Here is a 135,674-nt window from a genome sequence, read left to right on the forward strand (position 1 = left end):
GATTGGAGGACAAAATTTTGTGAAGATGTCAGTTCAAATTTATAAATTGATTTATAAATTTAATGCAATACCAATCAAAATTCTAACAGCTTGGGAAGAGGATGTGGCTCACTCAATTGGGCTCCCACCTACCACATAGGAGGTCAGTGGTTTGGTTCCCAGTGCCTCCTAAAGAAGATAGTGAGCTGGTGCTACCGGCAGGCATGGCAAGCTGATGCAACAAGATGATGCAACAAGAGACACAAGGAAAAACATAACAAGAGATACAACAAAGCAGGGAAAGGAGATGGCTTAAGCAATTAGGTGCCTTTCTCCCACATCCGAGGTCCTGGGTTTTGTTCCCAGTGCCTCCTAAAGAAACAGAGAAGATGAATAGCAAGTGCAAACAATGAGGGGCTGGATTAATAAATATTTTTTTAAAATTCTAAGAGCCTACTTTAAAGAAATAGAAAAAGCAATTCCAAATTCATTTGGAAGGGAAAGTGCATCCACATAGCCAAAAGTATTCTAAAAAAAGAAGAGCAACATGGAAGAAATTTCACTGCCTGACCTTGAAACATATTACAAAGCTACAGTGGTAAAAGAGCATGGTACTGGCAAAAAGATAGACACATCAATCAGTGGAATAGAATTGAGGATACAAAAATAAATTCTCACCCCTACACCCAACTGGTTTTTGACAACCTATCAAAGGCATGTTAATGGGGCCAAACAGTCCTTTTCAACAAATGGTGCTAAAAGGACTGGATATCCATAACCAAAAGAATGAAAGAGGACCCCTATCTCACTCCCTATACAAGAATCAACTCAAAATGGACCAGACATCTAAATGTAAATGCCAGGATCATAGAACTACTAAAAGAAAATGTAGGGAAACATCTTAAAGATCTTGTGATACCTGGTGGTTTCTTGGACCTTATACCCAAAGCATGAGCACAAAAGAAAAAATAGAAAAATGAGACCTCCTCAAAATTAAGCTTTTGCACCTCAGAGGACTTTGTGAAAAGTGTGAAAAGGCAGCCAACTCACTGGGAGAAAATACTTGGATATCAGATATCCAATAAGTGCTTAATATCCATGATATATAAAGAGATGCTACAACTCAACAATAAAAAGACAAATGACGTGATTTTAAAAATGCACAAAATGGGAAACGGACCTGGCCAAGTTTTAAGGGCGTCCGTCTACCACATGGGAGGTCCGCGGTTCAAACCCCGGGCCTCCTTGACCCGTGTGGAGCTGGCCCATGCGCAGTGCTGATGCGCGCAAGGAGTGCCTAGCCACACAAGGGTGTCCCCCGCGTAGGGGAGCCCCATGCGCAAGGAGTGCGCCCGTAAGGAGAGCTGCCCAGCAAGAAAGAAAGTGCAGCCTGCCCAGGAATGGCACCGCCCACACTTCCCTTGCCGCTGACGACAACAGAAACGGACCTAAAGAAACAAGACGCAGCAAATAGACACCAAGAACAGACAACCGGTGGAGGGGGGGAATTAAATAAATAAATAAATCTTAAAAAAAAAAAAGGCACAAAATGCTCAAATAGACATTTGTCCAAAGAAGAAATACAAATGGCAAAAAAAGACATGAAAAAATGTTCAATGTCACTAGCAATTAGGGGAATGCAAATCAAAACTACAGTGAGATACCATTTCACACCTATCAGAATGGCCACTATTAAAAAGAAAGAGAACTACAAATACTAGAGAGGATGTGGAGAGACAGAAACATTTATTCACTGTTCTTGGGAATGTAGAATGGTACAGCCACTGTGAAGGACTGTTTGGCAGTCCTAAGGAAGTTGAATATAGACTTGCCATGTGACCCAGCAATACTGCTACTAGGTATATACCCAGAAGAACTGAGAGCAGTGACACGAATAGACATCTGCACACCGACGTTCATAGTGGCATTTTTCACGGTTGCCAAAAGATGGAAACAGCCCAGGTGTCCATCAACCGATGAATTGATAAACAAATTGTGGTGTAAATACACAATGGAATATTATGCAGCTGTAAGAAGAAATGAAGTCATGAAGCATATGACAATATGGATGAACCTGGAGGACATTATGTTGAGTGAAGCAAACCAGACACAAAATGACAAATACTGTATGATTGTGCTACTATGAACCAAATAGATTATGTAACTTACTGTATGATTCCATTTATATAAAATGTAAATATAAATCAATTTATAAAGATGAAATTCGATTAGTGGTTATATAGGGCTAGGAAAGGTATGCTAAGGGGTGTGGATTTTTTCTTTTTGGAATAATGGAATAATTCTAAAATTTTTTGTAATGATGAATGCACAACATTGTGATTATACTAAAAGCCATTGATTGTGCGCTTTGGATAGATTAAATGGTATGTGAATGTATCTCAATAAAACTGCTTAATAGATGAATAAATCGTTGTGCAAGAATAGCCAGAAACAGAAGCTATGTACAGCAGAGGAAATAGAGAAAGATTGAGAGGTGACGAACTTTCTTGTCTGTTTTTTGTTTGTTATTATTATTAAAATAATGAAAATGCTCTAATAATGATTGAAATGATGAATGCACAACTATATGATTATACCAAATACCATTGACTGTATACTTTGGATGAATTGCAAGCTTTATTAATATATATCAATAAACATTTGTTTTTGAAAAAAGATCACATGGTTGGAAGTAGTTGTGGCTCAAGCAGTTGAGTGCCTGCTTCCCACATGGGAGGCCCTGGGTTTGGTTCTCAGTGCCTCCTAAAAAACAAATAAACAACAAGCAAACAAAAAAACTCAACTCAGGGTCCCAATATGGCTCAGTGGTTGAGTGCTGGCTTCACATATATAAGGTCCTGGGTTCAAGCCTCTGCTCTGGTACTTTAAAAAAAAAAAAAAAAAAAAAAAAAGACCACATAGTTTAGCACCTAAATTTTCTCTAAAATTCCTGTTACTTCGTTTCTTCAAATGGGTTTTAACCAATATAGAAGAGCAATGCAGACCAGAAAGCTTAAGACTCGTATCTTGACCTGACAGCAGGTACGTGATCCTGGCCAACTGTTCCTTTCTGAGATTCAGATTTCATTTGTACAGTAGAGCTAACAAAGTCTACCTTGCAATATTGTTGTGAGGATTAAATGCTCCCCTACTTTTCCTGCCATAAAAAATATATTCGTTAAACAGTTGTTAATGCTAAGGGCAGGGACCACATCTTAAGCTTTTTGTAGCCCATATTCATAGCACGACATGTATATGATGTGTGGCGGATATTACTTATAAACTGATTGGCTAATTTCAGGAATTCAGGGATGAAATTGCTGATAATAAACTCAGGATAAAATATATTTACACTAGGAGTCTTATTTTTACAATCACATCTGACAGTGAATGTATGTATATTTAAATCTAATTGTGTGTGTATATTTAGTTGAAAAATCAAAGTATGACCAATAGGCCTTTAAAAATAACATGGCTCAGAATTGTAGCCAAAAGTTTACAAAAGTCTCACCACTTCCACCCACTTTCCAAATCATTGTTTGTACCTTGGGTTCATTAAAATGAGCCAGCCAGACTCTAGTTGCTGCCCACAGAGTTGGACTAGTAGCTGCTCTGTTTCTCAGGAACTACATCATTTCTGTAGAACAAGTAAATGCTCTCTCTGCTTAGGCATGCTAAGGGGTGTGGAGTTCTTCAATAGTAATTTTAACAGTGCTTCTGTTCTCGGCTATGTGCCCTGGGAGGGCAACCTCTGGATTACATTTGTCACGTACCCTTCCCCCTGATTTCAACTTGGGTTTAATCATTGGAAAGCACCAACAGGAGATCAGGAGGAGGAAGAAGAGAAAGGTCAGGATATTTCTTTTCCTTCTCTGCTGGGCAACATTTTAGCCATGGCTGCTTTCCTTCCCCAAAGACCACAGTTCTCTCCACAGGCACAGCTTCTTTTCAGGTCCCAGTAGCCTCTCTCTCTCTCTCTCTCTCTCTCTCTCTCTCTCTCTCTCTCTCTCTCTCTCTCTCTCTCTCTTTCTCTCTCTCTCTCTCTCTCGTCTCTGTCTCTCTGCAGTCTCTCTGTCTCTCTCTCTGTAGTCTCTCTGTCTCTCTCTGTCTCTGTCTCTCTCTGTCTCTCTCTGTCTCTGTCTCTCTCTGTCTCTCTCTGTCTCTGTCTCTGTCTCTGTCTCTCTCTGTCTCTCTGTCTCTCTCTGTCTCTGTCTCTCTCTCTGTCTCTCTCTGTCTCTGTCTCTCTCTCTGTCTCTCTCTGTCTCTGTCTCCGTCTCTCTGTCTCCCTGTCTCTCTCTCTGTCTTTGTCTCTGTCTCTGTCTCTCCCTCTGTCTCTCTCTGTCTCTGTCTCTCTCTGTCTCTGTCTCTCTCTGTCTCTGTCTCTGTCTCTCTGTCTCTGTCTCTCTCTCTCTGTCTCTGTCTCTCTCTGTCTCTGTCTCTGTCTCTCTGTCTCTGTAGTCTCTCTGTCTCTCTCTCTGTAGTCTCTCTGTCTCTCAGTAGTCTCTCTGTCTCTCTGTCTCTCCTCTCTTTCCTCTCTCTCCTCTCTCCTCTCTTCTCTCTCCTCTCTTCCTACAATTACTAGCTCTAGAGTGCTTCACCATTCCTTTTTGGTTTTCTTTAAAGTTCCCTAAACCTTTGTATATGGGCCCTTCACTAAACTCTGTTCAAGCATACTCTTTTTTTTTTTTTTAATTTTACAAGGTATACCTCCGTCATTATGTACAAACACACTTGTTACAGACAGAAAATCATGATGCACAAAACTCCATCTCTACAGTACATAATTGAAGATGTGGTTTTTGTTTTGTTTTGTTTTCAAGATTTATTTCTCTCCCCTTCTTCCCCTACCCCAATTGTCTACTCTCTGTGTCCATTCGCTGTGTGTTCTTTGTCTGCTTGCATTCTTGTCAGTTGCACTGGGAACCTGTGTCTCTTTTTGTTGTTGTTGTGTCATCTTGCTGCATCAGCTCTCCGTGTGTGCAGCACCACTCCTGGGCAGGCTGAGCTTTTACTCAGGTGGGACGACTCTCCTTGCAGGGTGCATTCCTTGCATGTGGGGCTCCCCTATGCAGGGGACACCCCTGAGTGGCACGGCACTCCTTGGGTGCATTAGCACTGCACATGGGCCAGCTCACCACAGGTCAAGAGGCCCGGGGTTTGAACCCTGGACCTCCTATATGGTAGATGAATGCTCTATCAGTTGAGCCAAATCTGCTTCCCCAAGCATACTCCTTTTGCTTATGCTATGTGTGGTGGTTTGAAACTGTATGTACCCCAGAAAAATGTGTTCTTAAATATAATCCCTTCCTGAGGGTGTGACCCTATTGATGAGGACTGACTACAGTTAAGGGTCCCAGCCCAGTCAGGATGGGTCTTAATCCTATTACTGGACTCCTTTATAAGTGGAGTAAAATTCAGACAGAGAGGGAGCAGCCAGAAGCTGAACATCAATGGAACCAGGAAGAAAAGGGAGACACCAGGAGATATCACCTTGCCTTGTCGTGTGACAAGCTGAAGAAGCCAGCCCCAGATGCCAGTCTTCGGAAACAAAGCACTGCCTTGATGGCACCTTGATTTGGACTTTCTTTTAGCCTTAAAAACTTGAGTAAATAAATTCCCATTGTTTAACTGGATCCATTACATGGTATTTTCTTGAATAGCCCAGGAAACTAAAACTCCATGTTTCCACCCACGACCCTGACTCTAGATACCATGTCACAGGGTTTAGGTAAAATAGGTATCCAAATATGAATATGCACTTAGTGGAGTGAAAGGATATAAACAGTAACATTATTTTTAACCCTTTGCTTTTTTCCCATCTATGTTTAAAACTAAATAGATTACATATATTGATTACTTGGGTTTCAAAATAGTTGTTCATTTTTCTAATTTAGTCAAATCCACTATAGAAATTTCCAAATTAACTACTCTACATTTTAACATATTCAACCAGACTTATTTTTGAATGAGTGTTCTTATAACTGCTCTAACAAAGAGGAATAGGTCATGCCCAATTCATATTAAGAAATTGCTGAACACAGACTAGTTTCAGTACTTAAATGAGATTAGCTGTTGTCTGTTTTCTTAAATAGTGTAATTCAGAATCTGCTCTATGCCCAAACAGGCTCTTGCACCTGGTTAGCCCCTGAAACCAATTTGGGGTGGCAAGCGTTTCCAGCCTGCAGGGAAACAATTGACACACACACACATAGCTTTTTTCCTGCTCTGACTGGCTATGTCATACCCTTCACATACCCAATTTTATATTTCTGCCAGAACCAGATCTAATGGAATTTTCCACTTATGAGAAGCATTAAAAAGCTAATTCAAAATTATTTTGTTTTTTTATCACTGTTTCAAAAACATTTAGCAAGGCAAGCAAACACACGGTAAGACTAGACATACATGCAAAATTAGTTTTGAAAAAGGTCCATGTGACTTTGTAATTTGTAATACTGAAAGTTCTGATCTTTTTTTAATTTTTATTTTAAGATGAGATGAAATTAAAATCTTTATTGAATGTTAAAAACAACAACAACAAAGACCTGTCATAGAAAAGCATCCTAAAGGAAGAGCGCCTACTCACTGGAATTCCTTACCTTTGCTCTGACAGTTTCTATAGCAGTACCTGACAAATGTACAGTGATAGTTTTATTTATTAAAGTGGATTAAAGAGAGATTTCTTCAGTAGTATGTTCATGGATGCCACATTTTTATAAGGCATTCAAAAGTGTGACAAAAATAATAATGCCCAAGTTTCTTTTCAGTTTCTAAACCTAGAATACATACAACTAATAACTATTAAACAAGACCTTCATAGAATACTGCCCTGATTCATCTACCAAGTGACATGGAATGCTGCCAGGTTTGAGTGGTACCTAGAACAGGAATGAGCTCTTAAGCAGGTCCAGGTGAGGTTCAAGCAGCAGATCCTGTGGTACTAGTGATATCTGTGGTGGGAAAAGATGCCATGTGGATTTTATAGGATGCCCAATTGGGAGAATCACAACATAGTCCCCTTGAGTTCTGGAGTAAGGCTACATCATCTGTACAAGAGAACTATACATCATTGGGAAAAAAAGACCCTGGCTTGCTATGGGTCCCTGGTAGAGACAGAATGCCTGACCATAGAATATCAGTGGCTATGTGGTCAAAAGCAATATATCTTAAGATAGTGGTACATCTGGGACTGGGCATGGATATAAAAGGGCCCAAGGAAACTACATAATCAGGACTCCCAGAGTCCCATGTCACCCCAGTGTTGCTTCAATGTTCTTCTCAGCTCAACCTTTGGGTCACATTTTGGGGTAAGGGGGAAAACGAAACTCCCTTAAGACCAGCTGGCAGAAGAGAAATGGAGCCATATTTGGTTCATGGTTGGGTTGACTTGTTAAGTGGGTACTGCTATTGTACTGCCACTCAAGGGTAGCCCTGAAAGACTTGAAACCTTTCCAATGGACAGTGGCTCAATTTAAGAATATACAGGGAAACGGACTTTGGCCCAGTGGTTAGGGCGTCCGTCTACCACATGGGAGGTCCGCGGTTCAAGCCCCGGGCCTCCTTGACCCGTGTGGAGCTGGCCCATGCGCAGTGCTGATGCGCGCAAGGAGTGCCGTGCCACGCAAGGGTGTCCCCCGGTGTCCCCCGCGTGGGGGAGCCCCACGTGCAAGGAGTGCACCCATAAGGAGAGCCGCCCAGCGGGAAGGAGGGAGAGCCTGCCCAGGAATGGTGCCGCCCACACTTCCCGTGCCGCTGACTGACAACAGAAGCGGACAAAGAAACAAGACGCAGCAAAAAGACACAGAAAACAGACAACCAGGGGAGGGGCGGGGAAGTAAATAAATAAAAATAAATCTTTAAAAAAAAAAAAAAAAGAATATACATAAATCTATGGGCTTTGGCAAATGGTTAGGCTAATTAGTCAGACTCCTGGAAAGAGAAAGATTGGAAGTTTGAGGATAAGGAGGTTGGCAGAAAAGAGCTATGGATGGACCTAAAGAGAATTAGATGCTTTCCAGAGCATCAATAACATATTACTAGGGCAAGATTCACCAAAAGAAAGCAGTGCAGATTGCCTGAGAGACTGAACACCAGGGAGCAGCACTTGAATCAAGACTCTGTTGCTAGTTAGCAGCATGACTTGGCTCCAACACAACATCTATTTATAGTAGTTCCCCCTCCCTACCTCCCGGGTTTGTAGCTGGGATTAGGTGAGATAATATATGCGAAAATGGAGCCCATGCAGAATGAGCAGAAATCAGGTACAAGATTTATAAATGCTAAAGGCTTTTCTCTGACTTGAGGGGGAAGGAGAATGCCAGCCACCAACTGCAGGGTTTTGTCTGTGTCATATCATAATGCCTTAGATCTGCCCAATAAAACAGGAGCCACTTGCTGCATGAGGCGACTGAGTACTTGAAAGTGAGCCAGTGCAACTGAGGAACTGAATTTTTAATTTAACTTAATTTCAGTCAGCCTCCATAGATACAGCTACATGTGGCTAGCAGCCACCATACTGGACAACACAGTTTCTTACTCCGCAACTACAGGGGAGAAGGGGTACCAAATCTGCAAAGAGAACTGACAAAAACTATAGAAATCGCTTGCAGTGGGGGTCACCTCCCAGCAGCATTTGCCTAGAATTTATTCCTTTCTTCCCCAGTCTGTGAGGTCAGATACATGAGCCTTCCAGCAAGCTGACCATTGAACTCTAGGGACCAGAGGACATCGGGGAGATCTCTGAGATGTGAGAGTCCAGGAAATTCAGTGAATATTAGCTGCTCCAGGTGCTATATTATTGGCCAGGTTGGTCATCAAGACCAGATATATCTGGACCATGATCCTGTGACCAGGAGAGAGTATCTTAGAGATCTAGAGACCTGTCTTCTGACCCTGGGGACAGGTGGCCAAGAAGAAAATGCAGCCTTGAGAAAAGGGTGTAAAAATGCCAAGAAGGGAACACGGGTTACAAGGCGGAAAACAAATGAGTGTGGGAGAGCCGAAAGCAGGTGAGATTAAGGAGGTGAACCAAACATGAAACAAGTTGATGAAGGAAGAAACAGTGATTGGAGTATCAGCTCCTTTGAATGAATTTTTTGGTTTCCAAAGAACTAAGTTAAAGCTTCTGTCCAGAAGCTCGAGAACGCAGAACACCTGACCCGTGGTGGACACAGCCAACCATCTACCACTGGCGCCCTGGGACACCCCTGGTCATCAAGCCACTTGTTACAGAGACATCTGTACCAGCTCGCCTGTGATGGGGGCTGTCCCTGGTAAATTGCTAGATGATCCAGTCTCAATCAGCACTCTGAAAGAAAGTTATTTGTTAACAAATTTTTATTATTTGCTATTTGTCCCAGTATTACTTACTGCTGGGTTTCTCAACAATCTGGATCAGTGCCAGAGGTTCACGGAAGAATGGAGTTGTCCTCCAGCCTGTCCGCTCATTCATTTATTTATTTATTTATTTATTTATTTATTTATTTATTTATTTATTTATTTATTTCTCTCCCCTCCCCCCACCCCAGTTGTCTGTTCTCTGTGTCTATTTTGCTGCGTCTTCTTTGTCCGCTTTCTGTTGTTGTCAGCGGCACAGGAATCTGTGTTTCTTTTTGTTGCATCATCTTGTTTTGTCAGCTCTCCATGTCTCCGTGTGTGTGTTGCCATTCCTGGGCAGGCTGCACTTTCTTTCACGCTGGGCAGCAATCCTTACAGGGTGCACTCCTTGCGTGTGGGGCTCCCCTACGCGGGGCCACCCCTGCATGGCAGAGCACTCCTTGCACACATCAGCACTGCGCATGGGCCAGCTCCACACAGGTCAAGGAGGCCCGGGGTTTGAACCGCAGACCTCCCATGTGGTAGACGGATGCCCTAACCACTGGGCCAAGTCCGCCGCCTGTCTATTCTTAAATTAAATGTAATTTAGTCCGTTCTTCACCTAACAGTCAGAGTAATGTTTTTAAATATACAAATCCGATCATGCTCTGTTTAAATCCAACTTACTTTTTTTTTTTTTGAGGTACCAGGGGCCGGGGTTTGAACCCGGGACCTTGTATGCAGGAAGCCAGTGCTCAATCACTGAACAAGATCGCCTCCCCTGAGTTGGTTTCTTCATTTGTTTGCTTGCTGTTTGTTTTTAGGAGGCACTGGGGACTGAATCCGGGACCTCCCATGTGGGAAGCAGGCACCCAACTACTAGAGCCACATCCGTTCTCCCAACTTATACAGGAAAAATGAGACCCAATTTCTTCCCATGACCTACAAGGCCCCATGTCACCTGATCCCTTCCTTCACCTGCTCCTCCAGCCTTTCTAGCTGGGTCCCCAGGCTCATTTATGCCGACTTTCTTTCCATTCTTCAGGCGTGGCCTGCCGGAACCAGTGCAGTGTGGAGGTTGGCTGTGTGGCCCTTGGAGCCTTTCCGTCTGGGCTCAAATCCTGTCTCTACCACTTCTTAGTGTGTGATGGTGAGATGATAAAGGAACCGTGCTTATGCCTCAGGGCTGTTTGGATTGGGTGAGTCGCCATGTAAAGTGTTCGGAGGGGAAGTGGTAGCAGGCGACTCCTTTCTCACCTGAGAACACTGGCACTTGCTTAGATCACTCCTAGTTCTCTGGGTCTTTTTCATCCTTTTGGTTAGGACTTAGCTTAAATATGACCGCCTTATCCCAAGTAGGTCCCTCCAATACTCTCAAGCACTTTACTGTTTGTTTTCTTCAATAGCACCTGTGGACATTTCTAGTTATCTTATGAATATATGTGTATTTTATCTGGTCCTCTATGAGAACATAAGCCCTATGAGGTCAGGGACCTTGTCTGTCATGTTCAGCACCCAGAATACTTCTTAGCACATGGTCAGTATCTGATAAATACATGAAAACTGAATGAAATGACAGATAAATGAGACGTGTCAGCACCTACCATAGGACCTGGAGTTTCATATAACATATCCCATTTCTAGACCTACTTCATCACTGTAAGACATGTTTCCTATCCTTACTTAACTTTTTTTTTCCTCCACTGTGATTAACAAGCTCCCTTTTAGTAGGCAAGCACTTCAATCTCTTCTTTTTTTTTCTCCCCCTGTGGAAAATATTGTGCATTCACTCCTGAAAAAAACAGAAAAGCTGTTGGCTCTAAACTGAGAAAAAGAAATAACTCAAGACTCTCTTCTTCTGTTCTTCCTAACACATTGCTCTCTCTAGCCTGACAAGTCATTTCTTAATATTTCTTGCCTCACCTTTCAATTTGTCAGATATCACTTAGAACAGGGACAAGGTGTTTGGAAGATTCTCTGCCCCCACTCTGAATATATGCATCGTTAGCCTGACCCAATTGCTAAAACTCTTAAAATGCATTCCATTTTACAATTAGAAAACTGTGTTTGCATTAATTGTAAAATGTACTACACCAATGCAAAGTGTTAATAATAGGGTGGTATATTAGTCAGCCAAAGGGGTAGTGACGCAAAACACCAGAAATTGGTTGGTTTTTATAAAGGGTATTTATTTGGGGTAGGAGCTTACAGATACCAGACCATAAAGCAGAAGTTACTTCCCTCACCAAAGTCTGTTTTCACATGTTGGAGCAAGATGGCTGCCAACATCTGCCAGGGTTCAGGCTTCCTGGGTTCCTCCCTTCCAGGGTTTTGCTTCTCTCTACATTCAGGATTCCTTTCTTCCCAGGACTTGCTTCTTCCTGGACACAGGGTTCCTCTCTTCCTGGGTCTTGCTTCTCTTTCCTCTGTGAGCTTACTTCCCAGGCTCCAATTAAGGCTTCATCATCAAACTCCAACATCAAAACTCTGACATCAAAAACCCTCAACTCTGTCCTTTGTCATGCCTTTTATCTGTGAGTCCCCTCCCACCAAGAGCTGGGGACTCAATGCCTTAATGACATGGCCCAATCAAAGTCCTAATCATAACTTAATCATGTCCAGGTACAGACCAGATTACAAACATAATCCAATATCTATTTTTGGAATTCATAACCATATTAAATTGCTAGAGGTGGTATATGGGAACTCTGTATTTTATGCATGATTTTTGTGTAAACCCACAACTTCTCTAATTAAAAAATTCATTCCATGAACTGCATATTTAATGATATCAAAGAAGTATTACCAGTTGGTTTTTTGAAGTACAATGATGGTTTTGTCATTTTCTTAGCCTGGGTTTCCCTGGAAAGCAGAGGCTAAGCCAGAAGATAATGAGCTATTATTTTAATAGGAAGGACAATCTTCAGGGACAAGGGGAATGAGTCAAGGAAGAAGAGGAAATCAATAAAAGGATGCTATATCAAGGTGTCTCCCACGAAAGTGTTACTGATGTTCAGTCCTCTAAGCAGCATCTTTGAGATGCTGTGTCTCACGTCCCTCCTCAGGGACCAGGGAGAAGAGGGGAGGACTTTAACCACCGACTCTCCTCTTCCACTGGTCAAAGATTCTCCAGAGGCCTTAAATCCCTCACTGCTCCAGGGAGCTTCTGAGAGGGCCTGAGCCAGGTCCTCGGCGTGGACAATGGGGAAGGCCAAGCACAGAGGGCAGCAGGCACTGTCACGTCAAGCAGAGTCCTCTCAGGGCTGGAACAAGGAACAGGAGGATCCGATCATGTATATAGTGGTTATATTTTTACATAAAACCCTTATCTTTTAGAGACACATCCTGATCTATTTATAGAAGAAACTATATGACATCAGATATTGGTTTTAAAATAATTCAGTTGAGGGGGTAGGGAGATAGCGGGGTTATAAATACTAAAAGATTGACCACGAGTTAATAATTGTTGAACCCAGGTGATAGGTACAAGAGGATGAATAATTCTTCCCTCTCTAATTTTTATATATTTGAAATAATCAATAATAAAATGTTTTTTTAAGAAAATTTGTTCTTTTGTGTCTTAGAAAATTTCAATCTTCCAAAGTTCCCAGTGTTAATCAGTTAATAAAAATGTTTGACATCAGCCCAAAAGATAACCATCTGTAAAGAAAACTAACCAAATAGAGGCAGAAAACTACGTGGGAGGAGGGGTTGATGGTGGCAGTAATGCTTCCAGAGTTCGGAGGAATGAGGGAAAACCGCAGGCCAGGAGGTCAAAGAGTCTCACGGAGGAGGTGCTACCAGAAGGAGACAGGTCTAATAAAAATGGACGCAAACCCCATGTCAGAATGAGGTCCCAAGGTCCCTGGAAATGGAAGGGCCAGCTGAATCAGCACCATGAGAGTCCTTGTAGCATAGTCCTTAGGGAAATGCTTATAGGTACATTGATATTTGCTCTTTGGTCCTCCTCAGAAACTCTGCTGTCAAGTCATGCCTTTGGCCATAGTTTCCCCCAAGCACATGTCATATCATTCCTAGTAGTTCCTCACACAACGGCCTTCATAATGTCCATCTTCCAGCAATCTCCAACTGCCAGCCTGAGTTGTAGGACACACGCAGTTCAGCAGATGGTGATGGTGTGTGCTTTTGCAGTGTGGTGTGCTAAATAAACCTCACTGGAGCAGCTCTTTGGCTGAGAGCTCATAAGAGCACCCAAAGCAAGGATATATATGTATATACATGAACACATGGTGCACCATAATGGATTATGTTATATGAGTGTATATTTTTATGGAAACTATTTCAATGACAAAGTGTCCTGAACAAGGTTAAATACAGTATGAGTGTGATACACATATGTTAGTCATCTTACAAAGCACTTTTCACATATTATCTTATTTAAGCCTTACAACAATAATCCTTTTGGTACTATTATTATCCCACATATAAAGTCCTGAGGTCCAGACACCTTAACTAGCTTATCTAGATCACAGAGAGTCAGTGGTGCAGTCAGGACTCAAATCCAGAAACCGTGAGCCTAACTGCTTAAGCCATGCAGTCTACTCGGCATACAAAATGTCTTTCCCCATGTGATTGAGTCCTGATGCAAAGTTCTCGGTGAGCATTCCTTTATAGGACACAGGACAGAAATGCAGGACAAAAGACTTCCCCCATATTTGTCTTTGGGGCAGAAAAGTTGGCCTAGCTAAACATGCACAGTGTTTTTGGAGAAAGAAGGGATGCTATTAGCCCATCTGGACCACTGTGCAACCTGGGACAATACCTTTCCCCAGGCAGACACAGCCGTGCCAGGATGGATGGCTAGGCAAGTAGAGTTGTTCTCCCGCCTCCACCCTGTCTGCCATGAACAGTGACCCCTGCTGTACAAGTGGAGGAGGAAGTGGCAGGCGGCTTCCCCAAGTGAGACCCTCACACATCCTGTCACAAGAGTGGGAGCCTGTACTTCTCCCATCTTCTCCTCAGCCTGTCTCTTTCTCCCTTTACCTTTACTCCAGGGATCAATGGTTTCAAAGGCAGCAAGCTGGGAGCCAGGGTAGCTCAGCGGTTGAATGCCTGCTTCCCATGTGTGAGGAAAGCATCAAAATTGATGTCAAGAGCCTCTAAAGGAAAACAGTGTGGCTCAAGCAATTGGGCTCCCACCTACCACATGGTAGGTCCTGGGTTCAGTTCCTGGTGCCTCCTGGAGAGGATGAGTAGGACAGCAAGCTAGCGCAACGGGCAGATGCGACAAGCTGACACAACAAGATGACACAACAGGGAAACGGACTTTGGCCCAGTGGTTAGGGCGTCCGTCTACCATATGGGAGGTCCGCGGTTCAAACCCCGGGCCTCCTTGACCCGTGTGGAGCTGGCCATGTGCAGCGCTGATGCGCGCAAGGAGTGCCGTGCCACGCAAGAGTGTCCCCCGCGTGGGGGAGCCCCACGCGCAAGGAGTGCGCCCCTGAGGAAAGCCGCCCAGTGTGAAAAGAAAGAGCAGCCTGCCCAGGAATGGCACCGCCCACACTTCCCGTGCCACTGACGACAACAGAAGCGGACAAAGAAACAAGACGCAGCAAATAGACACCAAGAACAACCAGGGGAGGGGGGGAAATTAAATAAAAATAAATAAATCTTTAAAAAAAAAAAAAAAGATGACACAACAAAGAGATACCAAGAGGAAAGACAATGAGAGACACAACAAACCAGGGAGGTGGCTCAGGCGATTGAGCTCCTCCCATGGAGGTCCCAGGTTCAGTTCCCAGTGCCTCCTAAGGGAAGACAAGCAGACACAGAGAGCATACAACTAATGGACACAGAGAGCAGACGGTGAGTGCTGGTGGCAGTAAAGCTTCCAGAGTTCAGAGAAATCTGAATAAATAAATAAACAAACAAATAAATAAAATCTTTGAATAAATTAAATAAATCTCACTTCCTTTGATCCCCTGCAATCTGACTTCTGCCCCAGTGCTTCAGTGGAACTCCATGCACCCGTGTCTAGTTCCTGTCCTCCTTGACTGCTCTGCCACTTTCACCATGCACAACAATTTATGCTGCTCTTCTCTTCTGGCTTTTCTGACTCTCCACCTATCTCTCTGGCTATTCCTTCCCAGTTCCTCCTCTGCCATTTTCCTCCTCAATATGGGTATTCCCCAAGGTTCCCAAGGGTCTGTTTTTCCCATTCTTCAGATGCTACTTGGACGATTTCACCTACTCCCAAGGCTTCCCCGCTCCTTCTCTTCTGAGGACTGCTCAGTCTGTATCTGCTGCCCAAATCTCTCCTAAATTTGAGAAAAACTATCAACACGTTTGCTTATGCAATATTTTTAAATAAAATGAAATGCCTTCATTTTATAATATGCTTTAAATATTGGTCAAAAACTTGGAGCAAAGATTTAGGTCATTCAATTCATGGAAAATGTCTCCACATAATCTAATGAGCAAAGCTGGTCCTCATTGTACAAACAATCAGTCAAATCACGCAATTTTTTCTTAGAAAAAAGTCCAACTTCACCTTTTAATTCAAACAAACATGGGGAGTGAATGTAACACAGTGGCTGAGTACCTGCTTCCCATTAACGAGGCCCTGGGTTCAATCCCCAGTAACTCCTTAAAAAAAGGAAAAGGCTAAAAAACCAAAAACAAATAACAGACAAAATATGGAATACATTTGGTAAAATTGATGAGTACAAGAAGTCAAATCAAGATGGCAATAATATAGAGATGCTGTAATTAATTTATCTTTTTAAAAAATAACTATAAAATTGAGTACACGTATATGTACAGTTTCTCATTTCTTAATCTGTAATTATGTTATTTATGAATTGAGAGATATGAAAGTTAAGTAAATATTAAAGTTGAAAACTCAGATATGAAACTTTAAGAAAAGATTAAAGGTGAATGCTAAGCATTTTTTTTTCAGTAGATGTGTATGTGTGTTCATAGGGAAGTCTGGTGTTCAGCTTTGGGAGTAATTAAGAATTACATAAAAATTAGTAAAAATTGTTGCCCTCACCATTAATTTTGTTAGATATCATAATCAAACTTTTCCTACTAATTAAAGAGACAGATATACAGGTTGCTAAAAACTACCTGGTCAACAGCTGGCATATAATTTTATTTTTGTTAATAAGAGGCAGAATGTATTAAATATTTTATAAAATGAGGATTGACTGTATTTGGAAGAAAATATTTCATAATATGATTTTATAAATACCTTATTGAATATTGCACACCACCCAGAATAAGTCAGGTGAAATTTTAATCTGCTGGTTTTATTCATGTAACTTGTAGTGTTGGTATTCCTGGAAAATATGACAGTTAGATTTAAAAGAATCAGCATCACTATCCATATTTCTACAGCTGTTTGAAGGAAGTTTCCTGTCCAGCTAAAGAAGTCTGAAGAAAATAACTCCTTGTCTTTTAGAGTTCATTCTGAAATACTTACAAATGAAATAATATGATGTCTGGGATTTGCTTCAAGGAATATATGAGAACTCTGTATTATCTTTTGCAACTTTTAGTAAATAGAATAGAGTTTCTATTATGAAATTAAAATTTCATTAAAATGACGATGATGGAGAGGGAAAAGCAGACGGGGGTGTGTGGATGAGACATGATTGTCCACAGGGTTCATGGTTGTTGGTCTGTATAATGGCAGTCCATTTTACTTTTGTGTCTGTATTTGTGTATTTTGAAATTCTCTATTACCAAAAGGTTAAAAATTCCATATATTTGCCAGGGGTCTCCAAGACCATGCCAAGTTCGATCATTCACTAGGAGGTCTCACAGAACTCAGCATATACTCATACTTATAGCTAAGATTTATTACAGAGAAAGGATACTCTGCACAATCAACAAAGGGAAAAGGCACATGGGGTGAAGCCCAGAAGAAACCAAGCACAGTTTCCAAAGGTCCTCTCCCAAAGGAGCCTCACAGAACGCACTTACTTCCTCCAGCCTCAAATTGTGACACACGTGTGAAATGCTGTGTACCAGGTAAGCTCATTAGAGACTCCGTGCGCAAGCTTTTCAGTGGAGGCTTGTCATTAGGCACTCTCAGCCTAGCGCAAACCAAAATTCCAGACTTCCAGAATAAATTATATCAGCATAAACCGATTGTACAAACAGTTTAGGCACAGTAAGCCACTCTTATCAGTTAGGGTGGTGGGAACCCTTCTGAAATCCAAGTTCCCAGATGCCAGCTGTGGCAGTTTGAAGTTTGTGGACCCCCAAAAATCATGTCCTTGGGGTTAATTCAGTCCTGTGCTTATAAATCTATTGTGGATGGGATTTTTTATTAAATCACTTCAGTTAGGGGTCTTTGGTTAGATCACGTGACCCAGGGAGGGTCTTAATCCTCTTACTGGAGTCCTCTATAAATGGAGGGATAAAAAGGCACAGATACAGAGAAAAACTTCAGAGCAGAGAGGAATCCAGAAGCTGAAAGGAAGCCACTTTAGCCAGAAGCTGAAAGCAATGAGGTCCAGAGAAAAGGGGAGAGCTGAGCGGACACTGCCATGTGCCTGATGGCCCACAGCTGCAGCTCATGGAGAAAACATCTTTTGATGATGTTTGGACACTTTCACAGCCTCAGAACTGTAAGCTTTTACATTAATAAATCCCCATTGTAAAAGTCAATCCTTTCCTTGTATACTGCTTGGCAGCTTTGAGCAAACTGTGTTGCTGTAAGCCTGGCTATTTACAATAGAAGGGCCAGCCCTATCTGGCACCACAAAGGAGAAACATGTCTCTCAGTGAGAAGGGGATTTATTGTGAGTGTACAAGCAAGGAACTGGGGGAATCTTCCCCCAACAATTCAAAGTGAGAATGGGAGCTAGGGTTTTTATAGGCAAAGTAGAGGGGTAGGGGAGAAGAAATATAAATGAGGTCAGGGGTCTTGTGAGGAGGTTACATGTAATTTCTCAGTCCTGTGCTGTCTCAAGCACATCAAATTTGTCCTTGGTTTTAGCAGCTAATTAACCACTATTTAACAAGGTCTTAACTCTTTTCTTAGCCAACTGCTCAAGGATATCAAGCTTTTTGTCTCGAGAAAAGTTACAGATTTACTGGGTACTCCTGATACCATTCTGCCTGGTTTTGCTTTGAGATGTTATCTTATTCCTGTAAGCAATACTGAGAAGGTCAGGCTAATATCCTTCAGGGAACTAAGTGCAAAGAGTAAACTTTCAAAATTAGATTAATAGAAAACTAGCTCAATTAGTGTATTAGAAATTTTCAGAGTTGCTTAAGTGAAGAAATTTTTAGTAAGCACATTTTCCAGCTATCATCTATTAATATAATACCAGCCAAAGACCAAGGTTGGAGGCAGGCCTTTCTAAGGAATTCATCTCAGGCCTACTATGGTATACACAGACTCACACACATCCTAGAGATGAGTGTTGAGTAGAGCTGAAAATGCTTAAGCTACCACGCTCAACACATGGAAAAAAGCCATTTTAACATTCAGACTTTTTTCTCCAATATCACCAAACTTTCTTTTTTTATTTATTTTTACATAATTTGGGGAATGGAATGAGTGAAGTCAGCAAATAAAAACTTCCATGAATCTCACTGCACACATTTTAAATCTATAAAATATCTGATTTCAGATCATTCCAACAAGGACCAAATACGCTGTTTCTATCATCCTGCTTCATCCGTAACAGAAATATGCCTAAAACAGAATGATTATGGTGTCCTGTTTAATCTTTGAAGGAGGCTTCACCAAAAACCCAGAGGTCTTTACATCTCAGAGAAAAGCACTCTTTTTTTTTTTTTAAAGTAATTTTGGGAATGAGTGATGAGTATGCCCTACTTTTTGAGAGGGAGAGGGTCTATTGTGAGAGGGGGAGATGAGAAAAGTTGATGCCATCAAATGGGGTTGCAGAAGCTGAGCATCTGGAAGTTGCCTCCGTTAAACTTCATCCATGCCTATTATATCCCTTGGAAAGTTTCCACACACCACAGTACGAAGAGCGTGGCTTCCAACTGTCTCACAATCACATGTTCAAGTTCAGTCCCTCCCTTTATCAGGCTTCCTCTGGCACATGATATCCCCAATTCTTGAGCATTTCTAGGCTCTGTGGGTGCTGAGATAAAAATACTTATCAACTGGCATGACAAGGGACCAACAATTAGAATGGATGCAGAGTTCAGGCTGGCATTGTTTATGTGTTGGATTGTGAGAAGATCATGGGAGGTGTGGAGGAGGGGATCCCTGGGGAGGAGGAACTGGAGCGGTGAGTGACAGAGTGGCATGGCAGAGTAGGTTTGGGTGAGGCTCAGGGCAGCAGCAATTTATCATATAGTAAGAAACTATTTCAATACTGCATTTTAATATGTACAGCCATAGACGTGCATACAGCTAGACTGTTACGCTGGCTCTTTATCCTTCTCAAAGTCACTGCTTTCTGAAGAAACAGGCTTCAGCTTTCTCAGCTGTGCTTGGAGAGTTACCATCCATTTCTTCCCTCTCTGTCTTCCAAAATTTGATTGCTTTTTTTCAACGATTGTCTCTTTTTTTTTTAATCACAAATGTTTTTTAAAATTATTTATTTATTTACTCCCCCTCCCTGCTGTTTTTGCTGTGTCCATTCCCTGTGTGATCTTCTGTATCTGTTTTTCTTTTTGTTTCCTTTTCTTGTTTTTTCTCTTCTAGGATTCACCAGGATTTGATCCTGGGGCCTCTGATATGGAAAGAGTTTTGCTGGCACCTGTGCTACCTGTTCCTGGTTTCTGCTGTGCTTCACCTTGACTCTCCCCTTCATCTCTCTTTTGTTGCATCATCATCTTGCTCTGTGACTCACTTGTGCAGGCACCCAGCTCACCGTGCCGGCACTGGCTCGCCACGTGGGCCACGTGGGCACTCGCATGGACACTTGGCTTGCCACACGGGCACTGGCCCACCGTGCAGGCATGCTTTCTCTTTTTCTTTTTTACCAGGAGGCCTCAGGGATCAAACCTGGGTCCTCCCATATGGTAGGTGGAAGCCCTATCACTTAAGCCACATCTGCTTCCCTACTATTGTCTTTTATCCCTCTCTGTCTTTGTTGATACTTGATACTCAGTTTTATTCATTTACTGTCATTTTAGTAAGATTGCAAAAGAAAATAGAAAAAAACCTCTTCGATCTACCATATTAACCAGAATGCCCATTGTATTTGAGAAAGATTAATCGGGCTTCAGAGTGGGAATGGATTGGACTGGGGACAAGTTTAAGCAGAGAAACTAGAGAGGTGGCTGAATTGCAGGAATCTGCATGAAAGTGAATGATGGCTTAAATTAATAAAATGATTAAGAATGGAGATCAAGAGAAGTGGAGAGACTTGGAAATATTTAGGAGCCCTGTCTCCTCCAGCCACAACATTTTTCCACAAGTCCTCATCTTCCCTCCCCATCTCTACCTCCCACTAGGGATTCCAATCCTTCTTCATAAGATAAATCCGATGACCTCTGATGCTTCCTTATATGCTGTTGACACTGGAAACTTTCTTCAGAAGACAGTAGCATAAGCTCAAGCAGATGACAATGTATATAAGAAATATAAAGCAAAACCTGAGAAAAGGAATGACATTACCTCTTGGAAAGAAGTACTAGGTGCACTGACCAGATCACAGACAGGGAGCTGCAGCCCCAATTCTTGTGAGGCAATGGAGGCTCACCTTGAAGTAACAGGAAGTAATGGGAGCAGGGCTTTATCCTGAGTTTCTGTCTGCTCTCTCATGTTTTGTCTTTTCTTTCTGAACATGGGACTTGAGTTCTGAGAAATTTACCAAGAATAGAAGAGCAAGAGCAGTGAGGAAAGGGAAAATTGGAAAGAAAAGAGTAAGGCCTTTTCATTCTTTTCTCTTTAGTACACTAAGTTGTGAATATTCAGGAAGCAGTTGAGTTTGGGATTCCTAAAACCCATTCAATTGGGCAAGTCCAGTAGGCAAGCGGATATATTATACAATCTGGAGCTGGTAAGGGCTAGGGGATACAGTGCCTCTAGTTCCCATCACCTTCAAATGAAGCAATAGACACAATCACAGAAAAACTACAGTACACCAATAATAAGCATTTTTGCTAAACCCTGTAAATATCTAGATAAGAGTGTATTTGTATATGTATGTGTTACAACAATTACTCAGTTTAAAAAAGAAAGAGCGGGTAGGGGGCATGGGGTAAATATGTACATTGAATTAATCCAGGCTTATTCTACTTACTGAAAAAAGCAGTAATAAAACGTTCAAGGTTTAGAATATAACTGCAATTACTATAACTGTCGTCACCCTATTAGGAATCTAAAAATCTTTTTTATTGTACTGAAAGCCTCAAAAAATTGAAGTGGTCCAAACTTCTCAATTTGTTGGCGGCCCAGCAAAAGTAGTGGCTAACCATACACATTCGTACGTGATCAGTGCAAAGAGCCAAGGAGAAGAGGGCTCTGCAATCAGAATATTAGAAGAGGTACCTGCGCACCGTTCACAAATTTCTTTTAGCTCTTCCAAAGGTTTTGTTTTTTTTACTTTTTTGCTTCTACAGGGTTTTATCCGGTGGTTTACAGCTTATTTCCTCCAACCAGACAGCTCAAGTAGGAGGTCTGAATCTTATTTTTCTCTCCCATGGAGCTTTACTGCTATCGCTCAATTAATATCGTAATAACTTGAGGAACGTCTAACTAATCACCCAAAGATCCGAGTTTGTAACATGCTCCAAAAGCCAAACACCGCCAAGACACGGCCACACTGCGCAGGCGCAATAGCAATGTCCCCAGCTTTCTTTGCTTTTGGCGCGAAATCACCGCTCAGTGGGTGGGGCTGCAAGAGAAATCGCCGCTTATTGGGCAAGTTTGGCGCGAAATCCCCGAGCTCCTGCACCACGATTGGCTCCAGCTGTGCCGCTCCGGCAAAGGGGCGGGGCGGCGGCGGCGGCGGCGCGCGCAAAGAAGCGGCGTCCGGGAAGAAGCATCTCGTGGTGGGCTAGTGTGGCGGCGGCGGCACCTCCCCTCCAGGCAGCGATGGACCTCGCGGCGGCCGCGGAGCCGGTTGCCGGTTCCCAGCACCTGGAAGTCCGTGACGAGGTGGCCGAGAAGTGCCAGAAACTGTTCCTGGACTTCCTGGAGGAGTAAGTCGGCGGGCTCGGGCCTCCCCTGGCCGGCCGCCCGCACCCCGCCCCGGGCCCGCGCGCTGCGCGCGGACTCGGGAACCCAGGCATCGCGCGCGCCTTCGAGGAGCGGCCCCTGCCCGGCCTTAAGCAGCAAGCCGAGACCCAGCGAGGAGCTGGGACGGCCAGGGCTGGTTTTTGCGGATAAAAATAATCTCCAGCGATTTATTCAAGTTTGTGCTGAATGCCCCGCGCTAAGCGCTTGGCTTATATCTTTTAATCCTCGCGACATCACTCGAAGGCCAGTAGTAGTTTAGTCTCTTGTTAGCGATGCGGAAACAAGCTCGGTGAGGTTGAGCAGTTTGTCCAACGAGGCCACACGAGCTTGGCGGGGTCTAGTGAGAGGCAGAAGTGGCATGTGGGTCCTCCTCGAGGCCCCTGGCTCCCTGTGGACCGCTGGCGATGGAATGATCACAGCAGACTGTGGCTCTTCCTGCTGTGAACGAGAGTTTGACAGATGCTAGGGTGGGGAATCGCCCCTACCCTCCTGAAGGGCGGCTGAATGCATCCGTCCTTCCGCGGGACTTCCTTCCTCCCTGCCCCTCCTCCCCGTTCCCCTACTGCCTTTTCTCCTCCCCCCTTTATTCCTGTAGCCGTCTGGGCTCCAGGCCTCCTGTATATCTACTCCCTGGTTTTTCCCCGCACTGCTACCGTTACCTTTCTTAGATAGTACACGTAGATTGCTGCTCTCACAGAGTATTGACTCAGCTGCCTCCAGGACTTCGGAATGTTGAAATTCTGACTATGTGAAATTATGATTTTACGTATGTTATTTTTGGCAGTGTTATCCTCTGCCTGACAGCTACTGACCCTCAACGCCCAGCTTAAGACTCATCGTCTCCTTTGTGAAGCCCTTGTGACCCTTTCAGGAAACACTATTTACCTTCTTCCCTAAAGTTCCCAGGGTTACCATTTCCCATGTATTTCTGGTAACGTAACTGTTTATATCTTTATTTATCTGTCAGCCGCTCAGCTTGAATGTGAATCCCGCCTTCAACTCCCATCTACCCACCACATCTTAAAGATCCTCAGTAAATGTTTTCTTTCAAATAATTTTAAGTTCCTTTACTTACCATGCTGCTTGATACTGGGAGTGGCAATGAACAAGACAAATATTCCTGGTACTCTGAGGGGGGGGGTAGTTAACTCCCGCTTGAAAAGCCAACTTTGATTTGCCATTGCAATGGAATAAAGTCCAAATTCTTCCTAGTTCCGCTTTCCAGTTTTATTTTCCACACTCCTTCTGTATCTTCTCTTTGTAAATAATTACAAATATTTACAGTCCATTTATCCATCAGCCCTGTTTTTCTTTCAAATTTTTAGCATCTTTCATGGCTGGATTCCAATAATACGTTTTACTTGTAGGAAGCCTTTCTGTTAGGCAGAATTAGTTTATACTAATAGCACATTTTTTGTACCTTTTTTTGGAGGTACCAGGGATTGAATCCAGGGCCTGGTACAGGGGAAGCAGGTGCTCAAACTACTGAGCTATACCTGCTCTGCCTGTACCTTTCTTTAGTAGAATATCTTACTTACCTTTCTCAATTGTTTCCATGCCTGTCTCCTCTGAGAGTATCAACTCTAGGGCAGGAACATCACTCATTTGCAGCTTCAGGTATCTCTGGCAAGAACTTTGCACATAGATGTTGTTCAGTAAATATTTAATATTTAGAATGTGGTATATTTGAAGGAGGGATTGATTCTATCTCATGACTAATCTGCATGTTATGTTAAAAAAGTGCGTAAGGTGTGTGCATATGAGTGTTTCAATTTTCCTGAGGTCATAGTGAAGCACTTCGTTTATTTTTATTCTGTTTCTTAGATCAACTAATCTGTCACTTTTCAAATTCCCTTGGGAAATTGAGTCTTTCGGCTTTAACCTGGACTTTTTTTTTTTCCTTTATTTTTTTAATGTTACATTCAAAAAATATGAGGTCCCCATATACCCCCCACCCCCACCCGCCTCACCCTACTCCTCCCCCCATAACAACAACCTCCTCCATCGTCATGAGACATTCATTGCATTTGGTGAATACATCTCTGAGCACAACTGCACCTCATGGTCAATGGTCCACATCATAGCCCACACTCTCCCTCATTCCACCCAGTGGGCCATGGGAGGACATACAATGTCCTGTAACTGTCCCTGCAGCACCACCCAGGACAACTCCATATCCTGAAAACACCCCCACATCACATCTCTTCCTCCCACTCCCTACCCCTGGCAGCCACCATGGCCACTTTCTCCACACCAATGCCACATTTTCTTTGATTACTAATCACAATAGTTCATGAATAGAACATCAGTGAGTCCACTCTAATCCATACTCTATTCCTCCATCCTGTGGACCTTAGAATGGTTGTATCCACTCCACATCTATATCAAGAGGGGGCTTAGATTCCACATGGATGCTGGGTGCAATTCTCCTGCTTTCAGTTGTAGGCACTCTTGGCTCCCTGGTGTGGTGGTTGACCTTCTTCACCTCCATGTTAGCTGAGTGGGGTGAGTCCAATAAACCAGAGTGTAGGAGTTGCAAGTTTGTTGAGGCTCAGAGCCTGGCTATCACATGGTCAGTCCAGAGATTCACGTCCCCGGGGTATACATTAAACCCCAGCAACAACTACAGTTCCTAACCCAGACTTCTTGATTGAATATTTTAATAATAATAGTTGAGGGAAGTGGGCTTGGCCCAATGGATAGAGCGTCCACCTACCACATGGGAGGTCCGCAGTTCGAACCCCGGGCCTCCTTGCCCATGTGGAGCAGGCCCATGCACAGTGCTGATGTGCGCAAGGAGTGCACCCAACCACCCAGGGGTGTCCCCCGCGTAGGAGAACCCCACATGCAAGAGTGCACGTCCCATAAGGAGAGCCACCCAGCGTGAAAGAAAGTGCAACCTGCCCAAGAATCGCACCACACACAGAGAGAGCTGACACACATGGAGAGCTGACACAAGATGATGCAACAAAAAGAGACAGATTCCTGGTGCCGCTGATAAGGATTGACGTGGTCACAGAAGAACACACAGCGAATGGACAGAGAACAGACACTGGGGGGGTGGGGAGAAGGGGAGAGAAATAAATAAATAAAAAAGAAAAAGAATAATGATAATTAGCAATTATTGAACACATTTTTTGAATGAGAAGTGTCCACCCAGAGACCCAATTTTCCTGTGTTTTCAGGCATTCTCTCATTTAGTCTTCTTAGGGATCTTAATGAGATAAGGTGATTGTCTTTATCTGTTAAGAAAAATAATTTTTTTAAAGTAGGTTTAGAGGGATAAGTAACTTCTGACTTTAAAGTCAAGGATATTTAATCAATATATTGAATTATCAGCATCCAGATTCTTTTTACTACTGTCCGCTTATTCTTTAATTTAATCTGATATGCATGTATCCACAGGTTCCAGAGTAGCGATGGAGAAATAAAGTACTTACAGTTAGCAGAAGAACTGATTCGTCCTGAGAGAAACACACTGACTGTGAGTTTTGTGGACTTGGAGCAATTTAACCAGCAGCTTTCCACCACCATTCAAGAGGAGTTCTATAGGTATTGGTGTATTTAATCTTCTTTACTTTGAATGGGGCAGAGACCTGGGAAGCCAGCTCTTAGTCTGTAAGTGTTCACTTGTGAGGCAGGGCAACAGTTGTCAAAGTTACTTGCCTCCTTTGAGGGGAGACCCTTTTATACCATCTGTTTTCACTTTAGTACTGTTTGGGAATTAATCTTGATCTCTGTGGAGGTGAGTGTTTTTCTCACAAATTGAAAAGCTTTGCTTCCTACATTGTTTTCCCCAGTTTAAAGAGATTCACTTACTGTATCAGGCATTTGGTGCTATTGCTGTCATTCATTTGATCCTACCCCCCACTCCCCTCCATAACCGCCACCCCAGTAGGGACTTCGAGAAAGAAAATTATGTGTTGCTGCATCAGGGCTATCTTTGCAGCAGTGACATTATTGTGTTGTACCTACCATTCCCTTTCAGTTTAGATTTTCGAAAATAATACGTGTATATTTAGAAAATAGAGAAAAGTAGAGAGGAAAATCATCTGTACATTTATAATCCAACCACCTATAGATAATCACCATTATCAAGTCTGCTGCAACAGTTTCTGAAACCTTCCAAATCTGCAAATGGAGTTTCCTGAACATCTCTTGACACATTTTGATGTATTTCTGTGTATGTGTTCTTTTAAAAAACAGTACTGGGACCATGTTGTAGATACATCATCCTATCTTTTTTTACTTAACATTATAATATTTTTCCATGTCATATAAAATTCCTTGAGAACATTTTAATGATTGCTCTTTGACAGAAATGCCATGATTAGACATATTTAATTACTTAGGCTTTTAGTATTTAATTAGTATATACAGCTAGAAACATGTTTCTGTGCAAATCTTTGTCTACATCTTAGATTAAATGACTTAAATCTGTTAAGAGGATACTCACACTTCAGTTTTACCAAGCAGAACATTTCTGCCAGTGACCTCACATATCGCTACACAAATTTCTTCTGCTTTCATTTCTTCTCAGACAAGAATGAAACATTAAAAAATGTAGTAGACCTTGACACCGAACTGGAGAAATCCTTGCTAGATTTAAATATAACCCAGAAAAAACTTACAGTATTGGACATAGAGTGACAAGGTAATTGTTCAGCTAGAGTCATCTTGGATAGGAGTGGCCTACCATGTGGACACTAAATGATATTACAGGTGATAGATACTCAGGTACAGCATTTTATCTTTGGTGTTTCTGTTGTGGAATAGATGTATTTGTGGTGATAGGAGACAATTGAAAGAGGCTCCTAAACTGAGGAAGTGTCCTGCTTGGGTAGGTTCAAAAGTTCACTTGTAACCAGATGAAATTCCATAGTCTCAGCCATTGGCAAGCATTGAAAGAGAATGGGCGTTGGTGGCTTCTTTAAGATATCAGTTGATTTTTTTTGTTGGTTTATCTCATTTTCAGAGTTTACCCTTACCTCTGTCGGGCCTTGAAAACCTTTGTCAAAGACCGTAAAGAGATCCCTCCTGCCAAGGATTTTTATATTGCATTCCAAGACCTGCCTACCAGACACAAGTAAGAAACATTTCTTTGGAAGAAAAGGAATTCACCACCTAATTGGCAGCCAGAAAACTTGGGAGGTTGTAGTCCTAGGTTTGCCATGAGCTTGTTGTTTAATGTCACAGAAAACACTTTTACTTTCTTGATCCTCCGTTTTCTTATCTATAAATTCTTTTGGCTTAGGTTTTCTAACTAAATCATGTAAAATATAGGTTGGTTATCATACAGTTTTTTCCCTTATGACTGATAATGACAAGCATTAGAAAAGAATAATGTAAGTTAGTGCTGTAAAATACCAGGAAGAAAAAATACTGCTTTGCCATACAAATTTTAGAGCAGGTGACTTTTTAGAGTTATACCCAGTTTTCCAGAGAGGTTAGTTTTGGAGAAACATTTTTTACTATGGGGGTGGAATTGGAAATAAGTGAAGCAAATTCTCAGAATTTTCATAGTTCAGGGAAGTTTGGAAAAATATTAGTCAAGTGAGAAAATATGAAAACTGAGAACAATTGGCAATTCCTGAATCTTTGAAAATTTTTGTCAGAGCTGAAATAGCAGAATTTGTAAAAAAGCTTTTCCCTTTTAGCACTTATTTCATATTCATTGATTTGTGAAATAAAAGAAATATTTCTGAAACTTCTGAGGATAAAACTTTTCCCCATGACTTTATTATGGAGGTAGTATATGCTTATTAAAATTTTGCATAAGACAAAAATGGAATTATCCTTAAGATAAATTCCTAGAAGTAGACTTGTTGGGTCAAAGTAATATGTATAATTCAAAGGCTTCCAGAAAGTGTTTACTCATTTTTTCTCTTTATCAGCAGAGTATGATAGTGCTAATTTCCCAACCAGTTATCAACCATAAATATTATCAGTGGTGATATTTTAACCTTTGAAGGTGTGAGGAAAATGATATCTTGCTTAAATTTTCATTTCTTTAATGTCCTTTATTTAATTTTTCATATTTATCTATTTTGCTTTGAATGTGTATATGTTTGTATAATTTAGGAATGGGCACATTGAATAAATTGTTCATGTAGGAAAGTCCAAAGAATGCCTTATGCCTTGTCTCTCTCTTTTTTTTTTTTTAAGCTTAAATTTCCATTGGATACTTTCTCATTAAAGCAGGTGGATTTTCTTAGTTGGGAAATAAGTGTTTACTAGTTCACGCTTGTCTTTAAACAGAATTCGAGAACTCACTTCATCCAGAATTGGTTTGCTCACTCGCATCAGTGGGCAGGTGGTACGGACTCACCCAGTCCACCCAGAACTTGTGAGTGGAACTTTCCTGTGCTTGGACTGTCAGACAGTGATCAAGGATGTAGAACAGCAGTTTAAATACACACAGCCAAACATCTGCCGAAATCCAGTTTGTGCCAACAGGAGGAGATTCTTGCTGGATACAAACAAGTCTCGATTTGTTGATTTTCAAAAGGTATTTATTTACTTCTGTTTATATCAGATCCATCCTATGCTAATAAGTCACTTCTAGGCTCTTGAAATAGTTTATATTTAGACAATGTTAAACTCGGTTTTTATGTTAAATGACACGTCAAGTGTGATTACAGATTTAAGCCAAAAACTTAATGGAAATTTCAATTATCAGTATATAAATGTGTTTTAACCTTTAATAACTTGGGCTGAAAGTTCTTTCAGACTGACACAGTTTCTCAAAGAAAAAGATAACCATTATTATTAATTAAGAATTTGGGTTAAACCCTTTGAGAAAGAGATATTTCAGGGTAAGATTTCAGTTGGTGGGTAGGAGGGAAGAAGACTTGAATACAAGTCAAAGACTGGGACGGACTTGATGTTTGTCAATAATAATAATGATTATCATGATTGAAATAAAGGGGCCAAACTAGTGGTTATCTGAAAGATGAGTTAATATGAGGTTCTAGGTTTCTTGAATCCTTAAATTTCAAGTGAGAATTTAAACCTACCTTGATAAGCAGTGGTAGTATATTTTAAGAGGATGTGTATGTTTGATTTTATTTTGTTTTTTGTTTTTGTTTTGTTTTGTTTTTAAGGAAGAATTATAGAACAGTGGTATGTAGTATTAACAAGATAATTATGGTTAGACAATTATAGATACCTGGGCAAGAGGTGATGGGTGATAGCAGTATGAATGAAGAGGAAGTCTGAAATCTCAGGATTTATTGACTGGGGGTGTGCAAAGAGGAAAGAAAGTTGAAACAGCTCAACAACTCAAGCATTGGTATTAGACTAAAATAGTAAATCTGTTATTTATTAGTTTTCTTTTATTAATCTGATAGTTTATAAGAAGCCAACAGCTTTGGGTAAGAGAAGTTTATATTTTAAAAAGAACATGATTATAACAACCAAATACAAACTGTGAATCTAGACTGGAATTTAGTTTGGAGGTTAAAAAAAAAACCAGCTGTGATAAAGGACATCCTTGTCAATTGTGGAAATTTGAAGATGAACTAGATACTAGATATACCTTATGGAATGAAATATTGTTTCATTCTCTTGGGTTTGAAAATGGTATTGTACTTAGGATATGGTCCTTTCTCTCAGAAGATGAGTGCTAAAGTATTTAGGGTAAAGGGTTTTGATGCTTATAACTTTCGGATGCTAGAGTAAAAAAAAAAGTGTGTTTGTGTTTCTGTGTAAGCAACATTAAAAATTGTTTCATACCAGTAGAAGTTTTAAAGGTAAAGTATATTTAGAATTTTTCATAAAATTTCCCTGAAAAGTTGAGGGAAAGGTGGAATAGAGAACATGGTCGTTTTGAACAGACAAAAATATATTCTTTAATGAGAATAAAAGTGAAGTTTTTTAGTAGAGTTTAATCACTAATCAACTTACTATTAAATTGGATTATTTTAAATTTATTATAATAGTGTAAAAGGAGTTTTAGGCAGAGAATTTTTAGCATGAACATTGGCATCTACACTCAGAAAAACAGTATAGAACATGCCAGTGTTTGTGGCATAGGTTTTAGGTTGTGGGGCGTTTGAAACGGATCCTTTCTCATTCTTGGCCATTACTTTGTCTTCGTTATAGGTTCGTATTCAGGAGACTCAAGCTGAGCTTCCTCGAGGGAGTATTCCCCGCAGTTTAGAAGTGATCTTGAGGGCTGAAGCTGTGGAGTCAGCTCAAGCTGGTGACAAGTGTGACTTTACAGGGACGCTGATTGTTGTGCCTGATGTCTCCAGGCTTAGCACACCAGGTAGGTAATCTGTTGCTCAAATTTAACAACTTGTCGCTTATATGAACTATAGAGTATCTAGTTCCTTGCATCTTTACTGCCTTCTTTTTGGTTAAATAATCAGAGTTTATGATGACAATAAAAATGAATTGATTTTACTACAAAGGTATTGTGCTAAAAGTTTCCAAAGCCCAAATGAAATTTTAGGATTTATAGTTTTCATATATATGAGCAATTCTAGTTCTCTGCTCCTTCAGTATTCGAGTTGGCTGTGAAGCAACTATTTTTCAATCCTTCAGGAGCACGTGCAGAAACTGATTCTCGTGTTAGTGGTGTTGATGGCTATGAGACAGAGGGCATTCGAGGACTCCGGGCTCTTGGTGTTAGAGACCTTTCTTATAGGCTGGTCTTTCTTGCTTGCTGTGTTGCACCAACCAACCCGAGGGTAAGTCTTTTTAATAGAATGCCAAAGCTTATGAAAGACCTCCCACTGTTGAGGCTGCCACAAAGTATTAGATTTCTGAAGCATCTTACTGATCTAATTCATGTTAATAATGGGGGGTGGGTTGAGATTTGATTCTTTAGTTTTAAAACCAAGTCTGGGGGGAAAGGGTGTAGCTGAAGTGGTTGAACGCCTGCTTCCCATGTATGAGGCCCTGGGTTCAATCCCCAGTACCTCCTTGAAAAAAATAAAATAAAATCTTTTCATGTTTGTCTTTCTGACCTTGAGGGAAAGTTTTGTTTCATACCTAAGAGCTTGATGCTTTAAATGCATTGGTATAAATTGTACAGGTTTTTGTTATAAAAAGTATTGTTCCTCTGTCACACTCCTGGAGGAAGTACAAGGACAAGATGTAGTTATCTGGAAGTAAAGAAAATTAGTCTTTCTGAGAGCAGTGGATTCCTGACATTCAACTTGTTCGCTTACTTTGATTCTATGTCCTGAATGAGAAAGCAGTGGGAAAGAATTTGGAAAATAGTTCACCGTTGGAAAAAGGGGTGAACATAATATCCTAGTACTTCATTTTCATGTCAGTAATTAATCAGCTAAGGCTCATCTTTTGAGCATTTAGATTCATTTTAAATAGCAATAGAAAACAGTGATGACTTTTTTTTTAGTTCACTGAACAAATGGCAAAACCTTGATATTAAAGGTCTTACTAGTTTGGGGATTTGGGGGAAAAAATCCTTTGTTGTCAACAGATTCTCAATTTGACCTCCTAGGCTATATTTTGCTTAAAGTGATGTTCTTTCTCTGTCAGGTTATTTTAGCTGCTTCTGTGCTAACTTTTTTTTCCCTCCTCTATCCCTCAGTTTGGAGGGAAAGAACTCCGAGATGAAGAACAGACAGCTGAGAGCATTAAGAACCAAATGACTGTGAAGGAGTGGGAGAAAGTGTTTGAAATGAGTCAAGATAAAAATCTATACCACAATCTTTGTACTAGCCTGTTCCCTACTATACATGGTAAGAGTTCTTTCCATTTGTAACATAAACTTGAGATCAAAATAATGGTTATGAATAGCAGTGAATGATTTTTTAAAGGACACAAATCAGATAATCTCTTTTTTCTGGGCTTAGGGCAGAACTGCACATAAGTACGTTCCAATATGCTGAATTAATCTCCTGGTTTTGTTTTTCGTTTTAATTTTCTTACATGGAAATTTTGTGATCTATCTTGGTTACTAGTACTATGACTTTGCCTTTGTCAGTGTCCTTTCACATTTCCTTGACTTTTGGTTGCACACTGTCAGTTATTAAATCCCCTTTGTGTATTTGAAAGATAATGCCTGAAATTTTGATGCTTCTGTTTTACCCTTGTATTTGTCCATCTTTTTTCTTCCACACCCAATTGGAATTATCACAAGAACTCGTAAGATTCTGGGTATTTCTTCTACATGTGTGTGTGTGTATATTTTTTTTTCAAGATTTTATTTATTTATCCCTCTCCCTTGTTGTTTGTGCTCCGTGTTCATTTGCTGCGTGCTCTCTGCATCTGCTCTCCTCTTTAGGAGGCACCAGGAACCAAACCCATGTGGGAGAGGCACTCAATTGCTTGAGCCACCTCCACTCCCTGCTTTCTTGTGTGTCTCTTTGTGTCTCCTTGTTGCATCAGCTTACTGCACCAGCAGCCTGTCTTCCTCATCTTCTACAGGAGGCACTGGGAACTGAACCTGGGACCTCCCGTGTGGTAGGCAGGAGCTTAATCACTTAATCCACATCTGCCTCCCTATGCATATATTTTTAATCACTTAAAAATGACCTTTTTGAACTATTTCATTAATGGGCTGAACTGAAATCCTTTAATCCTTGCTGTTCTCCTCCCCCCCACACACTTAAGTTGTCTATTGCTATGTAACAGATTACTTAGCCACTTAAAATAACAAACATTTATTATCTTACACAGTCTCTGTGAATCAGGAATTTGGAAGAGGCTAAGCTGGGTGATTCTGGCTTAGGGTCTCATGAGGAGGCAGTCATGAATGCTTGACTGGGGCTGGAAGATTTATTTCCAAGAGGACTCAGTCATATGCCTTGCACATTAGTGTTAGCCAGAGGTCTTATATCCTTAACACATGGACTTCCCCATAGGGCTGTTTGAATTCCTCACAACATGGCAGCTAGCTTCCTCCAGAGCCAGTGATCTAAGAGTGCAAAACAAGGAAAAGTGTAATGCCTTTCATGACCTGGTGTCAGAAGTTAACACCATATGCTGTTTGCTTTTTGTTTAATACGTCATGAGTCAGTTTTCTGTGGAACAGATACTTATTTTCTGCTTTTATGGAATGATTTGTATAAATAAGCCTTGTGCTTTGTTGGTATAGTGTGCAAAGAGTCATAATAATTAGGCATATTTAAAGTGCACTCTTTTTTTTTTAGGTGGTATTGGGGATTGAACCCGGGACCTTGTATGTGGGAAGCAGGCACCCAACCACTTGAGCTACTTCTGCTCCCCATTGCTCTCTTCTTTAAATGTGCATTTCCAAACATCCATTGTGCTGTTCTTTTTTTATTTTTTTATCTTTTTTTTTTTTTAATTAGAGAAGTTGTGAGTTTACACAATAATAATGCATAAAATACAGCATTCACGTTTGCATACACTGCCCCACCCCAAACACCTTGCATTGGTGTGATACATTTGTTGCTATTTTTTTTTTTTTTTTTTTAATATTTTTTTTTTAAAGATTTATTTATTTATTTAATTTCCCCCCCTCCCCTGGTTGTCTGTTCTTGGTGTCTATTTGCTGCGTCTTGTTTCTTTGTCCGCTTCTGTTGTTGTCAGCGGCACGGGAAGTGTGGGCGGCGCCATTCCTGGGCAGGCTGTTCTTTCTTTTCACGCTGGGCGGCTCCTCACGGGCGCACTCCTTGCGCGTGGGGCTCCCCCACGCGGGGGACACCCTTGCGTGGCACGGCACTCCTTGCGCGCATCAGCGCTGTGCATGGCCAGCTCCACACAGGTCAAGGAGGCCCGGGGCTTGAACCACGGACCTCCCATATGGTAGACGGACGCCCTAACCACTGGGCCAAAGTCCGTTTCCCACATTTGTTGCTATTGATAACAGCACTTTTTAAAATAATTGTTTTTTTTAAAGATTTGTTCGTTTTTTTATTTATTTCTGTCCCCCTTCCCTTCCTGCAATATTTGCTATGTGATCTTCTGTATCTGTTTTTCTTTTTGTCTTCTCATTTTTTCTCCTCTAGAATTCACTGGGATTCGATCCTAGGGACCTCTGATGTGGAGAGAGGTTTCCTGTCAGCTCTGCCACCACAGTTCCTGGTTTCTGCTGTGCTTCACCTTGACTCTCCTCTTCATCTCTCTTTCGTTGTGTCATCATCTTGCTGCATGACTCACTTGCACAGGCACTTGGCTCACCACATGGGGCACACACATGGGCACTCGGCTCTCCATGTGGGCACTCATGCGGGCATGCAGCTTACTGTGCAAGCATGCTTTCTCTTTTTCACCAGGAGGCCCCAGGGATTGAACCCGGGTTCCCCCATATGGTAGGCAGAAGCCCTATCACTTGAGCCACATCCGCTCCTCTGTACTATTTTTATTACCAGTAGTTATCTTTGTTACTGAAATATTATTAAAGTAGTTGTATTGTCCATTATTTATGGTAGGTGTATTTTTTCCTGTATATCACCCTTTTATTATCTTTTTTGTATTAGTATTGTACATACTAATTGTGCATTTCCTTCTTTTTGGATTTATGAGCTGTTAAATAGAAGCAGGTGTAAATTGCATTCATTGTTTCATCTAATCCACATTAATTCATTCAGATGTGTTGGTCACTATGCATGATACTAGTTATTCTTGAGGGAACTGCAAGACTTGCCAGTAGAAAGAACTAGCAAATGTGGTAGTCTGTGATGGACATAGTTCATTTATCGGGAGAGACCCTTGGAGGACAAGGGCATTGGGAAAGGCTTCGTATAAGAAAGAGGACTTAAATTTGGCCCATTGATAGACTGTGGGCAATAAAAGGCTCTTAATATTAATGAGCGTTGGCGTATAACATCCGCAGTATAGGTGAAGGCATTGCAATGGTGGTTATGTACCATTAAGTTCACAGAGCAAGAACCAATGTTTTAGAAGTCAGGTATTTTTCCTCTAAGGGTTTTTTTTTGTTTGCTTTGGCTTTTTGGTGTGTTATATATTCCTCAGATATATCTGTTCTTTGGGTTGGTAAACATGCATGCCTTTGTAGTTTCCTATGAAACTGATGAACTTCATGTTGAAAAGTTACATGGGTTTTTCATCTGTAGCTTCTTTTCATTTTAGGCAATGATGAAGTAAAACGGGGTGTCCTGCTGATGCTTTTTGGTGGTGTCCCAAAGACCACAGGGGAAGGGACCTCTCTTCGAGGGGATATAAATGTTTGCATTGTTGGTGACCCAAGTACAGCTAAGAGCCAATTTCTCAAGTAAGTATTTGCCTGAAGTAGTGCTCAGGACAACCTGTGCATTGTTCCACGCTTTCTGTGCTAACAGGAGTGCACTTAACATGCCTTTAAGAGAGGGGGAGGAGTGTAAATTAAGACCAGGTTGAAAATATAACACTCTTATTAAATACACCTTAATTTTTTTTAGTAGAACATAGCATTTGAAATTTTTTGGGAATAGGGAACTTTACCTATAGTATCAATCTCACATATAACTCTTGTAATCTTTGTATACTATCTTCAAGTCTTTGGATATTTGAATATGTATTTTCATGATAGCAAATGACAGCATACATATTTTTTATTTTAATTTACCCTAAACATTTTTCCATGTTTCATTTTCACAGTTATTATTTTTTACTGGTGTACAATAACTTACAGAATCATTTCCCTAGTCCTGTTGTTGGGCAGTTTAATAGAGTGGTTTAGGTCAAAATCTGGGTTTTCTCCTGTTTGTTTCATTTGGATAGATTCTTAGATATAGGATTGCTGAGACTAAGAAGCAAACATCTTAAGGTTCTTAAACAAGGGCATGTTTTTCCAAAAGCAGTGCTATGAGGAAGAGACATAAAATGCTAATCTTAGCATGAATACTACTTTTAGAAATTTTTGTTTATTTTAGAAGCTGTAAGTACTTGGTTACTTTGAAACTTTTAAAAAATTTGAGACTCAAAATAATAGTAATCATTTTTGAACACCTGCTATGTGCCTGGTGCTGTGTATGTGGGGGTATTAGGTCTTATCCTCACAGCAATAAGACAAGAACATTTCCCCATTTTTTCAGAAAAAAATGTATATGCAAGATCATGTCATGTGCAATAGATAAATTTTCTTCCTTTCCAACTTGGATGTCGTTTATTTTACTTTATTATTTTATTTATTTGCCTTTTCTTTTTCTTGCTGAATCACCCTGTCTAGAGCTTCCAGTACAATATTGAACAGAAATGGTGAGAGTGGACATCTCTGCCTTGTTTCTGATATTAGAGGAAAGCATGTAGTCTTTCACCATTAAGTTTGATGTTACCTGTGATTTTTTTCCATAGGTGCCTTTCATCTGGTTGAGGAAAGTCTTTTCTATACCTAGTTTGTTGAATGCTTTTATCATGGCAGGGTATTTGATTTTGTCATTTGCTTTTCCTACCTTGACTGAGATGGTCCTGTGGTTCTTGTCCTTTCATCTATTAATAATGGTGTAGTATATTGATTTTTTATGTTAAACCAAGCTTTCATTTCTGGAATAAATCCCAAATCTAGTTTTGTTTGTTTTTGTTGCAGGAACTTCTAATAAATTATTTTTGCTAACCTTTTTATTAAAGACTTTTAAAATTGGTGTTTTTTGGTCATGTGTTAAATTCACCTTGCTGGTTGATAGGAATGAATTTAAATCCATTTAAAAGACTAAAGAAGATTAGGCTTCCCATTCAAGAGTCTTTGCCCATTCATTCTGTGGCATGTCTTTATGAAGTACTTGTGCCTAATTCCTCTCAGACGTTCTTAAACAAGAATTTAAACTCTAATTGACATAACTCCTGTCAGCTGTTATTCCTGGGAAAGAGTTCTTTGTAGTCACATATTCATAAGTGTTTCATTTCTATGATCACCTTGCACAGGCATGTGGAAGAGTTCAGCCCCAGAGCTGTCTACACTAGTGGCAAAGCCTCCAGCGCTGCTGGTTTAACAGCAGCTGTTGTGAGAGATGAAGAATCTCATGAGTTTGTCATTGAGGCTGGAGCGTTGATGTTGGCTGATAATGTAAGAACATTTTACATTCTTGGATATAAAGAAATGGAATACCTCTACACTAACATAAAGGCTGAAGTTTCTGTTAAAAAGTCTTTTTTTTTTAATCATCCTGTAGTCAAATAATTCATAAGTCTTATTAATCTACAGTTTAATTGGAATCATCATTAATCGGCACTTGCCAAACCTCTGTAGAGTGTGTTGACTGCTCTGAGTATATATGGTTGCTGTGAAGGTACTTCCTAGCAATTTTTCCTTTCCAGACCATGACACTTTTATGAATGTGTCTAAACACTGAAACGTGTACAATGAGTGTTTTTTTGCCCTTTTCTCACAAGTATTGCATTTTGCATGTATTTGACGTAGCTAGTTCTTTGGATGTATATAAGTTGTAGGTATACTTGCTTATATTCTTCATTATGTTCCATCTTCACTCTTCACTTCCCCAGCCTAAAATCGATGATGCAGTGACCTGGAATGTCTTGATGCTAAAGTTAACACAATGTTCTGATGTTGAATAAAAGTACATTAAGTACCTGTGTGTTTTTAGTTTAGCTGTTAATTTAAAATGAATCAAAATGTATGATTCTTTCTTGCTCTGAGGTCTATTAAACTATCTTGCTGTACAAGAGGGAATTAGGAATACTTACCTATCTTCTTCCAGTTGTTTAGAGAATGGAAAGTTCTCTGTTTTAGCAAACTTTGTGAGTTCTTTCTCATTTTACATCTGAAGAAGTTTTTTTAATGCCAGATCTGTTTGGTTACAGGGTGTGTGTTGTATTGATGAATTTGATAAGATGGATGTGCGGGACCAAGTTGCCATTCATGAAGCTATGGAACAGCAGACCATCTCCATCACTAAAGCAGGAGTGAAGGTATGTGTGTTCTTCTCTGTTCCATTGTATCATGCCATATCTTGTGGATTAATGAAGCACTTTAGAGGAAGAGTTCACCTGGATAAAATTCATTACTTCACCATGTAATACTGTTCATTAAAACGGAATATACAGGCCTGAAAATTTATAATCCAAATTATAGGGGCTGGCTAGGGTATCATGTAAATGTGTTGCCAAGGCAAAGTAATTTCCATGTGCAAAGTTTTTATATTCTTTGATATAGGGTGCTTTCAATAGTAACAAAAATAACCAGAGAGACTTTTAAAATGAGTAATTAATAAGGATTGTAACCAACATTAGAGAGTTAAATGAAACTTTTAAAAAATAAAAATAATGCATTCAAATAGTTAAAAGACTATCATCATTGTTATTCAACATTTTATTAGAAGTTCTAACTAGAGCAATTAGGCAAGAAAAAATAAAAGGAATCCAAATAGGAAAGAAAGAAGTAAAACTCCCTCTTTGCAGATGATATTATCCTATATTTTTAAAAACCCAAAAAATCCAAATGAAACTATTAGAGCTAATAAATGTGTTCAGCAAAATGGCAGGATACAAGATGAACACACAAAAATCATTAGTGTTTCTCTATACTAGTAATGAGCAATCTGAGGAGGAAATCAAGAAAATAATTCCTTTTACAATTGCAACTAAAAAATCAGATACCTAGGAATAAATTTAACTAAGGATATAAAGGACCCATACCCAGAAAACTGCAAAACATTGTTAAAAGAAATTAAAGAAGATCTAAACAAATGGAAGACCATTCCGTGTTCATGGATTGGAAGACTAAATATTGTTAAGATGTCAATTCTGCCCAAATTGATTTACAGATTCAATGCAATCCCAATCAGAATTCCAGCAGCCTCCTTTTCAGAAATGGAAAAGTCAACTACCACATTTATTTGGAAGGGAAAACGACTCCGAATAGCCACAAAGGTCTTAAAAAAAGAACAAAAGTCAGTGGGCACATACTTCTGGCTTTAAAGCATATTACAAAGTTACAGTGGTTAAAACCGCAGGGTTTTAGCATAAAGGTAGACACTGGGGAAGCGAACTTGGCTCAGCGGATAGAGTGTCTGCCTACCACATGGGAAGTCTGCGGTTCAAACCCAGGACTTCCTTGACCTGTGTGGAGCTGGCCCATGTGCAGTGCTGATATGCGCAAGGAGTGCCGTGCCACACAGGAATGTCCCCCACATAAAGGACCCCATGCACAAGGAGTGCGCCCTGTAAGGAGAGCCACCCAGTGCGAAAGTCCAGCCTCCTGCCCAGGAGTGGTGCCGCACACATGGAGAGATGATGCAACAAAAAGAGACACAGATTCTCAGTGCCACTGACAAAAATAGAAGTGGACACAGAAGAACACACCGCGAATGGACACAGAAAGCAGACAACAGGGGGAGGAGGGGAGGAAGGGGAGAGGAATAAATTTAAAAAATAAAGATAGGCATTGAGCAATGGAATTGAATTGAGAGTTCAAAAATATTGTTACCTCTACGGTCAGTTGATTGTTGGCAAGCCTGTCAGTCCTTTTTAGCTGGGACAGAGCAGTCTCTTCAACAAATGGTGCTGGGAGAACTGAATAACAATATCCAAAAGAATGAAAGAGGACCCCTACCTCACTTAAACAAAAATAAACTGAAAATACATCAAAGACCTAGATATAAAAGCCAGTACTGGAAAGTGGGTGTGACTCAAGCAATTGAGCTCTCCCACATACCACATGGGAGGTCCTGGGTTTGGTTCCTGGGGCCTCCTGGAGAAGACAAGACAGTGAGCTGGTGTGATGGGCAGGTGCGGTGAGCTGACACAACAAGATGGCATCATAAGGAGACACAGACGAAAGACAGTGAGAGACACAACAGAAGAAGCTGAAGTGGCTCAAGTGATTGAGCGCCTCTCCCTTGCACTGGGGGGTCCAGTTTCAGTTCCCGGTGCAAGAGAAATCTACTGCATCTTCCAACCGGAGATATCTACTAGGTTTCTTATGTCCCTTTCAGGAATATATTTTTTGTTCCTTGTGTTTAATTTTGTTTTGACAGTCTTCCTATATCAGTACATACTAATCTACCTTGGCTTTTAATTACTCTGTGGTATTCAGTTGTATGTACTTTGCTTAGTTCATCAGACTCGTGTAGAGTGACATCTTGGTCATTTCCAGTCTTTTGTATTACAAACAATAATGCAGAAATAAATCTTATTCACACATCTTTCTTTTTTTTTTTTAATTCATTTTTTAAAAATATTACATTCAAAAAAATACGAGATCCCATTCAACCCCACCGCCCCCACCCCACCACTCCCCCCACAGCAACACTCTCTCCCATCATCATGACACATCCATTGCATTTGGTAAGTACATCTCTGGGCATCGCTGCACCTCATGGTCAATGGTCCACATTATAGCCCATACTCTCTTCTTGTACCTATCTGCAAGATAAATTGCTAAGAAGAAATTGCTGGTTTGAAGAATATGCTTATCATACCACAAACATGGGAGTTTGCTGCACTGTGTATTCTCAGACCTTAATTTTGATGAACCATAGGTAGAAAAGGTGGCTATCTAATTATTTTGGTTTGTAGTTAGTTTATTATGAGTGAGAATGAGCATTTTGTCCTAAATTTATTGGTCAGTCCAGATGTCTTTTAGAAACCTGTTAATTCTTTGTTTTTTGCTCAGGCTACTCTGAATGCCAGGACATCCATTTTGGCAGCAGCAAATCCAGTCAGTGGACACTATGACAGGTCAAAATCATTGAAACAGAATATAAATCTATCGGCTCCTATCATGTCCCGATTTGATCTCTTCTTTATACTTGTGGATGAATGTAATGAGGTAATTACATGAGCTGTCACTCTTAGCATTCTTTTTTATTTCTAATTTGAATAATTCAGTAAGACAACACTGAAAGATACAATGCTGAACGGCTGGTACACATATTTGCACTGACCTTTTATTTCTCTCACGATGGCCCAGATTTCAGCAAAGGATTTATTATTGAGCAACTCAAAGTCACTTGAATTGATGGTCCCACTTCATTGTGTTGAGGAATATAAAATTTGTTTTTGTTGTTGGTTATTCTTAAAAGGGAAGAAAATATTTACTGTTAATTTGCAAACATTATTTTATAGTTTTTAAAAGAATTTTCAGTTTTGGGGGTTTTTTCAGCCAGATTGAAAAAACTGAGATGCAGAGGAAATTTTTTTTTTAATGCTTACATTATTTTCTTCTATTTCTTTCCATCAGATTGTTGAGCCTGTACATTTCTGTCCTAATTATTTGACAGTTTTAAGTTAGGTGTGTAAAACTGTGGATATACTTGGACTCTAACATGCTAATTGTTAGTTATTTGTGTTTAGATGTAAATATTTTTTAACAACATTGCACACTCAGATATGCACAGAACTCTACAAAATGACAGTCTGTAAGAGCTAATATTGTGAGCTATAGTTTCAATTGCCAAGCATGGGGGTTTCTACATTACATTAGGCACAGTACAAACCTCTTGTTTACAATGAAACTTTAAATATTATTTAAGTAAAAGCTGCCTTACATTATATGAATGTTTGTTTTGCTTTGTTTTTTCCTTCGCAAATGTGTTTTAAGTATCCCAGCTGAGAGTCACTGATGTTCATATATTTCTGATTATAATGACTCATTAAATTGATTTTAGGAGCAGGAGAGATTAACTTTTAAACCTTTAAAACATTTTGGGGGATACTTAAAATTTTTTTACTTGGAAATAATTTCAAACTTATGGAAGTTGTAAGAAATTCAGTAGTGCGTTTAACACCCATGTGCCCTTTGCCCTTTACTCAACTCACCTATTAACATTTGCCCCATTTGCTTTTTCATTTGCTCTATCTACATTTTTTCTGAACCATTTGAAAGTAAGTTGCATGTTTTTAGTATGCTAATTTTTTCACTGTTATAAACACTTCTATGATGACTATACATTCATGAGAGTTGATAGAATATAGTGGCTAAGAGCACAGGTGTTCATGCTAGAATGGTCAAGTCCTGGCTCCACTACTTACTGTGATCTTGGGCAAGTTATTTAACCTCTCTGGGCCTCAAAGTGGTCATCTGTAAAATGGGGACAAGAATGTTATCTAGCTAATAAGATTTGTGAGCAGTACTGGATTTTATACGTCTAGTCACACTTAAGGCAACAATGTGTGGCATATACCAAGAGCCCTATAAATGTTTGTTGTTCTGTTATTAAAGTTCAGTTATTTTCATCATTATAATCTTAAATGGGACAATTTAAAATTTTGATTTTAAATTTGATTTTAAGTTTTTAAAGTTTAGAAATGTGGTAACCATTAATACTTCAATGGCTTATTACAACTTGTTTTTAGGTACACATCATTTTTTATAGTTTGGAGTAGGTATTGCTGTGGCTGATCAAAGTGATTTATTTCCTTGTTTTGAATTAGGTTACAGATTATGCTATTGCCAGGCGTATAGTTGACCTGCATTCAAGAATTGAGGATTCTATTGATCGTGTCTATTCTCTTGATGATATCAGGAGATATCTTATCTTTGCAAGACAGTTTAAGCCCAAGGTAATTTTCCCTTTTGTACTGGATAGAGAATAGTGGGTATGTTAGAGTGGTGTATAAACATACGGATTATATGGAAATTAACTGAACCTGCGGTTGGTTTTTATTTTATGTTATTTCAATTATTTATTTATTTATTGGTTTAGCTGCCTGATTTTCGATTTTTTTTTTTTTAAAGATTTATTATTTATTTATTTCTCTCCCTGTCTCCCCCCCCCCCCGTTCCCCGGTTGTTTGCTCTCTGTGTCCGTTAGGTGTGTATTCTTCTATGTCTGCTTGTATTCTTGTTCGTGGCACTGGGAATCTGGGTTTCTTTTTGTTGTTGTTGCGTCATCTTGCTGTGTCAGCTTTCTGTGTGTGCAGCACCACTCTTGGGCAGGCTGCACTTTTTTTGCACAAGGTGGCTCTCCTTATGGGGCATACGCTCCTTGCGCGTGGGGCTTCCCTATGCAGGGGACACCCCCGTGTGGCACGGCACTCCTTGCGCACTGCGCATGGGCCAGTTTACAACACTGGTCAAGGAGGCCCTAGGTTTGAACCTTGAACCTCCCATGTGGTAGGTGGACTCTATATCACTTGAGCCAAATTCACTTCCCCAATTTTTTCTTTTTTAAACAGCTGTTTGTTCCTTCAACAGAGAAGTTGGGAAAAGAAAATTATTTTTTTAAAACCTGAATAATTCCATTTATTTTATTAAATGCTTATTTTTTATTGGGATACAGTTTTGGATAAATCTGAGTAAACTAAGACATTCTTTTATTTTCAAAAATTATTCCCGAGTATCTTGAACTTTTATATATGTACTTTAAAGTCTGCTGAATGCTCCTGAATCTTTCTCTGAGGAAAAATTTACATTGCTCTTGGTCTTTATGATGGACATGAATTACTGTTTATAATAATTGATGTAGTTCATTAGACTGAATTTGTACTGGCTCCTGGATCTCACCTGGAAGTTTATTTTTAAAATGAATCTCCATAATGCTTCAGGTTTTTTGGTTTGGCATTTTCCTAAAATAGAATACAAAAAGAAAATAATTTATTTATCAAGAATTAGCTTCAAGAATAACCTGATCTTTAATTTGTTTCATGAACTTTGACATCCTAAACTATAAAAGCATTACATTCTCTCCCACTGAGTCACCTTTCAAGCATCTTTTAGGTAGTAAGCCTGATGTTTTCATGTTCATAAAATTAGTACATGGAATTCACAGGCCTCCTTAGGGTTAGTTTCTTTCAAAAGGGTATGTCAGTAATAGTTCATTGTCACTGGCTTCAAAGTTTTGACCTCGACTCAGTGTGGTTCCCCAGAATTGAAGAGCTATTTAAATGAAGATGGGTTCCATTAAATAGTAAACTTTTATATAAAAATGCTTCTCTGATTTCACTGATGTTCTGAAATAGATTTCTAAAGAGTCAGAGGACTTCATTGTGGAACAGTATAAACGTCTCCGCCAGAGGGATGGCTCTGGAGTAACCAAGTCTTCATGGAGGATCACGGTGCGACAGCTTGAGAGCATGATACGTCTCTCAGAAGCAATGGCCCGAATGCACTGCTGTGATGAGGTATCTAAGTGACTTTGATGTGATGAAAGATAAATTTGTTGGCTCATATGTGTGCTTTCATCTTTGGTATGGGGCATAGTAGCTTCACTGCAGTTTTATATTTATTTTTATCTGTTGAGGGCTAATAAAACAAATGACCCTATGATTTCTCCCTTTAAGGAGGTTGTTATCAAGCATTTGTGGAATATAGTTGATAAATAGTAATGAGATCATTTTATAGATGATAGAGTACCTATAGAGTGAGTTACCATTAATACCATTAATTGTATTATTTATTGAAGCCCTGCTGTGTGCTGTGTACTAGACCTCTGGGCTGGGGATATGGTTAGGATAATGTAGACCTTGGCCTCAAAAGGAGCTTTCCTTCTCAGGTCTGTATAATGTATGGTTTTTAAACTCTTCTTTGAGACCTGGGTTCCACAGCTACATCTCATTGGGTTATACCTATTTTTAATAGTATGATTCAAGTATAATTTACATACAGGAAAAAATGTACAGCTTGGCAACTTTTTCCATGTATCCACCTAGCTCAAAATACAGAACATTTCTGCCATCCCAGAAAACTCCCATTACCTCCTTTAAGTCACCATGTCTATCACATAGATTAGCTTTTAGCTTCTTTTTTGCTTGTTTCCAAATTCCCTGATAAAGTATTTTACTATTTATAAATTGCAAACTATCTTACTTGATCGTTGATTCACCTATCATTATTGGTCATCTTTGTGGGATAAGAGATGAATAAGGGAGCCCCTGCCTTTGATTGCTAATAACCTAGTGAGAGCAAGATGTATATTCAATTAAGCATGTAAAAAACAAGAGGGAGGATATTACTGTAGAGAGTCACAAGCAGCAAGTATGGAGATCAGTTAATTACTTGTTAAGGGGGTGGTTTATGGAAGTGTCAGCATTTAGACAGGTTTAAATAACAAACAAAATTCTTCGTTCTAGAATGAAAGTTTAGCAAGAGCATAGAGTTTCTTTCATTTTGTTAGTCTTTAGGTAGAAAATTTACATGATTTGAAAGTAAATACAAATATATGCATACATACCCGAATATTTTTCTTTTCTGAATGAATGAAATTTAATATCTTCTCATGTTATAAAGATCTTTTCTATTTCTGTCCAGACATTTTTCTCTTGGGTTGTGGCCTTTTTGTTACAGGTTTGAGGCAGTTCTTTATACATTAGGGAAATTTTGTCTGCAGTGTCCACAGTAAACATTCCCAGTGTGTGTTTTGTTTTGTTTTTTCTTTGCTTCTAATGGGGTTTGCCTTGCAGATTTTATCATTTGTGCTAGAGAAAATCATGAGAGAGTTCTTTTATAATCTTAAAAGTAGGGAAGGCTTTTCTAATAAAATAGAATAATAAGCACACTGATGATAGTGTTTCATTATATTTAAATCATCAGAACATTTGTTATTTATTTTATTGTAACATGAGGTAATGAATCTTGGTTGGTTCTTTTTCAGCTAGTTACCTAGTTGATCCAATACCATTTATTGAACAGCCTATCTTTTCCACATTTTTTATAAAAGCCTTAATTATATATTAAATTCTTGTGTTTGCTAGGATCTCTTTGTGTACTGTCTGTTCTATTGGTCTATATCAGCTTTTCATGCATTGATACCACAATATTTTGTCAGTAGAGCTTATTTTAAATGTAGAGCTAGTTCCACCTTTATCTTCTCTTTCTGTTCTTAGGAACTTGAAAATTAACTCAGTTTTTAAAAAACATGATTTTTTATTATTTTTGGAATCACATTAAATTTGTATGTTAACTTGGAGAATCTATATCTCTATGATGATTTTTCTTGTCCAAGAACATTATAGCAGCTATTAATAGAATAGGCTGGGTTATGCTACTACAAAAATCTCAGCCACTTAGAACAGCAACATTTATTTTTTGCTTCAGTTACATGTCCATTTAGGTTAGCAAGGAGGCTCTCCACGGCAGTCAGAAATGGAGGCTCATATGAATACTCTAGCTTGATCTGTGAGTCACAAAAGACAGGAGAAGAAAAGACGATGAGAGTCTGTCTCTTCACCTCCTATCTAGAAATGACCTGACACCTACACTCACTTTTCACTGGCAGGAGAAAATACCCACAGTCAAGCAAGTAATAAAATGCCTGCCTGCTCGGTGACCAGAATGAGAAAATCAAATATTCATGAAAAGTTCTGACGACTACCATAAACATCATTGTTTTTCTACTTAATGGGACTCTACTCATTAAGCAGTAACTCCCCGTTCTTTCCTCCCCTCTCTAGTTCCTAGTTGTCTTTAATCTACTTTGTCACTATGAATTTGCTTATTTCATGTAAGTAGAATAATATAATACTTGTTTCACTCAGTGTTTTAAACTTTCTTCATATAGTTTTTGCATGTTTCTTGTTGAATTACTTGGCATTTTGTCATTTTTCTTGGGTATTGCACAGTCTTTTTCCCCACATTTTTATCTTCTAACCAATTGTTATTTGTCTATGTCAACTATTGATTTCTTGTACCTTACTGAAATTATTCATTTGAATATCTTGATTTTTCAGATATTCCTATTTGCAGGTGATACAATGTTCTGTATTCGTTTCCGCTCATTTGAAAGAGACCTTTTTCAATTTTTTTGTGGTCACGTATATTTAACGTGCAATTTGCCTTTTTTAGCCATTTAAGATATGCAATTGAGTAGCGTTAATAACATTTACAATATTGTACTATCATTACCTCCATCAATTACCAAATTTTTTTAATCACCTCTGACAGAATCTCTTTATCCTTTAAGCAATAACTCTGTATTACCCCTCTCTCCAGTCCCTGGTAATCTCTATTTTCTATATTTATGAATTTGCTTGTTTCATGTAAATGGAATCATACTCTATTTGTCCTTTTGAATCTGGCTTATTTCACTTAGCGTGTATCAGTACTTCATTCCTTTTTATGGCTAAAAAATATTTATGTATCTACCACATTTTGTTGATCCATTCACGTTGATGGACATTCAGGTTGCTTCTACCTTTTAGCTATTGTGAATAATGCTGCTAATGAACACTGGGGTATAAGTATCTGTCTGAATAGATTCTTTTGGGTATATACCTTATAGTGGGATTGCTGGGATATATAGTGATTTCTGTGTTTAACTATTTGAGGAATTGCCAAACTGTTTTCCATATTGGCTGCAGTGTTTTCATTCCCACTTACAAGGCAGGAGGCTTCCAATGTCTACACGTCTTCTTTGCCATTACTTATTTCCCTTTTTTTTAAAAAAAAAAAGATTTATTTCTCCCCCCCTCCCATATGTTTTAGCAGGTCACAGGTCATTCTATAACATTGAATTCTGTTGCTTTAATCCCCATATTTTTTGTTTTAGTCTTAATATTACGGTTAAATATATTCAGGGTTCAGTTGAGGTCATTTTGCCATGATCCCTTGGTTGATTGAAATTTGGCTTGTCTTCAAAAGAGTTCATGGAAACAGTATTCCCTGACATGGTTTATTTGTAGCCCTTAACCTAAAGGACAGCTTGGATTGATCTATAACCTTTGAGTCATATCTTCTTTCCTTGTGAATTTTTTGCCATAATTTGGCATTAATTATTGCTGCGAAGAAATCTGAGGCCAGACCTTGATTTTTAATTTCTTCCCCATAAGCAATTTGTTCTTTTTGCCTGGCCAAAGTATTCTTTCTTTATTTTTACAAACCAGTAAGTTTACTAGGGTATATCTTGGTAAATACCCTAATATTTCTTGAAGGTAGTAATATGTAACACAGTGTGTTCTGCCATTTGCCTGGAGTAAGCAACTACCTCTGAAGAAGGGGCCTGCACTCTTGTTTGCTCTATTCTCCACAACCCCTACTCTCTCTTTTATAGTGTGCCTATTAATTACCATCTTTCATTTACCCAGACCCTTTTCATTCATGAATGTTCCAAGTCTACTTACCTGGCTCCAGGGTAGTCCTGATGTAAGGTGTGTGCTAGTTAATCAAAAACCTTTTCTTTCCATCTGAGACTTTGAAGATCCTTAAATAAGCATAAGAAAATAAAGAACTTTTATGAAACAGCTGCTGTTTACCTAGAATTTTCACATTCATTATCCATTTAACACTATGAAATCAGTGGAATTCTGTTTCACAGATAATAACTAAGGATTGAAGAAGTTAAATAATCTTCATGGCCTGAACCATAGAAAAGTCTCTCTCTATTCCTCCAAGCTCTTCTCTACTTCTAGCTGACTGGGTTAATAATCCCCAAAATAACTGGGGGCTTCATGGCAGAACCATCAGCAGCCTGAATCTCCAATTAACAGCATGGGCAGGAACCCTCCACCCATCCCTGCCTGCAGATTTGGAACACACCCACCACTATTATTTGGTGCAGAAATAAAATTCATCTTGTGTTTTAGCTATTAAAAAAAATAAATAACCGAGTTCTATCTATTATTATAGGGCTCAGTTTACTTAAGGAGTAGATTTATAAACTGTTGGTTATTTATGAAAAGCCTTAAAGCAATTTTCTGTTAAAAAATATATATATAGAGATATCATTTTTCATTCAAGTAAGCTTTTTGGTGAAGCAAAACATATGGAATCACATATAAATCACAATTGTACAGCTCAGTTAATACTCAGTCAACATACCTGTGTAACCCACACTCAAATCACAAAATAGAACATTACCAGCACCCCAAAGCCTCTTCTTGTGTTTCCTTACAGTCATTACTTCTCTCCTCCAAAGATAACCATGGTTCTGACTTCTACCACCATAAGTTGTTTTTTTTTTAACTATATTTTGAAATACTTTGAAACTTACAGGACAATTATAAAACTTCATACAGAGAACTCCAGTATACTCCTTCCCCTCCCCACAGATTCCCAGATCCACCAATTTTAATATTTTGCCACATTTACTGTATTTGTCTGTTTATCACTCCGTTTTCTGAGTACTTGAGTATAGGTTGTATACATTATGGAGCCTTTTCTCCTCCCTTGCTAGATCCCATCCAGGATCATGTATTGCATTTAATTGTCATTGTCTTTTTACTTGCTCTTTTTTTTTTTTTCAATTGTGGAAACATATATATACATAACATAAATACTTTCCTTTCTCAACTACTCACAAGGATATCATTCAATGAGATTAATCATATTCACAATATTACAGTATCCTCACCACTTCCCATTACTAAAACATTCCCCAGGTCCCCAGACAGAAACTCTATACCCATTATGTATTAACTTCCCATTTCCCTTGTCAGACCTAGCAAACTGTACTCTAATTTCTTTCTCTCCAAACTTGCATAAAGCAATTTTCTATATTTCTGTTTTTTAACAGACAGTTGCTTTAAGAACTGATATTTTCTTTGTAGTTACCTTGGGGCTTAAATTTAACATCCTAAATCTACAACAGTCTTGTTTGCTTTGGTAACAACTTAACTTCAGTAGTGTTCATAGACTATTCTTAAACTCCTCTGTCTCCCCACTTTTATGTAGTTCTTATCATAAAATGCATGTTTTCACATTGAATCTAAAACTATTGATTTCTCATTACATTTAATGGATTTGTCTTTTAAATCTGTAAGAAGTAAGCAATGGAGTTACCCACAAAAATAAAATAGTAACCAACATTTACATTTATCCACATTGTACCCTTACCAGAGATCATTACTTCATGTGGCTTTGATCTACTGTCTGTTCTTTCCTTTCAACCTTCAGAACTCTCCTTAGCTTCTCTTGTAGGGCTGATCTAGTGATGACAAGTTCTTTCAGCTTTTGTTTATCTGGAAATGTCTGAATCTCTTTCAATTTTTATTTTTTTGTTGAAAGGTTGACTATTTTATTATTTGTAGGTATGAAAGAATGTGAGAATAGAAGTTGGGGATGGGTCAGGTCAGAAAAATGCCTCCAGCTTAGTCACCGATAATGAGCTTATCCAGCCACAGTCTTCCTAGCTCCCATCTGGCAAGTAACTGTGAATGATAATGAAGATTTTTTGTGACAGTCAACAAGGGATCTGTCTCCCCCTCTAGCTCCATCATCACAGGGACACACACCACTATTTGGAGGTCTCAGGTGTCTGCACAGGCCATGATCCTGTATGGTGTGGTGATCAGCTTTTGGTTGGCCGGTGGTACCCCCCAAAGGGGAGAATCTCTGTTCTTTTGGCCCTCAGCATTCTACAAGTCATCTAGATCTTCATCTTCTTCCACATCATCAAAGTTGGCACCATTAAATATGTCTGTCCTTATTGTAATTGTAATTGCTTGCCATTTTTATTAATGTGCTTCATCAGAAAGCACAGGTAAAGTTCTGGCAGAAATTCAGATACGGATTTTTCTTTTTAAAGATGTTTCCCCTGCACTCTACTTTATCAAGAAAAGAGAAAGGATGTCTTTAAATGTCCCTTAGGACCTGCTGTGGTTTAGATCACAGGGGCAGATCTTCAGTAGAAACCTCACTGGCAGTATAGAGAAAAAGACATTTCATCTTTTGGGGGGGGGGCAGGGGGGGACCAGAGATTGAACCCAGTACCTCATACATGTAAAGTGCAGGCTCAACCACTGAGCTATATCCACTCCACAGCATTTCATCTTATTGAGTCTTCCTTATATGTGACACATTGCTTCTTTCTTGTGGCTTTCAGAATTCTCTCTTTAACTTTGACATTCAACAGATTTGAGTATGACCCAGCCCAATGTGGACTTACCCTGTTTGGAGTTCTTTCAGCATTAAGAGACTTATATTACATAAATGTTAAACAAAAAATATATAAGGGATTCCCATGTGCCCTGTTCCCTAGCCCTTCCACATTTTCCCACATCAACAACATCCTTTATTAGTTTGGTACATTTGCCACAATTGATGAACATATTTTGGCGCATTGCCACTAAGTGTGGATTATATTTACATTGTAGTTTACACTCTCTCCCACACATTTTTGCAAGTTATTTTAAGATACACAATGGCAGTATCTGTCATTGCAGTGGATGGATAATTCCCAAGTCCCAAAAATGCCTCCAAATTACACCTATTTTTCCCTCTCCCTCCCCTCAGAAACTCCAGTGGCTGCTGCTTCTACATCAATCATAAGAGTTTTCCCATTGCTAGGATCACAACTAGCCTACAGTAGAACAAATGTAAGTCTCTTTTAGTCTGTCGTCCATTCCCCAGTCCTGAGGATTCTGAGATGGTGATGCCCACTCCACCTCTAATTGAGAGGCACTTAGATCGGATGGGAGTTTCTTGCTTGCAGTTGCAGGCCTTCTCTGTTCCTTGAGATGGTCATTGTCAATCATCATCTCCTAGTTAGTTGTCCTGGGTTAAATTTGGGAAGTTTTCATCCATTATTCCTTTGAATATTCTTTCTGCCCCCTTCTTTCTTCTCTTTCTGAATCTCTCACAATTCTTATATTGTTACTTTTGATGGTGTCCCACAGGCTCTTCACTCTGTTTACTTTTCTTCATTCTTTGTTCTTTCTGCCTGTGACTTAATGATTTTAATTGTTCTATCATCAAATTCTCTGATTCATTTTTCTGCCAGCTCCAATCTGTTGTTGAACCCCTTTAGGGAACTTCTTATTTCTGTTACTGTAGTCTTCAATTCTGTTTGGTTCCTTTCCATAATTTCCATCTCTCTTTTGATATCTTTGTGGTCATCTGTTATTTTCCTCATTCCCTTTAGTCTTTTGTGCGTATTTTCCTTTAGCTCTTTGAGCATATTTAGACCATTTTTGAAAGTCTTTGATTATGTCCTAGGTTTGGTCTTCCTCATTGATGGTTTCTAATGCTTTAATCTTTTCCTTAACCGGGGCCATAAATTCCTGTTTCTTTGTAGGATTTGTAACTTTTTATTGAAACCTGGACATTCTGATATTTAATTTTATTATTGCTGGAATTAAGACTCTGAGGTGTCTGTTTTATAAGACTATATCCAGTTAGTGTTATTACAGAGCCTTCTTGATTGCTGGGAACTAAAAAGAAAAAAAGAAGAAAAAATAACATCTTTCCTATTCTTGACAGATTGATCTGTGTACATGTTCTCCTTCTGGGCTTATTCATACAATGAGTTTAGAGAGTAGCTGAATAGCTCCTGGCCAAAGCAAAGGAAACAGTTTCCTCATGGTCCCCTCCACACTGCCTGTATATTCTATATCCTAGAAACAAATCCCTTGTCTCAGCACAACTTGACTGCTTTCCCACATTATTCTGTAAGAGAATTCTGTGAGCTGCCTTCTATACGCAGGGCAAGTTCTAGGACAGCAAGTCCCTCAGGCCACACCAGACAGATGTGGCCCGACATATGTGTTCTCAGGATGTGCATAAGGGTTACTGTGCTCCTTCTGGAACTGGGACTAGAGATTTGCACTGGGAGTGTGCACTGGCTTGCTCTGCACTGAGCTGATGAAGAATGGTAAGGGGCCAGCCACAGTGCCCCGAGATCCTGCCCCTTTCAGGCATATTGTCTTTTTCTTGTTTTGCACATGGCCTGTTAAGAAAGATGTTTCTGCCATTTCTTCTGGTTGTTCAAACATGCTGTGGCCGTGTAGAGCCCTGAGGCATCTCACTCTACCATCTATTGGGGCAGAGCCTGTATAATCCATCTGTTAGTTTTTGCCAGCTTTTGCACTTTAAATACAGTCAAAGAGTACGTGCTCCTTTGAGTTTGATTTCTTTCATAAAACATAAGGTTCCTCCATGTTTTATGTAGCAGTAGTTTATTTTCATTGCCGGATACTAGCCCATCAGTGAATGTACCATAGTTTATTCAGCCATTCTTATGTTAGTAGATAGTTGTATAGTTTCCAGTTTGGGCTTTTATGGTGTACACATGTCTGTTGGTCCATGTGGTGCATATATTTTCACATTTCTCTTGAGTAAAATACCTAAGAATGGAATTGTTAGGTCATAGATTGTGCATATGTTCAGTTTAATAAATACTCTCGGTTTTCCAAAGTAGTTGTATTAACTTATAGTCCTACCAGCATAAATGAGAGCTCTCTATACTTGCCAACACTTGCATTGTCAGTCATTTTTACCATAAGTATGGTACTATCTTATTTTGCATGTGTGTAAGGAGTAAGCAAGAGAAAGGGAGGGAAGGAGGGAAAGTGGGAAGAAGAGACACAGAAGAAAATCTGTTTGATATGTCAAGAAGGCTAATTTACATCATCTTGATTGGTGTATTAGTCAGCCAAAGGGGTGCTGAGGCAAAATAACAGAAACTGGTTGGTTTTTATAAAGGGTATTTATTTGGGGTAGGAGCTTACAAATACCAGGCCATAAAGCATAAGTTACTTCCCTCACCAAAGTTTATTTTAACATGTTGGAGCAAGATGGCTGCTGATGCTGCATGGGTTCATGCTTCCTGGGTTCCTCCCTTCCAGGGTCTTGCTTCTCTCTGGTTTCAGGGTTCCTCTCTTCCTGGGGGTTGCTTCTCTTTCCTCTCTGTGCTTACTTCCTGGGGCTCCAGCTTAAGGCTTCAGCATCAAACTCCAACATCAAAACTCCATCAAAACCCCTTAACTCTGTCCTTTGCCATGCCTTTTATCTGTGAGTCCCCACCCACCAAAGGGTAGGGACTCAACACCCTACTGGCACAAGAGGTTTACATAAGTAATCAAGTAAACCTATGAATCCAATATAATCTAATATGCATAGAGTAAAAGATCAGTTTACAGACATAATCCAATATTTCTCTTTGGAATTCATCAGTATATCAAATTGCTACATTTGGTTTAGGTCCAACCTAAGCATGTGAAGGAAGCTTTCCGGTTACTGAATAAATCAATTATCCGTGTGGAAACACCTGATGTCAATCTAGATCAAGAGGAAGAGACCCAGATGGAGGTAGATGATGGCCCAGGTGGCATCAATGGTGAGGTATTTTTTATATATAAATATATATGACTGTTTGGTGTTAAAGACCAAAAAGTTTTTTTCACATGTTCTTGGTGAAAGTACAGTTGTTGATGGTTATGAAGTGTGTGTGGCATAAGGGGAAAAATTTGAGATTAAATGGTAGAACTATCTGCAAGTTAAAATACAAATGAATACTTAATATAATATAAATATGCATGAAAGAATTAAAAGGAAATAATGAAATGGTGATAGATGGACTATCATCTCCTGGCCTCCGCCCTAATTGTATTGTTATTTTGCTTTTAAATTAAAAACATTTTCAAGTACATTAGAATGATTAAATACCAGGATTTTTAGTTTTATGCATAATATTGCAAGTTCACTTTTGGATCATGAAATCTCCCATCCTTCACATTCTTTTCAAATTAGTCTTCACTAGAAACACTTACAAATTTGCTTGTAATTTACTTGTAACATAATAAATACTGTGCATAATTATATGCTTGCTTTAAAATTAGTATTAGAATATAAGTAGTATATTTATAAACACTTGATTAGGAATGTTGGGGGCACAAAAACAAGATTCAGATGGTGTATTTTTCACTTAGGTCATGCTGACAGTCCTGCACCTGTAAATGGTATTAATGGCCACATTGAAGACCAAAATTCGGTTCCCAAAGCTTCCTTAAGGCTGGGCTTCTCTGAGTACTGCCGAATCTCTAACCTCCTTGTGCTTCACCTCAGGAAGATGGAAGAAGGTGAGTCTATACCTGTACTGCTTACATGATCAGGCATTTACATAAGTTGTATTTGCTTAAGCCACTTCTCATTGCTAATGATTATAGTGTTCTGTCCGAAGAGATTATAAATTGTTAGACAAGTTCATTTTAGGAAAGCAGATATACAGATTATCAGCATACTTGCTAGCCTGGACCTTTCCCCAAAATTAAAATGTCAGAGAAAGGTTTATGGATAATTTTGTTTACTTCTTTTACCTACATTAATTTTTTTTTTTTAAGTAGAGTTTGAGATCCAATAACAAAAAAGAACTTAGGTTTTTTACAGATGGAAAATTATTACTCTTTACACGGATTTATTTAAAACAGATGGAAAAGGAGTAAAATCTTCATCTCTTTAGGTAGTGTATGATATCCGGACATTAGTACACCTGCTTTACCTTGCTATTTCAATTTTTATCAACCTATAGTTAGCCTCAAAGCAGAAGGAAAATGATTAAATCAAGGAGTATGAACTTCTGGTATCTAGCTATCAAGGTAATTCTTATTTAAAAGTTCCAAGGATGAATCAATATGCTGGCTTCTGGGTTTATTCTATCTTCATGGTGTCTGATCTGCTATGGAGGAAGAAAGCTTGAGAGACTGTCTTAGCTTACAGAAGTTTTGAGCCCTATCACTTCTGTCCTTGTTCCCCTGTGGTCTCTAGACCAGTGAGAGAAGAGGAGGCAACAGAGAGGCCACTAGGACAGAGATCAGGTTATATCCTTTTCCCTTCTCACTAAAGAGGTTTTGGGGAGGGTCATGTTTTCTTCACATTTTAATTCATTTTCTTTTTTATTTTATTTAAAAATTTATTTTTTTGTATCAGTGTTGCAAGTTACCCAGTTAACACAAGATAATAACTACAAATAACAATAAATCTACTTTAGTCAGTGGTTACACTCCCCCCTTATTTTTGTTCATTCCTCAGTCTTGAGGGATTTGGGACTATGTCCACTCTGCTTCAGGCTGAGACAGGATGTAGATATTATGGGGCAGAGGAATGGTCAACCACTTTAACTACATCCACTCACTAAATGGAAATGTTTTGCTTGCAGTTGAAGATACTCCTTGCTTTTAGGATGGGGCTGTTCCATCATCATTCTTTTGTTAGTTGTCCAGGGCAGACTCAAAGAACTGGAGAGTGGGAATTTAGCTGCATATCTGCTGGATTGCAGGGCTCACCTGGCATAGAAACAATCCAAAGGCTTTAAGTCTCTGAGAAATATATTTCACAGGTAAATTGAAAATTATGGGTTTGAATAAAAGAAGTAGAAGAATTCATGATTATGTCGTTCTTTGTCCCTCCTACAACTAAATTTTAGACATGGTAAAACCACTGGTGGAGCAAAAATATGATTAGCACACAGACAGTTTGCTATTGTGTCTTCATTCTTTCATTTAAAAAAAAAAAAGATATTTTTGACCTGGCCAAGTGAGTTATTAATTCTTAATCCTTAGGTAGACAGATGTTTTCTAACACAGGGAACAGAGCTTTAAACCAAGGAAGTCATTTATCCAAGAGCATTTGGATAAATGACTGAAATTTCAATACGAGCATAATAAAACTTTTCAAAGGCATCAGTATCAGTAAAGCTAGAATTTTCCTGCTTTGATTTTGTGGTTTTATTAGCAATTTCTAGAATCAAGACTAGGTGGAGTTTTCTCTTAGGGCACTTTATTTCTGTAACTGTTACACTATTATCTTATTTATTCTTAGAGCTTTATTGTGGAGTTTTGAGCAGCAGACAGTTAATTTGGTTTTAGTAAACCTTGCTAGAAGAAATTGGAAACTTTGAGTGAATAACCTTGAATTTCTCTTCTAATTGACTTTATTGCGTAGTCTTCCCCTTTCCGTAGAGAAAAAACTACGTTCAGGAAACTTTGCTTGCATTGCTCTAATCCTAATTTATGCTTTCACTTGCTGTTAGCAAATATTCTCATATGTGATGAATTATAAAAATGAAGGAAAAGCTTTAAATAGCGTTAAGAAATTTGTTTCTTATTACTCTATTTCATTAGATTTTTCTTGTCAGGATCAAGTTAGGCACGCTTGTATTACAAGTAATATGGCAGGTTATTTTTGGCTTTGCTGGAACATTATAAACCTTATTCCAGTTGATATACTTTTTGACAGATTGATTGTTATCTAAACTGTACATTAATATTGTGACATACTCTAAGGATTGGTAATACAGTTTGCCAGAGAAATGTTGAATCTTTTTAAATGGGGTTTTTGCTTTGTTTTTTTTTTTGTTTTGTTTTGCAGAAGAGGATGAGTCAGCATTAAAGAGGAATGAGCTTGTTAACTGGTACTTGAAGGAAATTGAATCAGAAATAGACTCTGAAGAGGAACTTATAAATAAAAAGAGAATCATAGAGAAAGTAATTCATCGGCTCACACACTATGTACGTACAGAGTTGCACTTGCTCAAATTTTAATGATGGAGGGAATTCATGGCTTACATCTGCTTAGATTCCTTAGTGAACTGTTTATTGAGGTTCATTTAATGAAACTTGCAACTTCAAAACCCCAGCTTTGTTTAAAGGTAACTGGAAAAAAGCATGTAATCGTTTGCCCAGTCTCATCTTATATTCATGACCACTGGACAATTCTTTGCTTTTCCTTTTCAGCCTCACAATGATGCTACCCAATACTATTACTTTTTCCTAGCCAGTTCATTCTCCCACTCTCCTAGAAGACCATTCCATACCTTCTCTAGTCAAATTGTAACATCCATCCCCTTTCTCATTTTTTCTGTGTTAACCTTGACTTGTTAATAACCATGTGTCTTATTTCACAGAGAAAATTGTAGTTAGAAAAGAACTTCTTAACTCTACTGTCACTAGGTATACCTGCATCTAAGTCCATCGTGTCAAAAAAGGGATAGTCACCTATTTCTCCTCCTACGTAAGGCCAACCCTTGACTTGTAGAAAGGATCCTCTCCCCTCATGCCTGCTCTTGAACTTTGCTCTGGCTTATACCCATTTCTGCAACACCAGTTATCTGCTCTTTAAAAGATAACTCCCATCAGTGTAAAAATGTTTGAGGGATCCTAATTCTACCCACCACCCCATACCTATTACCTTTGTTCTTTATCTCCCCTTATAAAAAGGCATGTCTATACTAAAACTTTGTATATCCTCTTCTCCCAGTCCTGTACAGTTTACAGATCAATTGGTCCTTCTCAGAACTTTACCTTTTGGCAGCATTTTTCAGTTGATCACTCGTTCTAGAATTATTTTCTTTACTCAACTTCTGAGTCACCATATTCTGTGTTTTTTCCTCTCTCATTGGCTATTCCTTCTTAGTCTCTTTTCCTGAAGCTATCTCTTCTTTTTCTTTTTGAGGTAACAGGACCTCCTAAGCAAGAAGCCAGTGCTTACCCACCGAGCCTTATCAGCTCCCCTGAATTGGTTTTTTCATTTGTTTGCTTGTTGTCTTTGTTTTTAGGAGGCACTGGGAACCAGACCTGGGAACTCCCATGTGGGAAGGAGGCGCTCAACCGCTTGAGCCACATCTTTTCCCCTTTTCTGATTTCTTAAATGGAGTGCACCATCCTTAGTCCTCAGACCTACTCTGTTTATGCTCATTACCTAAATTAATTTAAACCTGATGACTCCCAACTTTATATCCCAGCCCTTACCTCCCTCCTCTAAACTCCAGGTGTATATAGCCACTGCCTACTTGCAAAACTAATAGATAGATTACAACATGTTCATTAAGAAACAGTCACCCCCCCACACTCAAACTCTGTGTTCTCATTTGCTTAATTGCTATAGAATAAACACCTTGGGATCATCCTTATTTCCTCATTCCACTTTCCCCTTCACAATTCCCTGTCTTCAGCAGCAAGTCCTGTGAGCCCTGCCTTCAGTGTGTGCATATTTTCGCTTTTCCTCTTACCACCTTCACTACTTCCACACAAGCTGCCATGCCTGGACTTCTGTAGGAGCCTCCTAACTGTCCTCTTTTGTATTTGCTTTCTGTCCAGCAGCTAGATAGATCTTTTTATTTTTATTTTTTTAATGTTTTTAATTTTTAATTTTTAAAGATTTATTTATTTTTATTTCTCTCCCCTTCCCCCCCCAGTTGTCTGCTCTCTGTGTCCATTCACTGCATGTTTTTCTATGTCTGTATTCTTATCAGTGGTACAAGGAGTCTGTGTCTCTTTGTTGCGTGATCTTGCTACATCAGCTGTCCGTGTGTGTGGCGCCACTCCTGGGCAGGCTGCACTTTTTTGGCTCTGGGCAGCCCTCCTTACGGGGCTCACTCCTTGCTTGTGGGACTTCCCTACGTAGGGGACACCCCTGCGTGGCAGGGCACTCCTTGTGTGCATCAGCACTGTGCGTGGGCCAGCTCGCCACAGGGGTCAGGAGGCCCTGGGTTTGAACCCTGGACCTCCCATGTGGTAGGCGGATGCTCTATCCATTGAGCCAAATCCAATTCCCAGACAGATCTTTTTAAAACATTAATCAGGGAACAGATTTGGCCCAATGGGTAGGGCATCCACCTACCACATGGGAGGTCCGTGGCTCAAACCCTGGGCCCCCTTGACCCACGTGGAGCTGGCCCACACGCAGTGCTGATGCACGCAAGGAGTGCCCTGCCACGCAGTGGTGTCCCCCATGTAGGGAAGCCCCACCAGCAAGGAGTGAGCCCTGTAAGGAGAGCCGCCCAGTGCCAAAAAAGTGCAGCCTGCCCAGGAGTGGTGCGGCACACATGGAGAGCTGATGACACAACAAAAAGAAACACAGATTTCCGATGCCGCTGATAAGGAGAGAAGCAGTCACAGAAGAACACACAGCGAATGGACACAGAGCAGTCAACCGGTTGGGGGGGGGTGTAAATAAATAAATAAATCTTTTTAAGAATTTAAAGAATCCATTATTTAAATCCTTTACTACCCAGATCCAATACATTCCAGTACTTCCCTTCACATTTGAAATGAAATCTAACATACCATGGCATCCAGAACCATAATAATTCAGCTCCTGCCCACCTCTTTCCCCTTGCCTATTTTACCCCAGTGGCACTAGCCTTGTTGCTGTTCCCTAGACACAAAAACATGAGAGCCTTTGCACCTTTCCTGTCTCTTTCCCCAGATAGCCTCCATTCTGATATCTGCTCAGATGTTACCTACTCAAAGAGGCCTCTTCCTTTTTCTTTTTTCTTAAAGATTTATTTATTTATTTCTCTCCCCTTCTGTCCTCCCCCCCATCAGCGGCACGGGAATCTGTGTTTCTTTTTGTTGTGTCATCTTGTGTCAGTTCTCCATGTATGCAGCACCATTCTTGGGCAGGCTGCACTTTCTTTCGTACTGGGTGGCTCTCCTTACGGGGTGCACTCCTTGCATGTGGGGCTCCCCTACACGGGGGACACCCCTGCGTGGCACGGCACTCCTTGCACGCATCAGCACTGCGCATGGGCCAGCTCCACAAGGGTGAAGGAGGTCCGGGGTTTGAACTGTGGACCTTCCAAGTGGTAGGCGGCCGCCCTATCTCATTGGGCCAAGTCCGCTTCCCAAGAGGCTTTTCTTGTCTATCCTGTCTGAAATAGTAGCCTGCTGTAATGTTATCTCCTTAACGAGTTCTTTTTTTCATCATGCTTATTACTGCCTGGTATATTTTCTTCCATTTAGGTATTTAGTTTGTCTCCCTATTAGAGTGCAAGCTCCATGAGGGTAGAGACTTTGTTTTGTTAACCACTGTATCCTAAGTACCTACAATGATACCTGGCACATAGAGGGAACAAGTATTTGTTCAGGGATTGAACTACCTGCTCAAATGCCAGAGATTCAGCCATCATGCCAATTCACTTCATACAGTGTTCCCTATAGAAATATTGTGGATGTTCTGTATTAGAATTGTGCCATCTGAAAAACTGTTTACATATAGAAGTAGATTGCTGTATGATTATAGGACTGTGTTTTGGGGATAGGAAGGTAGAGAACAGCTTAGATAAGTATTTTAAAACTATATTTGAAAGTAAAACATAATTGAGGTAGGCACATGCTCCGAGTTGTCTTTCTAAGAATGGGAATTGTGTATGTGCCAGGCCAGGCCAGGCCCTTCCCTCTGTAATGCCCTTTCAGATCAATGTGAAATAAAATGGCCCACACAAGAAAACCACCTTGGGACTGTGAAGCTAACTGATCTAAACTTGGGGTTACTTTTTTTTTTTTTTTTTTTTAAGGAGGCACCAGAGATTGAACCCAGGACCTCATACATGGGAAGCAGCTCCTCAATCACTGAGCTACATCCGCTCCCCAATGAAAGTTGGTTTTCGGGTTCCTTTTTCTTTTCTTTTTTTTTATGGAACGCTTCACGAATTTGCATGTCAGCCTTGTGCAAGTGCCATGCTAATCTTTTCTGTATCTTTCCAATTTTAGTACATGTGCTGTCAGAGCAAGCACTTCATGTTCATTTGTTTGTTTTTTGGCGGTACAAGGGATCAAACCTGGTATCCCATACGTGAAAAGCAGGTGTTCAACTGCTTGAGTTATATCTACTCGCTGGGATTACATTTTTAAGTTTGGCTAACCACCTGAGCTAACTTGCTACAGAAGATCAGAGAGCTAGTACTGAGCTGATTAGAAGTGTTTCTGTGAAAGTATTTTACATAGGGGGAGTGTTTGGAAGCATCCACTCTTAGCAGTATTGGTGCTCACACTGCGTGGTTTTTAAAAAAACCTAAGAAGGATCAAATCAGTATTTCTTGATTTCCTTTGTTTGGACTTGGTTAGGAGTCCTTATTTTTGGAAATTTTAGACTACATATAGGTATAGCTTAGGCTTGAGATCTGCTATCAAGATTTTAAGCAAATGGCATGCTCTTTTTATTAGCTCAAGGTGAAAAAAAAAAATTTCCAGGTGAATTATCTTTAGATTTTACTTCAAACTAAATTAGATTATGATGGTTTATGAAAGAGTTCAGTGGCTTTAATTAAAAATTAAGAAATAATGAGAAAAAGTAAAGAGAGTTTTAAATATCAGGGGATTTTGCAAAATCTTAAAAAAAATAAATTATTCCTCCTTTTTTCAAAATTATATTTGTAGCACTTGATGTGCTGTGCCAGCAAAGCATATTAAAATCATGATGTCTATTGAGTTTATATTTCTTAATTTTCAAAAAGGGTTTATGGTATGAAAAGGTCAGTGTCCAAATGGGAAGAAGGTTTTATCAGAACATTGATAGTTATTTTAAGATAATTCTTTTCTAGGAGTTTCTTGAGAGAAATGAAATAAAATGGCAGTATTAAACATTCTTGTGTATCTGGGCATTTTTATAATACTGTTGGAGACCTGAGGACAAATGTTTGTGCTTCACAGGATCATGTTCTAATTGAGCTCACCCAAGCTGGATTGAAAGGCTCCACAGATGGAAGTGAGAGCTATGAAGAAGATCCCTACTTGGTAGTTAACCCTAACTACCTACTTGAAGATTGAGATATTGAAACTAACTGACCGGAACTGACCAAGTGGGGAGTGATAAACATCAACAGCATTTTACCTCCTGACCTGGAGCCTAGAGGAAACTCTTAGTGAGAGGAATGTTTCTGTGAGTGAGGTTTTTCAGAAAGATTTATTTTGACAAGAACCAGTGTTGATAGTTCCTGTCATGTGCTTTTATACCACTACAGGCTTCAACATTTTAAGTGTGCTTCTTGTCCAAATGATGTTGGGACCCAATAATGTGTGGATTAGGTAGCTAAGACCTTTGCTTTCATGTGTAGAAGTTCCATTCTTATTATACTTTGTGGTATATTATTGGAGAAATAACTTTTTCCCCATTGGTAACTGCTGCTCTTATTCATCAAAATAAAATGACTTATTCTGTGATTGTTGGATTTGTTTCTACTCTGATTATTTTCACCCTTTTTATTTAATCTGGGGTGAGAGGATCAAAGTGTGGCATTATGGTTAAGTATGAAAAGCTAAGAGATCTCAGATGACTTTTCAAGGTTACTTCCCATTCTGTGTGTGTGTTTTGTGTTTGGCTCTTGTTTCCATCACCCTTTAACTTCTTTACCTTCTGTGCCCTAAGGGTAATTTCTCAGCATTGTTTTCCAACTGCTTTTTTTTTTTTTTTTTTTTTAAAGATTTATTTATTTATTTAATTTCCCCCCTTCCCCTGGTTGTCTGTTCTTGGTGTCTATTTGCTGCGTCTCTTTGTCCGCTTCTGTTGTCGTCAGCGGCACGGGAAGTGTGGGCGGCGCCGTTCCTGGGCAGGCTGCACTTTCTTTTCACGCTGGGCGGCTTTTCCTCACGGGCGCACTCCTTGCGCGTGGGGCTCCCCCACGCGGGGGACACCCTTGCGTGGCACGGCACTCCTTGCGCGCATCAGCACTGCGCATGGCCAGCTCCACAGGGGTCAAGGAGGCCCGGGGTTTGAACCGCAGACCTCCCATGTGGTAGACGGACGCCCTAACCACTGGGCCAAAGTCCGTTTCCCCCAACTGCTTTTTTAAAAGAAGTATGTCATTTTCTGTGTTACAAGCTGTCCCCAAATTTTATGGCTTTCTTTCAGGAAAAATTATTAGTTTATGATATTCAGAGTTCCTGAAACTGAACTATGATGGATGTGTTCATGATGTAGCAGTTTCTGCTAGTGCAGCTTTCAATAACAGATGGCATTCTGGGGTCTGCAGGGCTATTAGGGAATGCATTTATGTGTGACATGTGAGTTTACATGATACCTTTTTACTTTCCTCTGGTTCGTATTAAAGATCATATTTAAAACAACCAGGGGCTGGGAATGAATAGAGAAGATACACAGCAAATGAAGGATATGAACTGCTACCAAAAGTGTGTTTCTCAGTAACCTAGGAGAGGCCTTGACATTGGGATCAGGAAACAGAGGTGCAGAATCTCAGACTTCCTGCAGAGGGGGTTTGGGGACATAGCATAAGACATAGCAGGTAGGGGTTCCCTGGTAGATCATTCAGTAACAGGCAAGATGCAGAGCATTCAGGAAAGATTCAGAAGACAGCAAGAAAGAGTCCTCTCCCGCTTCTATTAGGAAAAGGTCCTAGCACTTTCCCTTCTTGGTAAGGAAAATGAGTAGAGAAACAGTCCTGACAGAAATTTGAACTTTAATTTCATCAAATGTTTACAGAAAGGATTAATTGCTGAATTTGTCCTTCCCTCCCCAACCTACCACTTGTGAGAATGGGCACTCCGGAGAACTGTACAGTCATTAGTGAAAAGTCTGAATAAATATGCTTACATTTCCACATGCCCTTTTTTCTACATGGTACTCAGAGGTAAAATCGCTTACACATGATGGAGCATGTTTGAGATGTCTATGAAGAAAATTAGCAGTATTCAAGAAAGTAGATAGACATAACATGTTCCTTAATGGGAAGACTTGAGTGTTGTAAGTTTTCAGTTGATTTGTATATATAATGCATTTTTTTCAACCAAACCCTAACATGTCCATCATAAGGGAATATGTAAATTGTGACACAGCTGTTCTGTGGATATAAACAAAAATATAGACCTAACTTAAAGGAAACACTTTGTTAAAAGTGTTATCCTAGTGTAACCCCCTTATGGGGGATGGGGGGAGTGGGTAAAGGTGATTTTGCAAGTTTTTCATATATGTTCATTGTTTACTTATTTTTAAAGGGAAAAAGTTTGGCAAGGCATTTTTATGTCAAAATTTCAAATAATTTGTAGGGAAGGAAAGTGGAAAATTTGAGACTTGTATTATCTCTTATGGTCCTTAAATTATTAAATATTACACCGGTGAGCCATGTACTGATTTCATTATCAGCTCAGTTAAGTGTTAATAATCACTTATTTTACAACCTCAGCTGTAGTTAAAAAGTAAGGATTCCAAATTCTTCACACAGTTCTTGAACATGGACCTGGCTTGGAATTTAGTCTTCACTGTCCTCCTCAGCTTTTTGTGTTGGGGGTTAGAGTGGGAATCAGATAGAAATTTCATTTCAGCTGCTGGTCCTCTAACAAATGACTTGTTGCACAAGCTGAGCAGTCCACTAGGAAACCAGAATTCTAATTTTGCAGCAGATGACAAGGACATCTATGTTTGTCGCCAGCCACTGCCTGCTTACCTGCTGGAATATTTCAGCAGTGTTCATGCCAGCAAGATCACCCATTATAAAGTACTTCTGCCGTGGGCACAACTTCTCCCCACAGGAAGCTCCAAGAATCCAGATGAGGAAACGGTGCAGTGCTACAGGAAACTCCTGGAGGCCCTGTTGGCTGCACAGCTTCAGCCTCTGGTTGTCCTGCACCACCAGACCCTACCTGCCAGTGCTGTCCAGGGAAGTGAAGCTTTTGCTGACCTCTTTGCTGACTATGCCACATTTGCCTTCCATTCCTTTGGTGACCTAGTTGGGATCTGGTTCACTTTTAGTGACTTGGAGGAAGTGATCATGGAATTTCCTCACCAGCAATCAAGAGCTGCACGTCTCCAGACCCTCAACGATGCCCACAGAAAAACCTATAAGATTTTCCGTGAAAAATACGCTTCGCAGGGTAAGCATTGACAATGGCTGCCAACCCACTGACAGCCTTTATCATCCCTCTTCATTCTCCTCAGCTTTTCTTCCCACTCACCTTCAAAAGTCCTGTCATCCAGACATAAGTGAGAAGTTAGGAAATCTTTAATATTGATGGAGAAAGGAATGGGGTGGCTTGTATCACCTAGCATTTTCCTTGAAAACCTTCCCCTAGGAACCTCTTGCCTAGTCTGGACAGCCACCTGGTTATCTCTCTGCCCTCCTTCCCTTCAACTGTCCTGCCCCCCTGGCCCCTCCAAGGTTTCAAGATTGCCTTCCTTCTCCTTCTGCCTCCCGCTTTTCTTATCAGAGTAGTTCATGGCTTCCACTTGGAGCCTACTTTCTGGCAAGGGAGACAAACACGTAAGATAAAATAATGGTACAAGGACAACTAGTGATAAGAGTGTAATTGTGTAAGTGTCCATATTCCTGGTTCCTAGGCAACTTCAGATTCCAATTCTGTAGATCTTGGTAAGACCCAGGACATTTGTGATTTTGATAAATTCTCCAGGTTATTCTGAGATACACTAATTTTGAGAGCCAATTTTGGACTATATGTGCTTTCTTATTTTTATTATATTACATATTTATATTTGTATATATCTAGTATGTAGATTAGGCATGCTTACATATTCTTTTTTCTTAATCCCCCCATGGCTCCCTTATCTTTTTTGCTCTTTGTTTTTGCTTGTTTGTGCTTGTCTGCTCATTTTTTAGTTTTTTTTTTGCTCTTTGTCTGCTTATTGTATTTTGCTTGTTGTCTGCTCATTGTCTGCTTTTTTTGATCCTTAGGCACCCAGAACTGAACCCGGGACCTCCCATGTGGAAGTCAGGCACTCAACTGCTTGAACCACATACACCACCTATTCTGTTTTTTAACTTAGCATATTTTATGAGTATATTCTCTTAAATACTTGGAAAGCATGATTTTCAACAGCTTTATAGGTTACTGTCATATTAACGGATTATGAAATTTAAAATATTTCTCTATTTTTTACATAGAAGTATATTCTAATTTTCACTATTATAAATTGTGTTGCAGTGAACATTCAAATCTATAAATCCTTGCCCACCTTCTGGTAAATTCCTTCAGGTAAATTCCTAAAATTAACTGACTGCATTAAGGAAATATGCTTTCTTGAAGTCTTTAAATCATATTGTTAAATTATTTTCCATAAAAGTTGAAGTAGTTTATGTGAGCATTTGTAAAATTACTCTTCTAATCCCACTCCACCAGTTTTGTTATAATTTCTAATTTGACAGCTGAAACTGTTATCTCCTTGTATTCTTAATTTACATGTATTTGATTATAGAGAATCAAATATTTTTTCTATGTTAAAGTCAGGACAAGGATATATGGTAAGCCATTTCAGATAGTGTTGTCAGGAAGGTTTCTCTTGGGCTTCCATTTTTGCAGACATGAATGAATGGTAGGAGCAAGCCATGAGAAGACCTGGAAAAGAGGATCCCAGGCAAAGGGAAGATATACAAAGCCCTGCAGTGGGACCAGCTAGACACCCAGTGCCTAGAGTTTAGGGAAGTAAGAGTAGAGTATTAAGAGATGAGGCCAGTTGCTGGATTTGAAACTATATTCTTTGGGAAGCCGTATTTGGGGTAGTTAAATAAATATAGAGAGATATTTGTTGGTTTTAATACTTCTGAAGGAGAAATGAACTTTGAAAGAGGGCAAGACTGAACTTGTATCATCCTAAATAAAGGAAAATCTTATTTTAAGGACAGTTTCCATAGAATTTTTTTTTTTTTTTAAGATTTATTTATTTATTTAATTTCCCCCCCTCCCCTGGTTGTCTGTTCTTGGTGTCTATTTGCTGTGTCTTGTTTCTTTGTCCGCTTCTGTTGTTGTCAGCGGCACGGGAAGTGTGGGCGGTGCCATTCCTGGGCAGGCTGCTCTTTCTTTTCAAGCTGGGCGGCTTTTCCTCACGGGCGCACTCCTTGCGCGTGGGGCTCCCCCACGCAGGGGACACCCTTGCGTGGCACGGCACTCCTTGCGCGCATCAGCACTGCGCATGGCCAGCTCCACATGGGTCAAGGAGGCCCGGGGTTTGAACCGCGGACCTCCCATATGGTAGACGGACGCCCTAACCACTGGGCCAAAGTCCGTTTCCCAGAATTTTTTAAATTATAAAAATATATGTACATATTTCTTTTTAAATTCTGCCTATTTCATTTTTAATTTCCATCAAGTAGTTTCTTTTTCAATAACTTTAATTTTTAGAATTTTTTTGGGTTGACAGAAGAGTACAGAAAGCACAGATCTCATATCTCTCTCCCTACACACAGTTTCTGCTGTTATTAACAGCTTGCATTAATGTGGTACATTTGTTACAATTGGTCACTAATGTTGATACATTATTATTTAACTAAAACAAGCCCATAATTTATAGTAGGGTTCACTCTTTGTGTCGTACTCTTCTGTAGGTTTTGACAAATACATAATGTCATGTATCTACCATTTCATTTTCATAAAGAACGGTTTGTACTTTCACTGCCCTAAAAATGCCCTGTGTGCCACCTCTTCATGACCTCCACTGCCACCCCACCCCTACAACCCACGGCAACCACTGATCTTTTCATTGTCCCTGTAGTTTTGCCTTTTCCAGAATGTCATGTAGTTGGAATCATACCATATATTGCCTTTTCAGACCTGGCTTCATCTTTCATAATTTGATAGCTCATTTCTCCTGTTTCTTTTCTAAACTCCTTCTTTCCTTCTACTGCTCATTCCTCCTATCCTTTATTTTGTACTTCACCAACATAACCATGTTTTTGTTCTTCAGTCTGCTTACTATTCCAAAATCTTCCCCTTTCTCTTATACTCTTCTTCCTTTTTAGTCCAATCTCATAGCCCTGTTTATCCTTTTAAAAATAGATATATTTATACACAGAACTTAATAACATATATTGGCTAAATCATAATGCTATATGTAACACATGCCCATGAACTTACCACTCAATTCAACAACTAAAACATAAAAGAATACCACTTCACACCCCCTATAATAGCTATAATAAAAAAGATGGACTATACCAATTATTGATGAAGTAGAGAAATTGGAACTTTCTTATTTCCTGGTGGGAATGTAGAATGATGTAGCTGCTTTGAAAAACAGCCTGGCAGTTTTTCAAATGATTAACCATAGCATTACCATATGATCCAGCACTCCTAGGTATATACCCAAAAGAAATAAAACTTACATCCACACAAAAATTTATGCACAAAATGTTCATAGCAGCATTATTCATAGTTGCCAAAGAGTGGAAACAACCCAAATGCCCATTAGGTGATTGAACGTATAAGCAAAATGTGGTATAGTCATGCAGTAGAATATTCATCCATAAAAAGAAATTAAATACTGAATCATGTTCCAATATGGGTGAACCATAAAAACATTATGCGAGTTGAAATAAGCCAGGCACAAAAGACCACATATTGTATAGTTTCATTAATATGAAATGTCCAGAATAGGCAAATCCATAGATACAGAAAGTAGGTTAGTGGTTGCCAGGGACTGGGGGGAAAGGGAATGGGAAGAAATTGCTAATGGGTACAGGATTTCTTTTTGGAATGATGAAAATGCTTTAGAATTAGATAGTGGTGATGATTGTACAACCTTGCAAATATGCTAAAAACAAAACACATTCATTTGAATGTGTGAATTGTGTAGTTTTTGAATTAAATCTCAATTTTTTCTTGCGGGGGCGGGGGCCATGGTTTGGAGGTACCAGGGCCAGTGATTGAACCTGGGACCTTATATGTATGTAGGGAGCTGGCAGTCAACCACTGAGCTACACTGCCTACCATCAATTGTTTTCCATGCCAAAAAAATTAGATAAGAGGGTTAAGCATTCATTTAAAACAAAGCAAAACCAAAAAAAAACATAAAACATCAGTATTAGTCAGTCATGGGGATGCTGATGCAAAGTACCAGAAATCTGTTGGCTTTTATAAAGGTTATTTGGTGTAGAAGGTTAGAGTTACTAGATCCTAAAGAATGCAACGCAAGATTACTTCCTCACCAAAGTCCATTGCCACGTATTAAAGCAAGATTGTGATGACCTCTGCCTGGTCCCTCCTTAATTCTTCCTCTTGAGGCTCCATGGGCCCAGTGTCTTCCCATCTCAGCTATAGGCTGGCATAGGGTTCGTCTCTCTTCCCAGGGCTTTAGCTCTTTGAGCCTTCTCCATTCCATCAAATGGAAGGCCAAAATGACCAAATTTCTCTCCTTCCATATCTTCTTGTGTGTTTCTTCTTCTGTGTGCTTCTTGAGTGAGTGTCTCTTTATATAGCCCACCAAGAGGGGCAGGGACTTAAACTGAGGTACTCCCTATGGATGTGGTCAAATCAAAGTCCTAATCTTAACATAATTTAATGAAAGACATTGCAGCTGAAACTAATATAATTAAAGGGGATTAAGGCAGAGGAACAGGCCAGTTTACAAACATAATCCCTTTTTTTGGAATTCAGAAAGAACCTCAAACTGCCACAACATCTTATATCTATATGTTCCTCCCTTAACCCACGTCCCAGCACTCCCCCACCCCATGTTATCGCCATGCTAAATATTCTGTTGATCCTTTCATGTCTCCCCCTCCCCCCTTCAGTGCCTAAATGACTTTATTGCTATAAGGCCAAATATTTCAATATAATTTTTTTTTTAATTTCAGAGAGGTTGGTGTTTTCTCAAATAAAGCACATGCACTGCATTTTTAAAAAATACTTCAGTAATTTACTGCCAATTAGAAAATAAATGAATTTCAACTGATTTTTTTCTAAGACATTTTTGTCAGGTATAATTTACATATAGCAAAATGCATAGATCTTAATTTTATAGTGTTATCAGTTCTTACAAATGCATATACCCATATAACTCCTATAAAGATATTAACCATCACCTCAGAAAATTTGCTCATGCCCCTTTCTAATCAATTTCCAGTCTCAAAAGCAACCACTGATCTGATTTCTGTCACCATAGATATAAATGGAATCATCTAGTATATCCTTTTTTTTTTGCCTGTCTGCTTTCATTCAGCCTGTTTTTGAGATTTGCTCATGATGTTGCATGTTTTAATAGTTTGCTCTTTTTCATTTCTGAATAATATTCCATTTCATGGATGTACCACAGCTTGCTTATGCATTAACTTGTTAATGGCCATTTGGTTTATTTTCTGTTTTTTTTCCTATCATGAATAAAGATGCTTTGAACATTCTTATACAAGTTTTTTGTGAACATATGTTTTCATTTCTCTTGAATAAATACCTAAGAGTAAAATTGCTGCGTCAAAGGGTAGACGTGTTTTTAAGTTTTTAAGAAACTACCAAACAGTTTTCCAAAGTAATTGTGCCATTTAATGCCCCACCGGCAGTGTATGAGCTTTCCAGTGGCCCTACATCTTCACTCATGTTTGGTATTGTCAGTCTTCTATTTTAGCCATTCTGGTGGTTATCTCATATGATTTCCATCACTTTTACAAATTATAAAATTATAAAAATATTTCTATTGCAAATGCATGTGTGCTTAAACAATATATTGTTCAATACTTTGGGGTTGCACTTTTGATTAGTATTGTATTATAATTTTTCATCAAGAAGTAGAGCCAATATACTTGGATACAAACTCCATCTCTACTGTGAATACTTGCGCAAAGATAATGTTTTTTGTTGTTTCGTTTTGTTTTAAAGATTTATTTCTCTCTTGTTTGTGCTTGCTGTCTGCTCTGTTCATTGTGTGCTCTCTGTCTCTGCTTCTTTTTTTTTAGGAGGCACTAGGAAATGAACCCAGAACTTTCCATGTGGGAGGGAAGCACCCAATCACTTGAGCCACCTCTGCTCCCTGCTTGTTGTGTCTCTTATTGCCTTTCCTCATTGTGTCTCCTTGTCTCACCTTGTGTCAGCTTGCCGCACCAGCCCATTTTGTTAGCTTGCTGTCTTGCTTGTCTTCTTTAGGAGGCACTGGAACCAAACCCAGGAGCTCCCATATGGTAGGCAAGCACGCCAACTGCTTGAGCCACATCTGCTTCCCTGGTTTGTTTTTTAAAGATTTATTTTTATTTATTTCTCTCCCCCCACCCCCACCCCGTTGTCTGCTCTCTGTGTCCATTCTCTGTGTATGTCTGATTGCATTCTTGTCAGCAGCACCGGGAATCTGTGTCTCTTTTTGTTGCATCATCTTGCTGCGTCAGCTCTCCGTGTGTGCGGCACCACTCCTGGGCAGGCTGTGCTTTTTTCACATGGGGCGACTCTCTTTATGGGGCCGCGCTCCTTGCGCGTAGGGCACACCTATGCAGGGGACACCCCTGCATGGTACAGCACTCCTTGCATGCATTAATACTGCACGTCGGCCAGCTCACCACACAAGTCAGGAGGCCCTGGGTTTGAATCCTGAGCCTCCCATATGGTAGGCAGATGCTCTAACAGTTGAGCCAAATTCGCTTCCCCCCAGTTTTTTTAATATCAAAATGATCTATCACTGTTGATGTTGACCTTGATCACCTGGCTGAAGTAGTGATTGTCAGGTGTCTTCACTATTAAGACATTCTCCCCCACCCCCTTCCATACTGTACTCTTGGAAACAAAGTCTCTATGCACAACCCACACTTAAGAGACAGGGAGTTATTACTCCCCCAATCTACTTTTTTTCAAATTATTTTCTAATCCTTTGTGCCTGTTCTTATATGACTCCTATTGATGCATTCTGTGTGCTACCACTGAGTAGGAAACGAAATGAGAGAAGACTTAGCAGGGAGTTGGAGCAGGGAGAGAAGAGAAGGACAGAAGAGAATAGTAAGAATTGCTCAATACTGGGACACACTGCAGGGTAACACTAGCAATTCCCACCCCACCTTTTGAAGCACTGATATTAGCAGCTCAATACTAGCCAAATTACTTTTCTTGAAGCACTTGACAAAAGGGAAGGGGTTATTTTGTTGTGGAAGACTGCAGTGGTTTTTGAAGGAATGACTTCCCTTTGTGGCAGAAACAGAGAAGAGTTTATCCTTTGGTGAGATCTTTGAGACATGCTTTGACACCCAAGAGGTCTGGTGGTGACTATGAGGGACTTGAGCTAACCACAGTGCTATGTGACCATTTTCTACACAGGCTGAACATAGTCAATCCTCATAGCAAACACTGATTTTGAGTTCTATGGACATGAATACATGTCTTTAACTATATCCAGCAAAAATTACAAGATAAATTATCTTAAACCTGAGCAATTAATCCCTTCAGTCATATAGAATACGTGAACTGCAAACTTAGAGTTTCAGTCATTGATCTTTTTTTTTTTTTGCAGTATTATGGGAAGCATAGATGATGCTCACCTTGGGAACTATACTGGGTTTTTAAAATGAGAAATTCAGGTATTTATACACTTGTTCACACTATAAAAACAGCTCGCAAAGTCAAACAGAAATGATTTGTGGGTTAATTGTTTAAGAATTAATTGTACCTGTGATTCATTTGATTGGTCCAGAGATGATATAAATTATACATTTTTAAACGTTAAACACAGGCTGACAACATGCGGTCTGTGTGTGCTGATGTGATGATAGGTCGAAGCTTGAAAACCTGAGGAAGGTGAAATGGATCCACTGGAAAATAAGTAATCTTATTGGAATGAAGAATAAGTGTCTCCAAGTGATAATCTTTGCTCAGAGGATTTCAGAGTTCCATTATATTTATAAAAATAAGCTCTTTTGTAGCTGATAGTTGTTTGGTAGTAGTGGCTTCACCCCAACCCTTCAACACTGTTTCTTATATTGCCGTCTGAGGACCTCTGCCTCAGAATCACCGGGGAAGCTTGTTAGACTGCACATTCCTGGCCCCACCCCACGGTGCAGAATTAGAATCGCAGGGGGCGGGACTTAGGAATTGGCTTTTTTTTCTTTAAGATTTATTTCTCTACCCCCTCATTATTTTTGTGCTGTCTGCTTTCTTTGTGCATTCACTGTGTGTTTTCTCTGTCTGCTTGTCTTCTCTTCAGGCAGCACCGGGATCTGATCTTGGGAACTTCCAGAGTGGGGGAGAGGCGCCCAATCTCTTGCAACACCTCAGCTCCCTGGTCTGCTGCATCTCTTATTGTCTCTCCTCTCTGTCTCTTTTTGTTGCATAATCTTGCTGCACCAGCTTTCTGCAACGGCCAACACTCTGCGTAGGCCAGCTTGCCTTCAGCAGAAGGCCCCCCGGGAATCAAACCCTGGACTTCCTATATAGTAGATGGGAGCCCAGTCGCTTGAGCCACATCTGCTTCCCAGGATTTGGCATTTTTAACAAGCACCACAGATGAGTCTGATTCATACAAAAGTTTTAGAATCAATGTGATCAAATGTCAAAGCAAGTGGGTACACATTGCACATGTTTACATTCCCTGTGTTTTCCACAGAGCTAATCTAACTAGACGCTTGTATGATGAGTAAGTTCCAAGTAATAGTTTCCTGGGAGCATTCCTGCCTTTAAAAACAAGTGTAAGGAGGAGTTCTCTCCTTATTGGCTTTTACATTGCTTGTTGCAGGGCAGGCTAACTGCTTTTATGCTTCGCACACTTTTATAAGTGTTCTGTAGTTCATTAGCCTGATTTATGTCTAAGACATAATTTTATAAAACCAGTTATTAAACAGTAATTTTATAAAACCATCTTTTTTTTTTTCTAAATTCTTTCAGCTAGGTTGGTCATGTGATTGATTTTTCAGAAATCCTTCTGAATGTCTGATAAAAAGTTTGGTAGGAAATTATTCCCCTCATGGCTTTTGTGGTCAGAGCACCTGCCTTCACTCACCTGCCTTTCCTCTGGTTGGTTTCAGGTGGGAAGCTCTCTGTTGTCCTACGAGCTGAAGAGATCTCTGAGTTCCTGAGGGAACCATCCCTGTCTGCACTTGCCAAGGTGATTACAGGAAAGAAAAAAAAAAAAAGCAATTGTAATATCTGAGGAAAGTTGTAATTAAAATTTTACAAAAACAGGAGAAATTTTTGTCCATTGGCTTGACATTTTTACAAATGCCTCTTCTGAATAGTATACATTTTCTAGATTCATGATTGCTTTTTTAAAAAACAAAATCTCATTTGTTGTAGTCCCCAGCTCTTAGTTGGCCAAGTGTCAGCTTGCCAAATGAAGAAGCCAGATGCTTTTGGTTGCTCTGAATTTTGACTAAAAGAGAACTAAATAGTTTATTGGAGGTTTTTTTTAGATAGCAGAACAGATTCTAGGGTAAAGGATATTTTTCTAATGTGCTCCCTAGAAAACCCATTCTGGTTTCTACCTCCTCTGACTATAACCTTTTAACTATAATTTTTAAAAAGAAAAGCTAAAGCATATGATAATTAAACAGCTTTGGCCCAGGAACAGTGGTTTCTGGGCAGGGCTGAAAGCCATCAGATAATACCAACTCATTGACCCAGTTCTGCACTATTGACAAGATGCTGTAAAGATACCATTCTGCCCACTGGTACCTGTTTTGCAATGGGGCCTCACATGTCCAGAGTCCAGTTTTCAGATATACAGTTCAGGAATTTAAAATCCAAGTACTATAAGGCTTTGGATAACCAAAAGCTGATTGTGGGGCCTGAATGCCATTTAAATTACTTTACAAGAGATGATAACTGCTATCAGTAATCTACTTAGGTTCCTCCACATAGGTCTACTCAGGAGATCAAACTGCTGATCAGTGCAGTAGCCTTTGAACTGGTCTTTCTGCTCCAGGCCATGCCACGCAGTGTTTCTGGATTAATATTCCAACAGCACAGTTCTGATCAATTCCCTGCTAGGAAGCCACATTCCCTTGAATCCGTATAAATTCCTCAGAGTCTTCCAAAGTGCTACTCTCCCTCTCCTCCTGACCTCACCTTTGGTTATTCCAAATAACCTGCTGTGTGTGCTATGCATTCTTCCTACTCTCTTGCATTTCCTACTCAGAAGTCCTTCCTTTCCCCTCCTGGCCTTCCTCAAATTGTCCTCTAACAAAATTCGACCCATTCTTTAATATCCATATGAATGTGCCTTCCAGTAGGCGGACTGCTTAATGATACTCCCTTGCTCAACCCAATCCAATGCAGTCTTTCCCCACCTGGAATTCCATATGTCATTTGTTTAGACCAGCAGTTCTCAAGCATTGGCCTATATAAGAATCACCTGGAGTGCTAATAAAAAAACAGAACAAAGCTTAATGTTGGGGGACAGAACCTGGGCCTTCCTAGTTATCCCAAATTCCCAGGTGGTTCTAATTCCCACCAATGTCTGAGAACCACTGTTTAGACTTTTCTTATAGCACTGTTACTTTCTGCCTTCTCTTAATGTAATGCATATCATTTACGTAACACTCCCTATTAAATTGTAAGCTTCTGTGACTCTTACTTATCTTTTAAAAATGTATATGTATTTTTTTAAGGAAGTAAGGAACCTCATTCATGGGAAACAGGCAGTCGACCACTGAGCAACATCTGCTCCTCTGTGAGAGTTGTGGGTTTTTTTTCATTTGTTTTCAGAAGGTACCAGGAACCCAGGTCCTCATACATGGGAAGCAGGTGCTCAACCACTTGAGCAACATCCACTCCCCTTACTCATCTTTAAATGTGAATCCCAGTAGTATCCAGCACAGTGAACTTCAGAAGTAGGAACTCAATGACTATGTGTTGCCCTGAATTGGCAAACAAAAGCAAGAACTGAGGAGGATGAGTAAGGGAAGATTTGAGTTGTACTTGCCAGAATGACACCAGTGTCACTTAATTGGGAAAGCAGTAGAGAGCCACTTGTGAAACAGTTACCAAAGATCCACAATGCAGTTTTGTTTGTCACTAGATGCTGTTATCCCTGGTCCTTTTCTTAAGGGAACAGATGATCCAAGCAAGGAAATGACAGGCAATGATCTAATCAGGACAAGGGTATGGGTGGAGCAGCTAGCCAGGCTCACTGATAGAAGCAGGATGTGAATCTCAGTGGTATCTTTATGTGTTTAAACTTTTGAATCTGAGGGTTTTGAACATACACAGGCCAGAGTCCAGGGGAAACAGGATACCTTAATTTAGAGGTTCTTAAGCCTTTTTGTTCCACGGACCCTTCTGCCAGTCAGGTGAAAACCATGGACGCCTTACTAAGTCCACACTATACTGTGTATTATTTAATAAATATATCACACCCACACCAACATGTCCCCAAGGAATAATGTTTTCTGAATTCCAATTCAAGCTCACTGGCCCTTGTTAAGAACCCTTGCCTTAAATGGAGAGTAGATGAGGGTGTTCATGAGCAGGACCGTGTGAGTTATATTCTTGGCTAATAAAATGGGTCTGACTAGGGCTAACTGGGGAGGATTTTAAACTGGGTCTGAAAGAAGCCTGTGACCTCTGAAATTAAAAACCAAAGACCCAGCAGGGTCCACAGAGATCACTGCGAAGCCCTTGGGTGACTAAGGGCTCCTTCCTTACCTCTGTCCTGGCAAAGTGTGAGGGTCAGCCAGAAGGAGGACCACAGCAAGGAGGAGGATGCCAACTGGAGGCAGCTCTGGTCTCTGCTTTCCTTATTGCTCATCTGCCTTGGTGGGAATCCATCATTTCTGGTATACAGTACCTCATTCATTCACTCATTCATTCATTCAATTCTACGCATTTATTGAGTGCTTACTGGGTGCCAAGCACTTTGCTAAGTACCTAGATGATGTATTCCCAACACATGCACATTCTCACTCCATCTCCAGGTTCTCCCTGCCTGTTTAGCCCTTGGAAGATTCTGCTTTGGAAGAGCCTATTTAGCAATAAGGGGAAAAACAAGAAAGAACAATTCTAAGCAGCTTTTTGTCTTGAAAATGCTTCTGCTATAATGAATCTATTTACTTATTTCTAGGACTCGGTGGATTTCCTCTCTCTCAATCTGTTTTATGAATGCCAAAGCGAGGCAAGTTTACCACAGAAGCTGAGTAAATTGCAGGTAAGTTGAGCCATTTTCCATGTTGATGATGAGTGACAAAGGTTCTGAAGAGCATATTAGACATTTAATGTTTCAACTATTGCATAAACTGAACTTCCATCAACGGATGAGCTGCTCAGTTGCATCTGGGGAGATTTCGATTGAAAACATCGCTAGAGAACATTGGGATGTTAGGCAGTTTTTCCTAAAAACGATGAGGGTTATCTTATTAAGATAAATATTTACATGACTGTTCTGTTCCCTTGTATAGAAATCTACAAAATTCCAGTGTTCGTTCTGAGTTTTAAAAAGACATTGCACACCAAGGCTACCAAATCAGAAACTATCTATAGGGACCTTCCTGTAACAATGGATTCTCCTTCCTGTACCTAGTATTGTTTTATTTGGATCTTATAGTCTGACCCAACTCCCTCACTGAGAGCAAGGGAGCTCCTACAGAACCATTAGACTTCTCTCCTATGCTTGGTCACTGCTGTGATGAATTCAATTAATTCCCTGGATTCTGAACGGGTATAACTAATTAACTGGTGGTTTCTCTATTGGACTTTCAGAGTCCTGTGGTATTCCTATGCTTCACTCTGAAGAGCTGCCTTTCCATTGGCTTCTCTGTGGATGTGTCTGATCATCAGAATTCACCCATGTTTTTCCTCTTGCCTCTGCAGGTTTGGTCACACAGACCCTCCTCTTGATTTTCACAGGGAGCTAGGCAGTGTAGCCATTTTAGTGGAATCTCCTTGTTTTGAATCCTACCATCGCCAACCACCAAGAAGGATGCTTTGTCAGAGGAATTATCCTCTTATAGATCCGGCTTATTAATGCCAAACCCTCAGTATTCCAAAGAGGTGGAATCTCAATTTTATCTGAGGCAGGAAGCTTGAAATTGACAAATAAGCATTGGTCCAATCCCAATTTCTGTGTTTCCAGCTGATAAACATAGACACCACTGCTTTTGTTATCTACAAGTAAGATACCCAATAGCATTTCCTATCTGCACTTACCAAAACAATAGATGTATCCACAAGACATTTTAGTAATAGCTATTATGATTTTAGTGCTTGCTATATGCTGACACTGGGTTAGGTACTTTATCCTCACATTATTTCTAACCCTCACAGTACACATGAAGTCAGATTCTGGGAAGTGAGTGTCAGTGAATTTGAAGCAGGGCTTTCTCATTCTAAGACACCATGCTACTTCTCCAAAATAAAAATAAGTCCAAGGTATTGGGTATATTACAATGAGGGTGGCATATTTTTTAATCATATACGATTTTAGTTGTTTTTGTAAATACCTTCTCACCTGAACCTGAACTTGCTTGCGGTCCAGAGCCTGCACGATTTCTGAGCCTTACAATAGCACTGTAATGTCTTCAGGGTTTACTTATGCCTGTGATGACTTAATCTGTCTTTTCATCTTTGAGGAATTAAACCAGAACTTTTTGCTATGCTAATGGGTTCAGACACTGCTGACATTTTAAAACCATCCCACTTATGCAGATATGGCATGCCTCAGAGAGGCAGTCAACAGGAGAATTGGCAAGACTTGTGCTTGACGATGTGGTTTATAATGTTTCTCTTTTTTACATCAAAACATTTTCAAGAAAATCTCCTCCCACAAGTGTCTGGATAAATCTGTGAACCCTGAGTTACACTTTGGCCCGCCAAATAGTAAAACTTTTCATAGACCAATTTAGCAGTCATTTATTATACCCTGAAACTGTTCTTTATCACTTTTACTTTGGGTAGAAATTCAGTTCCAGGTGTTGCACTTCACAGGACAGATGTAGCCCCCAAAATTCAGAAATACAACTCTGCTCACACAGCCGTAAGGAAATAACTCCACATGCCAACTGAGCTAGAGAGGAGACTGTCCCTCTCTGGGATCATAGCATCCTGATAGCATTTCCCACCTGCAGATACCACACCTAGGACCAGTGGAACAGCTGAGTTCTGCCTGAGGAGAGGGCTAAGTTGTGTCACCACATGAAACCTATAGTTTCCTTCTGAATTTATCCTTCCTCATCCCAAGTGCCCCTGCCCTATCTCTACTCTTGAAAGGGCCTCTTCCCATGGGCTGCAAGAGAAGAGGGCAAACGTAGTGCTCCCATCCATTCCCATCCCTCTCCCCAGAGCTCCTGCCTGCTCTCTCTGAACCTCGGGGCCTTTACCTGCCACAGAACACTGCACCAGGTGTTTTAGGGCAGTGGCGATCATCCTCAATCCTAGCACCTATAAGAAGAGCATATAGCACATCCACAGGTTCTGATTTCTGCAGTAGGTACATGAGAATCTCACATCCCATTTACCAGAAAAGGCTCTGCTCACCAAGCAGAAAAGGCTCTGCTCAGTAAGCAGAAGGCAGGGCAGGATACCACAGGATGCCCCCAGTGCTTATTGATCTTTCAGGAAGCAAATCTCAGCTCCTTAAGAGTGCCATCCCTGATGGGTTGAAGCTCATGCATTGACATCACAGGGCAAGAGCAGGTCTGTGTGGAGTCACAGTTCTACCAAATATGTGTCGTGGGCAGCTTAGCTTCCCGGAGTTTCCAATGCTTCATTTGTAAATAACGGGTATTATTACAGTTGGCCATAAGAAAAGAAAGAATGTGCTTGGCTCCTTTTTAAGTAGTTGCTTTTGATATCTCTTATAGCCTTTAACTGCTCAAAGGAAGAAAATGTTAGGGTGGGAAAAAAATGACTAACCCTTCTGATCCCTCAAAAAAGTTATTTAAGGGAAGCTGATATAGTTCAAGTACTTGGGCACATAGGAGGTCCTGAGTTCGGTTCCCAGTGCCTTCTAAAAAGAAGATGAGTAGACACAGAGACCAGACAGTGACTGCAAACAATGTGGTGTGGGGGAGAGAAAAATAACTAAATAAAACAAATAAATTTTTTTTAAAGTAATTTAAAGTCAAGTCAAACAACATGCCAGCCTAGAGGTACTTCCCTTGTCACTGAAATGGCTGAAAGTGGGGGGAAAATGCACCTTCTCCAATTTAAATGGTGACTGCTCCTTTTTTTTTTTTTTTTTTTTGCGGTTCTGGGGCAGGGGATTGAATCTGGCACCTCACATGTGGGAAGCTGACGCTCAACCACTGAGTCACATCGGCTCTCCTGAGTTGGATTTTTTTTCTTTTTTTTCGTTTGTTTGCTTTTTGTTTTGTGTTGTTTTTTTTTAGAAGGCATCGGAACCTGAAACCAGGACCTCCCATGTGGAAAGCAGATGCTCAACTGCTTGAGCCACATCTGCTCCCCTCCATTTAACTTTTAAGTTGGAAAATTTCAAACATCTCCAAAGTACAATGAACCCCTATGAAGCCATTCTCCTCTTCAGAAGCTATCAACTCGTGACTAATCTTGTTTCATCCATACCCCTCTACCCAAGAAAAAAAGCAAATCCCAGAGATAATATCATTTCATCCCTAAATATTGTGACTAAGGTTTTAATAATATGGGGCCCTGAGGTGAGTGGGCTGCCTTGTTCATGGTTCTAACACAGGGGCTGCACTAAGAGGTACTTGTAAGCCTGAGATGAAGGAATAGGTGAACATATTCCTTGGGGGAGGGGTGGGGTGAATTGTCTGTGTTACTGAAAAGTATAGATTTTTATTCCTCAGAGCCTAGAGTCAGTTCCCTAGAGATCATTCCCAAAGTCTCATCTTGGAAGTACATTCCTGTTATCCAAAGACACATTCGAAGAAGCTTCAGTTCATTTTTTGTCATATCTTTTTTAGACCCTTGAACCAAAATTGCCAGTTTTCATTTTCAACCTAAAACTCCAGGACTGCCCTTCTACCAGGAAGAACCCAGTCAAGCAGCTCTTCAGCCTTTTCGAAGGTGGGTGGTGATTGCTGGACATATTTTGAGTGGCATTCAGTGCTCTAGCTTAGTGGGGAGCAGTATTGAATGTCTTGAGTACCAATGGCAGGGGCAGGGGTTCCTGAAAGCCAACTATACCTGAGGGTTAGTGGACTGTGCCTTCCTACTGAAGGTCCCTTGCAATCAGTTTCCATTGACCAAAGGGAGAAGAGAAGTTCTGTAAAAGGATGTCCAGCTCATATGGAAATAAAGCACTCAGGCCTCAGTTGTTAGTTGTAAGCAGGAAAACTACTCTTTGCCTGTCTTCCCTTCCATGTTCCTCCCCTGAACCATGGTCCCAGTTCCCCTTTACTTCATCTTAGACATGGCCCTGGCAGGCATCTGATTCATAACTAAGGAATGATCGTCTCAGTGTCTCAGTTCACATTCTTGAGAGTGGATCTGATTAGCTGGCCATGGATCAGGAGACTGCTTCTGGTGCAGTGACCAGGGAATGGCCGGGGGCCAAGGCAGTAGAGGATCTGAAGGAAGAGGCAGAGGGCAGAGCCATTAAGACATTCCTGAGTGCCCTGATATTCAGTCCCCTTCACTCTGTAAGGTCAGAATGTGGGAGCAGGGAGCAGTAGTGCCTATTCTACCACCCGTAACCCCTCCTACACAGTGGGCTGGGCTTCAAAGGCCTCATGAACCCCTCTCACAAATACCGCTTAATAACCCTCATCTTAACTTGACTTTGATGGAACTTAAATTCTAACCCCCCCCTTCTTTTTTAGGAGGTATCAGGAATTGAATCTGGGACCTCGTAAGTGGGAAGCAGGGGCTCAACCACTGAGCTACACCTGCTCCACTCCACTTTCTGATGTTTGAGTTCTTCTAAACCAGTGGTTCTCAAAGTGTGTTTCCAAGATCAGTGACATCAGCATCACTTGGTAACTTGTTAGAAATGCAAATTCCCAGGCCCTACCCCAAACCTGCTGAGTCAGAAATTCTGAGAGATGGGCACAGAAGTCTTTTTTGACCACACTTCCAAGTAATGCTGATCTATACACACATTTAAGAACCACTGCTCTTATCTAAATAGGTAAAAATCTCCTCTGACTCCCTTACTCCTTAGTCCATGAAGGAAATGGTATCTTCCAGAAGGGCTTGGAACCACTGCTTGGAGTTTTGGTATGTTGTATAAGTGGGGAAAACTGCTGAGTGCAGGCATGCACGATCTTGGTTGGGGTTTAGGTAGAGTTAACTAAACTTCTTCTCTTACAGCCATAAATAAAGATGAAGTGCTCACCATCGGGTTCGATATTAATGTATTTCTGAATTGTTCATCAAGTTCCAAGAAAAGGTAATGTTAGAGTTCCCATTTAACTGTTAATACCTGTATTTGTAAAATACTCTGCTGTTCTTTGCATTTGTAATCTCATGGGACCATTATCATCTGCCTCTCAAGGAAGTTAGTTTATTATGATCATTTAATAGATGGGAGGTGAAACATCAAGAGGAGAGAGCAGGAAGAACCCATCTCACTGAGTCTTACTCTGGACCCCATACCATGCTATCATTCTCTTCTGGGTCATTTAGGCCACCTTGCAGTTAGTTGGCTCAAGTGCATTCAACTAGTAGAACTGGGATTTGAATATCTGCCTTCTAGTTTAAGATCTTGTTGGAGGCATTGTGTTGGGAAAAAAGGGTTGGGTTAAAGTGTTCTGATCATCTTACTGAAGTTATACAATCTGACTAGATGAATTGAGTTCTCCGTACTCATCTCCTCAAGGTAAAATGTGGAACACCTACCCCATGAGGATACAGCATAATAGAAAAGCAGGTTGTTGGAGCAGTGCAGCAGAGATAGAATTGTTACTTAAAAGATCTTAATTCAGTGGTGTTCTCAAGAAAGAGGTTTCTTTTTCTTCAACAAATCAATTTTATTAATACACATTAATAAAGCATAACTCCATCCAAAGTATACAGTCAGTGGCATTTAGTATAATCCCATAGTTGTGCCTTCATCACTTCATTATTAGAGTATTCTCATTATTCCAATAATAATAATAAACAAACAAAAACTCATCACCTCTCAATCTCTATATGCTTCCCTTGCCATATATTGCTGCTATTCTGTCTCTCTAGTTTGTGTTTATATTTTGTAAAAAATAGTTTTCTATATGCAAATTATCCATATTCATACTTCACATGTCGTTTCATTATATTTTACAGTCTCATGTTACATTTTTTAGCTTTCCTTCTAGAAATCTCCATGTCCTTAACTTTTCCTTTCAACCACTGACATACCCATTATAGCTCTGCTAGTTACAAACACCATGATGTGCTCTCACCATTTCCAAAGATTTGCAAACAACCTTTTTAACAGTTCTGCACAGATTTAACTCTCAGTTCCTTGTTCTCTACCCTCATTTTGTTTTCTGGTGACCTATATTCTAGTTATTAACTCCATGAGTTTACACAATATATTTAGTTCAAAAGCACAATCATACAGTATTTGTCCTTTTGTATCGGACTTGTTTCACTCAACATAATGTCCTCCAGGCTCACCCATGTTGTCACATGCTTCACAGTGAATAAGCTTTCCTGTCTCTCCACAACCTCCCTAACACTTGTAGTGTTCTGACTTCTTAATAGTGTCTGTTGTAACAGGTGTGAAATGGTATCTCATTGTAGTTTTGAGTTGCATTTCCTTAATCACTAGTGATGTTGACCATTTTTTCATGTGTTGTTTTGCCATTTATATTTTCTCTTTGGACAATTTTCTGTTAAAGTCTTTTGCCCATTTTTTAATGGGGTAATTTGTCTTTTTGTTGTTGAGTTATAGTATCTCTTTTTATATCATGGATATTAAACCCTTATTGGGTATGTGATTTCCAAATATTTTCTCCCTTTGAATTGACTGCCTTTTCACCCTTTTGACCAAGTCTTTGAGGTGCAAAAGTGTTTAATTTTGAGGAGGTCCCATATGTCTATTTTTTCTTTTGTTGCTCGTGCTTTGGGCTTGAAGTTTAAGAAACTATTGCCTACCACAAGATCTTGAAGATGTGTCCCAACATTTTCTTCTAGAAATGTTATGGTGGTTAGTTTTATGTTTAGGTTCTTGGTCCATTTTGAATTAACTTTTGCATAAGATGTGAGATAGGGGTCCTCTTCCTTTCTTTTGGATATAGCTATCCAGTTCTCTGAGCACGAATTGTTGAATAAACTGTTCTGGCCCAGCTGGGAGAACTTGATGGCCTTGTCAATAATCACTTTATCATAGATGTGAGTTCTCGATTTGGTTGCGTTGGTCAATGTGTCTTTTTTTTTTTTTTTTAGATTTTATTTTTATTTATTTAATTCCCCTCCCTTCCCCCGGTTGTCTGTTTTCTGTGTCTTTTTGCTGAGTCTTGTTTCTTTGTCCGCTTCTGTTGTCGTCAGCGGCACGGGAAGTGTGGGCGGCGCCATTCCTGGGCAGGCTGCACTTTCTTTCGCGCTGGGCGGCTCTCCTTACGGGGTGCACTCCTTGCGCGTGGGGCTCCCCTACGTGGGGGACACCCCTGCGTGGCAGGGCACTCCTTGCGCGCATCAGTACTGCGCATGGGCCAGCTCCACACGGGTCAAGGAGGCCCGGGGTTTGAACCGCGAACCTCCCATATGGTAGACGGACGCCCTAACCACTGGGCCAAAGTCCGTTTCCCTGTCTTTTTTTTTTAAAGCTTTATTTTATTTATTTCTCTCCCTGTTCCCAGTTGTCTGCTCTCTGTGTCCATTTGCTGTGTGTTCTGCATCCGCTTGCATTATCTGGTGGCACTGGGAAACTGCGTCTCTTTTTGTTGTTGTTGTTGTGGCGTCATCTTGCTGCATCAGCTCTCCATGTGTGTGGCACCACTCTTGGGCGGGCTGCACTTTTCACAAGGGGTGGCTCTCCTTATGGGGCTCACTTCTTGTGTGGGGGGCACCCCTATATAGGGGTGCCCCTGCTTGGCACAGCACTCCTTGCATGTGGCAGCACTGCGCGTGGGCCAGCTTACCACACAGATCAGAAGGTCCTGGGGATCGAACCCTGGACTCCCCATGTGTTAGGCAGACACTCTATCAGTTGAGCCATGACCACTTCCCAATGTGTCTGTCTTTATGCCAGTACCATGCTGTTTTTACCACTGCAGCTAATGAATATCCTTTAAAGTCAGGAAGTGAGATTCCTCCAACTTCATTCTTTTTTAAGACATTTTTGGTATTCGTGGCCTCTTACCTTTCCAAACAAATTTGATAATTGGTTTTTCCATTTCTGTCACACACACAAAACAAAGGCTTTGGGAATTTTATTGGGATTGCATTGAATCTGTAAATTGGTTTAGGTAGAATTGACATCTTAACAACATTTAGTCTTCCAGTAGATGAACACAGAATGTCCTTCCAATTATTTAATTCTTCTTTGGTTTCTTTTAGCAATGTTTTGTAGTTTTCTGAATGCATGTCCTTTATGTCCTTGGTTAAGTGTCTTCCTAAATTTTTTATTCTTTTAGTTGCTATTATAAATGGATTTTTTTCCTGATTTGCTCCTCAGATTGCTCATCAGTAGTGTATAGAAATGCTACTGATTTTTGCATATTAATCTTGTATCTTGCCACTTTGCGGAACTCATCTACTAGTTCTAGTAGCTTTGTTGTGGATTTTCAGTATTTTTCTAGATATAGGATTATATCATCAACAAATAATGAAAGTTTTACTTCTTCCTTTCCTATTGGGATGCCTTTTATTTCTTTATCTGGCCTAATTGTTCTAGCTAGAACTTCTAACACAATATTGAATAACAGTGGTGACATTGGGCATCCTTGTCTTGTTCCTGATCTCAGTGGGAAAGCTTTCAGTCTTTCACAATTGAGTACAATGCTAGCTGTAGGTTTTTCATATATTCATTTTACCTTATTGAGAAAGCTTTGCTCTGTTCCTATCTTTTCAAGGGTTTTTATCAAGAAAGGAGTCTGTGTTTTGTTAAATGCCTTTCTGCATCAATTAAGAGGATTATGTGATTTTTCTTCATCAGTTTATTAATGTGTTTATTATACTAATTGATTTTTTTTGTGTTGAACCACCCTCCCCTGCATACTTGAGGTAAAACCCACTTGATTGTGGTATATAATTATTTTATTTTTATTTTTATTTTACTTTTTAGCAGGCACAAGGGATTGAACCCAGAACCTCAAACATGGGAAGCAGGCATTCAACCCCTGAGCTCCGTCTGCTCCCATGAATAATTCTTTTATAATGTGCTTTTGAATTTGGTTTGCAAGTATTTTGTTGGGGATTTTTGCATCTATATTCATTAGAGATATTGGTCTGTTAATTTTCTTTTTTCATGGTGTCTTTATCTGGCTTTGGTATTAGAATGATGGTGGTTTCATAGACTGAGTTTGGTAGCATTTTTTCCTGTTTTAATTTTTGGAAGTCAAAGATAGGTATTAGATCATCTTTAAATGATTGGTAGAATTCACCTGTGAAGCCATCTGGTCCTGGGCTTTCATCTTTGGAGGTTTTTAATGACTGTTTCAATCTCTACTCATGATTGGTTTGTTGAGGTCTTCTGTTTCTTCTAGTCAGTGTAGGTTGTTCATGTGTTTCTAGGAATTTATCACTCTTGTCTACGTTGTCTAGTTTTTTGGTATATAGTTGTTCATAGATTGTTCATAGTATCATCTTGTGTTTATGACTATTTTAAACTCTTCTTCATATCTGAAGGACAATTTTGCTGGATAAAGAATTCTTGGCTGGCAGTTTTACTCTTTCAGTACCCTAATTGTATCATACCACTGTCTTTTTTGCCTCCATGGTTTCCGATGAGAAATCTGCACTAAATCTTACTGGGCATCTCTTATATGTGATGGTTTGCTTTCCCTTGCCACTCTCAGAATTTTCTCTTTATCTTTGATGTTTGACATTCTGAGTAGTATGTGTCTTGAAGTAGGTCTATTCAGATTTATTCTGATTGGGGCACAGTGGGCTTCTTGGACACAAAAATTCATTTCTTTTGTGAGAGTTTGGAAATTTTCAGCTATTATTTCCTCAAATACTCTGTCACTTTTCCTTTCTCTTCTTCTTCTGGAATTCCCATGACACATATATTGTTGTGTTTCATGTTATCATTCAACTTCATAAGTCCTTGCTCAATTTTTTCCATTCTTTTTCTCTCTGTTCTTTTCTATCTTAATTTCATCTGTTCTGTCTTCAGTATCACTTATTCTTTCTTCTGTCATTTCGAGTCTGTCATCGTATGACTCTATTATGTTTTTTATCTCATCTATCATGTCTTTCATTCCCATCTCATGAACTCTGTTACTTTTCTAATCAGGTTTTCAAATTCTTTTTTGTGCTCACTCAATGTCACCTTGTTGTCATTTATGTCTTTAGCCATATTGTCTTTCAACTCATTAAATTTAATTTTGGAAATTTGTGTGCATATCATCAGTTAGTTGTCTCAAATCCTGTATCTCTTCTGGGGGTTTGGTATGTTCCTTTTCTTGGGCCATGTCTTCCATTTTCTTAGTGTAGCAGTTTGATATGGTTATGACTTCCAAAAATAGATATTGGATTATGTTTGTAATCTGGTCTGTACCTGGGCATGATTGAGTTATGATTAGGGCTTTGATTGGGCCACATCATTAGGGCATTGAGTCCCCAACCCTTGGTGGGTGGGCTTACAGATAAAAGACATGGCAAAGGACAGAACTGAGGGATTTTTGATGTTGAAGCCTTAACTGGAGCCTTGGGAAGTAAGCTCACAGAGGAAAGAGAAGCAAGCCCCAGGAAAAGAGGAACTCTGAGCCCAGGAAGAAGCAAGCCTTGGGAAGAAAGAAACCCTGAACCCAGAGAGAAGCAAGACCCTGGAAGGGAGGAACCCAGGAAGCCTGAACCCTGGCAGACATTGGCAGCCATCTTGCTCCAACACATGAAAATGGACTTTGGTGAGGGAAGTAACCTATGCTTTATGACCTGGTATCTGTAAGGTCCTACCTTCTAAATAAAAACCAACCAATTTCTGGTATTTTGCATCAGCACCCCTTTGGGTGACTTATACACTTAGTATGGCTCATAATTTTTTACTGATGTCCAGGCATCTGATTAGAATGGTGAGCTTACTCAGATACTCAATTTCTCTCTCTTCTGTAGGGATTTAGTAGCAGGAGGTTGTGTATTACTGCTGTTCTTTGATTCTTGGTTCAACCTGGATCTTTAGGATTGTCCCTGTTAGTTGCTCAAACTGGGTGTGGACCCAGTAATGTGTTGCAGACCCACTTCCTAGGACCTTGGGGAGGAAGACTATAAAGGCTAGAAAAGCCTCTTACTTACTTTTAATTTCCTCATATGCACTTCCTTGTTCTGCCAGCAGTTGGCATTCTTTGACAGCCTCTTAGTTCAAAGCCTGGTCAGAGTATGTTTGCTGCAACATGGACTGGATCAATGTGATACAGGTTCCTGCCTGGAGGCTAAGAGCCTCATAATTCAGACTTTCTCAGAGGCAATTCTCCAACCTTTGCTGGCAGTCCCCTCCCTTTTCTTGGGTAGGAAATAATCCCATACTCTCTGCATCCTCAACAATCAGTCCTGGTCAGCATAGGTGGAGACTGAGAGAGTCAGATCTCTTTAGTTCTGGATCTCTTTAGTCCTGAGCTGGCTCCCAAGTCAAACTATGTGATGGCCCCACTTGGCCTGGAAGGGCTCATGGGACACAGCAGACCAAATCTGTGGGTCAAAAGCTGAGTCAGCCTTAGGCTGTGTCCCTCTCTCTCCTCTTTCCTGGGAAGGGAGATCCCTGGGGCCCCTTTGTCTGTAGCCTGAGAATTCAGAAGTGTCTTTAGTATGGGGGAGGTTGTCTGCAGTAGCAGCTGCAGCTTTTTACTCACAGTTTTGCCATTGTGATTCTTTTCATTTGTCCTTCTCCCTTCTGGGTGGTGTTTAGCCTTCCCCTGGTGTCCAAGAAACTTTTTTTCCAGATCATTTCTGCCTGTCCTGTAGCTGTTCTTCTGAGAGAGGGGAGAGTCCTGTGTCTTCCTAGTCCACCATCTTTCCGTAGTATCCTCTTATGATCTCTGTTATTTCTGTGGGTCAGTGGTAATGTCTCCCCTCTCATTTCTGATTTTATTTATTTCTGTCTTCTCTCTTTTATTCTTTGTCAGTCTAGCTAAGGGATTGTTGATTTTTTGATCTTCTCAAAGAACCAACTTTTGGTTTTGTTGAGTCTCTCAAGAAAGAGGTTTTTATCTGTATTGAGGGTAATAATACTCTTTTACCAAATCATTAAAGTATCAAAGTTTACAAATAATTAACTTCAAAAATTAAATAGAGCAAAATTGAGGTTCTCCCCGTAATTATATCGCTCTTACATACCCACCAGTGTGGGACACTCCCAATTCTGGGAACTGTCCAACACCCTCAGCACTCCATGGGAGCACAGTGCACACATGAACTTCGTGCCTCATATGTTAAGCAAGGACAGAGGCTGGGAGGCAACCGTTTGGCTTCCCAGACCTTCAGCTAGAGCTGTCTTTGTCATTCACCTCAGACATTTCTAGCACAGCTCTGTCCAGGGGCATAAATTTCAGTTGTCACTACCACTTTGTACCTTTCATCTTCCACTTCTCGACTCTCTTGAGCCATAACCTCCTCCCATTGTTCAATCTGCTACTCATTTGAAGTTTGTGGTTGAAATCAATAGGTGGACACAAAACAGCTGCGTGTGTGTGAGAGTATGAACACCACGAGGAGTCAATAGGTCAGATCTGCTCCCTGACCACCCTGGGAGTTAGCTGAGGAGGGCTGAGCCATAGTCTGTAATAAAATGGCTACGCAAAGAAGTCAATAATAACAAACCCAAGAGGTGACATAAGCGATACTAGCTCTTCTCTCCCTAGCACCTTGACCTATTGGTGCTTTGCCTGAAGCCCAGCTCCACCCTTGGCTTACATTAAACTGACACCTAGGTCCTGACTCGCATTCTCCATTGGTGGAGAATCTGCTGGTTGCAAAGGCAGCTGGAGGGAGTTCAGGGAGGACTAACATGGATTCTCCCTCAAGAATCTTAGATCTCAGGGTGGACATCACCTGCATCCTTGGTTGTGCTTGAGTCAGACAATTTTTTTTGGTAATCCACAACTTTAGATAATAATTTCCCTCCTCAACACTGTTGTAGTAAATGTGAGTGAACTGATGTCAGTAAAATAGGAGGTGTTTTAGGTTTGCAGGGCCCCCTGAAGGGCTTGTCTTCAGCCCAGGCTTCACTCTATGGGAAGGAGGTCCTTCTGCAGTGTCCCCATAGGGGGACCCCCTGCCTTCTGTGTTTGAACAGCTCGAGTACTTTACAGCAACCCTGAGGAACTTAACTGTCATTACCCCTTTTTGTTTTTTTTCATATAAGGGAACTGAGGCACAGAAGGAGGGGCCAGGTACCTTGCCTGAGATCTCTGCTTCTCTATCATTTGTGCTAGTTCTGTGCTTTGGGCCAACCTAGTACAAGGGTCCTCCCAAACCACATGACAGTCCTTGGGCAGGGATATGCTCTTGTACTCAACCTCCTTTCCCCCTTGTATATTCTCTTCTCCAAACAAAACATGCCCACTTCTGCCAACCCTCCCCATGGCTGCCCTCTGTTGGGTGTGATTTGCAGTATGGTATGGTACAATGCTTTCCAACTTGCAGGGCACAACTGTTAGTGGAAGGTGAAATCAAGATAGAGCTTTGTAAATTTTCAAAGAAAAAGAAAAAGAAAGGGAGGGATGGGAGGAGGGAAGGAAAGAGAGAAAGAGAAATGGACCAGAATAAAATTGAGAATATCAAAGTATGTTGCATTATAATAAGGATTATTACTTTTATGTGAAACTTTTGTTTCAGTCTCGCACATTTACATACATACATATAATATCTATACATCTACACACATATGTCACAGTATAATGGTTAAAAGTACAGGCTCCACCACTTGCAAGCTGTGTGGTCCTGGAGAAGTTATTCATTGCTTTAAGTCTCAGCTTCCTCATCTGGAGAATGAAGATAATTACAGAAATTTGTTGTGAAAATTAAATGAGATAATACACATAAATTATATTGGCCAGCATGGAATAGAGGCTCATTAAATCTAAGTCATCATCATTTTATTTATAAACTATATTATATATGTATATTTATAAATAAATAATAATAATAAATAAGAATCAGCATTAAAGTATGGCATCGGAACTGAGCACAGTATTTAAGGGAGCTCTAATCCAGAGAACTCATGTGAGAATAATAATAGCTCACCTAAGAAAGGGTATAATAATAACAATAATTTCCTCATCCACAAGTCACCTCCTGCCCCTGATTTTGTGGATATGGCCTTCAGTGTTTCTGAAATCTTTACTGATAAACACGTTGTCATTATTCTTCAGTGTGGGTCCTTTGTTAACTTGCAGAGTCGTTAATTATTATGTCCCTTTATGTCCTTTCAACCCTGCAGCGGTTCTTGTTCTCTGGCTGACAGCCTGGTCTTTGCCACTGACCAGCAGCAGGATCACAAGACAGCACTGGACTCTGCGTCCCCTGCCTCTGCCTACCAGCAAGTCTGGGAAACATTCGCTAACCAGTCCAGGGCAGAAAGGGATGCTTTCCTGCAGGATGTTTTCCCCGAAGGCTTTCTCTGGGGCGTCTCCACAGGAGCCTTTAGTGTAGAAGGTGGCTGGGCTGAGGGTGGAAGAGGACCAAGCGTCTGGGACCAGCCTGGGCTCCAGAAGGCCACCAAGGGCCTAGCGACGCCATGGGTGGCCAGTGACAGTTACCACAAAGTGGACTCTGACGTCGCCCTGCTCCGCGGCCTCCGGGCTCAGGTCTACAAGTTTTCCATCTCCTGGTCCCGGATCTTCCCCACGGGGCTCAAGAGCAGCCCCAGCCTCCAAGGTGTTGCCTATTACAACAAACTGATCAACAGCCTGTTGAACTCGCACATCGAGCCCATGGTGACGTTGTTCCACTGGGACCTGCCTCAGGCCCTTCAGGATCTCGGTGGGTGGCAGAATGAGAGCATGGTGGAGGCCTTTCTGGACTATGCAGCCTTCTGCTTCTCTGCTTTTGGAGACCGTGTGAAGCTGTGGGTGACCTTCCATGAGCCGTGGGTGATGAGCTATGCAGGCTATGGTACTGGCCAACACGCACCAGGCATCTCTGACCCAGGAGTGGCCCCTTTTAAGGTATTTCCCATCTCTGCAACTCCTACTAATTAGAGGAAGAAGGACCTTTAGTGAGAGAAAGTAATTTTATGTCTCCTTTCTGTTAGCAAGACTTCCCTTTTTGTCTTTTAAAGATAAAGCAGAGGCAGGAAAGGAACCATAAATTATTAATCACCTATTTTGTCCAGACACTGTGCTATCACTCTAAAAATATTTATTACATCTTCAGAACAGCACTGGTGGATGAGGATCTGGGGTTCAGAGAGGAGAGACAATTTGGTCATGTTGGCATCTCTAGTGGTCTGGCAGTTTGAAGCAGGATTTGAGTCAAAAGTCAAATATACTTGACTCCAGAGCAAGTTCTCTGTGTTTGCTAGGACACTTGGTGGCAAGTGACAGAAAAACCCAATGCAAACTGCCTTAAGCAAGGAGAGAATTTATGAGTTCAGGAAACTGAAAAGTCTTGGTTGTAGCTTGATCAGGGTGGGGCTTGACCAAGAGCCTAAACGATGTCACCAGCACCTAATTTCTCTCCCCCTTTTCTCTTCATTGGCTTTATTCCTGAGCTACTGGCAACTAGATGTAAGCAAGCCCCACTTTCGTATTTAAAGGCCAGCAGGAGAGAAGATGAGAAAGCTCACCATCTATTCTGATGCTCACAGTAAATTCTCCCTGTGTCTCACTGTCTCTGAGTGGGATGCCTGCCCATCCCTGAGCCCCTCACTGGGCCTGGGCTAGAGGACTGTGATGCACTGAATCTTCTACCCCTTAACACACTGGCTGAGGGCTGGGAAGGGGCTGGTTTCCCTGAGGGCAGTCAGAATATTAGGTGGATGTTGAGGAACACATTAAAAAATGGTTTAATATAACTCCTTTCTATCATTTCCCTTTTTCTTCAAATTCTCCCTGAAAATCCATCATTTTTCCCTGGCAACATTCTTCAGAATAGAAATGTCAGACTGGCTTTTCCCCTGCCCCACTTGGGTTCTGCTCTGAAATATGAGTATTTTCTGTGCCCAATGCCAGGTATTGAGGACTCATGCCCTTGATATGCTATAATCTTTTGAGGGAGATTATATAGCACTCATAATAAAATTAGAGAACAATTGAAAATGTATGTAATTCAGATGAAATGGAGTATTATGAATAAATGAACTAATGTGATATGCCGAAAATTAAGCATAAACATCAAGGCTCTCATTCTGCTCTTGTTTGAAAAGTGACCCCACTTGTGGAGAGAAAACACTTCTGAAAATGGGAAGTTTGAACCTTTTTCTTTGTCTACTTGTGGTAAAACTCATCCAAAACCTTTTCTTCTTAGGACTCTTACTCCTTTGTTCTGTGGCTCCTGAGATTTTTCCACAGAGACTTTGATGAGAAATTCTCCTCCACGTTTCTTCTACAATTCTTGTTTTTATTTATTAGTTAAAACGTTATATTATTAAAGAAAATTTTCAAAGAAAATATTTTCTCTCATAACTCTACTAGCCTTGGCTCCTTTCCAAAAGTCGGTATTTATTTTGGGGGGCATATTTTGATGTGAAATTCTTTAAAAGCCTAGTGTCATCATTTGATATGATCGAAAGGAAAAAGGAAAGGGAGCTAAGGTTTAACAAGTTGCCTCCTATACTCCAAGCTTCTGCTTAGTGTTTTGTTTTGTTTTTTAGACTTTTTATGGTTCATGGTTCTATTTCACACAAAACTTGCAAATGGGCTATGCTTAGTATTTTATATACACTTATCTCATTTAATCCTCCCAGGTGGATCCATAATTACTTGCTTCTTGCAGGCAAAGAAGCTGAAGTTGAAAAAGAAGGTTGTCTGAGTTTGCCCAGCAAGTCAGTGGCAGAGCCAAAATTCTAGTCTGGACTTGTGATACTCCAAATATGTCTCCCCTTTTATCCCTATTTTCCCATGATGTTTTACCGAGGAAAATTGTTGACTTTTATAAGACCACAAGTTAAGTCTACAAGGAGATCCCTGGTTATGATTTTTCTTACCTTATATTCATTGAGTAGAAAAGAAAACAGATAATCTAGAAAGAATGCTCTTTTCCCTTTTGCGTTAACTGAAATAATTTCCTGCCGTAGATTTATTGGTCAATAAGCATTTAGGACAGAGACAGAATAGCATTGTGGGTGACACTATAGTCCTGGAGTTGGACTACCTGGGTTTTGTATCTTCACTCCACCCTTTCCTGTAGCTAAATAGTATATATCTCTCTGGATCTTGTTTTCCTCATCTGTAAAGTGGCCATAGTAATTGTACCTGCCATAAGAGCTTGTTCTGAGAATTACATGGGCGACTACAATGAGCAGTAAGTGCTCAATACATGTCAGTTATTATTGTCAGTGTTGTTGCTGACATTGTTATTGACTTGTTGATATGGTTGTTGCCTTGTTCTTGTACAGGTTATGGACATTGGTGATAACTTGTTATTGATGTTTGTTGTTGCCTTGTTCATGATATATATGTTGTCGTCATTGTTACTAAGAACTGTGTTTCCTTCTTTCTTCCTCACAAGGTAGCTCACTCGGTCCTCAAGGCTCATGCCAGAGCTTGGCACCACTACAACAGCCACCATCGCCCGCAGCAGCAGGGGCGTGTGGGTATTGTGCTGAATTCTGACTGGGCGGAGCCCCTGTCCCCCGAGAGGCCTGAGGACCTGAGAGCCTCCGAGCGCTTCTTGCACTTCATGGTGGGCTGGTTTGCACACCCCATTTTTGTGGATGGTGATTACCCAAAAGCCCTGCGGGCTCAGATTCAACAGATGAACAAACGGTGCCCTAGCCCTGTGGCCCAGCTTCCGGAGTTCACTGAGACAGAGAAGCAGCTCCTGAAAGGCTCAGCAGATTTTCTGGGTCTGTCCCATTATACCTCCCGCCTCGTCAGTGAAGCCCCGCAGGACACCTGCACCCCCAGCTATGATAAAATCGGAGGCTTCTCCCAGCATGTGGACCCTGCATGGCCTCACACCTCATCCCCTTGGATTCGGGTGGTGCCCTGGGGTATAAGGAGGCTGTTGAAGTTTGTATCCTTGGAATACACAAGAGGAAAAATTCCAATTTACTTGGCTGGGAATGGCATGCCCATAGGAGAAAGTGAAAATCTGCTTGATGACTCTTTGAGAGTAGACTACTTCAATCAATATATCAATGAGGTGCTTAAGGGTAAGAATGGGAAATCTGCTGGTGATTGGAAGTGGGTGATACTTTTCCTCCAAGCTGTCAATATTGTTTAATGGCACAAAAACAGTCTCCTAAGAAAATGAGGCGAAAAGTAGTATTGGTGGTAATAGCAGGAGTCCCTCAGATCACATCAGCTCCTAACTCTCACCTCCAAGTCTTCATATCTTTTCTACTATGTTCTTATTCTCTCGAAAGCTTCCCTTCTACCTTCTTCCCATCTGAGTCCTACCCATTCATCAAGCCTCATCGTCATTTAATTCACTTATTTAACAAATATTTATTGAGTGTCTATTATGTGCCAGACATTATGCAAGGCAATAGAGGTACAATATTGAACAAACATCATCCTTTCCCACAGGGAATTCATAGTCTGCAGAGGGACACAGAGAATTACAATGTAGCATGATAAGGGCTTTACAGGATGGCATCACAACACTTAAGATGGAGCTCGAACCATAAAATTTTCCCTCGTTGCTTCAACCATATTGATCTCCATCCCCGTTAACTGGCTATAAAATCTGCATTCCAGTCTTGTTCTTACCTAGCATACTGTTTCATTTGTCTTTTTAGTCTAAGTAAAAAGGGATGGCAAATAGGTTACATCTCACATGTCAGTCCTAATCCATTAATAGTAGCTAGTTGTCTCCCTAGAAGGCTGTGTTGAGAAAGTTTCAAGGCATTGTCTAAATTAAAAAAGAAAGAGTTGATTGATGATCCCTACCAAGGACACTGAAGTCAGGAATGGAGACCCACGTCTTACATACTCACCATCCCTGTTCATGCAGAGACCCTCTCACATACTTCTGTTGTACTCTCCTTAGCATTGAGATTATAATTCTGTAATCTTCATCATCTTCAAGATTCTTTTAAGACATTATTTTCTGTGTTTCTCGAAACAGTCCTGTGCAGGTAGGAGCAGGTATTAGCCTCATTGGACAACTGAGAACTCTGATGCTATGAGAGTTTAAGTGATACATCCACACAGCCAGTGAGCGGAACCAGAGACTCAGCATTTCACTCTGCCCACTAAGTTTTTATTCACCTTTTGTATCAACAGATAGCATGGGTATGGGGCAAAGTAAATGCTTAATTAACTCTTTATTGAGTGAACAAGCAACTTTACACATCTCTTATACAATCAGTATGTTTGTTGAATGACTGTGTAGTATGACAAACACAAAGCTTAATGCTTTGTTTTCTCCAAATGGGAGTCCACAACTATTGCCATGCTTTGGTTTTTGGTTGATTCACTAGACTATAGATTGGGAAATTAGACGTGAGTCAGGGAATACATTTTTTTAGGCTTTATTTCTCTTATTTAACATGGAATGTGTGATCATTTTATGTCAATATTTTATTAAATGTAAATGAGGAAAAAAGTATATTTTTAATATATTCATCATAAAACCAAGGAGTCCTGATGCTAGCAGATTTTGGAAAACACTCTTTCTGTTTTCATTTTAAGATAGGAATTCTCCATTGGACTGAAATTTATGGCCCTTTGAGTGATTTGATGTTTCATGGGGGTCTTACAGATTTTCCTTTTATTCATTCTCGGAGAGAAAAAAATAATAAGTTTTTTTGAGGGGGGCTAATCCAAGTCACCTCCAAAACTTTCATGTCAAAGGAAGACTTTTTAAAAGCAACCAACAGTAACAGAGACTTTAAAATAAATCCGAGTTTTGTTTTCCTTCACAGCTGTCAAGGAGGACTTGGTGGATGTTCGTTCTTACATTGCTCGTTCCCTCATTGATGGCTTCGAAGGCCCTTCTGGTTATAGTCAGAGGTTTGGGCTGTACCATGTCAACTTCAACGATAGCAGCAAGCCAAGGACTCCCAGGAAATCTGCCTACTTTTTCACCAGCATCATTGAAAAGAATGGTTTCTTCACTAAGGCAGTAAATAGATTGCCACAAGACTTCCCCCCAAAAGTTAGAGCCTTCACATTTTCCTCCGAGGTACCCTCCAAGGCTAAAGTAGTTTGGGAAAAGTTCTCCAACCAAACCAAATTTGAAAGAGATTTGTTCTACCATGGCACATTCCGGGATGACTTTCTGTGGGGTGTGTCCTCGTCAGCCTATCAGATTGAAGGTGCTTGGAATGCTGATGGCAAAGGCCCCAGCATTTGGGATAACTTTACCCACACACCAGGGAACAATGTGAAAGACAATGCCACCGGAGACATAGCCTGTGACAGCTATAACAAGTTGGATGCTGATCTGAATATGCTTCGAGCTCTGAAGGTGAAGGCGTATCGCTTCTCTATCTCCTGGTCTCGGATTTTCCCAACTGGGAGAAAGAATTCTATCAACAGTCATGGTGTCGATTATTACAACAAGCTGATAAATGGCTTGGTGGCAAGCAACATTTCTCCCATGGTGACATTGTTCCACTGGGACCTGCCCCAAGCCCTCCAGGATATTGGAGGCTGGGATAATCCTTCCTTGATTGAGTTGTTTGACAGCTATGCCGACTTCTGTTTCCAGACCTTTGGTGACAGAGTTAAGTTCTGGATGACATTTAATGAGCCCACATACCAGGCATGGCTAGGTTATGGCTCAGGGATTTTTCCCCCAAATGTGAAGGACGCAGGCTGGGCACCTTATAGGATTGGCCATACACTCATCAAAGCTCATGCCAGAGTCTATCACACTTACGATGAGAAATATAGACAGAAGCAGCAGGGGGTAATTTCACTGAGCCTTAATGCATACTGGGCAGAACCCAAGTCTCTGGGGACCCCAAGAGACGTGGAGGCAGCTGACCGGGTGCTGCAGTTCTCCCTGGGCTGGTTCGCCCACCCCATTTTTAGAAACGGAGACTATCCTGATGCCATGAAGTGGAAAGTGGGGAACAGGAGTGAACTCCAGCATTTAGCTGCCTCCCGCCTGCCGAGCTTCACTGAAGAAGAGAAGAAGTACATTAGCACCACAGCTGATGTCTTCTGTCTCAACACATACTCGTCTAGAATCGTGCAGTATAAAACACCCAGGCTGAACCCACCTTCCTACGAAAATGATGTCGAGGCAGCTGAGGAGGAGGACCCTTCATGGCCTTCTACGGCCGTGAACAGAGCTGCACCCTGGGGAATGCGGAGACTGCTGAACTGGATCAAAGAAGAGTATGGCAACATCCCCATTTACATCACCGAGAATGGGGTGGGGCTGACAAATCCCAAAGTGGAGGATACTGATAGGATATTTTACCACAAAACCTACATCAATGAAGCTTTGAAAGGTATGTGAGGGTTCATACCCCCTTATAAAATCTTCAAACATTCATATGTCATGTGCTTGAAGTACTTTGCAAATCATCAATCTCTCTCATGCCCTAACTCCAAAATTGTTTACCTGTTTTAGAGTTATAATCCTTTTGAGAAGCGGGAAAAACTTATAGTCATTCTCTAGAGAAAAGCACATGTGTAATTCATACAAGAATATTTTCATGGGTCCAGTCATTCAATTTATCTAAGAAAGATTTGTTGATCAAGTATAATGTGACAGGTCCTATTTCAGGTGCTGGAGGTACAGCAGCAAATAAAATATAAATTTCTGCCCTCATGGAGCTTACATTCTGGTGGGTTCCATGGACTCCAGTGCAAGAAACTCTTCTCTGATTCACACTTCTGTACGTAACTTCCAAAGTGTGAGGATGGGCTGAGACTCTTGAAGTTGAGACATGTGCCTTTACCCCAACAAAAGAATCTGATCTTGTAAAGATCAGTCATTACTACTTGCCATAGAATCATTGGTGGCAGGAAAAATAAAGATAACAAAGAATGTTAATTTAATCAGGGCATACGTTGCTTGTGTATAGAAAAGTTGATGAGTTTGAAATATTGTCTTGAGTCAAGGATACTTGGAGATCCTCCCTCAGGGGGTAAAGCTATCTTCTCTGCTCCCTCTGGAATTTTCCCAGCCTACAGGCTCGATGGTGTAGACCTTCGAGGGTACATGGCATGGTCTCTGATGGACAACTTTGAGTGGCTGAATGGCTACACAGTCAAGTTTGGTCTGTACCATGTTGATTTCAATGACTCGAGTAGACCTCGAACAGCAAGAGCCTCCGCCAGGTACTACACAGAGATCATTACCAACAATGGCATGCCACTGCCCAAGGAAGATGAGTTTCTGTACGGAGAGTTTCCCAAGGACTTCATCTGGAGTGCGGCTACTGCTGCATATCAGGTGAGAATTCAATGCAATTAAGCAAACATGTATTGCATACCTACAATGTGTCCCTCTCTAGGCTAGAACAAGAAGCACACCATGGCCCCTCGCACAGGCACATGAGCTGGGGATGTCATTAGACCTTGATTGCCCTGTGGGAGGGAAGTACAGGGTGCTGTGCGGAATCTGACTTCAGGGGGCCATGATTGAGGGTTGGGGGGCGGGGGTTGTTCATTCAAACCCTCACTGAGTACCCACCATTCTCTGGACTCTGCTGCACTAATTACTGGGACACCAAGATGAAAGACACAAGGCCTGAACCTCAGTGTCTGTGGAAATTCTGTCAGCAGGCAGACAAATAATTGCCTATCATAGTATGATGGTGCCGTGAGTATGTACAGAAAGCTGCAGAGGGGTGGTCAGAAAGGGCTCTGAGAGGAGGTGGTGCTGACTTATGTCCTGACTTGGTACTTACCTGCTAAGAGAAAGGCTGAGGGACCTGGGAGCACCTTGACCAAATGATTTAATGAGACCGTGTATTATCATCTTCAGATTGAAGGTGCATGGAGAGAGGATGGCAAGGGACTCAGTATTTGGGACACCTATTCCCACACACCACTGAAGATCGGGAATGATGACACCGGAGATGTGACCTGTGACAGTTACCACAAGATCGCTGAGGATCTGGTAGCCCTGAAGAACCTGGGCGTGTCCCACTATCGCTTTTCTGTCTCTTGGTCTCGCATCCTCCCTGATGGAACCACCAAGTATATCAATGAAGCAGGCTTGAATTACTATCGGCGGCTCATTGACGCGCTGCTGGAGGCTAACATCAAACCCCAGGTGAGAGCAGGCCTCCAGCAAGCATTAGTTAGGTCCAGGTGGGGAAAATCAACTGGGCTGGGGGACCACACTTCGTGTGTAAACAAAACGCTGTTTCTAAACTTAATTTTTTAACTTGGCAATATATTCACATGGTTCAGAATTCAAAAAGCACAAAAGGTTCTGCAGAGGAAATTTTCCTTCCCATCCCTGACTCCTAGTCATCCAATTCCCCTCCCTAGTTTCTTATGTGTCCTGCTTATGCATATGTAAGTAAACAAATGTGTTTATCTGTCTGTGTGAGTATATGTGAGATATATATATTCCCTTTCCCCATCTTTTTCATAATGACATAATGGGAACATTTATCATGTGTACTATTTTGTACCAACTTTTATTTAACAATATTTCTTACAGATATTTCCATATCAGTACATAGTTGCCTCGTTCTTTCCTCCTTCCTTCTTTTTTTTTAAAGATTTATTTATTTATTTTATTTATTTATTCCCCCCCCACCCCCTCATTGTTTGTGCTTGCTGTCTCCTCTCTGTTCATCTTCTTTTTTGGAAAGCACTGGGAACCGAACCTCGGACCTCCCATGTGAGAGAGAGGCACCCAATCACTGTGCCACCTCTGCTCCCTGCTTGTTGTATCTCTCATTGTGTTTCTTCACTGTGTCTCTTCATTGCATCATCTTGTTGCATTAGCTTGCCATGCCAGCCTGTCACTTCAGCTCTCTGTCTTACTTAGGAGACACTGGGAACCGAACCCAGGACCTTCCATGTGGTAGGTGGGCATCCAGCTGTTTGAGCCGCATCTGCTTCCCCCCCCTCTTTTTTTTTAAAGATTTATTTATTTTACTTCATTTATTTATTCCCCCCACTCCCTTGTTGTTTGCATTCACTGTCTGCTCTCAGTTCTCTGTGGTGGTGTGGGCCGTCAGCTCTCTGCAGTGGCGCAGGCCAACTTGCCTTCACCAGGAGGCCCGGGGAATCAAACCCAGGGCTTCCCGTATAGTAGATGGGAGCCCAGTCACCTGAGCCATATCTGCCTCCCCCCTTCCTTTTTTTAAAAAGATTTATGTGGAATTCTGTTTTGACCATACATATTTAACTAAGTCTTTATTGATGGACATTTAGGATATTTCTACCCTTTTGCTATTATAACCAATACTGCACTGAAAACCATAGATATAGGTTGTTTCACGTATGTGAAAATATATCTTTAGGATACAGTCATAGGAGCAGAATTGCTGGGTCAAAAGTACATGTGTTTTAAGCCATAAATTATTTTAAACAGTGGTATAGAAACGTGTGGGCTTAATTTTCTGTCACCAATTTTAAAATTTTCTTTGGGAGGCTAAGAACACATTTCCTTTTCCCCTGGGCAATTTATCATAAAGCACTGAAAGTTATTTGTTTCCTTTGCTATAGTGAATAGAGATCATGTACCTCAGCCAAGACATAATCCCCAGAGCACAACCTCCCTATATCTCCCCCCAAAACATAGCTTTTCCTAATTAAAATACTATCTCTTCTCACTAATAATATTGGCATGAACAAATCAATCCCTGCAGTGTTTATTATGGTGAGTCCTTTGATTGATGGGGGAGAAGACAGCAGAATTGTCTTCTAACGCCCTGTGGACTATGTGGACAGTGAAATTCATCACAGATAGCAGTTCCAGAACTATATCAGAGAGCACACAACTCAAGGCCAAACACTGTTGTACAGCTAGAAGGTCTTGACATAATAAAAGAAAGATGCTGTGGTCAGGGAAAACTTCCAGAAGGTGTGGGTACTGATGAGTGAGGAGGCAGGAGAAGGGCATTTCAGACAAAGGGAAAGACTTGCTTCTGGGCATAAGATTTTAGTGGCCCACTCAGCCTGACAACAGTGGAGAACCTGGCTTGGGTCCTTGAGCAAAGGCCAGGAGAAAGAAAAGGCTGCCATGTGGATACAGCCAGAGGAGCCCCTCTCCAACAGAAATGGGTTCCCAATCCCAGAAGAAAGGCCTCCAGGCACATTTGGTGATGTCCTTTGGAATGTCTCTTTACAAGTAAGTCTGTCCTCCTGGAATTCTCAGACCTGCAGACTTCCAGTGCATTTTATCCAGGAGGTTCTGAAGTACTAACATTCCCAGTTCCTGACTCTAACTATAGCTACCACTTACCAAAGGTCTTCCAGGATGTTGGCCACTTCTCTCGTACTCTTCCATGTGATTTAGGTCTCACAATGATTCCATGAGATGGAGTGGTAGTACCTGAGCCCAAGGTTACACAGCTAGCAAGGAACAGAGCCAGACTCTAAACCCAAGCTTTTCTGATCCAGATGTTATGATTTTCTCATCCTACATTGCTGCTGCCCTTTCCTTCTTCCCAAAGACAAACATCATTGAGCTTTTTTTTCTCATAATTCATTCTCAGCTTTAGCAGCAGACCTTCAAAGCTGGCATATCTAGTGTCAGTGGTGTCCCCTGGAAAGACATTCCCTAAGGGAGGCCAGCCCTGGAAAGCAGAGTTGATGGAACTGCTGATCTGGCTTTTTCACAGGTGACCATTTACCACTGGGATCTGCCCCAGGCGCTCCAGGATGTTGGAGGCTGGGAAAATGAAACTGTTGTCCAGAGGTTTAAAGAGTATGCAGACGTGCTCTTCCAGAAGCTGGGGGACAAGGTGAAGTTTTGGATCACACTGAATGAACCTTTTGTCGTTGCTAACCAGGGCTATGGCTACGGTACAGCAGCTCCAGGTAAAGGAACCAGACCTGACTTGTCAGCTCTTTTGAGTATGGCTTTCTTAGAGCCGCGCAGACATGAAATCTGGGTGGCAGGGATAGAGAGACCAAGAAAGATCTATGGCAGTGCCTCAGAAACCTTACCTTTTCCCAAAGGCCCTTTGAGGTTTCTCCTTCTGACACCACTGTTGCCAGACATGAATTTCACATATCAGTATCTCAAATTGGCTTTGATTCTTTGCTCTGTGATTCTGACCTGCCTTAGATGGGAAACTCCTTGAGATCAGGGGCATGGGCTAATAGATGAGGGAAAGGACATTCATCAGGCTGCACAGGTCCACTGAATGTTCTCTGCAATTCCAAAATTCAAAAGGTTCTGATCATTTATTTGGCTGACCTGAGCTCATCTAACAATAGTGAAACCTGATTTGAACCAACACGAGGTTATTATGGTCTTTGTCTTAGTTTGCAAGGGCTGGTATGACAAACACTGTGGACTGGTTGGCTTACACTACAGGAATTTATTGGCTATCAGTTTGGTAGCTCGAAGTAAAAAATCAAGGAATCAGCAAGCTGCGCTTTGTCCAAAGTCTGTAACGTTCTGGTGGTGGTTTGCCTACAGTCCTCTGTCACACGGTGATCTACTTCCATGTCCAAATTTCCTTTGTTTATAAGGTCTCTGGTCATATTAGATTAAGGGCCACCCTGACTTAGCCAGGCCTCATCTAAATAGTATTTTGAAGATCCTATTTACAAATGAGTCCATACCTAAAGGAGCAGAGGTTAGGACTTGATCAAGTCTTTTTGGGTGACCTGATTCAATCTGTCACGGTCTATCCTACTCAGCGTGACTATTTGTAAATTCTGCAGCAAAATATTAGTGTGCTTACTTACAAAGAGTTATCCTGAGCCCTGCTTGGGTGATATGTAACATATGATATGTGCAACTTACTACTTTTTCAAAATACAAAAATTTTAAAAATCCAAAACACATCTGACCCTAAGTGTTTTAAATAAGGGATTGTGAACCTGTCCTTGCCCCTTGATAACCATCCATTTTTCCTTTGCTCCAGTTCTGGGCTTATAAGCATGAATTTATGGTTATCTATGTGATTCCTTGGAAGACAATGCTTCAAAAAGAGCCATGGAGAGATCTCATTATCATTTATATCTCCCATTGGTACTTGGCTGGCATTTTGGTTTACCATCTCTTCTACACACAAGAGGAGACCTTTCCCATAACATTTGCTCTTAAGAATTCTCTGGAGTCAGTCACTAGTATCAGCTGTATCTCCAACCCAAATTTCACAGTGGGCCCCCAAAGAGCTCCAGGAGTAACTCCCGAGGCACATACTATTCTGGGTACTTTACCTGAGGCATATGAGCCAATTCTGGGGGTGGAGGTACAGAAACCAACATTTATGAAACGCCTTCTCTCTACAGACATGGTGCTGGGTGCTTCACATGTGCCATTCATTTCCTTTTGACATGAACTCCACTGCCCATTTATTTAGGAAGAAACTGAAAGGTTGAATCACTCGCCCAAGGTTCCACAGCCAGCCTATAGAAGTAGAGACAGGATTTGAATTCCTGTCTTCCTTCCAAAATCTGTGCTCTTTCTCCCAAACACAGAGCACATCTGTAGGTAAATAGTAACACTCTTGGCCCTATTCATTCTCCATTAACATCCACATGTGTGTTTGCAGGAATCTCCTTTAGGCCTGGCACTGCTCCCTACGTTGTAGGCCACAACCTAATAAAGGCACATGCTGAGGCCTGGCATCTGTACAATGATAAGTATCGTACCAGTCAAGGCGGCATGATTTCCATCACCATCAATAGTGACTGGGCTGAGCCCAGAGACCCCTCCAACCAGGAGGATGTGGAGGCAGCCAGGAGATATGTACAGGTCTGTTTTTTCCTGTGTGTACTTTTCTTAACTCTTGCCCTTTTACCCCTCCTTTCACAAGTTAATGGAAATAGAGTGTGAATCAACGATTTAAGATCTAGGCCCTATTTTGTTGTTACCTGATTCTTTGAACTTGGGAAAGTGACTTAACCTTTTTGTACCAGTTTCTCATTTATGAAATGGAAATGCCCTACCCACCTCACAGGTTTGCAGATGAAAATGATAAGTTCTTTGGGAGTTAGGTTTTCATTGAAGTCTTTAAATAATTATTGTGCTTGTAAGCCTTATTGGGTGTATCAGTGGTTTGGCTATAATTAATAGAAAGAAATTCCATCTCTTCAATGTCTCTGGTTTTACTATAGTACCTAAAAGAGCTGGACTGTGCTGTGTCTTCATCTCTAGGTGTGGTCATCTAATTTTATTTTACTCTTGTCTAAGAGTTCCTTAAATTTGGGGCTTTAGGTTCTGTGAAACTCTTTAGTCCCCCTACCTTGCCAATTCTGTGAGTTTAACGTAAGGACATATATGTTTTGGTACAGGAATTTTGTCCCACTGATACTCCCTAGAAAGTAGAGACGTTAGTAAGTAGGTAATAAGATGGCCCACTCTTATTTCAGTGTGAACCTCCCTGACAAGAGGAGAGAATGAAAATAGTACTTATTCATGGCATTGCTTTTCTATGGCTTCTGCTAATGTCTTTGAAGGGTTTAGAAGGCACTCCCTCTTGTTTTTTTAGCATCAGGAAAGAAAGGCAAGAGTCTCTCTCCAGGCAGGTTCCCACTTCGAGCTCTGTGCAGGAACCTGGCAGAGTATGGCACTCTGACTCTTGGGGAATACCAAGAGCCTTGGTTTGCGACACTCTTTACAAGAGAACTTGTCAGAGGTGGTCAAATAAATAAATGCAAACAAGAGCCTAATTCTCCCATTTGCTAGTCAGCTGGGGGAAAAAAAAGAATCTTGGAGCAAAATAAAATCTCAATCTGTCCTTTCAGACTCACAGAACTGGTAAGCAATCACTTGTTTTACCAAATCACACTCCCAAACCTCAGGAAACATTAGGTTTTAGTGTCATTAGATTGAGCCACTTACTGTAGGACCATGATAGTGCAGCTTGGGATGATGACAGAAATGGCCCAGCTCTGACTCTGAATGGAAGGCTACTCCCACCTTGTATTTCAGGCTTTAGCTGCAGGTGAGGTGAGGGGGCGGGTGTGACAAGACAGAAGAACCCCAGCATCAGAGCATTTAAGGGGGCCATGTATTTCACCTCTGGGTAAGGATGACGTCATTAAAGAAAACGGTTGAAAGGTACTTCACTTTAGGTCTGTGAATCCTCAGAATGCCCTGGTTGACCCTTCAGAATTTTGATGAGGAAGGACCAGGATGTTAGGTCCAAAGTCTTTGCTGGCCATTGCTCCATGGTAAGAGGGGAATCGTGGGCCTGAGGGCTCACCCTCGCCTTCCTCCTCTGCAAGGCACGCCTGAGGGCAAAACTACTGAGCACCAGGGGCAGGACTCAATTTGGTTCATTTCTCCTTAAAATGGATTTATTAGGCGGACCCTGCCTTCAGTGAGATTGCAGTTAAGGAAACAAACACATGTGAAAAGACCTGTGGGTACTTAAGCTGCAGCATGCAAACAGCTGCAGAAGAAAGGAGAGCTTAAGTTTGGGGTTGAGGAGAAAGAAGGCTCTGTGAGGTCAGTGACTTCTGAGCAGGGTCGTTGCCCTCTCTTTGTCTGCCCACCTGCTGACTGAGCTGACTGTTCCCCCACCCACAGTTTATGGGAGGCTGGTTTGCACATCCTATTTTCAAGAATGGAGATTACAATGAGGTGATGAAGACACGGATCCGGGACAGGAGCTTGGCGGCAGGCCTCAACAAATCTCGGTAAGGTCTTGGTGCCCACACTCAGCCAGGAGGAGGGCAGAGGAAGTCTGGTCTGTGAGGCCAAACTAAGGCCTCTGGGTAGTCAACACAGTCAAGAGTGTGGGCATTGGAGGAAGAGAGGCTTATCTTATGCTAGTTACTTCATCTTGGACATTCTTTGCTTCCTTGGAAGATTAAATGTGATCATGTGTGTAAAGCTCTCAGACCAAAACCTGGCACAACAATGTGCTTGACAAAAGGCAGTTGCCACTAGGTTGTTATTCCTCAGAAAATCCAGGAAATCTGTCTCAAGGGCACCCACGTCTTAGCAACCCCACTAAGCAACCCTGAGGACAAACTGACCAGTCCTGTTTCATCACCTTATGAGGGAATATGGATGGCAATAGGTCATTGCCAGGCAGGTGCTTCTAGTCATTTGGCCAGAAGGTAGCAATGATTTGTACTAATGCACCCCAACTTCTTGTCACCATCCCTCTTCCTATCGTGGTAGTAATAGCAATATCAACAACAGCAAACACTTATCAGTTTATTTATTGAAATGTTCCTATTTCCAAGAAGAGTAAAATGAGGTGCAAAGATTCAGGCAAGGTCTCTCAGCTGTTAAGTGATGGAAATTTGAAACCAGGGTTTCTGACTCCAGTGTCCACACTGGGTTTAAGTCATATAGCTAGGATTACAGGTGTGGTATGTGGAAGGGGACAGAGTGATGGTCACTATCCTTATGGGAACATACCCATGAGCTCTAAGGTAGCTCAAGTGACCATCAGCAGTGGAAAGTGAAAGGAACTCATGAATTCCTAAGAGTCATTGAGGCTTCATTCTGAAAGCCCCCATATAGCCCAGCTGTGAGGATTAAATAGCGGTCCCCAACTTTATAACATCATCCTTCCCTGATTAGGGCAAGTCCTGCTAAGCAGTCTGTGCCTAAAGACCTGATCTACCAACTCTAGCCTCCAACAAACAAGCAAATATTCCAGACCATCAACGCAAGTTTGCTGCAAGCCTACCACGTGCCCAGGTCAGAGGCTGGCCCTGCGAAGTCCACATTAAGAGAAGATACCAAACCTGACTCTTCAAGGCACTGTCAGACCAGCTGGGAAGACAATAACACTTACAAGTCCATAGAATTTTATCCTCCAATTTCTTTAGTGCAAAGAAAACTCAGAAGATGAGTAGATCAGGGTGGACTGGGTAGACCCCAGGAGACTTCATGGAAAAGGCCAGACATCAATTGAGCTGGGCCTTGACAATGAATAGAAATTGGAAGAACAAGGGCATTCCATTCAAGGGGAAGGAGCATGAGCAAAAGCCTAGAGGTAGAAATGAGGGCGGTGCATGCAGATGAGTATAGGGAGACTGGTGAGAAGGCCTGCGGTGAAAGGGGGGACAAGATGAAAAACCAGGGAAGGGCCACACTGTGGAGGACTCTGAGGCCAGGCAAACACATTTGGCTTCAGTACAATAGGCCTCGAGGAACCACTCCTGGCTCCTGAGTCAGTAAGGAGCATATTGAGACTGGGCTTGAGTTTTCTCTCAGCATTTCACAAACCCTAGGGAGGGAAGGCTTTAATTCCCTCTAGTAAATGGCAGTGGAAAGCAAAGGATCAAGATGAAGGTGCCTCTAGGAGTGGCCTACACCAGAAGCAACTAGGGTCTCTGTCCTTCCTTGTCAGCATTCATATATGGTCAGGGTTCGACTGAAAGGAATCTACCAGTGCTGCACACAGGTGCATGATAATCAAACTGTACAGAAAAGTCTCCACAATGACAGAGAAGACCTGAGAAAATTCCCTGCTTACATGGCAAGAAATCAAAGTGCAGCAAAACTATGTGATCAGAGAAGTCCAAACCTCAGAAGTCCTATATATTCAATTTGTAAAAAAATTTCCCCTACTAGTAAGTATAGACTTTGCATAAAAGAGGCACACCAAAACAAACAACAGAAAACCCAGTAGCTTATAAAGGGAACAACATGGAAAGTCAAGTGATGAAAGATTTTACCTTGTGAATAAAAAGAATTAGTCTCAAGGTATTTGTGTGTGTGTGTGTGTATGTAGTCCTGAAGGGGAAGTTTATAAAAGGGTAAATTGTAGTTTCATTTTGCCACCGGTAAGAGGGTCTTATAACCACAGAGCAAAGCAAAGTTTACCATCTCAAGTGCTTTTTGCACCACCTGCAGGACCTCTCCTTTTCCCTGGCGAGTTGCTCCCAGTTGTGGGTAAGCACCTGGAATTTAGAGCATTCCCCACATGCTGCCCCAGTACATTCTCTTATAAGCAGGATGAATCCTGAAGCCCATGTCCTTAATGGCTTCTTCCACCCAGGCTCCCAGAATTTACAGAGAGTGAGAAGAGGAGGATCAATGGCACCTTCGACTTTTTTGGGTTCAATCACTACACCACTGTCTTGGCCTACAACCTTAACTATGGCTCCTTGATCTCCTCCTTTGATGCAGACAGGTAAGCCTGCCGAAGGGAGCCTGCAGCAGGCTTGGGAAGGAAAGAAAGCTGCTCCTTTTGCCCAGCTCTGTGCCCCATGCCATATATCCCAGGTTCTACAAAATGCTTACTGACTCCTAAGAGCCCAATAGAAATTTCCATGAATTTGATGGTGATACAAGACTAAGATTTCCAAGCTGCTTCCTATTAAGACAACATGCTTGACTTTTTAAAATATTTCCTAGAAAAATATTTTTCTTTCTGATTTACTTATTTTTAAATGTTAGCATTTAAAGCTACACATTTCCCTCTCAGCTCTGTCTTTGCTGCATCCCATAAGTTTTGGGTATGTAGTGTTTTCATTTTCATTCATCTCAAGGTATCACCTAATATCCTTTGTGATTTCTTTTTTGACTCATTGGTTTTGTTTCATTGGTTTTTTTTAAGGAGGTACTGGGGCTCAATCCCTGGACCTTGTACATGGGAAGCAAGCACTCAACCACTTGAGGTACATCCACTACCCTGACTCATTGTTTTTTTTAAGAGTGTATAGTTTAATTCCCACATATTTATGAGTTTTCCAGTTTTCCCTCTGTTATTGATTTCTAGCTTCATTCCATTGTGGTTGGAGAAGACACATTGTATGATTTCAATATTTTAAAGTTTATTTATACTTGTTTTTGACCTAACACGTAGTATATCCTGGAAAATTATGCATGTGCACTAGAGAAGAATGTATATTTTGCTCTTGTGGGGTAAAGTGTTCTATATACTTTTGTTAGGTTTATCTGGTTTATAGATAATATACAAGTCCTTTATTTCATTATTGATCTTCTGTGTAGATGTTCTAGCTGTTACTCAACGTGTATCAAAGTCTGGTAATAATTTAGAACTGTTTAGGTCTCCCTTCAAATCTGTCACCATGTGCTTCATTTAGTTAGGGCTCTGTTGTTAGGTGCATATATATTTATAAATGTTATATCTTGTTGAATTGTCCACTTTATCAATATGATGGTCCTTCTTTGTCCTTATAAGAATTTTTACTTAAAGTCCATTTTATCTGACATTATTAAGCTACCTGCAACAATCTTTCAGTTACTGTTTGCATGGATTATATTTTTCCATCTTTTCACTTTGAATCTATTTGTCTTTTTTGTTTTGTTTTGTTTTTAAGATTTATTTTATTTATTTACCGCCCCCCCTTGCTGTTTGCATTTGCTGTGTCTGCTTGTTGTGTGCTGGTCTTCTTTCAGGAGGCACTGGGAACTGAACCCAGGACTTCCAATGTGGGAGGGAGGTACCTAATTACCTGAGCCACCTCCACTCCCTGCTTTGTTTTGTCTCTCATTGTGTTTACCTCATGTCATCTTGTTGCATCAGTTTGCCACATCAGCTCACTGCCTTACTTGTCTTCTTTAGGAGGCACCGGGCACCAAACCTGGGACCTCCCATGTGGTACGTGGGAGCTTAATCACTTGAGCCACATCAGCACCCCCCCTTTTTTTTTTTTTTTTTAACTACCAGGGCTGGGGATTGAACCCATGACCTTTTGTGTGGGAAGCCAGAACTCAGCTCAGTCACTGAGTCACATCAGCAACCCTGAGTCAGCCTTCTCATTTGTTTTGCTTGTTGTTGTTTTTTTTGTTTTCAGAAGGCATCGGGAACCGAATCCTGGACCTCCCATGTGGGAAGCAGGCACTCAACTGCTTGAGCCACATCTGCTCCCCCGTGTTTTTTGTTTGTTTGTTTGAGATACTGGGGCCTGGGGATTGAACCCAGGGCCTCATATATAGGAAGCCAGCACTCACATCAAGTCACATCGGCTTCCCTGTGTTGGTTTTTTTGTTTGTTTTGCTTGTTGTTTGCTTTTGTTTTTTCAGGAGGTACTGGGAACCAAACCCAGGAACTCCCATGTGGAAGCTTGAGCCAAATCTGCTCCCTCCCCTTTGTTTTTTAATTTAAGGTGAGATGCTTGTAAACAGCATGTAGTTGGATCATGCTCTTTTATCCATTTTGCCAATCTCTGCCTTTTGACTGGAGAGTTTAATACATGTACATTCAAGTATTGATAATACAGGACTTTTTTCTGCCATTTTGCTATTTGGTGTTTGTAGATCTTATACATTTTTATCCCCCAATTATTCCATTTCTTGCTACTTTAATATTTGATATTTTGTATTTCTGTACTTCTGTATTTATCTGTTTAACCTCTTCTCATTTCCTTCTGTGTATATTTTTCAGATATTTTCTTTGTGATTATCATAGGTCCAAATTAAACTTCCTAAATCCATAACAAACACATCTGATTTGACAACCACTTAATTTCAAAGGTATACACAATCTATGTTCCTATACTCTTCCATCCCCCCACCTTTTTGTGTATGGTTACAAATTATATCTTTATAAAAACGTTTCAAAAGTTATGGATTTATCATTATTTTTTACATATTTGCATATTTTTTAAGATTTATTTTATTTATCCCCCTTCCCCCCCCATTCTCCCCATTGTCTGTTCTGTGTCCATTCACTGTGTGTTCTTCTGTGTCTGCTTGTATTCTCATTAGGCGGCTCTGGGAACTGATCCTGGGAATTTCCGGAGTGGGAGAGAGTTGATTACTCTCTCGCACCACCTCAACTGCCTGTTCTGCTATGCTTTCTTATTTTCTCTCCTCTGTGTCTCTTCTTGCATCATCTTGCTGCGCCAGCTCTCAGCATTGGCCAGCACTTCTGCATGGGGCGACTTTCCTGCACTGGTTGGCATTCCCACACAGGGGGGCTCTCCTGCGCAGCGGCATTCCAGCATGGACCAGCACTTTGCCATGTGGGCCAGCTTGCCCTCACCAAGAAACACTGGGCATCAAACCCTGGACCTCCTATATGGTAGATGGGAGCCCAATTGGTTGAGCCATATCCGTTTCCCTATTTCCATATTATTAATGCATCCTATAAGAAGTAAAAAATGGAATTACATACTAAAATACAATAAAATAGTACTGACCAATATGGATACCTTTACTGAAGATCTTTATTTTGCCACTTCAATCTACTGTCTAGTGTGCTTTCCTTTTCAATCTGGAGAACTCACTTTAGCATTGCTTTTAGGGCAGGTCTAATAGTAACAAATACCTCCAACTTTTGTTTTCTGGGAATGTTTTAATTTCTCCCCGTATTTGAAAGAATTCTCACCAGATAAAATTCTTGGTTGGCAAATTTTTCTTGCAGCACTTTCAATATTTCATACCATTTCCCTCTTGCTTGCATTGTTTCTGATAAGAACACATCACTTAATTTTATTGGGGCTCCCTTGTATGTGACACATTGGTTTTGCCTTGTGGCTATCATAATTCTCTCTTGGTCTTTGGCATTTGACACTTTGATTATAATGTGTTTAGGTGTGGATACCTTCAAGTTTACCCTGTTTGAGGGTCACTGGCTTCTTGAATATATATATTAAGGTCTTTCATTAATTATAGGGGTTTTAGCCATTATTCCTTTGACATTTCTTTTGCCCTTTTCTCTCTTCTCTTTCTGGGACTCCCATAACACTCATATTGATATGCTAGATGGTATCCCATAGTTCCTCAGGCTCTGTCCACTTTTCTTCATTCTTTGCTCTTTCTCCTTCTCAGATTGGTTGAATTCAGTAGTTTTATCTTCACGTTCACTGATTCTTCTGTCAGCTTTAATCTGTTGAACATTTTTAGGGTCTTTTTACTTTCTGTCACTGTGACCTTCAGCTCTGTTTGATTTCTTTTCATAGTATTCAGCTCTCTATTGATATTCTTTGTGTTCGTCTATTGTTTTCCTGATTTTCTTTAGTTCTTTGTCTAGTTTACCTTTAGCTCTTTGAGCATATTTAGGACCATTTTTAAAAAGTCTTTGGTAATTCCCAGGTCTGGCCCTCCTTGTTGATGGTTTATAATGTTTTAATCATCTCCTTTCCTGGACCATCATTTCCTGTTTCTCTTGGTATGTTTTGTAATCTTTGTTGAAAACCTGTACATTTTGATATTTTAGTCTATCTCTGGAATTTAGACTTTGAGAAGGAGGAAGAAAAGAAGAAAAAGAGGAATAAGGTGGAAAAAAGGAGGGAAAAAAAGCACCTTTCCCAATTTTTGCAGTTTGACCTGCGCAAATATCTCTTGTGAGTTTGGAGAATAGATCCAGGCCAAAGCATAGGGCCTTCCCTGATTCTTTCTGCACACGTCTCTTGTCTTGGGCAAGTGTGTATAGGGGAATAGGATATTCCCCTATTTACATGGATGTGAGTTTCCCCTCTTACCTAGGAAACAATTTCATCATGGCCCCAGGCAGCACAGTTGACTACTCTCCCAGAGCATTCTGTAGGAAGTGCTCAATGAGCTGCCTTCTACATGGAGCACAAGCTCTAGAGCAGGCAGGGCTTCAGGCCACCAGCAGACAGATGGGACAAGACATACATACTCCCAGTAAGTGAATGAAGCTTATTCTGCTCCCTTTGAATCGGGACCAGGGTTCCACACTGAAAGCAAGGGCTGCTCTACCGTAAGCCAATGATGGGAGGTGGGAGGGGCCAGCTAGGGCTTTACATGGCGTTTTCAGTGATTTGGTACTCATTGTATTATGGCAGTCCTTTAGTGGTTTTCTGGAGCTTTTAGAAAGATGTTTCTACCAGTTCTTGCCTGTTACTCAAAAATTCTGTTTGTTTGGTTCCTTCTTATAGTTTGTATCTCTTTTTTGGGATTCTTGTTTTGCTCATATGTAATTTTCATGATATTCTTTAGTTCTTTGTGTTTTCCTTTAAGTCTTTGACTATATTGAAATTAATTTTTTTTTAAGTCTTTACCTGGTATGACCAAAGTCTGTTTGGTTTTTTTTTAAAGATTTATTTTTTATTTATTTATCTCCCGCCCCCCCAGTTGTCTGCTCTCTGTGTCCATTCGCTGCATGTTCTTCTGTGACTGCTTCTATCGTTATCAGCGACACCGGGAATCTGTGTTTCTTTTTGTTGTGTCATCTTGTTGTGTCAGCTCTCCGTGTGTGCGGCACCATTCTTGGGCAGGCTGAACTTTCTTTCGCGCTGGTGGCTCTTCTTATGGGGTGCATTCCTTGCACAAGGGGCTCCCCTATGCGGGGGACACCCCTGTGTGGCATGGCACTCCTTGCACGCATCAGCACTGCGCATGGGCCAGCTCCACACGGGTCAAGGAGACCCGGGATTTGAACCGCGGACCTCCCATGTGGTAGGCGGACATCCTATCCATTGGGTCAAGTCTGCTTCTCCAAAGTCTGGTATTTTTTGTTGATGGTTTCTAAAGTTTTATCTTGTTGCTTTGGGTGGGTCATCATTTCCTGTTTCTTTGTCTGGTAATCTTTTGTTGCACACTGTATATTTTAATATTTTACTATGTTAACTCAGGAATTTATTCCCTGAGCTGTCTTTTCCTTAAGTTTTTTGCAACTAGCATTATGGCAGAGATTTCTCTGGGTGGCAAGAGCTAACAAAAACAAACAAATGCAAAAAAGATCTGTCACAGTCTTTGCAAATTGGCCTGTATGGGCTAGTGCTGTCCTTCAATGTTCTGCCCTCCTACTAAGAAGATCTGCCAAAGAAGAAAGTACAAGATCCTCTCTGTCTCTTCTGCACATGCATCTAGCCCTGAGCAGGCACTTGTGATCCTTAAGATTTCCCCCACTTAACAGGATTTGGATGTCTCCTCTTCTCCCTATGGAATAGACTTTCCCTTCTCCCAGAGGCTCCATTGCATGTCTTTTCAAAACCAGTAATTTTTACCCCAAGTCACTTTGATTTGATTGTTTCTTACACTGCCTTAGCTGTCTGTAAGCTGCTTCTGTGTGCAAGGCAAGTTCTTGAGTGGTGAGCCAGAGATGAGTGTCCTGGTTTAGTCCTTCAAGCTACCACCTGATAGACAGATACCAACACAGGCCTAGTATGCACACAGGATTTACTCTCCTCTCTCTGGCACAGGGCCCACAGTGATAACACAGGCTAGTTTCAAGGAGGTGTTGAGCATATGCCAGAAGAGGTGCCATGAGCTTCTCTGTGCTGTCATCTTTGCTAACCAGACTACCCTAACTTTTGTTATTTGAACTGTTAGGGGAGTGGCCTCCATCACAGATCGATCTTGGCCAGATTCTGGCTCCTTCTGGCTAAAGATGACACCTTTTGGCTTCAGGAAGATTCTAAACTGGATAAAGAAAGAGTACAACAACCCTCCAATTTATGTCACAGAGAATGGAGTGTCCCAGCGGGGAGAAGTAGACCTCAAAGATACTGCACGGATTTACTACCTCCGTAGTTACATCAACGAGGCACTCAAAGGTATGACGACCCCTGCCTCAATATGCACCTTTTACTTTTGGCAATGTCTGCTGAAATCTGCAGTAGGGTAGTGTTCCATCCATGAGCCCCAATGCCACAGTAACAGGAGAAAGATGAGGCTTCCCCTCCTATTGGGTATTTTCCTATATGGGGCAGCACTCTGGGTTTCTTCCCTCCTAGATTTAGGTTCAACAAGCAAATCCAGTTGCCTGGTAGCAATTTCTTGCTGGAGTGATTTGTTCCACTTCCTTCTTTCTGATGTCTCTGAACAGCAGCACTATCCTGGGGATATCAGGGGTCCAGGAAGAGGAGGTGGGTGTTTCGCTGCAGGTCTTTTATTCTCCGAGCAAAAGTTTGAGACGTCAACTCAGCAGGACACTTGGGATGGGACTATGAGAGAAGGGAAGGGTAAATAATTCTGAAGAGAGAATGAGCGGGTCTATACGGAAAAGAATTGAAAACAGGTAATCAAACAAGTATGTGCACATGTATGACCATAGCAGCATAATTCACAATAGCCAAAAGGTGGTAACAACCCACGTGCCCATCCTCAGAGGAGTGGTGAACAAATTGTGATGTATACATACAATGGAACATTATTCAATCATTAAAAGCAGTGAAGTACTGATTTATGTTACAATGTGGATAAACTTTCAAAACATCATGATGAGTAAAAGAAGCCAGATATCCAATGTGGATAAAAAGCAAACTGGTAGTTGCAAGGATCTGGGAGAGGAGGAAGGGGAGAAACTGCTTAATGGGTATGGGTTTTACGGCCCTAGATAGTGGTGGTGGTTGTACAATAATATGAGTATAACAAATGCCATGGAGTTCAGTTGAAAATGGTTAATTTTGTTATGTGAAATTTGCCTCAATAAATTATTTTTTAAAAAAAGAATATGCAATATGCCAGCCAAAGAAAATGATTAGAAAATCCTATTTCAGTGAAAAACTTTTCCCGCTAAGGACCACATATTTTCTGTAGAGAGGAGTATTAATATTTTAAGGTACCAACCAAGACCCATATTCTGAGATACACAACAGAGAGGACAGTAGATGACCCGGTAGGATTAATTTAATCTGTGCAGTTCTTGACTCCCATTCAGGGCTGAGCCTTACTAGGAAGATACTGGAGGCTCTACACCACAGAGGACCATTCGATTGTTTGGATGCTAATAATTATCGCATCCAAAGGATGGGGCTGCTCTCTCAAATCTGGCAGGTCAAGACTGTGGGCAAATGTGGCTTCAGCAGGCCTAGTAGACATAGGTCTACCAGATGAGGAATGCTCATGCCTGGGCCTCTGTTTGGCAGCTGTGCAGGATAAGGTGGACCTTCGAGGATACACGGTTTGGAGTGTGATGGACAACTTTGAGTGGGCCACAGGCTTCTCAGAGAGGTTTGGTCTGCATTTTGTGAACTACACAGACCCTTCCTTGCCAAGGATCCCCAAAGAGTCAGCCAAGTTCTACGCCTCCATAGTACGGTGCAACGGCTTCCCCGACCCTGCTGTGGGGCCTCATCCGTGTCTCCAGCCAGAAGGTGAGAGGTTGTCTGGGTGAGGGGCTAGAGAAAGGGCCTTTCTCAGGATATTTTCTTCAGGTTGATTACCCTCCTCCTTGCCTCTCCTTCCCCTTCATTCATTCAACCAGTATTTATTTCCTTTGAATGTGCCAGACATTCTTTAATAGAATAAAGGATTTACCTAGAAACTAGAGCCCTGGAGAACTACCAAGTCTAGATTCTTCTTCCACTTCTACCACTAACATGCTGTGTGACCTTAGATAAGACATTAGGCAAATGCTTCTGGCAGTTGCAAGAACCAAATAAAATGCCTGAAAATATAACCTAGCACAATGTAGATGCCTATTATTTGTTTAACAACCAGAACACTATGAATTATTATACAAATGTAGGGGGATTATCCAATTTATATTCTAACTGCTCATATAGATACTTAAAATTGCTTAACTTTTATTCAGAAGGACATAATACATGGTAAAAGATGTATGCTGTCACCTTCAGCAGTGAACTGACTCTGGCTGTGCTGATTTGGGGAACATTTGTTGTTGTTGTTTTTATCTTTTTTTTTTTCCTTAGGGGAGTATTTGTAGACTCTGAATTCCAAACATCTTTTTAGGACTTAATATGGGTTAATACAGATTCAGGGCTAACAGTACTAGAGTATAACTCATCCTTTGTTGTCCTCTCCTAGGTGATGGACCCATCGTCAGCCCTGTGAGAGAGAAGCAAGTTCAGTTCCTGGGGCTAACCCTAGGGACAACAGAAGCACAAACAGCTCTGTACATACTTTTTGCTCTTGTGCTTCTTGGAGTCTGTGGCTTGGCATTTCTGTCATACAAATGCTGTAAGCACTCTCGGCAAGGGGAAAAGCAACCGATCCAGCAGGAATTGAGTAACGTTTCTTCATTCTGACCCGCAAGTTACTAGCTCCTCAAATTCTGTGAAGTAGGCCTAGTTTTGTTGTATATCTCTGCCATCCTGAAAACTCTTTAAAATCTTAAAATTCTGCCCATTCTCATCTTCTTCATAATGTCTTCCTGCAATGTTAGAGATTACCTTGATCTTAAAGAATTGCAAGTTCCTAATTAAAATGGAAATGTACACTTACCCCTGGTAGTGGGAATTTATTTGGGCATTAGAGGAACCAGCAGGTGGATCATTTTGTGGATATGTGTGTTTACTGAATGGTCTAGTGGTTCTGTGAGCCAATTCACTGGGAAGGTATAGGTTTCAGTTTTTAGAGGTAGATAAAATGAGTAAGCAATCCTTTTTATTAAAAAAACCCAGGTCTGGACTGCTATGTATGACATCTCCAACTCGATCTTCAAGCTTCTTACTAGTCTCATACCTTGTGTTTATCAGAAATCAAAACAGTACCAAATTCCACCATGATAATGCAAGATTTGCTGGCCTACTTCCCAGTGAAACTGGTGAAAAATTTTTTAAAAACCATTTAAAACCTCTAGAAATGGTACTAGAAAAGTAGGAAATGAAGATAGATCTTGGAGTTTGGGTCAACCAAGATGGCACTGTAAGACATACCAGAGTGCCAATTCCCCACAGAATATTTAAACAACTAGCACAAACTGGCATTTCCTCAGAATTCCAGAAAACGTTTAAAAGGTTACAGTAACCAAATGAATGTGAAGTCAGGAAAAATACAGCTTTAAAAATTGAAGATGGGAAACAGACTTTGGCCCAGTGGTTAGGGCGTCCGTCTACCATATGGGAGGTCCGCGGTTCAAACCCCGGGCCTCCTTGACCCGTGTGGAGCTGGCCATGCGCAGCGCTGATGCACGCAAGGAGTGCCCTGCCACGCAAGCGTGTCCCCCGCGTGGGGGAGCCCCACGCGCAAGGAGTGCGCCCGTGAGGAAAAGCCGCTCAGCGTGAAAGGAGAGAGCAGCCTGCCGAGGAATGGCGCTGCCCACACTTCCCGTGCCGCTGACGACAACAGAAGCGGACAAAGAAACAAGACGCAGCAAACAGACACCAAGAACAGACAACCAGGGGAGGGGGGGAAATTAAATAAATAAATAAATCTTTAAAAAAAAAAAAAAAATTGAAGATGACGTGCTTGGTGCCCTTGCTGGCCCCTTGCCCACTCCCTTCCCGGCAGTGTGGAAGCAGCCTGCGACCTCCTTGTAGGTCCGTGGCCCTGTTCCACAGGGAGTAGAATAACCCCTGTGAGCATACTGGGGTACCTGTATGTTGGTGCCAGTCTGGTGGGTGGAGGCCTGAAAGACTGAACTAGGAAACCTGACTCAGGCTTGCCCACCCAGAACTTGCAGACAGAAGCAGCTTGCAGACAACTGAAGCAGTGTAAGAACAATTAAGTCAAAGGGGTCGGGAGCATTAAGTCATACAACCGAGAACGCAGGAGGGGCAATGTCTATTTCACAGGGAATAGAGGGTGTTTACATTCCTAAAAATGTGGAAATTCCTAAGGCCATGAGCAAAAACCAGACTAGGCTAAGAAGTTCCACGCAGGATCAGATAAGAGAGAAAGAATCCTGCACTTCACATTTGCCTTAGGCTGATTTTTTTTTTTAAGATGTATTTATTTCTCACCAACCCCCCCCCCTTGTTGTTTTGCGTTCGCTGTCTGCTGTCTGTGTCTGTTCATTGTGTGCTCGTCTTCTTTTAAGGAGGCACCAGGAACCGAATCTGGGACCTCTCATGTGGGAGAGAGGCACCCAGTGACTTGAGCCACCTCCATCCCCACTTGTTGTATCTCTCATGTTTCCTCATTGTCTCTTCGTTGCATCATCTTGTCAAGCCAGCTTGCTGTGCCACCCATTGTGTCAGTTCGCTGTCTTGCTCGTCTTCTTTAGGAGGCAGCCAGGACTGAACCTGGGACCTCCCATGTGGTAGGCAGGAGCCACATGCACTTCCCTGGGCTGATCTTGATAGGAGGGTTACACCCTGAAGCCATTTGCAAAGACTATGAAAGGTGCTTTTTGCCTTGGTTTCTTCATTTATATGAGAATGGCAGTCAAGAAAATCTATCGTAGGGCTAGCTGGATACAAACTTAAGAAACAGAAAACTCGGGGACTAAATCCAAGTTAACACTTTAAAATATTAAAACATATGTTAGGCCAGTTCAAATTCTGGAAAAACACATGTGAGGAACTGCAAAGTCACATGGCAAAGGGCACAGGTCTCGGGAGGTATGAACTAGCAGGTGACTTGCCTTCAGTAACAGAATGTGGTCGAAGGGATGGTGTTCTAGTCCCAAGCCCAGGCCCTAGACGCTTTGTACAAATGTGCTCGCCATGTGAACAGAGCTGAGTTAGCACAGTTGTTCCGCCTGAGCACAGAGATGAAAGAGCCCAGCCATCTCAGCAAAGCTGCCTATTTAACCCACAGCTGATGCTGAAACAGGAAGAAGCCCAGAGAGAACAGAAAGAACAACTTCCCAGCCAAATGAGCCTAAATGGTCAATCTGAAGAATGTGAGCTAAAGAAATAGTTAAGCTTTAAAAAAAGATACAATGTACAACAAAATATTACAAAGAATCTGGAAATGATGGCCCCACCCAAAGAAATAAGATCTAAAAATTGAAGCAGACCAGACTTTAGACATAGCAGACAAAGACTTAAAAAAATGCTCCTCAGGAGCAGGTGTGGCTCAAGCAGTTGAGCACTTGCTTCCCACATGGGAGGTCCCAGGTTCAGTTCCCAGTGCCTCCTAAAGACAAAAAGGCAAACAGATGAGGTGGCCAGCTCAGGGTTGCTGGTGTAGCTCAGTGGTTGGTGCTGGTTTCCCATATTTGAGGTACAGGGTTCAGTCCCTGTTCCCAGTACCTCACATACACACACACAAAATATCCTCAATATGCATAATGAGATAAAAAGACACAGAGAAAGAACTAAAGGTACCAGGGGAAAAAAATGAATGAACAGTATGAGAATCTCAATGAAGAGATAGAAATTTTAAAAAGGAACCAATTCCTGGAGTTGAGAACTGCTATAAATGAATCTAAAAAATATCCTATACAGGATTTCAACAGCAGATTGGAGTTGGCAAAAGAGAGAATCAGAGTGCCAAGGCATTACAAGGGAAATGATTCATTCTGCGGAGCAGAAAGAAAAAAAAAATGGAGTGAATAGAGCCTGAGAGACCTGTGGGACACCATAGCTGTACCAATATAGGCATTACTGGAGTCTCAGGAGGAGAAGAAATAAGTGGGCAGAAGGAATGTTCAAAGAAACAATGGCAGGAAACTTCCCACCTTTAATGAAAGCTATGGATATGCATCTTCAAGAAGGCCAGCAAACCCCACAGAGGAAAACGAACGGGAGCATGCCCACCCCAGTATCAGACTGTCAGATGCTTAGGAGAAGAAGAGCATTCTGAAAGCTGCAAGAGAGAAGCAACTTGTTACGTACAAGGGAATCCCGATTAGATTAAGTGACCATTTTTCATTTGAATCCATGGAAGCAAAGGCAGGGGAATGAAATATTTAAAGAGCCGAAAGAAAAAAATGCCAACAAAGGATTTTATATCTGGTGTGACTGTCTTTCGAAAATGAGGGAGCAGTTAAGACACTCCCAAAGAAACAAAAGCTGAAGGACTTCATCACCACTACACCTACCCTTATAAGCCGTCAATGCTGGAGAGAGTTCTCCAAACAATGCTTAAAGGAGGTTAGTGAAAAAGAAAGTGAAAAGAAAGAATACTAGTTTACTGAAGCACCATAAAGAAATAAAAACCTCTGATTTATCTATGTATTCTACATTTTATTTTTTTAATGTAATTTCATGTTTTACTTCTTAGCAGTTCTACAATGCACATGCATAAAAAATAATGATGAATCTATGATTTTGGACAATGTTCTTTTAAAGATATATTTTGTAACAAAACAAAGGTGAGTGAGTGGAGGGGTGTAGGAACATAGGTATATGCTTCGGAAGTTGGTATCATATCAGACGTGACTCTTATACATATAGGATGTTAACTTTTATCCCCATGATAAAAATATATGAACAACATTGTGGCAGTTTCATATTGTTTGTGAATTCCAAAAATAGATATTGGATTATGTTTGTAAACTGGCCTGTCCTCCAGGCCTATTAGATTATATTGGATTCAGAGGTTTCACTTTTACTTAATTAAATACCAAGTAAGGCTTTCATTGGGCCCTGTCAGTGAGACATTGCATCCCTGCCCCCTTGGTGGGTGGGGACTCAGAGAAGCCACACTGCAGAGAAGGGAGTTTGGGGTTTTGATACTGGAGCCTGGGAAGTAAACACATAGAGAAGCAGATATGTGAGGAAGGAGAGAAGGCTCGATTGGACACAGCAGATGTCCCTGGAAGAAAGATGAGCTATTTGCCTGATAGTCTACAGCTGGCCTTGTGGAGCAAGCAGAGCATCTGAGCCTGGAGAGAATTGAGCCCTGAGAAGAAAAGAACCCAGGAAGCCTGAACCCTGGCAGACATCGGCAGCCTTCTTGCTCTAACACATGGCAATAGACTTCGGTGAGAAAAGTAACTTATGCTTTATGGTCTGGTAACTGTAAGCTTTTACCCCAAATAAATACTTTTTATAAAAGCCAACAGATTTCTGGTATTTTGCATCAGCATCCCTTTGACTGATTAAAACAAACATATACAGAAATAAATGAGAAGGGAATAAAAATGGTATAATACAAAAAAATCAAATAAATATGAAATTAGGCATTAATAGAAGAATTGAGGGGGGAAGAAAAGGTACAGAGATCAAATAGCAAACTGGCAGAAGAAAGTCCTGCATTATTAGTAGTGGCTTTAAATGTAAATGGATTAAACTCTCCAGTTAAAAGGCAGGAAATTGGAAGAATGGATAAAAGCATGGCCATGCTGTTTACAAGAGATTCGCCTTAAATTCAAAGACAAAAAAAGTAGGTAGAGAATGAAAAGATGGAAAAAATATACCATGCAAAATGGAAACAAAGATAATTCCCCATGTATTAACATATTCTTAACACCTTATAGAAGAATATTCCTATATTTATGTTATTAATAGCAATGCTAAAAGTAAAAAAAGAATTTGGGGCATAGTTTTATGAAATATGAATATGATTGAGCATTTTTCTCCTCTTCATTTTCTTATTAACAAGAAGACCTTAGTCATGTCATTTAACCAATTCATGTTCATCCTGTGTATCTTTCTGAACATTTGAGGAACAATTGAGTTAAAAGTGCCTGGACAGGGAAGTGACTTGGCCCAATGGTTAGGGCCTCCGCCTACCACATGGGAGGTCCGCGGTTCAAACCCTGGACCTCCTCGACCCGTGTGGAGCTGGCCCATGTGCAGTGCTGATGCGCACAAGGAGTGCCCTGCCACGCAAGGGTGTCCCCCGTGTAGGGGAGCCCCACGCACAAGGAGTGTGCCCCGTAAGGAGAGCCGCCTATCACGAAAGAAAGTGCAGCCTGCCCAGGAATGGCGCCACACACACGGAAACCTGACACAACAAGATGACACAACAAAAAGAAACACAGATTCCCAGTGCTGCCGATAAGGATAGAAGCAGTCACAGAAGAACATACAGCGAATGGACACAGAGAGCAGACAACTGGGGGTGGTGGTGGGGGGAGAGAAATAAATAAATAAATCTTTTTTTTAAGTGCCTGTACAGAATTTTTTTGGAGTAATGCTTCCATAACTTGATAAGCTGCCTTTTGGCTGTTATTTTATTTTTTGAATTTGAAATAAAGTTTGGAGAAAAAAAACAAAAGAGGGAAGCAGCTGTGGCTCAATCAGATGAGCTCCTGTCTACCATTTGGGAGGCCCTCGGTTTACGTCCTGAGGCCTCCTTGTGAAGGCAGGCTCACCCACATGCTGCGGAGTGCCACCCAGCACGCAGGCACCTCAGAGAGCCGACTCAGCAAGGTGACACAACAAAAAAGAAGAGAGACAAGTGAGAAAACAGAAGAGCCCACAGCGAATGGACACAGAGCAGACAGCAAAAACAAGTCACAAGGTGGGGGGGAATAAATAAATAACAGACACAGAAGAATGTATAGCGCATGGACACAGACAGCAGACAGCACACAAAAAGCCACAAAGGGGGGGATCATTTAAAAAAGGAGAGCAGAGGTAGCTATTACTATCAGATAAAATAGACAAAGTCAAAAACTTATTGGGGGGCGGCAGACTTGGCCCAGTGGTTAGGGTGTCCGTCTACATGGGAGGTCCGCGGTTCAAACCCCGGGCCTCCTTGACCCGTGTGGAGCTGGCCATGTGCAGCGCTGATGCGCGCAAGGAGTGCCCTGCCACACAGTGGTGTCTCCGCGTAGGGGAGCCCCACGCACAAGGAGTGAACCCCGTAAGGAGAGCCACCCAGGGTGAAAGAAAATGCAGCCTGCCCAGGAATGGTGCCACACACACAGAGAGCTGACACAACAAGATGACGCAGCAAAAAGAAACACAGATTCCCGTGCCACTGACCACAACAGAAGCGGACAAAGAAGATGATGCAGCAAATAGACACAGAGAACAGACAACCGGGTTGGGGAGGAGGGCGGAGAGAAATAAATAAATAAATCTTAAAAAAAAAAAAACTTATTGGGGGGCAGTGGATGTGGCTCAAGCAGTTGAGTGCCTGCTTCCCAAATGGGAGGTCCTGGGTTCAATTTCTGGTGCCTTCTCAAAACAAAACAAAAAAACAAGGAAACAAACAAAAACCAACTTGGGAGAGCCAATGTGGCTCAGTGATTGAGTGCCAGTCTCCCACATCCCAGGTCCAAGTTTCAATCCCTAGTCCTGGTACTTCAACAAAACAAAACTTATGAGGGACAAAGACGGTCACTATGTATGGGTAAAGGGGTCAATCCAAGAAGAACAAATAATGATGATAAATACATATATGCACCTAATGGCAGAGCCCCTGCAAATGACATATTTGAAGGAGAACTAGACAGTTCTAAATTATTACTAGAAGACTCCAATACACCACTTTCAACAGTGGAAAGAACATCGAGAGGGAATATCAATAAGGAAATAAAAAACTCAAACAATATTATAAACCAACAGATATACAACACTTCAGCCAAGAGCAGCATAAAACACATTCTTCTGTAGTGCACATGGATCATTCTCCAGCATAGACCATATATAACATCACAAAACAATTCTCAAAAAATACTGAAATAAAATAATGTATTTTTGCGACAATTGAATTAAACTATAAATACCAGAGGGAAATCTGGAAAATTAAAAATTATGCAGGGAAGTGAATGTGCCATCAACCAGTTGGGCATCCACCTACCACATGGGAGGTCCTGAGTTCGGGTCCCAGTGCCTCGAAAAGAAGACAAGTGGACACCCGCACCTACCACAACAAGAGCTAGATGCCTGCAGACTGCACCCCGCTGCAATGAGCAGACCCCTAAATGGGCAGATGCCACAGACCATGGGGAGCAGGTGTGGCTCAGGCTGCTGGGCATTCACCTCCCATGTGGGAGGTCCCAGGTTTGGTTTCTGGTGCCTCCTGGAGAAGGCAAGCAAATGATAAGAAGATAGAGAACAATCCGCGTTGGGGGAGTGGGGGGTGGCAGGGGGGATAAATTTAAAAATAAAGTAAAAAATAAATGTTAAAAAAAATGCATGCAGAAATTAAACAATGCACTATTAAACAACCAATGGGTAAAATAAGAAATCACAAAGCACAAAAAGTAGGAAATATTTTGAGGTGATTGCAAATGAAAGCACAACATACCAAAACTTATGGAATGCAGCAAAGGCAGTGCTGAGAGGGAAATTTATAGTTCTAAATGCTTACATTAAAAAAGAAGAGGGGAAACGGACTTTGGCCCAGTGGTTAGGGCGTCCGCCTACCACATGGGAGGTCCGCGGTTCAAACCCCGGGCCTCCCTGACCCATGTGGAGCTGGCCATGAGCAGCGCTGATGCGCGCAAGGAGTGCCGTGCCACGCAAGGGTGTCCCCCGCGTAGGGGAGCCCCACGCTCAAGGAGTGCGCCCGCCCGTGAGGAGAGCCGCCCAGCGTGAAAAGAAAGTGAAGCCTGCTGAGGAATGGCGCCGCCCACACTTCCCGAGCCGCTGAGGACAACAGAAGCGGACAAAGAAACAAGATGCAGCAAATAGACACCAAGAACAGACAACCAGGGGAGGGGGGGAAATTAAATAAATAAATCTTTAAAAAAAAAAAAGAAGAAATATCTCAAGTCAACTGAAGATCTAGAAAAAGAAGAGCAAAGTAAACCCAAAGTGAACAGAAGGAAGGAAATAACAAAGATGAGAGTGGAGATAGAGAATTAGAGAGAAAGAGTTAATGAAAGAAAAAGTTGGTCCTTTGAAAAGATCAATAAAATTGATTAACCTGACAAAGGAAAAAAAGAGGACACAAATAAGTAAAATGAGAAATGAAATTGAGGACATGACTACCAACCCCACAGAACTAAAAGGACAAGAAGAGGATACTATGTACAACGGTACCCACAACAAGTTAGATAACCTATATGAAATGGATAAATCCCTAGAAACACAAGAACAACCTACATTGACTCAAGAAGAAATAGAAAATCTCAACAGGCCAATAATTAGTAAAGAGATTCAATCAGTAATTTAAGACCTCCTAACAAAGAAAAGCCCAGGACCAGATAGCTTCACAAGTGAATTGTACCAAATATTTTCAAGAAGAGTTAATACCAATCCTGCTCAGACTCTTCCAAAAAACTGAAGAGGATGAAACACCTCAAGCAAATACCATGCAAGGGGTTGAATTAAACAATGGGACTATATTAACTCACAGATTTGAGGCTAAGACAAAGTCCAAATCAAGGTGCCATCAGGGTGATGCTTTCTTCCTAAAGACTGGTGTTCTGGGGCCGGCTGCCGGCAATCCTTGGCCCTCGGCTCCTCTGTCACATGGCAATGCACACGGTGTCCTCTTCTGATCTCTACATTGTCTTCTGGGTTCCATTGAATTTCAGCCTTTTGCTTCCATGAGTTTTCTATCTGAATTTCATTTTGCTTACCTAAGACCAAGTAATAGGATTAAAACTCATCCTGATTGTGGTCCTACTTACAATAGATTTAAGAACATGTTTTTCTGTGGTACATACAGCTCCAAACCACTACAACTCCCTAACTCAATCCATGAGGACAACAACACTCTAATAACAAAGCCAGATAATAATACCAACAAAAGAAAATTACAGACCATTATCATTTATGAGTATAGATGCAAGAATCCTCAACAAAATACTAGCAAACCAAATCCTATAGCACATTAAAGGAATTATACACCATGACCAAGAGGGATTTATCCCAGGCTTGTAAAGGTGGTTCAACATAAGAAAACCAATTAATGTAATATACCACATTAACAGAATGAAGGGGAAAAACAAAACAAAACACCTGATAATCTCAATGGACAGAGAAAGGCATTTGATAAAATCTAGCACTCCTTAATAAGAACACTTAAAGGGGAGCAGATGTAGCTCAAGTGGTTGAGAGTCTGTTTCCCATGTACGAGGTCCCAGGTTCAATCCCTGGTACTTCTTAAGAGAGAGAGAGAAAAAAAACAACCCTTAGAAAACTAGGAACAGAAGGAGACTGCCTCAGCATGATAAAGGGCAAATATGAAAAACCCATCACTAATACCATAGTCAATGATGAAAGATTGAATGCTTTCCCTTTAAGATCAGGAACAAGTCAAGGATGCTGTCAGCACTGTTATTCACCACTTAATTGGAAGTTCTAGCCAGAGTAATTAGGCAATAAAAAGAAATAAAAGGGGATACGGATGTGGCTCAAGTGATAGCGCTTCCGCCTACCATATAGGAGGACCTGGGTTTGATCTCTGGGGCCTCCTGGTGAAAAAGAAGGTGAACCAGTGCCCATGTGGCAAGCTGAGTGCCCGCACGAGTACTGTGTGATGAGCTGAGTGCCCACGCAAGTGCCCACACGAGTGCCCACGTGGCAAACTGCCCACGTGGTGAGCCAAGTGCCCACACAAATGCCCACGTGTTGAGTGCCCGCGCAAGTACCCACATGCTGAGCCAGTGACCACGCAGTGAGCCAAGTACCCACGCAGTAAGCCAGTGCCCATGCAATGAGTCATGCAGCAAGATGATGACGCCACGAGAGAGATGGAGGGGAGAGTCAAGGTGAAGTGCAGGGAAACAGATGTGGCTCAACCAATTGGGCTCCCATCTACCATATAGGAGGCCCAGGGTTCAATGCCCAGGGCCTGGTGAGGGCAAGCTGGCCCACATGGAGTGCCAGCCCACACAGAAAGCTGCCCCACACAGGAGTGCCGCCCTGCATGGGAATGCTGCCCAGTGTAGGAAAGCCGTCCCATGCAGGAAAGCCAGCCGACACGGACAGCTGGGGCAAGATGACACAACAAGAAGCACAGAGGAGAGAAAATAAGAAGACAACAGAAGAGGGAGCTGAGGTGGCACAAGAGTAATCACCTCTCTCCTGCTCCGGAAGGTCCCAGGATCGGTTTCCAGAGCCGCCTAATGAGAATACAAGCACATCGGTTTGGTCAGACATTATACGCTAACTAGACATACTATGGAATGCTTTGTTGCATTTGTGAAATTCTCTTGTCTAACTGACTTTACATTCTGTGGTGATAACATGGCAAACGTATTGTTATTAAAGTGAATGAACACATAAAAAAAAAAAAGAATAGAAGCAGACACAGAAGAACACACAGCAGATGGACACAGGGAGCAGACAATGGGGCGGGGAGGGGAAAAATATAAATCTTAAAAAAAAAAAAAGTGAAGTGCAACAGAAACCAGGAACTGAGGTGGCGCAGCTGACAGGGAACCTCTCTCCACATCAGAGATCCCCAGGATCGAATCCCTATGAATCCTAGAGGAGAAAAAATGAGAAGACAAAAAGAGAAATAGATATGTAAGATCACACAGCGAATGGACACAGACAGCAAAAACAGCAGGGCAGGGGGGAGGGGAAGAGGAAGGGGGTAAATAAGTAAATAAATAAATGAAATCTTAAAAAAAAAAGGCATCCAAATTGGAGAAGAAATAAAACTTTCTGCAGAAGGCATGATCCTATATATACAAAAATTTGACAAATCCACAACAAAGCTATTAGAGCTAATAAGCTAATTTAGTGAAGTGTCAGGGTAAGGAGCATGCAAAATTCAGTGGTGTTTCTGTCCACTAATAATGAACAATCTGAACAGGAAATCAAGAAAAAGTTCCATTTACAAAAGCAACAAAAATAATAAAATATCTAGGTATAAATTTAACCAAGGATGTAAAGGACTTGTACATGGAAAGCTACAAAATATTGCTAAAAGAAATAAAAGAAATTCAGTTCTGTGCATCGGATGTTCTGTTACAATAAATAAAATAATAAAGACAGACTGAAAAAAAAAGACAGGGATCAGTTTGTTACACTAGAAGTACTTAATCTCTTTGGACTTCAGTAAATACACTCAGACTACATGATTCCGTATATTGTTTCCAACTTGAAATTTGTATAATACAGCTATGTAAAAATGTTTTGAAAAATTCAAACATATGATGCATTAAAGATGTATTAAGTAAAACCTGAAAAATAAAATCAAAGAAGACCTAAATAAATGGAAGGACATTCTGTTTTCATGGAACAGAAGACTAAATATTTGTTACGATGTCCAGTCTACCAAAGTGATTTACAGATTCAATACAATCCCAGCCAAAATTCCAGGATCACTTTTTGTAGAAATGTAATCAATCATCAGATTTATATGGAAGAGTAAGGGGTTCTGAATAGCCAAAGCAATCATGAAAAAGAATAAAGTTGGAGGACTCCCTTCCAGATTTTAAAATTTATTACAAAACCACAGTAGTCAAAATAGCATGACACCGGCACAAGGACAGACATATACAGCAATGGAGTCAACTGCAGAGTTAAGAAATAAACCCTCACATCTACAGTCAAATGATTTTTGACAAGGGTGCCAAGTCCACTAAATTGAGAAAGAACAGTCTCTTCAAAAAATGGTTCTGGGAAAACTGGATATCCATAAGTAAAACAAAGTGACCACTACCTTATACCATATTTTTAAAAATTTACCCCAAATGGATCAAAGATCTGAATATAAGAACCACAAGTATGAAACTCCTAGATGAAAACATAAAAAAACTTCTTTAGGGCCTTATGTTAAGCAGTGGTTTCTTAGACTTTAAACCAAAAGCATAAGCAACAAAAGAAAAAAACAGATATATGGTACTTCATCAAAATTTAAAGCTTCTGTGCATCAAAGGCCCTTATCATGAAAGTAAAAGTATAACGTATAGAATGAGCAAAAATATTTGGAAACTACATATCCAGTAAAGGTTTAATATTCAGAATATATATATTTTTAAAAAGATTTATCCTCCCCGCCCCGCCCCCGTTTGTCTGTTCCCCGTGTCTATTTTGCTGCATCTTCTTCTTTGTCCGCTTCTGTTGTTGTCAGCGGCACGGGAATCTGTGTTTTTTTGTTGCGTCATCTTGTTGTGTCAGCTCTCCGTGTGTGCGGCACCATTCTTGGGCAGGCTGAACTTTCTTTCGTGCTGGGCGGCTGTCATGGGGCGCACTGAACATAAAGACAACCCGATTTTTAAAATGGGCAAAAGATTGACTGGTCTCTAAAAAAGATATACGAATAGCCCAGAAGCATATGAAAAGATACACAAAACCATCAGTCATTAAGAAAATGCATATAAAAAACCACAATGAGATATCATTTCACACCCACTAGAATGGCTTTTTTTTTTTTTTAAAGTAAAATAAATGCTGGAGAGAATGTGGAGAAACAGGAACATTCATTCTTCATTGGTGTGAATGTAAAATGGTGCAGCCACCTGTGGAAGACAGTTTGGTGGTTTCTCTGAAAGTTAATTATAGAATTACCATATGATCTGGCAATCCCACTTCTAGGTATATGCCCAAAAGAACTGAAAGAAGGGACTTGAACAGATATTTGTGCACTGATGTTCATAATGACACTATCACAATTGCCAAAAGGTGGAAGCAACACAAGTGTTCAAGAGGTGAATGGATAAACAGTGGTATATACATACAATGGAATATTATTCATCCCAAAAAGGAATGAACTTCTGATACATACAACAACATGGATGAACCTCGAAGACATCACAGGGAATGAAATAAGCCAGACACAAAAGGATAAATATTGTATGATCTCACTGATATGAATAATTAGAACAAGCAATTTCATGGTGCCAGAAACTAGAAAATAGGTTGTCATGGGCTGGGGTAGGGGTAGGGAATGGGGAATTATTGCTTAATTGGTACAGAATTTGTTTTGGGTGATGGGAAAGTTTTGGTCATGGATAGTAGTGATGGCAAATAACACTGAATGTGATTAATGGCACTGAATTATGTATTTGAATGTGGTTAAAAGGGGAAATTTCGGATTGTATATTTGCTACTCTAACAACATTTTTTTAACAACCTATGGGACTAGGGAGCAGAGGTGGCTCAGGCAACTAGGCACCTCCCTCCCACATCGGAGGTCCTGGGTTTGGTTCCCAATGCCTCCTGAAAAGACCAGCACACAACTAGCAGACACAGCAAATGCAAAACAATGAGGGGTTGGGAAGAAACAAATCTTTGAAACAAAACCCTATGGGACTGTATAATACTAACAGTGAACCCCAATTCCAACTATTTAGTTAATAGTACAATAGTAGTATTCTTTTTTCAGTTGTAACAAAAGTACCACTAATGCATGGTGTTAATAAAAACGGGGGTATATGGAATTTTTCTGTAAACTTACCGTAGCAGTTTGATATAATTAATGAATTCCAAAAAGAAATATTGGACTATGCTTGTAATCTGATCTGTACTTGGGCATGACTGAGTTATGATTTAGGGCATTGCGTCCCCACCCCTTGGTGGGTGGGGACTCACAGATAAAAGGCATGGCAAGGAACAGAGTTGGGGATCTCTGATGTTAGAGTTTGATGCTGAAGACCTGGGAAGTCAGTACAAGAGGAAAGAGAAGCCAGCAGTCGGCAGCCATCTTGCTCTAACACATGAAAATAGACTTTGGTGAGGGAAGTAATTTATGCTTTATGGCCTGGTATCTGTAAGCTCCTACCCCAAATAAATACTCTTTATAAAAACCAACCAATTTCTGGTATTTTGCATCAGCACCCCTTTGGCTGACTAATACACTTACAAACAACCTCTCCAATAAAAAATAATTATATTAAAGTTAAAAAAAAATATTTCAGGGAAGGAGCCACGATTTGATTATTTAATTCAATTATATCAGTAATAGCATTAAAATGTGAATGATTTGAATATTCATTCATTGTTTGACAGATAAAAGAAAAACATGATCCAACTATAAATTGTCGACAGGAGACATTTTAGAATCAGAAATAGAGACTGAAAATAAAAAGATGGAAAAAGATACCTCATGCAAACAGCAACCATCGGAAAACTGGAGTTGCTAGACTTTAAAAGAAAGTTATTAGAGATAGAGGAACATTTTATACTGATAAAAAGGTCCATCAGGAACACATAACAATTATAAATTATAAACATACATGAACCCAGTAATGTAACAACAAAATTTCTAAGGACTCGATCATGGCCATAAGAACCATGTGATCTGAGGTCTGTTCATTTACTTGTCTCCCTTTTTCCTCTCCCAATTTGTAGTATTCTGAACTGCGTCAGGGTCCTTGACCGTGCCGTAATCTGGAAATTCCTCCAAGTCTCATAATGTACAACCTCCTCTGGATGGTTTTCCTGTACTCCAATTCCTTCCTCTACTGTGCTCACAGATATTATAGCTTCACCACATTATACTGGAATTATTTTTTTGCTATTAGCTTCTTGAGGCCAAGGACCTGTCTCACTGTCTTTGGTAAACACATTTTGGAGACAGAGCAGTAGAAAGAACACCTGCTCCTTTTTGTGTCTATCCATTCACAAAATATGCCCATAATAATGGTGGCATCATAAAATGGTATGGTCTTTATCAGTTTCCCTCAAATGTGCCAAGACAATCCCAGCGTAAAACCCTTAAAAGCATATTTGGCCCATATGCTGTTTCTAGGGATCTTGGATAATTTTGAAGCTAAGAGTAACTTTTAGCTGGTTTTAAAATTGCATATATAAGACCATTTTTCTTTTTTTAAAAAAAGATTTAGTTTTATTTATTTAATTCCCCTCCCCTCCCCCAGTTGTCTGTTTTCTGTCTTTTTGCTGCGTCTTGTTTCTTTGTCCGCTTCTGTTGTTGTCAGCGGCACGGGAAGTGTGGGCGGCGCCATTCCTGGGCAGGCTGCACCTTCTTTAGCGCTGGGCGGCGCTCCATACGGGGTGCAGCTTGCGCGTGGGGCTCCCCTACGAGGGGGACACCTGTGCGTGGCAGGGCACTCCTTGCGCGCATCAGCACTGCGCATTGGCCAGCTCCACACGGGTCAAGGAGGCCCGGGGTTTGAACCACAGACCTCCCATGTGGTAGACGGACGCCCTAACCACTGGGCCAAAGTCCGTTTCCCAAGACCATTTTTCTTTGAAGCAGAATAAATGTATGTTAATATTACAAAATGTTAATATCAAACAAAAAAAATGCTGTTAAAGAAACCAGACACAAAGTACTACATACTGTATGAGTCCATTTATATAATTATAAACCTATTTATAAAGATAAAATATATTTTGCGTGACCTATGTATCTTTAAAAGAAAAAGATAATAAATTTAAAAAAAGGAAAAAGGTAAAATTAGATTAGTGGTTACGCGGGGCTGGGGAAGGAATGCTAAAGGATGTGGAGTTTTTCTTTTTGGAGTAATGAAATTGTTCTAAAACTTTTTGTAGGTGATGAATGCACAACATTGTGATTACACTAAAAGCCACCGATTGTACACTTCAGATAGATCATATGGTATGTGAATATATCTCAATAAAGCTGTGTAGTAATTGTGCAAGAGCAGCCAGAAATAGCACCTGTGTACATCAGGGGAAACGGATTGCAAGGTTAAGAATTTTGTTTACTATTATTGAAATAATGAAAATGCTCTAATGATTGATGAATGCACAACTATGTAATAATACCAAATACCACTGATTGTACACTTTAGATGAATTCTATGCTTTATTAATATGTATCAATAAAACTTGTTTAAAAAATATGAAAAAAAAAAGGGTGGTCATGTTTGGCAGCACAAGCATTTTTCTCCATTAACAGATATTAAAAGTTAGATACGGAAGTGGAGGGGCATGTCTTGGGGAGAAAGACTACGGTAAGGTGTCAATTATACCTAAATTAATCTCAAAATTCAGTACAATATAAAATGTCAATATGGAATGACATTCCATGTTATTCTATAACACAGAATTTCACATATTGAACTTGTGAGAATAGCCAGGATAATTTTAGGAGGGAAGCATATCAAACCATATTCTGTAAACCTGCAATTTATCAAAAAAAAAATTAAACACATAAGGTTAGTTATTAAAGTAGTTTGGCAGTAGATAGAATAGAAAGATCAATAAATGAAGAGAGCCTAGAATTACATCTGACTCCATTTGGGAACGAAATACGTGACAAAGATGGAATGCCAAATCAGATGAAAAGATACACTATTCCATAAATGGTGAAGGGTCAATAGGTTAGCTCTCAAAGACATTAGTATGGAGTGTGGAGCCAGATCCCTTTCTTGAATACCAGTTCTAAATATAAAAAATGAAATCATAAGAATATTAGGATACATGAGCAAATTTTGAAAAATCAAATTTTGAAATGAGACTCCAGACTGGGAAACCATAAGAAAAAACACTGATGGATTTGACCACATAAATATTTTGGGGGGGAAAAAAAATTAAATATACTCATCACCAAAATACAGAGAGAAATTATTTGCAGCATATGCTAGACAAAGGGTTAACTTTCTTGTATATTTGCAATTCTTATAAGAAAAAACAAACACCAAAAAACAAAATTTGACAAAGTCTCAGAAAATAAATCAAAATGACCAATAACATTAAAAGATGCTTAACATCACTTGTGATAAACACAATGCATATAAAATGCATAGTTTTTCATCTGCCATATTGACAAAGAGGAAAAAGGATATACAGTGTTGGCAAGGGCGTGGGGAAACCGGCAGTCTCATACACTGTTGGTGGGTGTAAAATCATACAACCTTTGAAGGAGAAAATTTGGCACCATCTTTCATAATCCAAACTGCAAACACCCTTTGCCG

The 135,674-nt window shown here is 40.7% G+C and overlaps 2 protein-coding genes and 1 non-coding gene across 3 annotated transcripts; 2 read left to right on the forward strand and 1 right to left on the reverse strand.

Annotated features, from left to right (window-relative positions):
• Window positions 1–22,187: 22,187 nt before the first annotated feature.
• MCM6 (minichromosome maintenance complex component 6) lies at window positions 22,188–62,860 on the forward strand. Its single transcript, XM_004480157.2, has 17 exons — window positions 22,188–22,398; window positions 25,841–25,987; window positions 27,411–27,521; window positions 28,694–28,943; window positions 30,539–30,704; window positions 30,983–31,128; window positions 31,998–32,148; window positions 35,468–35,609; window positions 37,238–37,379; window positions 38,135–38,242; window positions 40,947–41,102; window positions 42,707–42,835; window positions 44,234–44,395; window positions 54,123–54,258; window positions 54,851–55,000; window positions 57,288–57,427; window positions 62,351–62,860. The coding sequence occupies exons 1-17, from the start codon at window positions 22,292–22,294 to the stop codon at window positions 62,465–62,467; spliced, it is 2,460 nt and encodes an 819-aa protein (XP_004480214.1). The 5' UTR covers window positions 22,188–22,291; the 3' UTR covers window positions 62,468–62,860.
• Window positions 61,329–61,435, reverse strand: LOC111761076 (U6 spliceosomal RNA). The gene has a single exon (XR_002794545.1). It is a non-coding gene; the product is annotated as a U6 spliceosomal RNA (small nuclear RNA).
• Window positions 62,861–64,304: 1,444 nt separating the features above from the next.
• LCT (lactase) lies at window positions 64,305–118,581 on the forward strand. Its single transcript, XM_004480158.4, has 17 exons — window positions 64,305–65,524; window positions 74,365–74,444; window positions 77,397–77,480; window positions 81,214–81,316; window positions 82,562–82,640; window positions 91,773–92,499; window positions 95,003–95,648; window positions 97,365–98,903; window positions 99,585–99,853; window positions 100,388–100,678; window positions 103,209–103,407; window positions 105,099–105,301; window positions 107,081–107,190; window positions 109,515–109,649; window positions 115,727–115,950; window positions 117,265–117,492; window positions 118,166–118,581. The coding sequence occupies exons 1-17, from the start codon at window positions 64,885–64,887 to the stop codon at window positions 118,384–118,386; spliced, it is 5,778 nt and encodes a 1,925-aa protein (XP_004480215.2). The 5' UTR covers window positions 64,305–64,884; the 3' UTR covers window positions 118,387–118,581.
• The last annotated feature ends 17,093 nt before the right edge of the window (window positions 118,582–135,674 follow it).

This window comes from Dasypus novemcinctus, chromosome 7 (assembly GCF_030445035.2).
Source record: "Dasypus novemcinctus isolate mDasNov1 chromosome 7, mDasNov1.1.hap2, whole genome shotgun sequence".
Taxonomy (NCBI): domain Eukaryota; kingdom Metazoa; phylum Chordata; class Mammalia; order Cingulata; family Dasypodidae; genus Dasypus; species Dasypus novemcinctus.

What these genes read in the sequence shown, in the direction of transcription:
- MCM6 (XM_004480157.2), top strand. Translation starts at nt 22,292, where the DNA reads ATGGACCTCGCGGCGGCCGCGGAGCCGGTTGCCGGTTCCCAGCACCTG. An exon ending in ATTCAAGAGGAGTTCTATAG is followed by an intron (nt 25,988 to 27,410) that starts GTATTGGTGTAT and finishes TCTCATTTTCAG; the next exon opens with AGTTTACCCTTACCTCTGTC. An exon ending in GATTTGTTGATTTTCAAAAG is followed by an intron (nt 28,944 to 30,538) that starts GTATTTATTTAC and finishes TCTTCGTTATAG; the next exon opens with GTTCGTATTCAGGAGACTCA.
- LCT (XM_004480158.4), top strand. Translation starts at nt 64,885, where the DNA reads ATGGACCTGGCTTGGAATTTAGTCTTCACTGTCCTCCTCAGCTTTTTG. An exon ending in CCCTGTCTGCACTTGCCAAG is followed by an intron (nt 74,445 to 77,396) that starts GTGATTACAGGA and finishes ACTTATTTCTAG; the next exon opens with GACTCGGTGGATTTCCTCTC. An exon ending in CAGCCAGGAGATATGTACAG is followed by an intron (nt 105,302 to 107,080) that starts GTCTGTTTTTTC and finishes CCCCACCCACAG; the next exon opens with TTTATGGGAGGCTGGTTTGC.